The 109,199-nt window shown below is 35.1% G+C and overlaps 1 protein-coding gene across 1 annotated transcript; it reads left to right on the top strand.

Annotated features, from left to right (window-relative positions):
- Positions 1–1,675: 1,675 nt before the first annotated feature.
- On the top strand, positions 1,676–108,216 carry UPF2 (UPF2 regulator of nonsense mediated mRNA decay). The gene is given in 27 exon segments (XM_028507359.2): positions 1,676–1,778; positions 7,031–7,214; positions 7,217–7,300; positions 7,303–7,408; positions 10,794–10,861; positions 10,864–10,982; positions 10,984–11,067; positions 11,069–11,156; positions 11,159–11,566; positions 23,630–23,794; positions 35,179–35,376; positions 43,837–43,986; positions 45,033–45,136; positions 50,548–50,633; positions 62,121–62,229; positions 77,822–77,935; positions 79,933–80,049; positions 83,300–83,485; positions 85,556–85,759; positions 86,628–86,903; positions 88,977–89,160; positions 94,059–94,198; positions 95,828–95,932; positions 96,456–96,554; positions 100,007–100,174; positions 106,851–106,992; positions 108,092–108,216. Coding segments are annotated over 26 exon segments (3,795 nt in total). The 5' UTR covers positions 1,676–1,778; positions 7,031–7,048.
- The last annotated feature ends 983 nt before the right edge of the window (positions 108,217–109,199 follow it).

The raw sequence follows: 109,199 nt of genomic DNA, 5'->3' as shown, positions 1-109,199 counted from the left end.
TTCTGTGATTCATTCCTATAAAATGGGATCATAATACAGGATTATTGTGATAACTAAAAAAACAAATATAAAATAGTAAATGCTCAATAAAATGTCATTCTCTTCTTTCAACACCTGATGAAAGGCAAAGATTGACTTAATTTAGGATAAGTAGGATTTATTTATCAATAGCGTGGGTAAAGGATACTTTGAAACCTGGGTGGCTATCACCAGTGTTTGAGGACGGTTCTCATAATTATCAGTGGTACAGATAGCAATATTTGTCTTTTTTTTTTTTTTTTTACTATCTTGTAAACGATTAACCTAGTGTTTTTTGTTTTTTTGTTTTTTAAGCCTGAAATACAGGAAGCATCAACACTCTGTTTGGGAGGGCAATTTGCATGCTAAGAATAAATGTTAAGTAAAACACTAAAGGCAAATGTGCAAAAGCTGAGTAAAAGGGAAACCACACCTGCGTCAAGCATGTGAGGTTGGTAGCAGCTCATTTTGTGGGCTTGCAAATCGGGTGGGGGTCCCATATCAAACAAGAATCAAGACCAGTTTTGTACCTTTGTTCCTTTGGCTCCTGACCAGGCAAAGCCGACTGACAGTACGAATACCTAGTCAGATAATGTTAACAGACTCTAGCACTGTTTGCCTAAAAATTGGAAGCGAGTTAAGTTGTGTGGATATGCTGATAGTTATTTTAAAAAGTCGACTTGAGTTCGCATTCGGAAGTAATGACAAGAATAGACATTAAAAACAAACAAAATAAAAAAAAAGAAAGGGAGTGATTTCACTTAATTACCGAAGGGAAATCATTCCATCGTAACTTAAAAATTTGATTGCTAGAACCAGGTACTTTCTAAGACCTGTATGGAAAGAGTCCTGATTCTTATTCTCGCTAACATGTTTTCATGTAGCACACGTAAAACTGCTCCTGGAAATTCCCCTACGGGACTTCCGTAGTCTCTCTAGTAGAGCAATCTTAAGTCTAGACCCATTCCTAACCAACCGCTACCTTCCTCACCAACCATATTCTTTAGTTTCTCTAGTTTCCAGTTTCCTAAATCTTTACCTCACTCCTCGAATTAGTCCAATCAAACTTCCCCTTCTTAGACCTATTCCTTAGGTTCGCTGCAGGAAACTCCCACGAGAATCACGTGGCCAAACTTGTCCTTTTTGGCGTTCCGTAATTTTCCGACTGTTCCACCGCCCTTCCTTACCTTCTGTTAGCTCCGCCCCGCCCATCCTCGCTCCCCCCCCCCAGGCCTGCGCTTGCGCATCTCCAATTCAGGTGCTTTCCCTTCTGGCGACCAATCCACTTCCTGCCTCGGGCCCTCTGAACACTCCTCCCCTCACCTGGGGCCCTGGCTTGAGGTGCTGTTTGTGGCTGTCCTGATAATTGCCTGTCCAAAAAAATTCTCTCCTCTTATCAAGTGGTGAATTCGAACAAACCGCTAAGTCTGTAGCACATGCATATGCCTTAGCTCGTGATATATCACCCCGTAGCTAAGCTAAGGGTATTCGTATGCAGGAAGATGGGAGACCCGGACTGTTTTCGATCTGGCAACTTAGCGGACAGCATTGTCCCTTCCACCTCCCTCCGCCCCGCCCCCACTCGCTGCCTGTCCCCGCTGGTGAGTGGCGGGCGGGAGGGCCGGCGGGCGGAGGGAGGAGGGGGAGCTGAGGGAAGGCGGGCCCACGGCTGGGAGATAGGTGGGGGGAGGGGAGGGGAGAGCCCGAGAGCTGGAGTTGGTGCTGGGAAACCCGGAGCTAATGTTGACAACAGGCTCGAGGTGAGTCCTGGAGAACCTCCTTCTCCTCCGCTCCAACGACCGGGAAGAAGCGGGGCTAGGGGGCACTGGCCTAGACTCCTACTCCCTGGGGGACCCAAAAGGCGACTCCTCACCCCAGCGCTCCGGGGGCGGAAAGCAGGAGACGGACCGCGGGGTCCAGCTTCGTTCTCCTTAGACTCCTTTCTCGAAGGCGCCCACCAAAGCGGGAGCCCCTGGTCTGGGGAAGGAATGAGGGGCGACTGCCCCACATGTCGGGACTGGGCCTCGCGGCTGGAGGCGGGGAGCCTGCTGTGTCGGGGTGAAGGTGTTTGGGGGTGTGGAGTAGAGTGAGAGGAGGATGGGGAAAGCTCTTTGGGAGCCGGAGGGAAGCGAGGGCGAGGAACTGGGGAGGGTGCTTGTGTGGGAGGATGTGGAGTAGGGAGACTAGCCAGCGCCTCCGTCCTCGGTAGTGTGGGAGTAAGGGGTGCGAAGTTAGGGTTGGGGCAAGGATGGTTGTCGAAGGTGACCGTAGATACCGGTGGGAAGGGAAGTTGTGGCAGGGAAGCGTGTTAGGTAAAGGTATGTGGAGCGAGAGCAGGGGTTTCTGGGAGATGCGTGATTAAGGGAAGGGGTTTTGGTGTATTTGGGGATGGTGGGCATAGATTATTTGTCTTGCTTCGTTTTAGTTTTTTGGGCTGGTGATTCTTCACTTTGTCTTCATCCCAAGGCTCCTAGTACTTTTGTTAGTACTGTTGACCTAAGGAGATAGATGATCACAGGATATTTGGTCTCCAGGTTGGCCAAGCAGAGTCAGCTCGCGGGCTTGGGATCACACTGGACCGGACCTTAAGCTTTCTTTTTTGTTTTTGGACTTGTACGTAGTGATGCATCAGACTAAAGTGAAACTACTGCCCACCTTTCTCATTTATCATAGTTTTTTAGGTGTTTATAAAAATTACACAGCTCATTAAGAGAACCATTTTTGAACTGTGGTGAAACTTGTAAAACTTTCAGTGAGCCTTTGTACTAAGGACGTTTCTTTACATTCAGAGACTGGTAAATAATGCTTCTTGAGTGTCTGCCTTAGAACATTTGACTATCACAGAATTAAAAAGGTAAACAGCATTCTCTACTCTGGAGTATTTTCAGAGGAGTCCTGATTGTGATTTCATACAGAGTCCATATGGTAGTGTGCAAATGAGTATTTTTAAAAGGGAAACACCCCTTTCTGTGCACACTCTCCCCAGTACATTCGTTTGGTACCTGTTTACCTAGTAAACGCTGGTTTTTGGAGCTAAGAAGGTGTTTAAAGCATGGCTTCTTTAAGGGCCATGTGAATGTAATTGTACTCAGTAATTTGTAAGAGCTAATTATATTCTAATTGAAGATCAATACTGTCATCTGTATTATTTGAGATATAATCTATTTAAAGGTCTAGTTTTTACTTGAAAACTTCTTGAAATACTTCAGATAAAATATTTGGCTCTATTGAAGCATGGATTTGTTAAAGGTAATTAAAGAGTTGAGCATTACACTTAGTGAAATGCTCAGTTTAAATTTTTAAATTGACAATACGAATGCATACCGATATGCATTATGTTGTTCGTGTATTTTTTTTTAAATATGTGACATTCAACAGTTTTTTAATTTTTTTAAAGATTTTATTTATTTACTTTTTAGAGAGAGGGGAGAGAGAGAGAGAGAGAGAGAGAGAGAGAGAGAGAGAGAGATTATGGCCTGCAACCCAGAAATGTACCCTGGCTGGGACTCGTACCTGGGACACTTGTTCGTGTATTTTTATTCGGCTTTTCAAATCTTAGAGTCAGGGTATATACTGCAAAAGAGCACTGGACAGTTGAGTCTTGACCCAGTCACTAAGCTTCTGTAATCTTGGATATGTTAGCCTTCTGTTGCCACCTCAATGTAAAAATTGAAAAGTGAAGTAGATGAAAATCTAGTAGTTCTATATGATGAACTTTTCAGTGTTCTGTGTGAAAGAAATAAACATTTATTAAATGCTCCCCTTATGCTAGCTGCTATGATAGAAGTTTAAGAACTTGGTGAGAAGGATAACATTATCTCCATTTTATCAATGGACTCAGAGTTGCTATTGCCTAGTTTCCATGTTGCAGAGTTGGGATGCAAACTTGAAGTTTTTCTGACTTAAGAGCCCCATATTTTTTTTTACATTCTGCATTGCCACTTTCACATGAACCTTTACATTTTTTTCTTTTTTTTTTTTTTGTTCACTGAAATTTAGTTCCAAGTATACTTGGTATATGTTTGTTGTATGAGGATGAAATGATGCAAAGAAGATTCTACTACCAAGACTTAAGGGTCTTATTTAGAATCTTTTATTATGCTGTAGAACACAATCTTATTCATGAGTGCCTGCTACAGTTTGATATGAGTAGGCACTTAAAAATTTATTACACACATGAAGACTGTACAGAGTCACAAATGTTTGGGAGACTCTGTTGAGCTAATAAATGATGATGCTTTATGAAGTCATAAGATTTCAAGTGAATTTCTTAATGTTTTAACAGAAGTTAATATCTAACTTTATCTTAAAAAATGAGACAATTGTAAATTTAGATGCCATTTAATATCTTAATGCTTAATATCAAAATACTAATTCTGTGTAAACATTTTTTTTTTTGCACATGACAAATATCACTAAATAGGATTGTGTATTGGCACCTTAAGACTTGTCTTGTCCCCGAACGTTTGAGCTAAATTTTCCAAAATTTAAAAACATAACATAAAAACTGCTTAGCCATGGTCAGGGGCTCTTTGTATTCTGAGATACATAATTTTGTGATTGTCTTCGTATCTGTGATAGGTCTTACAACCTATCATTTATTACTCTCAAGGTTCATAATAACTTTGGTTAAGAATATGGGTTTATCAGATTCCATCTCTGTCACCACAGCTGTGGAGGCTTGGTCAGATTACTTGGTCAAGTATCACTTTACGTATTTATAAATAGGGAAATAATACCTACCTCATAAAGATTTTAGTATTAAATGAGATAAAGTATATGTTTAGTACGGAATAGTGAGTGGTAGGTACATTATCCTTTCTTGAAAGTTTGCTTGCTTTAGGGCATTATACTTTCACATTAAATGTGGGTATTTAATTGAACCAGCATAAGAATTGATAACTAGACTTCCCAAATAATGTAAATGTTAACACTGTCTTGCTTCATAAATAAGTAGTTATTCTTTTTCATACTCAATAATTGCTTAACTAGGATTAACAGCCTTTTTTTGTTTGGTTTTGTGTTTTGGGTATTATTGTCCAAATGCACGTTCGAGGGGAGGCCAATAGAGTACAATAAAAGGGGAAGGAAGAGGTCACCTCTTTTCACAACAAGTTCCTTCAAAAATTAAAGTGCTTTGCCCTGGCTAGTGTGGCTCAGTGAATTGAGTGCCAGCCTGTGAACTAACGCGTTACTTGTTCGATTCCCAGTCAGGACACATGCGTGGGTTGCAGGCAGGGTCCCCCACTTGGGGGTGTGTGAGAGGCAACCAATTGATGTATCTCTCACATATCTGTGTTTCTCTCCCTCTTCCTCCCTTCCTTCTCTCTAAAATAAATAAGTCTTTAAAAAATTAAAGTGCTTCTACTGTCCCAGGTTGTCTTTCTGTGATACATTTTATTAGAGTGCCGAATAAATGCTTTCTGTGTTAATAAGTAATACAATATTATTGTTCCAGATGTTTTGTTTGCTAACCTAGTTTTTATTGCTGTAATTTAAAACCTATGTTTGAAAATATTTAAGAATACTGTCTATGTCTTTAGTGTTTAATAAAAAACTAGTAAGTTAAATAGGAAATGTTGAGATTTTCTCATACAAATTGCACATGACTTAGGAGTTAAAACATGGGGCATTGTCCATAAAAAATTATATTAATATTAAGACACTAGTTCTTTTTTCTTGTTTTCTTTTAAAGATTTTATTTATTTTCAGAGAGAGGAGAAGGAAAGGAGAGAGGGAGAAAACATCCATGTGAGAGAGAAACATCAATTGCTGACCTTTCGCTTTGTGGGACAATGCCTAACCAACTGAGCCACACTAGTCAGGACAATATTAAGACACTAGTAGAGATATTTATTTTGGAAATGAAAAAATTTTGAATTTTGCAGGGAAATACATTTTTGTGCCAGCGTTTATTTCCAGCTAATTGTTTAAAGTCTGTACTATGGACTAGTGCTGTCCCTTAAAACTTTGTGTGGTGATGAAAAATGTTCTATATTTGTAAATGTCTGATTTGGTACCCCACCAGCTACATGTGGAGTCGATAACTTGGAACTAGGGATGGTGATTATGAAGAACTGAATTTCAATTTGTTTATTTTTTAAATCAATTTACATGTCCGTAGCCACATGTGGTTACTGCAGTGGTTTTTGACTGGTGGCAATTTTGCCTTCAGAGGACACTTGGAAATACTTGGAGTAATTTTTGCTTGTCAAAACTAGGAAGATACTACTGGCATCTACTGCATAGAATGCAGGGATGCTGCTGAACTTGGTATAGTGCACAGGATGGCATTAACTACCCTGCCCCTCCTCTCCAACCAAGAAAACCCTAAAACAAAGAATTACTTGCCCAAAATGTCAGTAGTGCTGAGACTGAGAAACTTATCTGATGGCTATGGTATTTGCAGGTAAAGAATGTACATATTTTTTGTAAAAGTGTTTATACATTCATTTTGACTAATTCAAAGAAGAGATTAAGGGCCTAGTCTAATTTGAGGTAGTGATAGTTTTTGTATTTGAAAGTTTGGGAAGGTTAAAGGAATGAGATAACATTTGAGTTTTCTGTTGTCTATCTTGTCAGTTGATTTATAGGTGGAAAATCTCAATGCTCCAACCTAAATACTATTGAATATTGTATGAAATAGTGTCACTAGTGTCTCTCAATGAATGTAAAATGTTGCGGTTAATACTGATTCAAATGTCTGATATATACTGGATTGTTAACGATTAAATGATTTTTTGTTTTACAGTTGATAATGGTTGAATTCGGGTGATGAGTATATGGAATGTTTGATTTTTTGTTAATAAAAAAGTACTTAGGCATAACTAATTATAAAATTTGCAAAGTGACCAATAAATTATTTTATCACAGAAATAGTATTCATTTTGCATGCATTTATTTAATGTCACAATTGATTGGTTGCATTAATACGCTCTTTTTTAAAAAATACAGTGTCATTATTTTAAAAAGTCACTGCATCTACAATACTGACATTCTTTTACTCTTACAGATTGTCCTGGGTAACATAATGCCAGCTGAGCGTAAAAAGCCAGCAAGTATGGAAGAAAAAGAATCTTTGCTAAACAACAAGGAGAAAGACTGTGCTGAAAGGCGTCCAGTGAGCAGCAACAGGGAGAAACCAAAAGACGAGATCAAGCTCCCTGCCAAGAAGGAAGTTATTAAGGTCCCTGAAGATAAAAGAAGAAACTGGAAGAAGATAAGAGAAAAAAGGAGACAAGGACGCAAGAAAAAGAAGAAGAAAAGGTAAAGGCAGAAGAGGAATTAAAGAAAAAGAGGAAGAAGAAAAAAAGAAACATGAAGAGGAAGAGAGAAAGAAGCAAGAAGAACAGGCAAAACGACAACAAGAGGAAGAAGCTGCCCAGTTGAAGTAAGAACATTTACTTTAACGATGATGTGAGAAATGGGAAGGTAGAAATGTTTTAGATAGATGATTATTTGAAGTAAAACTTTCGGGGTACAGTTCCTTAAGAGTTGGGAATATCTTAATATATTCTATTAGTTTCACTGACTAGAGTCATGCTTAACAGCAGTGCTTTAATTCTTCCAATTAAATAATAGTAATCTTTAATAAATACTTCTTGAAACTATAGGGTAACCTGATTATTTGTTTTTTAAAACTTTTTAGTGCCATAACACTCCACCTTTTAAGTTGAAAATTTTTAGTTTTTCATGGCTGCTGGTGTGTTTTTTACTATGTGCCAGGCACTAACTAGGAAGTGTATCAGTATGTGTACATACCCATAGGCAGTCCTAATGAAGTTTTATGATCCTCATTTTACAGATTAATAACATTTAAAGAGGTTAAAAAGCTTTGCCTAAGGTCATAGTAAGCAGTGGAGTGCAGGGATTTGAACCTAAGTTGAGCTGATTTTAAAACCTCTGTCCTTAAGTACAATTCTATAATGCCATTCTTTATTTAAATTCATTTTTAACCTTGTAAATCTTTACAAGTAATAATAGTAAATGGTGAAAAACAAGTTGTAGTTCTCATGGGAAGATTACTAGGATGTAGCACAGATGACAGCTGTTGAATAGCAGGAGGTCTGTTCTTTACATATGTAATTTTAAAAAGCTTTTTGCAAACATGAATTGTTATGGATCTCTAGAACAGCTTAGCTTCTACTTTCCTACAGAAGTTCTTTAGTCCAGTACTTTCATTTTTAAAAAAATATTTATGTTTAGAGCGAGGGGGAGGGAGGAAGAGAGGAAGAGAAGCATCAGTGTGTGATTGCCTGACACTCACCCACAACTGGGGACCTGGCCTGCAACCCAGACTTGTGCCCTGACCGGGAATCAGACCAGCGACCTTCCTGTTCACAGGCCGGCACTCAATCCACTGAGCCACACCAGCCAGGGCCAGTACTTCCATTTTTAATGAGAAACTGGAGCTTTAAGTCTAGGAAGCAATAGATATGTATTCTAGTTTTAGAATATTTAGAGCCATGAATCTTGAGACTTTATTTACTTTATATTTTACTTTTTTTGTAAATCACAAAGCTATCCAGTTTAAGTGTAACTTTTTGCTTCCTTTCCCATCCAATACAAAGAGCTTAAAACAACCAAAAACCTAACTTTTGAGGGGAAAACTTCACATATATGCAAAAAATAGAATGGAATAATGACACTCCCCTCTCTTCCTGAATCTATGCAGCTTCAGCAATTACGCATTTTTTTTTTTCTTTCTGGAGTATTTTAAAGCACCACATTATTTTGCCTGTACATATTTCAGTATATATCTTAAAGCATTTTAAATACAGATGAAAATCAAGTTACTTTTTTTTTTAAAGGTTTTATTTACTTTTTAGAGAGGGAAGGGAGGGAGAAAGAGAGAAACATCAATGTGCGGTTGCTGGGGGCCGTGGCCTGCAACCCAGGCATGTGCCCTGACTGGGAATCGAACCTGCGACACTTTGGTTCGCAGCCTGTGCTCAATCCACTGAGCTATGCCAGCCAGGGCGAAAATCAAGTTACTTAATGCATATATATATATATAATGCACTCCTGCTCAGGTTATAGTTCTTAAAGTGTACTCCCTATTAATCCTGTTTGTGTGCGTGTCTGGGAGACTTCCAAGAGATACTCATATGTTCCTCTTCCCAGTGATGAATGCGACTCCCTGTTAACATATTGTGGTTTGTAGTGGGGGGGGGAATTAGAATTGTAGGGTAGCTCAAGGAAGGTTATCTCAGAAAGATGAAAATCTGCTTTAAAAACAAGATTTTATTTATGCATTCCTAGAGAGAGGGGAAAGGGAAAGAAAGAAAGGGAGAGAAACAGGGATTGGTTGCTTCCCACACGTGTCTTGACCAGGAATTGAACCAGCGACCTTTCGCTTTATGGCACAATGCTCAACCAAGTGAGCCACACTGGTCAGGGCATGAAAATCTACTTTTTAAGAAATACCTATTTTGACGTTACATATTTTGGTATCTTAGAAACCTCAAAGGTCAGATTGTCCTCACTTTCCCACTTCCTGCCCAAGTTGTTTGACTACATCCTGCAATTTAAACATGTTTCATCTTTTAGTACAAATATAGGTAAATTTGTTTTTAAACTCTTTTAGGATAAACTGTGTTTGTTAACCTTTTATTAAAAGGCTTTTATTGTTTTTTTTTAAGATTTTTTTTTATTCACTTTTAGAGAGGGGAGGGAGAGAAGGAGAGGGAGGGAGGGGGGAGGGAGAGACAGAGAGACAGAGAGAGACACATCAATATGAGGTGCTGGGGTTATGGCCTGCAACCCAAGCAGTACCCTGGCTGGGAATCGAACCTGCATCACTGTGGTTCGCAGCCGTGCTCAATCCACTGAGCTACGCCAGCAGGCAAAAGCTTTTATTAAATGGCTTTTGTTCTACAGTCAGTTCTCTTCTGGTTCCTTTCCAGACTTTAAAATTATGCCTGAATTTTGAGACCCAAATGTAGCAAGTTACTTTTTTTTTTAATCCTCACCTGAGGATATATTTATTGATTTTAGAGAGAGAGGAAGTGAGTGGGGAGGAAGGAGGTAGAAAAGAAAGAGAAAGGAAAAAAAAAACAGAGAGAGAAAGAGAAAAAGAGAGAGAGAGGGAGAGAGAAAACATCAGTTGGCACTCAGTTGCCCCAGAAGGTATCCTGACCAGGATCAAACCCACGGCCTAGGTTTGGCCTAGGTATGTGCCCTGACCTGGGAATCGAACCCACTACCTTTTGTTGGTGTAAGGGGGACACTTAAATCAGCTGAGTTACGTGGCAGGGCTGTAGCAAGGGACTTTATAAAAAGTTTGGTTAATGCTTTAAGTATGGAAAAATGGTACTTCTCAAACCAGTTTTAGTGTATTCTTTTATAATGTTTATTCTTTAGCCAAAGTATGCTTTGGGGACGATTTTTTTCTGTATTCCCAATTGTTTTATCTGTTTTAGGTTTTGTAATCCTTCCCAAGCATATTTATATTTTTCATATTAAGCATCATGTGTTTTATCTGTTTATTTTTTCACCTTTATTGGGATTATGACAAAGGTGCTGTATTCCTTTAGTTATTTAAACACCTCTGCTTTACCCATATGTTATATTATCAGTTTAGTGGGTTCTTAAACATCTCAAGTCATTAATAAAATGTCTTTAAAAATGGTGAAGTGGCCTTTTGCATCTTTTGTTCTTATTGGATTCTGGTGCTTATATGACTACTTTTTCATTGGCTTTCACTCTTATGGGATTTGGCAATGATGCTCAAAGTAAACAGGGTATTATATTTACTTATTTTTTTTTACATAGAGAAAAGAAGAATCTCTTCAGCTTCATCAGGAAGCTTGGGAACGACATCAGTTAAGGAAGGAACTTCGTAGCAAAACCAAAATGCTCCAGACAACCGACCAGTAGGAAATTTCTTTAGTCGACTAGACTCAAGTTTGAAGAAAAATACCGCTTTTGTCAAGAAACTAAAAACTATTACGGAACAACAGAGAGGACTCCTTGTCCCATGATTTTAATGGCCTAAATTTAAGCAAATACATTGCAGAAGCTGTAGCTTCTATTGTGGAAGCAAAGCTAAAAAATATCTGATGTGAATTGTGCTGTGCACTTATGTTCTCTGTTTCACCAGCGCTATGTCGACTTTGCTCCATCACTTCTGCAGGTTTGGAAAAACATTTTGAAGCAAGGAAAGAAGAGAAAACACCCTAACATCACCAAATTAAAACTGATTTGCGTTTCATTGCAGAATTGACAATAGTTGGGATTTTCACTGACAAGGAAGGTCTATCTTTAATTTACGAACAGCTAAAAAATATTATTAATGCTGATCGGGAATCACATACTCATGTTTCTGTGGTGATTAGTTTTTGTCGACATTGTGGAGATGATATTGCTGGACTTGTACCAAGGAAAGTAAAGAGTGCTGCAGAGAAGTTTAATTTGACTTTCCCTCCTAGTGAGATAATTAGTCCAGAGAAACAACAACCTTTCCAGAATCTTTTAAAAGAATACTTTACATCTTTGACCAAACACCTGAAAAGGGACCACAGGGAGCTACAGAATACTGAGAGACAAAAACAGGTGATTTTCAAATGTTTCTCAGAAATGAGAATTTATTTTGGAGCTCATACTTAAAATGTTTAAAGTCTTCATGCCACTGAACGAACTTGTGGAAAAGGGCTCATTACAGGTGATTTCTTAACATTCCAGGAAAATTTCAAAGTGTAACAGTCTAAGTACTCATGTTTAAATGTGAGTCTATCATAGATTTGAGTGTGATTTTTTAAAAGAAATCTGGCAAGTATATGGTAATTTTTACTTGGATTTGTTTTCTTCCTGTGAATTATTCTTAATGTTGGGGGATAAATTTTCTTTTTTCTGTCACTTTATCTGCTATTCTTTTCTGTGTGTTTCACTGTTTCTTCTCTATAACAGGTTTGCTTTTCATTGTTTTGTATTTTAATATATTGATGTCACTATTAATATTTGCTCTTTTTAAAAAGTGTGTTATTCATTATTGGTGGTATTTTAGATCAGAAACTTGGAAAATTGTGCAACAAATTAGCTGTGAAAAAAAAAATTTAAATGCAACTATGTGAAGTGCATTTACAGGAGTCTCTCCTGGGGACATCCATTTAAAATTCTAGAGAAATGATGTATGTGCACGTGGTAATTAGTGAAGACACATAATTTAGGAACCACCTTTGTTAACAAGATACTGTAGACTACTGTGTAGCATCTGTACATAAGAAGCCTCAACAAACTGGATGTTGATAGTAGTAGTTGATACCATTAGGTCAGCTTTTATGGAGGAGGGTGGATTTGGAGGAGGGCTGAGGGGTTACGGAAAGGAGGCAACAGCAATCGCTCTTGCCTGAGTACTTTGCAACTACTTAAAGTTTATGTTTGAAAGTCTGAAATAACTGTTGATCGGGAATGAATATGGGGAAATACACTTTCTATTTCCATAAGACTGCAGTTGGGAAAGACTGACTGGTTAAGTAGTTGCCACTAGAAGGTGATTGATTTAACCAGAAGAGAAGACTGTAATAGTAGTACAGTTAGGTCAAGATCAAGGTAGGTGCAGAGGCTATATGGCTAAACCTTGGTGGCTGAGGGTCATTCAAAAGTGAGAATTTAAGATGGCAGTGGTGTTCCCCAATGTATCTTAAAAAAAAACAAAAACCTTTGTTTTGTGCTTTGAGTAATGAGAGCTGTTTTAAACTTTGAAGAGGCAATTGATATTTATGTGGCCAGTATTGAGTTAAAAAGGAAAACAGTGGTCCTCTATTAATAATTCTCACATATTTAAGGTTTCTTAATCATTGATTTACATAGTATTTTGTCTTTCATGTTTTTTTCCGTTTCACATATGTTTTACTTCATACCGTATAATGATTTGTAAGTATGCTTTGATTACTTTTTATTGGCTACTTGAAGGGTTTTGTGTTGTATGAGCTTGCTTTTGATTAGTCTCAGAAGTGTAGAGGCTAGAGAGATTCTAATACAATGATTTAATCTAATCATCTTTCCAGTGCAGGAATCCATTTTACAGGTTATCTGACAGATAAATTCTTTCTCTAAAAACCTCTCAAAGGAGATTGAGCCATTTCAGTGTTGGACACATGTATTTGCTAGAATTCAAGCTGAAATTTAACTCCCCATAAAATGGTTCTCTTTAAGTTCTTTTTTCTCGTCAAGGTGGAATAAAGTTACTTAAGTGAGGGGTCATGACCTGTTGTTTACCTGTTCACAATGAATGAAGTATAGAAACTAAGTCTAAACATTTAGATACTTTTATAGCAATTTCCATTGTCTTGATAGTGTTACTGTCTTTTATAAAAATGACTATAATTACTGGAAAGAAATTATTCCTTTACCACATATAAGTTTGAGAAGCACTGGCTTTTCATTCAGACACTGCTCATGATAATGTCTCAAATACAGGTGTGGCAAAAGTAGGGTTGCAGTTGTAAACACAGTTTATTACTATTTATTAGTTGTTGTGTTATTTTCCATACAAACAACTGGAAGCCTGTGTTTGCTCTGCCCTGTATTTGCAGACTGATCAGATGGTTCCTTTTCATCTTCAGATTAAATACCCTTTGCTTCTTTCAGTTTGCACCATGATTTCCAGACACTTAACTGTTCTTAGAACATTTGTTTTGAATGTATTCTTTTTCTGCCGGGACCTAAAATTCCATTAGTTTTTATTGCTGCTGTATTCTTCTGATTTTTTGTTAGGACTATATACACCTAAAGCCTAGTTTCTCAAATGAACTGTTGCCAAGCCAGTTCTCCACTTTGACCTAGTGAAGTAATTTTTTAAGTCTAATTATAGACTTACGCTTATAAATTTTAGATGCTTTTGACATTTTAACCTGATGATCATTTTGAACATTGATTATATGTACATTAATTGTACTTATCCACTGATCACTTTGAGCTTGATAAGCAGACCTCTTTTTTCATTATTCAAGTCACCATGAAAATATTGAACAGGATGATATAGTGTTAAAAACACAGCTTTGTGGCCTTTCTCTAGAAATTTTTACTCATCTAAATAAGAACCATTAACTTGTGATTATTAGAGGAGGTTATTTAGCTAGTGTAAAATGATGTTAGCATTGTAGCAGTCATTTTGTCATGGGATACTCTCCACTTACATGTAATCATTTGGGGGATGTGATTTAAATACCTTACTGAGCAAAGAGGGCACGAGGAATGGATTAGTGCACAGTCCCCACTTGGCCTAATGTTAGTCTACTTCTAAGAGAACATGTTACAGTGTATTGTTAAAAAGACCATTTTCTCCTTCCCAATCATCCAGTAGGTGTTTTGAAGTTTTTCTATATCGTGGGAATAAATTATGGCTATAGTTTTTTTCTAGTGCCATTTCTCTTAGGCATGAAAATGCTAGAAATCTTCAAGTGGATATTTAAGATTCATATAGTTAAATTACTTTAAACCTTTATTCACTATCTTGATAATGATGGTTTAAGAAAACATCAAGTACATTATTTTCAGTCTGTAAATCCCAAATGCTCTTCATCATTTTAATTAACTTGGGAAATGGCACCATTCTTAGAGGTTGTGAAGTCTTAGTCTCTATTCAGTAAAGTCAATACTTAAAAGTTCATTCAACCAAGTTTAAAAAATAGAGTAATAACATCTTTGGTGTTTTCTTAAAGATAGTGTATGCATGAGTGAAAGCCAGTACAGTGACTGAATGAGACTTAGTGGGTCTCAGCTGTCCTTTTCTCATGTCATATGGCCTGATACCATAGGTATTAATACCTAGTTCTGTTTCTAAGTTCCTGAGGGTTTTAGATATTAGCAAGTAGTACAGCTGACCCTAGAGTGGGGTGAACTCTTTTTTTAATGTTTTTATTTATTTATTTTTTAATTACATTTTATTGATTATGCTACAATTGTCCTGATTTCTCCCCTTTAGTTCCCCTCTACCCAGCACCACCCATTCCCTCAGGCAATCTCCCTACCATTGTTCATGTCCATGGGTCATACCTATAAGTTCTTTGGTACTCTGTTTCCTATATGTTACTTTACATCCCCATGGATATTCTGTAACTACTATTTGTACTTTTTTTTTTTAAGAGATTTTATTTATTTTTAGAGAGGGAAGGGAGGGAGAAAGAGAGAGGGAGGGGGAGGGAGAGGGAGGAACATCAATGTGCGGTTGCTGGGGGTCATGGCCTGCAACCCAGGCATGTACCCTGACTGGGAATCGAACCTGCGACACTTTGGTTCGCAGCCTGCACTCAATCCACTGAGCTACACCAGCCAGGGGCTATTTTTACTTCTCAATCCTCTCACCTCTTCATCCATTCTCCCCCACCCCTCCCATTTAGTAACTATCAAAACATTCTCCGTATACATGATTCTGTCTCTGTTGTTTTTGTTTGCTTAGATTCACTTAGATCTGTTTTTTAGATTCACTTCTTGATAGATAATGTATTTTTGCCATTTTATTGTTCATAGTTTTGATCTTATGTAAATCCCTTTAACATTTCATATAATAATGGTTTGGTGGTGATCAACCAATTCCTTTTGTTATTTCTTGTCTGGAAAGCTCTTTATCTGCCCTTTAATTCTGAATAACATTTTAGCTAGGTAGAGCAATCTTGGCTGTAGGTCTCTGCTTTTTATGACTTTCAGTATTTCTTGCCAATCCCTTATAGCCTGCAAAGTTTCTTTTGAGAAATCAGTTGACAGTTTTATGGGAACTCCCCTGTAGGTAACTAACTGCTTTTCTCTTGCTGCTCTTAAGATTCTCTCTTTATCTTTAACCTTTGGCATTACATTAATGTGTCTTGGAGTGGGCCTCTTTGCATCCCTCTTGTTTGGGACTCTCTGTGCTTCCTGGACTTGCATGTCTTTGTCCTTTACCAAGTCAGGGAAGGTTTTTTTCCCCCCATTATTTTTTTCAAACAGATTTCTAATTTTTTGCTCTTTCTCTTCTCCTTCAGCCATCCCTATGATGTGAACGCTGGTACATTTGAAGTTGTCCCAGGGGCTTCTTAGCTTATTCTCATTTATTTAGATTCTTTTTTCTTCTTGTTGTTCTGGTTGCTTGTTTTTTTCTTCCTTATGTTCATTGATTTGATTTGCGGCTTCATCCACTCTACTGTTGTTTCCCTCTAAATTGTTCTTTATTTCAATTAGTGTATCCTTCCTTTCTGACTGTATCTTATTTATGCTGCTGAGGTTCTCAAAAGTTCCTTGAGCATCTGTATAACCAGTGTTTTGAACTCTGCATCTTCTAGATTGCTTATCTCCAGGTTGTTTAGCTCTTTTAATGTAGTTTTGATTTGTTCTTACATTTGGGCCATGTTTCTTTGTCTCCTCATTTTGGCACCCTGCCTGTGTTTGTTTCTATGTATTGGGTAGAGCTGCTTTGACTCTGTGTCTTGGTGTTATGGCCTGATGTAGTAAGTGTCCTGTAGAGTACAGTGGCACAGTCTGCCCTGTGACCCAAGCTGGGTACTCAAGGGGTGCCCTTCGTGTGGGCTGAGTACACTCGCCTATAGCTGAGCTTTGGTTGCTGATGACAGATCAATGGGAGGGATTCACCTAGGCCAGTCAGCTGCAAGGATTGGTTGTGTCCACTTACCACTAACCTCCATCCTTCGTGGAGGATCAGCTGTGCAGGGGTAGGGCAGTTCTGCTGCAGCATGGTCTGTAGCTGTCTACTGGGCTCACTGGGCCAGAAGTTTCCCTGGTGGTGCAGGCCAAGGCCAGCCTTCACCTGTGTTTTGCCCCAGGCCACCCTGTCAGAGCTACAGAGCAATCTGAGGTGGCTAGTATTTGTGCTGGGCTTGGAGATTCCCAGGTGAAGCCTAGCTGTGAATCTAGGCTGGCTGCTGCCAGTGCTGGGGCCAGGGACACACTGAAGCCAGCTGTTGCTTGTTTGAGAGGATTTAGGAAGTTGTGCGGTATGTGCCAGGACCAGCCATTCAGATGGAAAAGCAGCTTGGGTGTTGTTGGGGCAGAGTCTCTGGGGGTATCCAAGGGAGGTCAAACAGTGTTAGCCAGGTTGTTGGAGTCTCAGATATGGCACCAGCCTGCTGGCTCCATGGCTCTGTGGGCAGAGGGCTCAGAAAAGGGACAGTGGACTCTGCTCACCCTGGTACCAGATACTTTGGCCTCTCCCAGTGTGCCACTGGTACCCTTCAAACTGCCACCCCGGCTCTGGAGCTCAGAGGGAGTGAGTCTGAGTAGGCGAGTCTGTGTGCGGGTTCTTAAAGAGGAACTGCTTGGGACTCCAGAAGTTTCTTTCACCGATTCAATCCCCACTGCTTTTTGCAGCCAGAAATTGTGGGGACTTATCTTCCTGGCATGGGAACCCTGGGCTGGGGGGCCTGGTGTAAGGCTGGGACTCCTTGCTACCAAGATATCTCTCCTGAGTGTCACACTTGGATGTAGGACCAGTCCATTCAGTGTCTGTGACCCTCCTACCAATCTGGATGGATGTGGTTTCTTTAATAGTTGTCAGACTTCATTCAACTCAGTTTCTGATGGTTCTGAGTGATGGTTTGATATTTTAGTCATAATTTTGATGTGGTTGTGTAAAGAGGCAAGCCATGTCTGCCCATGCCATTATTTTGACCAGAAGTCTGTTTCTATTTATTTTCTAGAGGGAGAAGAAGGGAGGGAAAAAGAGAGGGAAAGAAATATCAATTGGTTGTTTCTTACATGCCCCCAACTGGGGACCCTGCCTGCAACCTATGCATATGCCCTAACCCACAATCAAACCAGCAACCCTTTGCTTCACAGGCCAGCGCTCAGCCCATTGAGCCATACCAGCCAGGGTGGGTTCAGTGAATTCTAATAAATTTAAGTTTATAAATGCTTTTTGTATTTAAAAGAATATTATTTTAAACATAAATTTTGGTTAAGTGATCTGTGGAGTTATAATTAATAGTTACACATTTAAAAAATCTTGTAATATTTGCCAATTTAGAGTTAGTTGCTTTGGTAGATTTTGTTTTGTATTACATTTAGTACTTTGTATACTTGGAATGCTATGTACTTTGAGATATTATTCTCATAGAAATGGTACGACTTAATATTTTGGGGGGGGCATATAATAAAAATTCATTGAAGAAATGATTTTTTAAAAAATACATTTACCTATTTTGGAGGAAGAGAAAAGGAAGGAGACAGGAGAGAAACATTAATGTGAGATTTTCTGATGGGGAATCGAGCCAGTGGCATTTTGCTTTGAGGGATGATGCCCAACCAGCTGAGATACACCTGTCCAGACTAAAGAAATGATTTAATTTTTATTGGATATAATTTTATGTTAATTGTGTAACAATTGTTCCTTGCAGTATAGTGAAATCATGAATTCAGGTACTCAGAAGTTTTGCTTGAATGATTCTGAAGTGTTTTAATTCCTTTTTTTCTCCCTAATTGGTGGGTATCATGGCAAGTTTATTCAATACCAGTGAATTACGACCTTCATAATTGCATATTGAATTCAGCAGCAAATGATTTGCTTTCAAGTTTATTTAAAAAAATGTAGGTAAATGAAGGCTTTCCCCTGATTGTTAATGAAACTAGAGAAGTTTTATTAATGCAAATTCATGAGACATTAGTTTACTAATGTTGAAACTTAAAAACACATTGACCTTCAATAGTGTTGCTTTTACCTTTCACTTTCCTTCCAGGTAAGTTGTACCATGCTTTATAGGTAGATTGATAAACTGTGTAGTATTTAAGCACTGTTAAGATCTTATGTCATTGTGCCTTGGACTTAGAGGCTTTAGCAATTTTGTAACCTCTAGAACTGTTACTTCCTTGCAGATTTTCTCTGATTCTGATTCGTAATTGACTAATAATCGACTGTGATGATTCTCTGTCATAATTGTTTAATGTTTGAGTACATGCATAACTGCGCTTTAGTATCTTTTCACACAAGGTTATAAGACATCCATAACTAAATTCTAAAATGAAACCAAAAGAAAATGTAAATTAATTCTCATGAAATTTGACAGTGCTAAAGGAGATGAAAAGTAAAACCTAGTAGTTTTTCATGGGTCTGCTTCATGATTACTGTTTCAAGACTTTAGCCATGTGTTTTGTATTATTTTGCATGATTCCATAGGGCCAAAAGCTAAAATAGATTTTTTTGTTTTCTTGTCAAGAGTCTTTTTTTTAATTTAACTAATAGAACAAAATATCAATAATACTTGGCATGGAGGTTCTTGCCTTTTCAACAGTGGGCTCTGGCTTTTTTTTTTCTCTTGAAGATACTGTTTTACATTGATAATAGTACATTGCATGTGTGATCTTAATTGATCACAGTACCCTTGGAAGAAATACCTCTATTTTGAGTGTATAGATTAGATTTAGGGATTAAAGAGCTGCCCAGTGTGACTTAGATAGCAAGTGACAGAATAAGGTTCTTTCCTCTTTATACTGTATTTCTCACAATTTCCATAGTACTCATTTTCATCTGCCTTTAGTACTCATTTTTTAAGTGTCTAGTAAACTACATAGCCACTCAGTAATTACTGAGTCATATCCAAAGAAAAGAAGGACCCAAAAGAGGATATAAAACTGGTACCTTCAATATATCGAAAGCTTGCCTTTGACAAATGCATGTGAGAGACATTCTAATTTCAATATTAAGTGTCAAGTGGATAATTTTATTCTAATTCAGAGGGCAGTACAGTTCAAGAGTTATAAGCATGGACTGTGAAGCCAGACTTGTTTGGGCTCAAGTCCTAGGTCTATCATTTCCTCATTCTGTAACTTTGGGCAAGTTACCACATATCTTTCTGCTTCCGTTTTCTCTTCTGTAAAATGGGATAAGAACACTGTATCTCTGAGGTAAAGGTGAATGATGCAATGAATTTTTTTGTATGAAAGCACTTAATAATAGTATGAGGCTCACTGTAAGTATACAATAAATGTTTATTCTTAATATATTGCCTGCCTAATCCTTCAGAAAGCCTTCTAAACAAGAATTTCTTTTCGTGCCTTTCTATTATTTTGAAAATTTGTATGCTAACCACCCTAAACTTTCATAGCTTATTTTAAAGATTCATTTTTTTAAAGTATACAAAATAATAAACAATATATAAAATAAAAATAACAAAGTCAAGCAATAATAAAAATGAAATAATTGAAAACAAAATAAAAATGTTTTAATACTAGAATTTTTTGAGGCATTTCTGACTTATTTATGAGATAATGCTTGAGTCAAGGATAGACTATTTGGTATTTTCTGTCAGTTTTACAATATTAAGTTAGTAATATAAAAACATTCCAGAAATCAAGGATTGATATACCTTAGTTGTGCTTCCAGACAATGATGTCTGTCATATTGGGCGAAGGAGGTCTAATTTCCTGTATTTTTATTGTAACGAATATGACTTAGAATTAATATTGTTTCATTGCTTACTTTTCATATCTTTACTATGGAGCCAGTACCTTTCTGTTGTGAAGTGATATCATGAGAGGGAATGAATTTGTTTATAGTACATTTAAAAATGATACTAAATTAATCCCAGTTGTGACAGGGATCGGCAAACTACGGCCCATAGGCCAGATTACGTTTACCACTGTTTTGTACAGCGAGTGAGCTAAGAAAGGTCTTTGCTTTTTCAAATTGTTGAAAAAAAAATCAGGGGTATTTTGTGAAATATTAAAATTATATGAAGTTCAAGTTTATGTCCATAAATAAAGTTTTATTGGAATATAGTCATATGTATTCATTTATGAATTGCCTGTGCTTTCGTGTTATAACAGCAGAGTTGAGTAGTTGCAACAGACGATGTGGTTTGCAAAGCCTAAAATATTTATCTGGTCTTTTCTAGAAAAAGTTTGCTGACTTCTAACTTATGACAATCTCAAAAGTATGGCTTCAGTTTAACTTTCTGTAATAGATGTGCTTTTGAACAGATTATAATTAAAATAATGTGGATCATATCTTTAGCTTGATTTTGCCTAGTGAGATATTCCCATGGAGTTAACAAAAGAAATTTTGGTGAGATTTATACTGATGTACAGAAGAGGTGCTCTTCAAATGTGCTGTGTAATGTTTAGTTTCCTCATGCAGATCTTCTAAAAAATTTAATCAAACTGAAAATCTTTTCCTGTGGGCTTCATAAACTTATAAAAAACTGACATATATAGCACATTCATTAAAAAAAGTTTCATTTTTATTTCATTAGAACCTCAAAGTGATTATAGGGATTTTGAATGTTCATGCACCTATGATGGGTTTATTTCTGTGCCTGAAGTTACAGTCTTACTACATGCTGTGGGCTTAGTCAGATATTTAGTAAGTGTATAATAAATTAATGGTCAAGGAAAATAGGTATGACCATGTAAGTTTTGTGGATAACAGAACTTAATGCCATTTCATTGGTATCCTGTACCTTTACCAAATGCTTGCTATAAGATATAATTAGAAAACAAACCAACCAAAATCTAAGCTTTTTTTCCTGGGGACTAGTCTCACTGGATAGTAATCTAAACATACATTCATAGTTAATTAAATTAGTACTGTTAAAAAATTGATCATGAAATTGAGATTTGGGGGAGGGCAAGGAGTGTCTCTGAACCATCAAAGTTTTAAATTTGTTCTAGGAGGACTAATAAAGAACTGAAATGCATACAAAGGAAACTATCATAGATTTAAATTGATCCAGTGCAAAGACCCAGGCAAATGTTTGAAAGTGAAGTTGATACTGGAAAAGGAGTTTTTCTTTTCTTTTCTAATAAAATAGAAAAGTCACTACTTATCTACTGTAAGCCCTCAATGATTGCATAACTTAAAACTGGGTGTATATTCAGATGACCAGAATCTTAGAATTTGTTAGAGAAGTCAAGTTGCAGATTACGTTGTTTTGAGATTTTTCCCAGTTCCTTTTTAAGTATTGAAATAATTTTGCATCTTAATTGTTATTGGACATTTTTAATTTTCTTAAAACTATTATCCTCTTAACATATCTTCAGAATAAATGCTTAATTTTTAAAAAAGTTTTATTTATTTATTTCCAAAGAGGGAAGGGAGGGAGAAATAGAGAAAGAAACATCAATGTGTGGTTGCTGGGGGCCATGACCTGCAACCCAGTCATGTGCCCTGACTGGGAATCGAACCTGCAATGCTTTGGTTTGCAGCCCACCCTCAATCCACTGAGCTGCGCCAGCCAGGGCAAATGCTTAATTTTTTATTAACATTTTTTTCTAATTATTATAGAACATTTAGAGTAGCCTACTTTTGAGTATTTATTCAAATCTTCTTTATTTAATTTTAATGGCTTTTCAAAACTTACCAAATGATGTTCTAATTGAAAATTTAAGCTCATTCAAAGTAATGTTAGCCATTTCTTTCAAGGTTTGAATATTTTTAAATGCTTTGGGATTTTGTTTTAATTTTTAAATTTATTCATAAAAGCAAAAGAAACTTTGTGTTTGCCTGTAAAATTAGTCTGACATAAATGTTTGGAGAGAGAAACTTCCCTGTGACAGTGTTTTTAGTTTTTAGAGAAATGCTTTTTAGTCTGGATTATTATGGATAAACTTTTGACATTTTACTAATCTGTTCATAGAATTATATAGTCTGTTGTATATTTTAATCATAAGAAAACGAATGACACTTTCTCATTTTAGATCCTAATAAGCTAAAAGTCTAGAAATTGTTTCAAATAAGCAGGAATGAATAAATGTAGGCATGTTTTTTTCTTTTGTATTTTCTGTAACTTTTAGTTAACATGACAAAAAAACCTCTAAATCATTTTCTTCCCTGTTCGTCAGAAAACTCGAATGACAATGAATTGAAAAAACTTACAAATATTACTTTGAAAATGACTTAATTTACAATGTATAATTGACTTTTTGAAACCTACTGATACATTGTTTTGCATTAAGATTTATAAATTTCTAATGTTACAGTACTACATAAATACTTAACTATATAATAAATGGGATCGAGCTATAGACATCTCAACCATCTATACTAATATAATAAGACTTTTACTTTATACACTTTGAAAAATTTCAATAGTTTTACATTTTTAATTATGGGTGGCTTATTAGTGAACTGTTTGCAGAATGGAAGAAAAGTTGTGTCCTCTGCTCCTAGAGATGGCCTGGCCTTGGTTAAGTGGGTTGTTCAGTTACTATTTGTTACATGAATAAATAACCATTACTTGCACAGTAAATTGAGAGTTGGCTATGTGGAAGATAAGAGCTTTTTCAAAAGATAACCCTAATTCAAATTGTGAAATTTTAAAGCTACTTCTATAACCTGTTGTTTTTGGAAACTAACTTGTTTGTGTTATGTTAAGTATTTTTGGTTAACTATGTCTCGGAGTGTGACTGTAACAAAAGACTAAATACTTTTTATTTAGTGGCATATTGTTAAATTTTATGTTTGTAGGCATAATTGTTAATCATTTATTCTTTGAAGAACCAGTGTTAAAATGTAATTGCTTAGGTGAATTTGATTATACAAATATTTATTTTTAGATATATCTTGAAAATATTAATAAAAATAAGTTGTCAGAGAATATTATGGTAATATGCTTGTGTGATATATGGAACATAACCAATGTAATAATACATGATCACATCTATTTTGATTATTGGATTATTTCATTTGTTTATAGGCGTATTCTACATTCTAAAGGGGAGCTAAGTGAAGATAGACATAAACAGTATGAGGAATTTGCTATGTCCTATCAGAAGCTGCTGGCAAATTCTCAATCCTTAGCAGACCTTTTGGATGAAAATATGCCAGATCTTCCTCAGGACAAACCAACACCAGAAGGTAAGATGCCCTTAAAAACAAATAATGTGATTTAGTAAGTACTTGCATGTATTAAAGTATATTATTGTCAGATGTGTATTATTGAAAATTTAAGGATTTTAAATGAAGTAGTAGTAAGCCCTAATAAGAAACAAAAAACAACTTGAAATACTCTTCTGAGTAGAAAAAGCTTTAAACTTAATAATAATTAACTCATGATATGATGAGTACCTTGGGGTTCTTTTGTAACAGATACCTTGTAGTATATCCATCAGGGGCCTGTCTTAAGCCATACTTGGAGTTGTAGAAAGATTCACTTTATCAAATAGGTGATAAAATGGATTGGACCTTTGGGATTCTAATTTTTCTATATTCTTATTTTTAATGTTTGTTTTGAATTATATATTGTCTTAAATTATTATTTTGAACTAAAGCTTACCTTGCAGTTTTGTGATATAAATTATTTATAATTTTGTGAGGCGAGTTGTGTTTCATATTCTTTCAAAGGTGTTTTAAACTTCCTTTTTTGATCTTAAATCAGTAGGGCTCTTAACAGGTCACACCAACTACTTGATAAAATATACTTCTGTTAGGTAGATAAGAGTTAATAAATTATTAATCCTTTATTATTTTTGAAATTGTTATACAACTGTTTGGCACTCCTATTTACTTAAAAAATCTTAACAGTGAAATATTTGTATAGTGTGTATGTTAAGTGCTGTTGAGCTAGCTCTGAGTCCTGGAGACTCTGAATGATGTGCAGTGTCCTTTTCTCAACAGCCCTGCTCAGTCCCTGCAGACTCCTGCCTACAGCTGCTTTTATGAAGTTAATCCACCTCATATTGGGTCTTCCTTTTTTCCTGTTGCCTTTTATTTTTCCCAGCACTCTTGTCTTTTCCAAAGAATCCTGCTTTCTTATGATGTATCAAAAGTACATCAATTTTACCTCAGCTTCAATTTTGTCATTTTTACCTCAGTGATTTTCAGGCTTAATTTGCTCTAGGACCCACTTGTTCATCTTTCTGGCAGTCCAGGGTATTGGTAGAGCGTTCATCCAGCACTATTTCAAATGAATCAGTTTTTTCCTGTCAGCCTTCTTTACTGTCCAGCTTTCTCATTTGTACATAGTAATTGGGAAGACAAGGGTGTGAATGGCCCTTACTTACTTACTTAGCCTTGGTCTCTTAGGACTCAACATCTTTGCCCTTGGGGAGCTTTCCTAATTCTTTCATTGCTGCCCTTTTGAATCCCAGCTTTTGCTTGATTTCTTGGCAGCACTCTCCATTTGAATTGATAAGTGAACCAAGGTAAGCAAACTCGTAACATTCTCAGTGTCTTCATTGTCTGTGTTCAAGTAGTGTGTTTTTTTCTGTAGTCATGATTTTTCTTTATAATGTTCAGATGCATTCCTATTTGGTAGTTTCTTTCACTTTTATCAGAAGTCATTTCAAATCATTACTACTTTCTGCCAGTAAGATAGTGTTATGAGCATATCTTAAGTTATTGTTATTTATTCTACCAGTTTTCACTCCTTCCTCTGAGTCTAGCCTAGTTTTTCATATATGTTCTATGTACAGATTAAACAAATAGGGAAATCAAATGAACCCTTGTCTGACACATTACCCTGTAGAAAGTCATTCTGTCTCCATATTCTGTCATAACAGTGGCTTCCTGTTCAAGTTACAGGGTACACATCAGGACAGTCAAATACTGAGGCACACCCATTTCTTTAAGAGTAACCCATAGCTTTTCATAATCAACACACTAAAAGGTTTATTTTATACAACGTAGACTAAGTGCTCACACTTAGATTTCAGTGCCTCTTCCTTTTCTGAATCCAACATGAATATCTGGCATTTCTTGCTCCATGTAAGGTAGAAGCCTTTGTAGTATCACCTTGCGCATTATGTTACTTATGTGGGAAAGTAAAGCAGTGATCCTATCGTTACTTTACTCCTTGGCATCTCCTTTCTTGACAATTGGACTATATATTGAAGGCTTCCAGTCTGTAGGCTGTTGTTTTGTTTTCCATATTTGTTGACATACTCTTGTTAGGATTTTAACGGATATTCAGTCTCTGTGACTTGGAATAATTCTCTTGGTATCTCATCTAGCCCTGGTGATGTGTTTTTTCTCAGTACTTTGAGGGCAGTTTTCTAGAATTACAGGTTCTTCCTCATAGTAGTCATCTTCAAAGGTACCTGTCATCCTTTTGTCCCTTCTGTATAGATTGTCAGTATAGTATTTCCACCCTCCCTTTACTTTCTCCTGGTCAGATAATGTGCTTCCTTGTTGGTTGTTCAGCATTCCTAATCTAGGTTTGAATTTTATTTTCATTTTTTAATCTTCCAGGAGAGATATCCTGTTCTCTTCTATCTATATCCTTCTCTTTATGTGATAATTGTTGAAAAACTGAATTCAGGATTCTAACCCTGGTTTTGTCTTGTCACCTTTTACTTTTGACTCTTGTTTGTCTCTAACAATTTTTAGTGTTTCTTTTGTCATCCATCTCGATTTTTCCTCCCCTTTTACTTTCTTCATTATCTTCACATTCTTCCCTAATAATACAGGGTCTGGCTTGAGTGTAGGTGGTAGGGTAATAATATGGGTGTAATAATGTATAGTTTTAATTTGAGCATTTTACCTAAAATGTTGTATGGTGTGCCTAAGTATGGTATTGTTATATTAGAGAATTACATGCTTAGGATTTTGTAGTTAAAAATAGGGGCATTATTTGTGCTGGACCTCTTATTTTGTTTCAGTCCACCGTTCTGGGTCTTGATAAGTTAAACAGTGCAAATCCGTTCCTTTTCTTTTTTCTTTTTTCTTTAATGTGGACTTGAAATTCGTCAGGAATGTTATTTACGTTATATATTTGTTTAGTGCTCTTCTTCAGCTTTACTCTACTTGATATTAACAGTTTGTGGTCAGTACCACAGTCTGCTGCTCCTGGTCTTGTTTTGGCAGAGAAAATGCAGCTTCTCATTCTCTTGCTTTTAGTTACATAGTCCACTTGATTTCTGTATTAGCCATCAAGTGACTTCTGTGTATACAGTCACCTATTGGTTATTAGAAGCATGTTTGTGATGGAAAAGTTGTTGGTTTCACAGAAATCTACAAGCCAATCTCCTGCTTTATTTCTTACCCCAGTCCACATTTTCTGATGACATTTGATTCTGCTTTATTTCCTACTTTTGTGTTTCAGTCATCTATAATTGTCAGCATGTCTTGTTTTGGTGTGTGATCAAATTCTTCTCGGACATTTGCGTAAAAACTTTCAATTTCATCTTCTTTGGCCTCTGTATTTGCAACATAGACTTGAGTGATAGTTATGTTAATCAGGTTTTCTGGAAGTCTGATTGATATTATTGGGTCAGACCTTGCATTGTAGCCCCTAACTTATGTGCTATATCTTACCTCAGTATTGAAGCCACTCCATTTCTTCTGAGTTTGTCATTTCCAGAGTAGAACACTTTGTAGTTGCCCAACTGGCAATTTTGCATTCCAGTCCATTGTAGTTCGCTAACCCCAGGCACTGCATTGTAGATGTTCCATTTCTTGGTTTACAATTTCCAGTTTACCTTAATTCATGCTTCTTTAGTTCCTAGTTCTGATTGTATATGTTGTGCAGCTCTTTTTTTTTTTTTTTGCCTTTGTGCACATCAACCAGTAGATGTCATTTCAGCTTTGATATAGTTGTATCATTAGCAACAAATGCTCTTCCCTAGTAACTGTTTGATTGGTTTCTGACTTGGGAGTCTTATCTTTCAACACTGTCTCAGACTTCATTTTGGACTGTCTCATTTAGTGTTCAAGGTAAAATGAAAGATTAAAAAAAATAACTGTAGTGGTTTACCACAGCCTTCTACTGCACATTGTGTGGGTCCAAACCACACATGCTTGGGTCTGTGGTGTCGCAGTCACCAAACACGAATGGGATGTAAGGGTTCTGTGGGTATTTGTAAAGTATCCTTTTATAATATAAGAAGGTGTTTTGTATTTTACATACTCAATAAGAAATGCCTGTTGTACACTTTGAATACATTTATTTTGTTATATTTATATATAATCATGTCCACAAGTTCTACTAATTTTTGTATCTCCTAATCAGTGAGAAAAGTTCTACCATGGAACTTGTGTTTTTGGCTGAATCTGGAAGGTGTCTCAGAATTTTCTGAGTATATTTATTGTACTTTAGAACCCACATCTTTTCATGGTATTTAGCATCCTTTGATATTTACTTGATTTATTTCTACAAAAATTTCAGTTAGTCATTTAATGCTAAATGACTTTACAAGTATTTTAGGCATTTTCCACAGATAATAGATCTTGGCAAAATCCTGTCAACATTTTTAAAAGATACTTTCACTGGTGTAGAGCTTTAGACTGAAATGTCTTTTTTCTTTCAGTATTTTAAAGATTTTGCTGTACTTTGTTTTAGCTTGCATTGCTTTGAATGAGAAAGCTGCCATCATTCTCTGTTCTTTACATAATGTATATTTTTTCTCTGGTTGCTTTAAATTTTCTTCATTATCACTGATTTTAGTCAACTTAATATATGTGGCTTGAAGTAATTTTCTTTGTTTTTTGTGCTTGGCATTTATTGGACTTCTTGAAACTAAATTTTATGAAAGTTAGAAAATTTGACCATTTCTTCAAATTACGTATTCTTTTCTCCTCTCCTATGGAGATTCAATTACAGTTATCTTAGTTGGTTTGAAGTTATCCTTTTTATTCAGTATTTCTTTTTATATTGGATAGTTCATATTGCTGTGTCTCAAATGAACTTTTTCCTTTTACAGTGTCTAATAGACTGTCAGTTTCATCTAGAGATGTAGTTTTATCTAGAAGCTGGTTATATTTTTCATGTCTTGAACTTGCTCAGTCTATCTTCTAGCCTAAGGAAATGAAATACAGTTAGAATAACTTAATGTCCTTGTTTACTAATGTTATAATTTACATAATTTCTGCATTGCTTTTAATTGATTTATAGATTGATCTCCTATATATCTCTGGTAATTTTTCAGTCTCTTTTCATGCCTGGTGTATTATTGGATACATTCTGGATTTTTTTTATTCTTAGAAATATTGAGCTTTGTTCAATATTTGTTACTTGGAAACAATTTCATTCTTTCTAGGCCTGCTTAGTTAGGTGGTATCAGAGCCGCCTTTATTCTAGTACTGATTTTCCCTATTACTAAATCAGTATCCTTCTGTAACAATGCCTGTAAATTAGAAGGTTCATGAGTTAATAACTTTTCCACTTTTATCTAGTTCCCTCATATGTAGGGGCTGAGCAGTATTCAGCTGAACATTCAAGGGGACTTTTTGCAGATCCTTGTGCTCCTTTCTCTGTGCTACTCTGTCTTGGAAAATTGAGCCATCTGGGCCAGAGTCTTGCTAGATTCTCAGCTCCATCATCCTCGACTCATGGACACTGCTGGGGTCTACCTGGCTTCTCCCTTTCTTGGTCATGGCCTAGAAAATCTTACCAGGCAGTAAGCTAGGGCAGTTAATTATAGGGCTCAGTTTATTGTTTCTGAGGAATCAATTTCCTGCGCTGCCTGCTGTCTAGTGTTTGATAACCATTGTATTATATCGTTTGCCTGGTTTTTTAGTACTTCATCTTGGCCTGAAGAGGCCTAAGTTTTTCAGTAATCAGAATATCCTTTTTTACCTCATAGAAATGAGATTGGATCATATGTAGTATTCTACAACTACTTTTACAAGTACTACTGTGTATCTTAAATGTCTTTTTATGTCAGTTCATATCTGGCCATCTAATTGTTTTAAATTGCTACATAGTAATATTTTTTATATAATTGCTATATTTACCTTGCCCTCTGTTCAATGGCATTTAAGTATAATTTATTTTTACCTATTATGTTCAGTGTTATAGTAAAATTTCTGTACTTAAGGACTTTTTGTATGTGTACTAGTATTTCAGGGATAAATCCTAGAAGTAGAATTTCTGAGTTAAAAGGTTTTATGAATTTTAGGGTTTAATACATAATGCCAAATTTTCTTCCAGAGAAATATACATGCCACTAAGTGTATGAGAATTAATGTTTCCTTACATGCTTACCATATTGCAGTTTTTGATTTTTACATTCTGAATGTGGTTAAGCATCTTTAAGTTTATTGGCTGTTTTATATATGTATGATTTTCCATGTGACATACTGTCTTAAGTCCTTTACCCCTTCCTTTTAAATAAAAATAAAATATCTTTTAAAAATTGATTGTGAAAATGCTTGGCATATTAAGGAAATTTTACTCTCTTTTTATATATATATATACATTGCAATTATTTTCCCCCAGTTTTCTGTGGTTTTTTGAGTTTGTAGCATTTTTTTTTTGCCTCTCAAGTTCAATTTTTTTTTTACAATTTAAAATATTATGAAATACATTACTTTTCAGATTTATAAAATATTCATGCATATTATAGAGTGGAAAGTGAAAGTCTCTTGTCATATTCCATTCTTTAAGATAACCTTGGTTAACAGTTTGATATGAATATGTGCAGACTTTTTTAATATACAAAATGCATGTGCAAAAAATCATATCTATATGGAGCTTTATTGTTAATTTATGTAGGATATTACTTTGCATGACTTCCTTTTTTCTTTTGATAATGCATTTTTGAGAATCTTCTGAGTCAGTTCATGTAGATACACATCATTTTTCTTAACATCTCATTAATATTAGATAGTGTATATATACAGTTTGCTAGCCCTTACCATTGATATTTAGATTCTTTCCAGTTTTGCTCTGTTACAGTGTTATAATGAACATTCCTGTAAATCATAGTTTATATTTTCTGTTATTTCTGAGGTACAGATTCCTCTGGAATTTTGTACAGATATTATGCTTATTTAAAGTGTTGATATGTAGTGACCACTTGCTCTCCCCCAGTGCTATATATCAGTTTGTACTCTAGGTACGATACGAGAGTGCTTACTTTCCTACTCTCTTGTCAACATTTGTTGATACCAGTCTTTTAAACAATTTTATGGGTCAAAGTGATAAAAAGTTTGTTTTAGCATTATCCTGATTAATACTGAGGTTAAAGATCTTTTCATATGGCCTCTTACCCATCTGTTTAGAGCCTTTATTCATTTTCTATTGGGAATTTGGTCTTTATTTATAGGGACTTTTTATATTATGGATAGTAATTCTTCCTTATAAATATTGCCAGTATTGTCTTCTAGTTTGTCCTTTGCTTTTGCTTATTTTTTCATTAAACAGATGTTGTAGACTTATCAGTCATTTCCCTTATATGGGTTTAGTGTTTTATGTTTAAATATATTTGTTTTAAGGCATATAATTAATGATTTAGGGAGCCAGTGTATTTTGTTTTTGCTGTTCTTACTTATTTTTAATAATTTTTAGTGAATAAGCTAATTTGTCTTAGGGTTTTTTTAATCTTCATGATCATTCTCCTACTTAAAATTTTTGTTTGGAGAGAAGCACAGTGAGAATAGATAAATTCCTGAATGGTCTTATGATCATGAAGTAGGAAATTAATTACTCTTAATGTTCTGAGTTTAAAAATATATAGTTGTATATGAAGGTAGACTTGTATAGCTGTGTAAATTTATATATGGTTTTCCATGTCTGCATACAGTATTTATCTTTTCTGTCCTTTTCCAGTTGTTTATCAGTTGACCAGTTACGGCAGTATGCCTTATATCCAGGATTATGGCAAAAGGAAGGATGCTTCTTTTATTTTTAATTTTAGTTTTCAATTAGTTTACACTCAGTATTATTTTGTATTAGTTTCAGGTGTACAGAATAGTGATTAGACAATCATATATACTTTACACAATGTTCTTCTAGATATTTGCAGTGTGTACCTGGTACCATACAGTTATCTCAGTATTTTTTACTGTATTCCCTATTTTGTCTTGTACATTCCTATAACTATTTTGTAACTACCAATTTGTACAATACTTCTTAAGAAAAGTTTTTATTTTTTGAAAGAGGGAAAGGGAGGAAGAAAGGGAGAGAAACAATGATGTACGAGAGATATATCAATCAGTTGCCTCTTGCATGCCCCCAACCAGGGGCCTGCCCTGCAAACGAGGCACATGCCCTGACTGGGAATGGAACTGGCAGCCTTTCCGCTCGCAGGCCAGCACTCAGTCCACTGAACCACATGAACCAGGGCAGTACAATACTTCTTAATCCCTTTCCCTCTTTTACCAAGTCCTCCAATCTCACTTCCCCTCTGGCACCTACAAGTCTGTTCTCTGTGTCTCTGAGTCTGTTTCAATTTTGTTTATATTTCACATACAGGCGTAATCACACGGTATTTGTCTTTCTCTGACTGACATTATTTTACTTAGCATAATACCCTCTAGGTCCATCCATGCTGTCACAGATGCTAAGATTTCATTCCTTTTTATGGTCAAGTAATGTTCTCTTGTGTTATATATACATAATTTTTTTTATCCACTTATCTATTTTAAACCATTAAATTGTGTTTTTATTTATTGATTTTTAGAGAGTGAAAGGAAAGGAGAGAGAGGAAGAGAGACATTAATTTGTTGTTCCACTCATGTAGGCATTCATTGGTTGCTCCTTGTATGTGTCCTGACTGGAGATTGAATCTGTGACTTTGGTGTATCAGGATGATGCTCTAACCAACTGAGCTACCTGGCTAGGGCTAAAGCACTTATCTATCAATGGGCACTTGGGTTGCTCCCATACATTAGCTATTATAAATAACGCTGCAGTGAACATACCCTTTTGGTAGGTATGAAGGAATGCTTTTTAAAAAAAGTTTTATTTATTTATTAGAGAGAGGGGAAGGAAGGGAAAAAGGGAGAGACGTGTGGGAGAAACATTGATTGGTTGCCTCTCACACAACCCCAACCGGGTCCTAGCCTGCAACCCAGGCCTGTGCCCTGACTGGGAATGGAACCTGCAACCTTCCTGTTTGCAGGCTGGTGCTCAATCCACTGAGTCACACCAGCCAGGCTGTGATGTTTCTTAATTAAGGGTTTATGTTCTACTTGGAAAGATGATCATGATATAAGAGGATTGGGAGTCGTCAAAAACACACACACAAAAAAACCCAACCAACAAAGCTTAATGGGGGAGGAGGAGACTGGGAAAGCTCTATGTTTTAGGAATGGCCAGGCTTCTATATAATCTCTTTTAATTTTTAAAATTTTATTTGTTAAATATATTTTATTGATTATGCTATTACAGTTGTCCCATTTTTTTCTCCCCTTTATTCCCCTGTGCCCTGCATTCCCCCTCCCACCGTCATTCCCTCACTGTAATTCATTTCCATGGGTCATACATATAAGTTCTTTGTCTTCTCCATTTCCCATACTATTCTTAACCTCCCCCTGTCTATTTTATACCTACCATTTATACTTCTTATTCCCTGTACATTTTCTCCCATTCTCCCCCCTTTTCCTCCCCGCTGATAACCCTCCATGTGATCTCTATTTCTGTGAATCTCTTCCTGTTCTAGTTTTTTGCTTAGTTCGTGGGTTTTTTTGTTTTGTTTTGTTTTGTTTTTTTAGGTTTCGTTGTTAATAGTTGTGAGTTTGTCATTTTACTGCACATAGTTTTGGTTGTCTTTTTCTTAGATAAATCCCTTTAACATTTCATATAAAAAGGGCTTGGTGATGATGAACTCCTTTTACTTGACCTTATCTGGGAAGCACTTTATCTGCCTTCCCATTCTACATGATAGCTTTGCTGAATAGAGTAATCTTGGGTGTAGGTCCTTGCTTTTCATGACTTGGAATACTTCTTTCCAGCCCCTTCTTGCCTGTAAGGTTTCTTTTGAGAAATCAGCTGATAGTCCTGTGGGAACTCCTTTGTATGTAACTGGCTCCTTTTCTCTTGCTGCTTTTAAGATTTTCTCCTTATCTTTAATCTTGGGTAATGTAATTATGATGTGCCATGGTTTGTGTTTCCTTGGGTCCAACTTCTTTGGCAGTCTTTGAGCTTCCTGGCCTTTCTGGAAGTCCTCCTTCATTATTTTTTCAAATAGGTTTTCCATTCCTTGCTCTTCCTCTTCTCCTTCTGGCACCTCTATGATTCAGATGTTGGAGTGTTTCAAGTTGTCTTAGACGTTCCTAAGCCTCCTCATTTTTTTTGAATTCTTGTTTCTTTATTCTGTTCTGGTTGAATATTTTTTTCTTTCTTCTCCAAACCATTAATTTGTGTCCCAGTTTCCTTCCCTTCACTTTTGGTTCCCTGTACATTTTCCTTTATTTCACTTTTCCTAGCCATCACTTTTTCCTCTATTTTGCAACCATAGTCAACCATTTCTGTGAGCATCCTGATTACCAGTGTTTTGAACTTAGCATCTGATAGTTTGGCTACCTCTGTATTGCTTAGTTGTATTTTTTCTGGAGCTTTGATCTGTTCTTTTATTTGAGCCATTTTTTTTTGTCTTAGTGTGCCTGTTACATAGTAAGGGGCGGAGCCTTAGGTATTGACTAGGGCGGGGCAACCCAGTTTGCTGCATTGTGGTGCTATATGTGGAGGAGGGGTCTGAGAGGGAACAATGCAGTTTCTTTGGTTCTCCAGTTGGCTTTCTGTCACTTTCTTTGCTACCCGCAAACAAATTGGGCCCTTATGGTACTGATTCCAGGTGGGTGAGTTCGTGTATGTTCTAGGACACTGTGGGTCTCTCCAAGGAACTCTCCTTTGAGGCTGGAAGTTTCTCTCTTTGCCACAACTCCCACAGGTTTTTTCAGTAAGAGGTTCTGAGGCTTTCTTTCCTCATACTGGAACCCTGGGTTGGGTTGTCTGTGTCGCTTCTTAGTTGTTCCTCCCAGTTTATCTGCACACAAATGTGGGACTGCCTGTCCACCAGCCACCACATTGCCACGTATCCTCTCCACCCCAGCTGCCTGTCTCTGCCTACTGGTCTGGATGAGTGTTTAACTCTTTCGTTTTCGGACTTCCATACAGTTTGACTCTCTGGCACTTCTGGTTATTTTTGTTTTTAAATTTTTTCATTGTCCTTCTTTTGGTTGTATAAGGAGGCAAAGTGTATCTACCTCTGCCTCCGTCTTGCCTGGAAATCCAGGCTTCTCTATTTTTTACTTTGGTTTTAAGTTTCATGAAGGTAGGCCTAATATATCATGTGGTTACTTAGTCTCGTATTAATTGTTATTAAACATTTGAAGAGGAAAGCATCTTTATCCTGTGCTGTCCTCTAGTCTGTCCTGGTTTAATTTTATTTTACCTAAAACAGTTTGTGATTTGATGTTAAGAATGTTCATGTGAACAATCCAAAGTGCTTGTTCATTGAAGAAGCTTGTGTTAGTTGAACACTCAAGATTCATTAGTTATAAAATTGAAAATGAAAATGTCATGTTTAGCATGCTAAACCTCAAATAGTTTTAATTCCCTGTGATTTATTTTGTTGTAGAGCATGGGCCTGGAATTGATATATTTACACCTGGTAAACCTGGAGAATATGACTTGGAAGGTGGTATATGGGAAGATGAAGATGCTCGGAATTTTTATGAGAACCTTATTGATTTGAAAGCTTTTGTTCCAGCCATCTTGTTTAAAGATAATGAAAAAAGTTGTCAGAATAAAGAGTGCAACAAAGATGATTCTAAAGGTAAATTCTAGAGGACAGATTTTTACCTTAAGTTCTATAAAAATTATTTTTAAAATAGTGTTTGTAAGAAATAATTTTTTAGTTGCTAGTTTAATAATATGAACATTGAGTCATTAGATTAAATTCATGACAGAACAATATGGAATGGCATATGACAGGTTGATAATTGACATACTTTCAACAGTGTTAAAACATTTAAGTTAATGTGAAATAATTTGAATATGTGTATAATACAGTGAATTCATGTGAGCTCTTAATATCTGAGTTTCCCCCAGCTTATTAATGACATTGTTAGCTCTTTAATGCTATTTACCTGTAATTCTCTTTCTAGGCTAGATATTACTAACTCTTTGTGAGGAAGGTCCTGAATGCCAGTCACACAGTGTTTCCTAAAGGGTATTCTGCCAAACTGTAGAGATGGAGAAGAGACGATGGAAGGGCATGGTGACAGGAATTTGGAGAGAGATAATTTTTTAAAAAGTTACTTTTGTATTCTGATAAAGTAGGGAACCCATTAAAAATAATAGCTAATAAAAAATAAAAAAGAAAGAAAAAGAATAGCTATTAATTATATTTAATAATCACTCATGCCAGACATCATTTTAGCACTTTATAATATACATAAGAATTTATTTAATCCTCATAAGAACTCCATGAGGCAGCTACTGTTGTTATCCCTACTTTTTAGATGAGGAAACTGTGTCACAAAGAGGTTAAGGAGCTACTCAGGGTCAAATAACTTGCACAGGTAGTAAGTGGTAGACATAAAATTTAAGTCCTGTCAATGATGTGCTCTTAATTACTGTGTTAATTGCTTTTCACGTTACATTAAGATTAGTAATTTTTGTGGTTTATATTAAACTTATGAAATAGTATACTTTTGATGTATAAATATTATAATACATCCAAAACATTCTGTCACTCCATTATCCATTAAACATGTTTTTCCCATTCGTCCCTTTCTCTAACCCTTGGCATCTATCAATTTGCATTTTGTGCCTTTGAATTTATTTATTTTGAATATTTCATGTAACGAATCATACACTGTGTGATCTTTTATGCTTATTTTCACTTAACATCATGTTTTGAGGGTATATCCACATTATGCATTTATATATACTCCATTTCTTTTTTATGACTGAATTATATTCCATTGTGTATATATACCACAATTTATTCAGTCATCTGTTGGTGACTTCTATGCTATTTCCATGGTTTGGCTATTGTGAATGGTGCTGCTATGGATACATACTTGCTTGAATTCCTATTTTCAAGTTGTTGAGTATATAACTAGGAGAAGCATTATGGGATCATTTGGTAATTCTGTGTTTAACTTTTTGAGGAACTACCAAATTGTTTTTCCACAGTGGCTAAACCATTTTACATTCTTACCAGCAATATATAAGGGATCAGTTTCTCCAGCTGGCAAAGGATCTTTGCCAACACTTGTTATCTTCCAGTTTTCTTTTTGATTTTAGCCATTCTTATGAGTGAAGTATGGTACCTCATTGTGATTTTGCTTACATTATTTTAATGAGTAATGATGTTGAACATCTTTTCATGTACATGTTGGTCATTTCTATATTTTTTTTGTAGAAGTAACTATTTAAGTCTCTTGCCTCCATTTTTTAATTTGAGTGTCTTTTTAGTGTAAGAACTTTTTATATATTTTGAATACCTAACCCTAATCAGCTACATGTTTTGCAAATACTTTCCCATTGTCAAGATTTTCTTTTTCTTTTCTTTTTTTTCCTTTGTATTTTCTTGATAATGTCCTTTGAATACACCAAAGTGGTTTTTCTTTTAATCGAGACCTAATTTTTTAGAGCAATTTTAGGTTTATGGCAAAATTAAGTGGAAAGTATAGAATTCTCATATATTTCCTGCCCCACATATGCATAAAATCCCCCATTATCAACATCTCTGACCACAGTGGTCCATTTGTTAAAATCGATGTACCTATATCAACATTATTACTACCCAAACACAAAGGTTTTTTTTAACTTAAATTTTAAAAAAATAATTAGTTTTGTCCTTTATTTCATATACATAATATATTGAATAGGGTCGGGTAGTGCTTGTTAGGATTGCTAATTAGAAGAACAGTAAAATAGTTTCTTATTCTTCATAACATTCTTCTTCATAATCTTAAAATACAATGACCCTTAAAACTAGGCTTTTTCTGTGTAAAAGGTAGTGGGGTCATTTTATGGGGTGAAAACCTTACCAGAGGCCCTTGTGGTAGTTTGAAATAGTAAAACCTCTTGGCTGATCTAAAGATATTTTACGTTAAGGTAAATTTTACTCTATATTTTATGAAGAGTAGTATTCAGATATTTCAAGTATTTAAAAAATTAAAGGGAATTATATATATATATATATAAATATATACATATATATGTAGAAACTCATTTTAAATATCTACTACCCAGTTTTGTCAGTTAAAGTTTTTTTTTTTTTTTAAGATTTTATTTATTTATTTTTAGAGAGGGAAGGGAGGGAGATAGAGAGAGAGAAACAAACATCAATGTGCGGTTGCTGGGGGTCATGGCCTGCAACGCAGGCATGTACCCTGACTGGGAATCGAACCTGCGACACTTTGGTTCGCAGCCTGCGCTCAATCCACTGAGCTACGCCAGCCAGGGCCAGTTAAAGTTTTTAAAAAGTCATTTCCTCATACTGTTGAAACCCCTGTACCCCTTGTGAGGACTAGGTCCTATAATATTAGTCACCTCAGTATTGTATAATTTCTGCTATGTCTGGGTTTTTCCCTATCATCATGCCAATTTGACTTCAAGGGTTGTAATATTTGTTTCTTTTACAGGAAGTGAGTTTAGGGTCTCAATCTCTCTTATGAGACAATGTACTGAGTGCCATAGAAGAGACAAATACGAGCATGATATCTTTGTACTTACCACATTAGTAGGCAGCAGCAGGGACTCAAAGAATTATAACTTGAAGTAGAATAGGAGTGGGTCTTAAAAAAAGTACAAAGCACTGACAGTTAAGACAGTGGAGGCAGTTCACATGTTTGGAGATCACATAACACCTGTAGAAGAAATAGACCTTTGTGACAGACTTTGAAGCTTGGCTTGGATTTTGACAAGATATATGGAGGTGGACCCTCCTTTTCTAGAATAGTATAGTGCAAATTTAGTATCTCTCTCCTGTACATTCTTTCTCCCTCTCTTCTTTATTCATATCTGCCTGTCAAGTTCAACCCTGGAAGGAATTTAGCCATCCACCATACTGGTTTCTGTATCCAGACTGTTGAGCTCTCCTAGAGATGATCAGTTAGGTAGGTTGATAACTTTATAAATTCATGATCATCCACTTTAGCCAGGTCCTCAACACTGTGGAAACTTGACAGCATTTCTGTCCTCATCTCACTCTTTCACACTCCACAACACAGTTCCATTTTTTTCTCTAAGTTTTTATTCTCCTTCCCTCCTTAGCAGAAGATTATGCTTGATGTAGGACTTCATAGAGAAGATAGAAGCCATCAGACAGATTTCCCTTGACATTGTGCACCTTCTTATTTATGTGTCTACCTGCCTTAGTACTTATAAAATGTTTCTTCTCTGGGTGATGTGATGAATTTTATACCTTATATCAAAGGCCAGTCCATCTTCTTCCTCTAAACCTTATCTCCCTGTTTCTCCTGAACCCTGTGCAGTCTATTATGCCTTCTATGTATTTTGTGTCAGTCTTTCTCTCTATCTCTGTCTCTACTGAATCTTGACCTCAGTATACATTTTCTCATCTTTGTAAACAAAGCAAAACAGATCAAAACAGAAATTGTGAATGCTTTAGAACTCCCTGGGGCTCTGGTCCCTTTTTAACTATTGTCCTGTCCCTTTTTTGAGTCCTCTTGAAAGAATTGACTATACATGGAGTCTTCACTTTTTCACTTTCTTGCTCTTTAGTCCATTTTAATTTGGCTTCAGTGCCACCTCTACCCTGAAACTATTTTTGCCAAAGATAACCAATTACTTCTATGTTGCTGTATCTCTAGCACAGTTTCCAGGTTTTGTCTCATTTGATCTCTCAAGCAGTTTAACAGTTTACTATTCTGTGGCACTAAACCCTCCTGATTTTTCTTTCTGCTTATCTTTGGCTTCCTCTTTCTTCTCTTCAAATGTCCGTGTTTCTCAGGGTCCAGTGGAAGAGGAGGGAATAGTTACGTTAGTAATCAAGTCTAGTTAATCTAACCTGTTAAATGTATCTTAGATGTGCTTTATCATTAACTGCTATTATTCTAATCTGAGCTACCATCATCTCTTAACCTGCGCTACACATGATACCTCCTATCTGGCTCCCTTGTGTTTGCTCTTGCTCCTCCTATGTATTCTAAAAGATTAATTTTATTCTCCTACCTAATATCTTTTAATGGCTTTACATTTATTTAGAATATAATGTGAACTTGTTAACATTATCTCAAGGACCCTACATAGTTTGGTTAAAGTCTTCTGCTCCAATTATGTCTGTTACCACATTGATTTTACTTTTTTCTCCTTTTCAGTTTCTGCAACAGCTAGTTGTCTTGCCTCATGGCCTTCATACATTGCTTTGTTTTCTGCTTGCAGTCCTCTGCTCACTATACTCCATTTGACTCCCAAATGCCTATTAGTTTAATTTCTTCAGATATATTGTACATTTCTTGAGAACAAGGATCACATTTTAAGCTTTTTCTGAGTGTTTAGCAGCTTAGAATAATTCTGAATATATAGTAGCTAATCAGTAAATGTTCATTTTTGATAACCAGACATCAGGGAACACTGGAGAATGAATACATGTGCCACATGGCAGGGTTTTTGTCTGGGACAGTTAAAGTTGTATCCTTGGTGCTTAGAACACTACTTAGTATGTAGTAGGAATTAAAATTTTAGTTGAATGAAAGGAAGAATGAATATGAAAACATTAGTCTGTCTCTATTAAGAAGCAGCAGAACCACTGCATACTAGAGTTTTGATTCTTCCAAATATAGTAGAGTATTAAGTATCGGTAAAACATTTCTACTTTCAGTGCAGAAATTATGTGATTGCAAGACTGTAAGAGAAGGTGAGGCTGAGAAATACTACAGTTCGAGTCATTTATACTGTAATTCCATCACTTTTTTTTAAGCATAAACTCTTAAACTCAGGAATGTTTTTGTTTTTTACTTAAGAAAATTTTCAAACATAAAATTTAGTGTAGTAAACTATGAATTTACTTATTACCCAGCAATAATTATCAACATTATACCAATCTTGCCGAATTATGTTCAATTCCTTTTTCTTTTTTATTCTAATTTATTTAGTCTTTTAACAGTTTCTGGCCATTGTCTTTGTTTTGTTGCATTTTTTAAATTTCTTCTATCCCTGACATTTAAATTAGAAGGATATCTTCCTACTTGGTCTCTCTGTAATATATTCTTTCCCATCTTTCCAATTTATCTTGTTTATTGTTGGCGAGTATATTGTCAGTAATCACATTTAAATGTTATTCTCATGATCCAGCAAAAGTCATGCTGCATAAAAGAAAAACTCTGGAAGATGGGTAGACTTTTGGTTAAGATGGCGGCATGGGTAAACATGGCTCAGATCCTCGCACAGCCATATCAAAATTACAACTAAAATATTTAATAACCATCACTCAGAAACATCACAAATCAAGTTGAATGGAAGTCTGACAACTATGGAATTAAAGAAACCACATCCATCAGACTGGTAGAAAGGGTGGAGGTGTGGAACAGCTGGTCCCACATCCATATGTGATAGTAAAAAATTTGGGATCTTTTGGGAGTGAGAAGTCCCAGCCCCATACCTAGTCTCCCAGCCCAGGGTTCCAATGCCAGGAAGATAAGTCCCTGTATTTCTGGCTTCAAAAACTAGTGGGGATTAAGTTGGTGGGAGAAACTTCTGAAGTCCCAGGCAGTTTCTCTTAAAGAGCCCACACATGGGCTTACTCAGACTCACTCCCTCTAAGCTCCAGCATCAGGATAAGCAGCTCATAAGGCACCAGTGACATATGGGGAGGAACTGAAGTATCTGGCATTGAGGTGAAAGCTGGGGGAAAGTGTTCTCCCAGGCAGAAAGACAGACAGAGGCCGTTGTCCCTTTTATAAACCTGCCCCCCCCAGAGCAGAAAACCCGAAGTCTGGTGCCATATCTAAGACTTCATCAACCTGGCTAACACTGTTTGATCTGCACTGAAAATACCCAGAGACTCCATCCCATCCAACTTATGGGGCCACCCTGGATGCTTATCCATATGAATGGCTGGTCTTGGCTCATGCTTCACAACTTCCTAAATCCTCTCAAACAAGGAACAGCTGGCTTCAGTGAGGCCTCAGCCCCCATAGTACTTGCCAAGTGACCCAGGTCTGGCACTATAAGCAGCCAGCCTAGATTAACAGCTTGGGAATCTCCAAGCCTAGCACAAGTAGCAATCGTATCAGGTAGCTGTATAGCTCAGGTAGAGTGGCCCTGGACATAACACAAGTGGGGGCTGACCTTGGCCTGCACCACCTAGGAAACCCAAGAGGCTATTTACCCAGTGGACAATATATGTTGGCGCACTACTATCCTGTACCCTCACACCTGATGCTCCATGAAGGGTGGAGGCTGGTGGTCAGTGGTCATAGACAGTCATTGCAGCTACTGACCTGAGTAAATTTCCTCCCACTGATCTGCCAACAGCAGTCAAGGCTCAACTATAAGAGGAGGGTGTACTCAGCCTACATTAAGGGGTGTACGTCAAGTACCCAGATTGGGTGATAGGGGAGGTTCTGCACTGAACCCTAAATGACACCTACTACATTAGGTCACAATACCAAGTTGGAGTCATAACAGCTCTACATAATACATAGAAACAAACAAAGGGACGTTGACAAAATGAGGAGAAAGAGACATGGCCCAAATGCAAGAACAGATCAAAACTCCAGAAAAGGAACTAAACAAAATGGAGAAAAGCAACCTATCAGATGCAGAGTTCAAAACACTGGTTATAAGGGTACTCAAAGAACTTAGTACCCCACCAGCATAGAAAGGATCTAGTCAGAAACAAAAGCTACACTAATTGAAATAAAGAACAATTTACAGGGAAACAACAGTAGGGTAAATGAAGCTGAGAATCAAATCAATGATTTGGAATACAAGGAAGCAAAAAACAACCAATCAAAACAAGATAAAAGAATCCAAACATAGGAGAATAGTGGAAGCATCCTGTGGGACAACTTGAAGCATTTCTACATTTGTATCATAGGATTGCCGGAAAAAGAAGAGAAAGAGCCAGAAATTGGAAATCTGTTTGAAAAAATAACGAAAGAAAACTTTTTTTGTTGAAGTAGATAGACATGCAAGTCCAGGAAGCACAGAGAGTCCCAAATAAGAGGGATGCAAAGAGACCCACTCCAAGACACATTGAAGAAATGCCAAAGGTTAAAGAGAAAGAGAGACTCTTAAGATCAGCAAGAGAAAAGCAGTTACCTACAGGGGAGTTCCCATAAGACTGTCAGCTGATTTCTCAAAAGAAACTTTGCTGGCTGGAAGGGATTGGCAAGAAATATTAAAAGTCATAAAAAGCAGGGACCTACAGCCAAGATTGTTCTACCTAGCAAAGATGTCATTTGGAATAAAGGGCAGATAAAGAGCTTCTCAGACAAAAAATAACTAAAGGATTTCGTTCATTATCACCAAACCATTATATGAAATGTTAAAGGGACTTATCTATGAAAAAGAAGATCAAAACTATGAACAATAAAATGGTAAAAAATACATTATGTATCAAGAAGTGAATCTAAAAAACAAACTAAGCAAACAAGAACACAGAATCATAGATACAGAGAGTGTTTTGATGGTTGCCAGATGGGAAGGGGACAGAAGAAGGGGGAACTGCTGAGGGGGATTAAGGAGTACAAATGGGTAGTTACAGAATAGTTATGGGGATGTAATGTACATTATAGGAAATGGAGTAGCCAGAGAACCTATTCACATGTCCCATGGACATGGTCAGTGGTGTGAAGCTTACCTGAAGGAGTAGGGATGCTGGTTTGATGGGGATAAAGTGGGAAAAATTGGGACAACTAATAGCATAATCAATAAAATACAAAGAATGAAACTTCGAACTCCTGTTGGAGTTGGAGGCCCTTCTTAATTCAACTTCACTTTAATCAACTTTAATTCCCCCTTATCTCCACCACAAATCCACATACCAGGTATGTCTCCATCCATCTGTCTTCATCTATCCATCCACCCATTGTGAACAGATGGTGTACAGAATCAAAGAAGTAATGGTGTTGGTTCTCAGTGGGCATAATGTATTTCATAAAACCTAAATATATTTATACTCAGATGTTGCCAGGTGTGTGTGTGTGTGTACTAAGAATGCAAATTTTGTGAATCCTTAATCTATTTTTTTTGAAGCAGGATTTTAATGTGACTTTTAATTTAGAGACACTGATTCTTTGTCTTCAAGCAGAGGCAAAAGAACCTAAGGATAATAAGGAGGTATCAAATTCTGATGATTTGGAACTTGAATTGGAGAACCTAGAAATTAATGATGACAGCTTGGAGTTAGAGGGTGCAGATGAAGCTGAAGATCTTACAAAAAAACTTCTTGATGAGCAAGGTAAACAGTATTTTCCCCCAAATTTAAATTTTTGGTTAGGTTTTCTATCCAAAACTCTAGCCCAGGAATATAGATCTTGACTCGTTAATTCTTGTTTTCCTTTTGTTTCCAAGCCATCACTTTTTTGGATTTCAACTGAGAACAGCAACATTGCATATCTTATGTTATGTGATTGTGAGCCTTAGTGATCGTCTAAATTCTTAGTATCTTAATAGACATATTTTACGCTTTTTTACTTTCTGGAATTTTCTAAATTTACTTTAATTCTATGATATAATCTTTATAATATTAATATAAATGTATTTGAGTTATTCTAAATGGCTGAGAGATAAAAGATAACTGGTATATCAGTTCATCTTTAATAATTTTATCTTTTATATTGAGTAATGTTTTGTATTTAACATTGGAAAATATTATTTGTTTTATTAGTTAGGATTCTTTATTTGGAAGGGCATCTTCTGTCATTATTACTTTTGTCTTTATTGGCTTAATTGTTTCCTGCTGCAGATTCTCTTTATCCATGTCATGAGGGAGGGTGGGCATGGCTGGTGGCTGCCACATGCTCAGATCATACCAGCTAGTGATGTCAAAGGAAAAGGAGATTTTCTCCACTGTCTGTTTATAAGTGTCATGGAAGGACTTAGCTGATCCTCTGTCATCCTTACTTGTGACCTAGGAGAATGCTGGTATGCTGTCATCTGGCAGTACCCTTTCCTATCAGAATCTCTTCAGTTTCCTTCAGATGGCAGCAGTGAGTGCTGTTAACTGAAGACTTGTGGGAAGGAATGTTTGGCAGATAAAAATAACATTACTGTAAAATCACATGCAAGTTATGACTAAGATTTTGTGTCTAATGAAAAAGTTTGCTGCTTTATTGTGGACATCTGAAAGGCAGTAGTGACCTGGAGTTGTGATTCTAGAGATACCCAACCCTTCTAGGGCAATATCTCAAAAAATGCTTTAGTTTTTCATGGATAAGAAAAGCTCTCTAGATTATCTATTTCTTTAATAACTAATAATTTCATATTTTTATTCTTATAACCCAGAACAAGAGGATGAAGAGGCCAGCACTGGATCTCATCTCAAGCTCATAGTAGATGCTTTCCTCCAGCAATTGCCCAACTGTGTCAATAGAGATTTGATAGACAAGGTATGATTGTCTTAATATAATTTTATTCAAGCACGTAGACCTTGTAGGATAGCTCTAATTAGTAATGTCTGTCGGTTTGGGACTGTTTAGCCATAGAACAAACCATTTCTTTAAAATACACACATAAAATTGGAGTTAATTTATAGATGTTCAGTTTGAGAGTGAAACTGTCTTTACAATCCTGTTTGCTTGACTCGTCTTCACATAGGAACCCTACAGTTTGGTAGACCAGAAATTTTTAAAAGTATACTCTGTAGATTCCTGCTGTCTTCCAAGGCACTTTAGGGGGTCTATTAGGTAGAAATTCTTTTCATTACTAATATTAAGGTTTTTCTGACATTAGCAAAAGTGGTGATGGATAAAGTTGCTGACATTTTTGCATATATCAAGATACATCTGTAGCAAACTATAGTGGTAGTCCTTGCCTTCACTGCTGTACATTTGATATTTTAAAAAATGCCACTTCCACTTAAGAATCTCCTTGATGAATCCATACAATTAGTGCTTTTATTTCATTTCAACCTTTGAGTATATGTCCTTTTAATCTGGCAAAATGGGAAGCACACATAAAGTACTTCTGCTGACTCAAAGCTGTCTGGAGGAAAACCACTTGTGTTTGAGTTGTGAGCTGAACTCGTTTTTTTCCTAGGGTACCATTTTTACTTGATAGAACTGGCGAACAAACCGATTATTTATTCAAACTGGGGTGTTTAGCCAGCATTTTCCTAATGTGAACAAGGTGAACCTCACACTTCAAGGAAACTATAAGTATTTCTTGCCAATGAACAAATTTAAGTTTTCAACTAAAATTAGTATTTTAGGAAACTCTGTCCACCGCTATAAATTTGACAGCTTCCTAGTTCTTTTCTGAGAAGACTATTCATGAGGCTTTTCTGATGGGATTGATGGTGATATTAAATAATATAATTTTAAAATATTATGTATGTGTTCGGAAGATCTGCATAGCTCAGTGAAACATTGTTCCAAGTGACCACTACACAATGTTAACAAAATCTTGCCTGGATGTTAAAGATCCACTCAAAGTACAAGTTAGGTTTTATTCTAACAGCATGAAAAGTTAATTAATAAAGTTTCAGATTCCACATTTCTTCTAACACTTAGGAAAATACCACTTTACCAAGTTTTGATATCAGAAAATATTTATAAATCCAGAAAAGGGTATTAAAATGCACTTCCTTTTCCAAGCTGTATGTGTGTGTAAAGTTAGATTTTCTTCATATACTTCATCTAAAATGACATGTCACAGTGGATTGCTTGCATGATAGTTTTGAGAATCCAGCTATCTTCTAAAAGAGTGCCACTCTTCTGTCACTAAATATTTTTTATTCTGAAAATTATAGTTATGTCCAAAAAATGCTAACAAGTAATAGGTTTATCGGTATTTTTTAAGTGAATTAGTATGTTTAAAGTTTCTCCATTTTAATTTCTAGTACAGTAAATGCTAATAAATGTAGGCCATATACATGAAGTTCTTCCAGGTCTTTAACAGTTTTTAAGAGGAGAAAAGGCTCTTGAAACCCAGTTCTTGAAAATTGTTGCTTTAAGGCCATATTTTTGTCAAGTGTAATGTATTCTTTTTATCTTTTTCTCCCCATAATGCTTTGAAGGTCCTCTATAGAGAACTATAGAAGTTAGGTTATATTTTGACTTTTGGCTTGTATAGCTGCTCTTCAGATAATTTAGATGTGTTTCAGTAACTATTTATATAATCAAACAGGCTTGAAACTCCAAGTTGTCTTATTTTTGCATTGATTAGTTCAATGTATAGTTTTCAAAAACTTTGTAGTTACAGATTTATTTCAGTTTTTAGGAGTAGTCTTGTTTTTTTCTTTCTCATAAAGCGTATAGCAGAAACCACCTCTTAAACAATTGCTTATTTTTCTAAGTTTGGGCTGTGATTGAATCTTTACTCTGCTAAGTTTTCATACATTTTAGAGATAAACAGAGGATGAAAGAGAGATACACTTCCGCTTCACCCCCTTTCCCCACTTTACATACTATAATGAAAGCTGATAGTTGAAAGGATCTCATCAGTTTTGTATATTAGGTACAGTATTGTGTTATGAGTCTTTATTGGAAAGTATCCTTTAGTACCCAGCTCAGTATCAGTGCTGTTGCCAGTAATGACCATGTATTAAATTCTGTGTATAATTTTTTGAGGGTCAGATGAAAAATAGGGGGCCACCTTTCCCTTTTGGACTCCAACTTCCTCATGACAGGAAATTTCTTCCATATATGTTGTCAAAGGTCTGAATGGCTTAAGAGGAAGAAGTATTTGGGAAATAGGTAGAAAAATGTAAGAGTTATTTGAATTCAATAATTAATATAAATATATAACAGTGAAGATTTCTTTTAGGTGACTTCTGTGGGTAATGTCATTCATGGGAATGCTTATTTCTGCATGCATTTGATCAGAAGAATTTATTTTTACTTAATAAAATAAAATGTTGTTGAACTGTCTTTCATCTGCCTAAAATGTTTTGAAACATGTTTTTAAAAAACTGCTTATTGAATTGTCAAGCACCAGGTGTAACCAAGATAGATAGACAATGCTAGTGTAGGTGTCTCCTTTGCATTCATTTCTCTCCATAGGGCATAACTCTAAGAGTTAGTATATGAGGGGAGACCCTCCATTTGATGCAGTGCACCCGTTGAGACCTTTTTTCCACTGCTCAAAACAGTTTTTCGAAAATCCTCAATTTTGATGCCTTTTAGTGCTTCTATTGTTTTTTGTTTCATCTCTTCCACATCAGCTAAATGTTTCCCTTTGAGGACTTTTTAAATCTAGGGAAACAAAAATAAGTTGCTTGGTGGGGGGGTGGTCTGAATGAATAGGGAGGGTGGGGCATGGAATTCGTGCCAGTTTTTAGTCAAAAACTGCTCAACACTCAGCCACTGTGTGCAGGTATGCTTGTAAATCACCCATCATAAAATGGGCAAATGTGTTGAAAGTCTTCAAAAAAAAAATTCACTGAAACCAAGCATAGTCTCTCACAACAATACCAGCTAGTACACTGATACAGATAGCTTCCTAGAACACTCACCTAGTGGCAGAAGCTTGTACTACAAGGGGCCCACCCTCTTTGGAGAAGGTAATTCGTTTTTTGGCTGTCTCCCCTTGTACATGTGAAGCTTTTTTAAAACTTTTCAAACTTCCTCAGGTTTACTAATTCTGGCATTTTTCTCACTCCTATACTTTTTAACTCCACATACTTATTGAAACCCTCTTGTCAGTACCAGGCATTGGTATGCTTTACAAACTACTAATCTGTGGAGAGTTTTGAACATTATAGGGGTTTTTTTCCATCTAACTGACCTTTGGTTATTTTATGGTAGGAAAGTGTTTATTGACTTCTTTAATTTTATAAAATTTGCTTAGATTATACGAAGTACATATGTATTTAAAAAGATAATGTTCTGAAATAGTTACTGAAGTACTTTTTATTTTTTGTGTTTCTTAATTATGTTGAAACATAGGCCATTATTAGCCATTTAAAAATTCTTTTAAAAACATGTTGATAAGAGCACTGGCTCGTGTAGCTCAGTGATCGAGTGCTGGCTCGCAAACCTAAGGGTTGCCAGTTCAAGTCCCAGTCAGGGCACCTGCCTGGGTTGTGGGCCAGGTCCCTGGTGGGAGGAGGGGCACACAACAGGCAACCACACATTGATGTTTCTCTTCCTCTCTTTCTCCTTTCCTTCCCCTTTCTGTCTAAAAATAAGTAAATAAAAATCCTTTAAAAATATTGATATAAGAGTTGTTTTTATTTTTTATTTTTGTCTTTGGGATGTGTGTGAGTGTATGTATATGTGTATGTGTGTGAAGTTTTCCAATTTTTTTTTTAACCAATTTTCTGAATACATGACCTTCTGGATTTTTAGTAGTAGGTCCTGAATTTTTTAATGTCTCTTTTGAGTGAATTGCTTGAAGGAATTTTTAGTGTATTTTCAGTTTTATTCTCTTTGTTGCTCTAATTAACTATAATAAGCTTTAATGTTATAAAATGTAGCAGAAGAAAAAATTGAAATCGATTTTACTCTCTCTGCTAATCTAAATGTTTAATCTTGGTGAATACTTTCAATGTGAGCTGGTTTCCTAGGTTTGAATCTAATCATCCTCAGTTGTGCCATTTATTTTATCAAAAGTTTTGCCCTGGCTGGCATAGCTCAATGGATTGAGTGTGGGCTGTGAACCAAAGCATCGCAGGTTTGACTCCCAGTCAGGGCACATGCCTGGGTTGCAGGCCACGTCCCCAGTGGGGGCCACATGAGAGGCAAACACACATTGATGTTTCTCTCTCTTTCTCCCTCCCTTCCACTCTCTAAAAATAAATAAATAAAATCTTTAAAAAAGTTTTAATAAAATGGGAGGTGTTTTAATGCATCGTCACCTATAGCAAAGAGTAGAAATCCTTTATAGTTCAGGGAAATCTGAGAATCTTATATTTGTATCTGATCCTCAAAAATATCTAAAAATTGGGATGGATAATAAAATAATCATGTGAACCTGTAGAAGGAAAATATTTGAGAAACTTAAAAGGATATTTGGTAATAGTTTATTCATTTTAAACTATAACTTAAAACTTGTTATTTTCTTAAACCAGCTATACTGAAAATTTAAAAAATGCCTGTATTTAAAATACGCCAATTATTTTATATTGTTGTTCCCCAATAACTTCTCAGAACATATACCTCTCCTAGCCTTTTTTTACACTTATATTAGATGTTAGACATGTTGATAAAATACTCAGCACATTTTTGTTATTAAAATATAGACCAGTGGATTGCTATACTAAATAAAAATTCTGGGTATTTATTATAATCCTGTGGCATGATTTCTTTAAGTTACCAAATCTGATTGCTGATACTGAACTTTTCCATCATTGTTGAGGCACTTACTCTTACATGTTCCTGGGAATAATCTCTGCTTGTCTCTCTTACCAACTTCATGTTTATTTCTTTTTGACTATCCTTATTAGCATTAGTAATTTTCTTGGCCCTTGGCAACTGTTCTTGCTCCTGCTACTTTATAATTCTGTAAAACTTTCTTTATATTAACATTGATTTGTTTAACTTTAATGAGGTTAAAGCATTGATTGTACATTACATGTACAATCAATTTTGCCAGATATTGAATGACCTTCAGTGTACCCATCTGAAGTTCTAACACCTTGTTGCAATTTAAAATTTTATAAAATATATATTTTGAGATGTGTAAGGATACAGGAGTTTAAGCTCGATCTTTTAGTTTGGGGTATGCTTACAATACTAGTATTTAAAACCATTTGAAATGTTTAGAAAAAAGTGGAAATCCATTGTAGCATCTGGAGTTTCTGCTTTCAGTAGCTAAATAAAGATTTTTTTAAAGAAGACGTTTGTATTTTCTTTTATAGGCAGCAATGGATTTTTGTATGAACATGAACACAAAAGCAAATAGGAAGAAGTTGGTACGGGCACTTTTTATAGTTCCCAGACAAAGGTGAGTATTTTTTTTTTTTTTGAGTAATTTGTTAGTGTTTTTACTTTGCAGTGATGGTTGTAAGTTCAAAGTTTTTATTTAATTACATCTTTAAAAATATTCCTTGTCAACACACATTATTGCTAACATATTTTCTAGAACTTGCTTCTCATTGATTCATGTTCTTTGTTTCATTAGTTATAAGTGGACATATTTCTTCTGATACTTTCTTGTTATTTTTAAGAGAAAATGTAACTTAAGAATAGTTTTTTGGAGAGTTTTTATTTTGTGTAAAGATTAGACTGAGTGTGTCTAGTCCTTGCAGTTGTGTTTAAATGGAAAAATTCAAGTTATTTTATAATTATGATAGTTGAGAATTGGAAGTCACGTTAGCAATTGTGTTACTAGGAATTCAAGAAGCATATTTAGTTCTGTGCTGCTTTTAGAAAATTCTAATGCTTTAAATTATACTAAATTAAATGCCCTACTTCACCTGCATATTTCAGGACAATTTATAGATTATTCACCCTAGGAACCTGGAGAAGATTCATTTTTGTTTATTCAACAATAAATAAAGAATTTTGTTAACTATTATGATGATTACATAAACCATAGCTAAGATAGGCACTTTCCCCCCAAACATAAGGATCCTAAGGGATTTTATTAAGGCTTTCTTCTTTTTCTTTAATCCTCACTTGAGGATGTACTTAATGATTTTAGAGAGAGAGGAAGGGAGAGAGAAAGAGAAACATGGATGTGAGAGATAAACATCAGTTGGTTGCCTCCCATGCACACCTCAACTGGGGATCAGCCTGCAACCTTTTTGGTGTATGGGACAACGCTTCAGCCAACTGAGCCACCTGGCTATGACTGAAGGTGTCTTTTTTATTTTTTGGTTAAAAAAAAAGATTTTATTTATTCATTTCTAGAGAGAGGGAAAGGGAGGGGGAAAGAGAGGGAGAGAAACATCAATGTTTGATAGAAACAATGATCAGTTGCCTCTTGCATGCCCCCAACCGGGCACCTGGACCGCAACCCAGGCATGTGCGCTAACTGAGATTCGAATGGGTGACTTTTTGGTTTGCAGGCCAGTGCTCAACCCACTGAGCCACACCAGCCAGGGCTAAAAGTTTCTTAAGGAAGATTTTAATTTGTTCTATTCATTGATAGGAGCCCATGATCTCTTAATGGTAAGATTTCTCAGTGAAACCAAATCACTACTTTTTTCTTTCATATTGGTTTTTATTTACTCTTAGCGTCATTAATATGAATGTTTGGTTTTTCATTTTAGTGGGGCAAGGGAGATGGAATGTGCTAATATTATGACTAGATAATTAAGTATCTTGAAAGTCAAAAATAAATATTTTTATTACAAGAAATTATATATTGTATTTTATGAAAGGTAAGGTGCCATTAGTTATGAAGTATACCATTATTTTATGTGCAATTAAGAAAGAAATATGTTGTTAGTTTTAAAGGTTTAATTGTGAGACACATTACATTTTCATATACAGGGGAGCAAAAGTAGATTTATAGTTGTGAGTATGCAAAAGAGATTATTTTTGTATTATTATATTTTTGTATAATATTAATTAAATTGTATGATTATTTATTAATTACTATATTATTTTCCATATGAACAACTGTAAACCAACTTTTCCCCACCATGTATCTGTAAATGGAAAAAAGTGTGCACCTTGAATCTGTGAGAACTCAAATATTTTTTTTCTCATTGGACCAGTTTTGGACCAATTTTTTTTCAAGTGATGCTCTTCTTTACCATACACAGTAGGATATTTACTTTCATGTTTTTCTTTTCAACTGTTTGAAGAAACGTGTAACAATCATCTGGAATTACATAACATAATAAAACAAAGTTAGCAAAAATAAAATGCTTTTGTTAACAAAAGAAATCATGCAATGATGTTTAAGCAGTTTACTTATAAAAGAACATCTTGTTGCTCTGTATCCCACTCCACCACTGCCTGCTTACCCTCCAAAAAAAGTTGTCAAAAAATACATACTGTTACTTGGTTTTATGCTAGTTATATCCTTTATAGCCAAATTTATCTGCTTCTAACTCTGCAAATGTCTACAAATTAGTAGCAGTTGGAATCTGCTAAAAATCATAGACTTGAACGTAGTAGGAAGTGACAATTTATAGTTTGAGAGGTAAGAGAAAAGATAATGATACAAGTACTTAAAATGAATGCATAGTATTCTGGAGCCATGAGGAAGAGACCACATAGTCTTATATATCTGAAATGTTTAAATATAATAATTTAGGTTTCTTGTAATCAACCTGAGTGATTAGGAAAGATTAAATTAGATTCTAAAATTTTATCATTCATTGACTAATTCATTAAGGCAGCAATTTTCAACTGGTGTGCTACAAGAATTCTAAAACATGCAGTACCTGACTATTTAGTCAGGGGCACCGACCTCCTTCCCCTTAGATTGTCAAATAAAGAAATGACGACGGCCAATACAACAATAACCATCTGGTGTGAATGAATCAAAATTATACCTATTTTTTGTCACATTGGCAAAATGTATATATATTTTTTGGTTTACTAATGACTTTTAATAATTAGTTTATGTGCCTCATGAGATGAAAAAGGTTGAAAATTGCAGCATTCAAGGTTTGCTGTATACTGTGATTAGTGCTGGAGATACAGTAGTGAACAAGACAGGCTTGGCTCTTGTATTCCTGCAAATTACAGTTTAGATAGGAAGACAAAGAAGTCTAAGTGCAGTTATCAAGAAGAATCACAGTGTGCTTTCAGGTATATACTAGGTGGAACTGATTGATTAATTCTTGGTAGAGAGAAGGCTGCCTGGAATTAGGGGCATCTAATCTGAATTCTGAGAAAGGAATTAGCTACACTAGGGTTGGGTGAGGAAAGGGAATATTGAGAGAGCATTCATTCCTTTCTTTTCTGTCTGTCAGTCTAAGATTTTATTTACTTTTAGAGACGGGGGAAGGAGGGAGGAAGGGAAAGTTTGGTGTATAAGAGAAACATGGAACCGGGGTCCTGGACCACATGTGCCCTGACCTGAAATGGAACCAGCGACTTTTGGGTTTGCAGGATGACATCCAACCCATTAAGCCACACCAGTCAGGCCTTGAGAAAGCATTTCTGAGAGACAATGGTATGTTCAAAGTGCCAGAGACACAGCATCAAGCTACTGCAAAAACCTCTTTCTTGATTTTCCCTGGACATTGGCCTCGAGAATAAGCTGCAGGTAGCAGGCCCTTTTGCTTCTTTATCTCCAGCACTAAGCACAATGTCTCACAGCTAAAAGATGGTAAAATTACATAACATGGTGTTCAGTGCCCCTTTTCAGCTTACTCAGTTTTAATCCTAGCCACCCTTCCTCTTGCAAAATCCTCATTTGTAATGGTTTCTTAACTACGCTTTGAGACATGGATAAATGGAACATTGGGTTAGCATTATTGACTTTGCTTCAGAATACAGGGAATTGTTTTTAGTCAGTTTTTATTTCTCAAGTAAGTTACCTTACTGAAGACAGTAAAAGAAATATTCATTATGGTTTGGCTGGTAGAGAACAGTCTGTTTAAGAATGGAATTTATAAGTAGCATTGCTGTTAACTCTTTACTGACATTTCTATATTTTATGTATATTTCAAATCAGCCAAATTATATAAAAACCCTTGATTTGCATATTTTTCTATTGTAAATAGTACTCTCTCGTCTTTTGGTAAAGATTTCAGTGTTTAGATAAAACAAGGCCTCTGTTTATACGTCTGTGAAATGGCATATCAGGGTGAGTCTTGGGCTAGGTTGATGTTTCTTGGTCATATATTTTTATTGGTCAGAAAAGCCTTTAATTTTGAAGATCATCTTTGTCCTGACCCTCAGGTGTCTTTCCACCTTGCCTGCAAGATTTGGGTTGACCCTGAAGATTATGAGTTGCTCCCTTGAGAGGCTGGAGTAGAAAGATAATAAGTCAAGTGCTACTAAGTCTCTTCTCATTCTCTTTCTCATTCCCTGTCTTTACACCCCACATACCCAGCAGACCTTTTTTCATTCTATGAATACAAGAGAAGACTGATAGCCTTCAAGGGTGGAGGTAAGAAAGGAACAAAAAGGGTTGGGTGTGGAGTGACCAGGCTGGAACATTCTCCTGGGTAGCCAGTTAGGTGGTATTAGGAGTAGTAGCAGCTTACTTTCTGTGAGCCGTCTGGACTTAGGGGCAAGCTGGGACATTTTGGGGAGAAAAGGAAAAACTTTTTTTAGCTCCTGTTCTTACCTAGCTTCATTATTCTCCTGTGCCCACCTAGTCACTGTAGAAAGGACCTTTTTAGTAAGGTTTGCCTTCCTCTTTGTGTGGCATTTTCTCTTCCTCACCCTCCCCAAAGGACAAGAATCCTGTTGAGTGTCTTTCTGTGGCTAGGATTTCCTCCTCCTTCCATCCAGCTCATTCAACTAGAGTTGACTAAAAAATGTGCTGACAAAACAATGAATTAGTTAGTAGTTATTTGAGTGCCTAGGACTGTGGTGAACCAAAAGTCTTGTGCGTGTGTGTGTGTGTGTGTGTGTGTAAAAATATAAATAGTCTGTGGTAGAGAATTTAGCTCTCTTACCTGGTATGTGGATTTTGGTCTAGGAAGCACTAAGCTAGATAACACATAAGGTTCTTTATAGTTCTTTTGGGGAAAAAAAAAAGCTTTATTGAAATATAATTCACATACCATGGGTCAATTCAAATTGACCCATTTGAAGTATACAATTCAATATTCTAAATATATGCAGCTATCCCTACAATCAAACTAAAATATTTTTGTCCCGCTAAAAGAAACCTCGTATTTATTAATAATCAGTCCCATTCTCTGTCTAGTCATCCTCCCACCCTAGGAAACCACTAATCTGTTTTTGTCTCTATGGATTTTCCTGTTCTGGATATATCATATAAATGAAGTCATATTATATGTGGCCTTTTTTTGCCAGGCTTCTTTCATTTATGTTTTCAAGATTCACTCATGTTGTAGGCTTAATTAGAATTTCCTTCCTTTTTAAGACTGAAAAATATTTCATTGTATAGATTATACCACATTTGGTTTACCTATTCTTTCATTTATCAGTTGATGGACATGTGGATTGTTTCTACTTTTTAGTTATTGTGAATAATGCTGCTGTGACTATTTGTGTACAAGTTTTGGTATACATTTTATGTTTTCAGTTCTCCTGGGTACATACCTAGGAGAGGAATTGCTGTATTTTATGGTAACTCTGTGTTTAACAGTTTTGTAACTGTCCAAGTTTTTCACAGTGGCTGCACTGTTTCACATTCCCAACAGCTGTGATTGAGGATTCCAGTTTCTTCACATCCTTACCACCCTTTGTTGTCTCTTTGTTTGTAGCCATCCTGATGGGTGTGAAGTAGTATCTCAATATGGTTTTGGCTTGTATTTCCCTAATGGCTATTGATTTTGCCATCTTTTTGTGTGCTTATTGGCCATTTGTCTGTCTTTAGAGAAATGTCTGCTTAAATCCTTTGTCCCTCCTATTTAGTTGGGATGTCTTTTTATTGTCAACTTATAAGAGTTCTTTATACTTGTACATGTTTTAAATATAGACAGACCTGGTATTGGTTTAGTAACTTTGAAGCCATATAGACTTAACCAGATTTTAGCAGTTGGATGTTCAGACTTTCTTTAAATTAATAGAAACATAATAAGTGTCTAGAGGTAGGGTGCTCCACTTGACTCTTGAACAACTTTTCCTGATCTACCTTTTAAGAGAGTTTGCTGGAGTTTTTGTGAGACTCTTTCTATGTAAATCTCGCCTACCTCTCTTGCTATATTCGGAAATATGAAAAATTGAGTTTGTTGGAAATCTATTAGTATGGTATACCACTTGGTGGCACTGTTGCATTGAGAACATCAACATTGTGAAAAAGTCTCAGCATTTGGATGTTGGTTTCAGAGTAAAGAATCCCAGTCTTTTGTATATTTCATCATCTTTGAATCATCATTTGCTTTAGTGTTTCCTATAAAGAAACTCCTTTGTATTCTTTAATTGATTGGTAACAGTGTTTTCTTACATTTATTTTTTCCAAGACATTTTTGAACACATAAAATTAGTAACTTTTAACAGTTAAATTCTTTAGATTTTTAAAGAGAAAAAAAAAGCTGGACATTTCTTTTAGAAAACTGATTGATTATGAGATAAAAACCATTAAGAATCACCCTTTCCCTCCCATAGTAACAAATGTGTGTTTCTTCATTCTTGTTATTACTTGTACTTAGTAACTGGATATTTACTAACTTGACGATCATTAACTACTAGGAGGATACTTAAACGTCTGATTCAAGAGACCTTGAAAGTATAAGCATTGTTTTATTATTGTATAAGAACAAAGCATTCTTTTAAATCATTCACTCATTAACTCTTGGTAAAATAATTATCACTCTCTTGGAAGATTGTAGAATCCATTTTCCAGCCTTGACTGGTGTGGTTCAGTTGGTTGGGGAATCATCTCCCAAAGCAAAAGGTTGCTGGTTTGATTCCTGGTCAGGGCACATGCCTGGGTTATGGGTTTGGTCCTCGATCATGGTGCGTATGAGAGGCAGCAGCAGTTCAATGTCTCATATCAGTGTTTCTCTCCCACTCTTTCTCCCTCCATTCCCCTCTCTCTAAAAATACATAAATAATATCTTTTTAAAAATTCAATTTTCAAAGGAGGATGTAAGTTTATTTTCTAATTTACTTTCAGAAGAGTCAAATTAAAATATACTTAGCTTAAATTTTAACAAATTTGCCCTTTATGTTGATTAAAATTTTCTACTTTTATGTTAAATAACTTTCAATGTGATCAGAATTTGACACTCCATTTTTTTTTTAGGCTCCATTTATAGGAATGTAGGCTTCCTTATAGGAAGGTAGAAAAGACAGCACATTTGTATAGAACTAATATTGAGAAACTGTATTACGTTATTTACAACATGAAAGATTTTATTTTGTTAAGTAATAAGTGAAGTCATAGAACTTGAAGATTTAAATAGGGCAGGATGACATTTAATTTCATTTATTTAATTGTGAAATACAATGGAAAAGGAGGAATTTTAGAAACTTGTTAGTTTCAGAAGGATGTGTTGAGTTCAGTGGGGTAGACGATTCTGAGAATGGAATATCTTAACTTCCACATGGTTAATTGCAAAAGAAACAAAAACTTGGAAAGGCTTGAAAGAGTTTGGATCTTCCAGGGAATCCTTAAACTATTTTTAAAATCCCTACTGAAGCTGAAAACACTTACCTGTATTGTTAGTGCACTAATGGCAGCCTGAATGCATAACACAGATTGCTTTATTCTCTGTGTGTGTGTGTGTGTGTGTGTGTGTGTGTAAGTAAGTAATATTTGTTGCTTTACTTTAAATAGCTATACCTACCTTTGTTTTGGGGCTGTGAGAAAGCTTTGAAGTAGATTTGGCTAATTTGGAAAAAAAATGTGTGAGTGCCAAGGAAAAGAAGAAAAAAATGAATGACCTAGTGATTAATTTTTTGATGCTAAATTATAATTTCAAATTTTATTGAAAAGTACATTGTATGAGGGGGGATTTAGAAAAAACACAATTTATTTGTTAAAAAATTGTGTATTCTTACATGTTTAAACTGAAGTCACCTTTAAAGCACTTTCCATTTGATGCAGTGCACCTATGGAGACTTTTTTTTCCCATTGCTCAAAACAGTTTTTGAACTCCTCAATTTTGATGCCTTTTAGTGCTTCTGACTTTTTTGTTTCACTTCTTCCACATTGGCAAAATGTTTCTGTTTGAGGACTTTTTTCTTGTGGGGAAACAAAAAAAAAAGTCAGTTGGGGTGAGGTGAAAAGGGAGGGTGAGGCATGGGGGTCATGCTGTTTTTGGTCAGAAACTGCTGAATACTGAGTGAGGTATGGGTAGGTGCACTTGCAAATCACCCTTTGTGAAATGGGTAAGTGTGTTGAAAAAGTCTTCAAAAAAAATTTTACAGAAACCAAATGCAGCCTCTCACAACAATGCCAGCTGGTACACTGATACAGATGGGTTCCTAGGCACCTAGCAAGGGCAGCCTGTACTACAAGGGGCCTGACCTCCTGAAGATAATTGTTTTTTTGAGGGGTACCCCCTTGTAAAAGACAACCAAGATTAAAATTAATTGCATAAACTTGAGCTGTTCTTCATAATATTTAAATAGAAAAGCATTTGGAAAATATAAAGAAAAAGAACATTAAAAAGTTAAGAAATGAGACATAAATACAAGAAATATTTAAAAACTACTTGAAAATCTTAGTGGAACATAATTTTCAGGAAAAAATACACATTTTTTTAATTGATTCAAGACCAAATAGATGAGTCATCTTAGAAAAAAATGTACAATAAATTAAAACTAGATAGCTTTATTGAGTTCTTTCAGACTTTTATGGAATAAGTCATTTTTCTGCTGTATTGTTCATTCCAGAGCATAAAAAAGAAAACTTGCCAATTCATAGTATGAAGAAGTAGACAAAATCTATAACAAAAATGATCAAGGAGGTTAAAACTATTGACCACAATATCAGTTTTGAATGTCAATATAAAATTCTCAATAAACCACTAACAAATCATATTTTAATGATTGTATATTGTAAATAAAAACCTAGCATGATCAAAGAGGATTGACCTTAGGAATGAAAAGATACTTTAAATAGGAAACCTCTTGATATATATAACATCAGAAGCGAAAACTATGATTATTTCATTAATTGCATGAAAAGTATTTGATAAATGAGCTTTTGTTTGATAAAATATTAAACTTGATCTAGGTTAGTATTGTTAAAAAATAGGATGACATTTTCTTAATATTGTGGTGAATTAGACTAAAAGCTAACAATAAACTTGTGAGATACCAGAGATATTTTTATATCAAGTATTTTTGAGTACCTGCTATGATTTAGGCATGTTTTGAGAACTGATAAACTGTCTCATATGGAGCTGACATTCTAGTGGGGAAGGGTGACAAACAGGACAATAAATGTAAAATAAATTACATGTTAGAAGGTGATAGATTCTTTAAAAAAAAACAGTTCAGGGTATGGGGATTGAGAGAGGTAGGGTTGGGTAGATTTGCAGTTTCCATGGAGCATTCACAATGGGTCTCAATGAGGGGGTGTCGTTGGAGCTAAGACTTGCTTCCTGAGGAAGTAAGCAGTGAGAATGGATACTTGAGGAAATACAGCTGTACTCCAGCTAAGTGAGAGCAGCCAGTAGTGGAGGCTCTGAGGTAAAGGCTTGCTGGCTGTGTTGTGAACTAATTAGTGAGGGGCCAATGGCACGCAGCAGTGAGCAGGAGATAATAGTAGATGAAGTTGGGTCAGTTGATGAGGTCAAAGAACTATTTGAAGATTTAGACCTTAAGTCTCCTAAATCCCGGTATATTTATTGTTCAGTGTTATCCTGTGACCTTAACTCTCATATCTTAATTTTTCTGACCTGTAGTAGGGGCAGTTGGAAGCTGTGAACCTTAGCATAGGTTTAAATTCCTCTTTGGCAATTGATTATGAATGGAGAAAGGAAGAATTAAGACCTAATATTCTAATAACATAAATGTATTAAAATATAATATTCTAAGTAAAGTTTGAAAATTTAGAATGTAAATTTGGTATTAGCATGAATCGTGTTATGTAAGAAAATTAAATGTTTGTTTGCCCTAGACTTTATTAAATTTTTTTTGCAATAGCAGACATTCAGAAAATTATTACACATTTATGAGAGTATCTTACAGTAATATCTCATTTTAGTAATATTATCAAGGAATAATGTGATCCACATACGTGCATTTTCTGTGTGACGGGAGTGTTCTTCAATTGATAAAATTTTAAAAAATTAAAATAAAATTTACCATTAAATGTTTTGATTTAAATCTTTACATAATGGATTGTACTTTTCACTGTTTCTTTAAAGAGTGTGATGCATTCAGAAAACTTACTGAGTTACCTACTATAGAGCTGCCATGTTGTTTACTTCACTCAACATCTGTTCCTTTACTTCTGAAATAGTGATTATAATGTCCACCTCATAGGATCAACAAGTTAAATAATGATGTATTTTAGATGCCTAGGACAGGGTCTGGCACATTTAAAGATTAAATAAAAGGTAGTTTCTTAAAGAAATTTTAATGGTCAAACAAATACAAAATTTTTGAGGCACTTAGACAAGAATTTAAGCACTTTCCTCTTCTTGACTCCCTTCCTTCCTGCCTCCTTTCCTTCATTTCTACCTTCCTTCCTCCTCCTTCTACCCCTCCCTCCCTCCCTTCCTTCCTCTCTTTTTCTTAATTTCTTTCATCAGTTGGTTGCTCTACTTACTTATGCATTCAATTGGTTGATTCTTGTATGTGCCCTGACCAGGGATCAAACCCTTAACCATGGTATATCAGGATTGACTCCACCTTTCAAATTTTATCTGCATTCTTTCTTCCTTCACTGTTCCTTCATCCAGCTAAGGCTTAATTAATCTGTGCATGCTATAAGTTTTCCAGATCTAATTCTAAGCCTTTCATTGTATACAGACTTTTTTCTTATGATCAAATCATTTTTATGAATTACTCTACAGTGGAAATTCAGGGATAATTAAAACTTACAGGATTATTTGTTAGTGTTCTAAATGGCTGATTCAGACTGCTCCCTTCCTCACTGTCAGCGTGCATTACTTACTGTTGTCAGCATAGCTATTTTATTAGTTCCTCACTGCTTCTTATCTTTAGCATCTGATCTGCAGAGTGTTGAATCATTGGATAATCAAGTTTTATAAAATAATGTCTATGACAGGAATGAAAAGTAAATTTTAGCTTGTGCATTGATTCTGATTGGTAGTGCCTGCCTGGACTGCTGTGTTAAGCAGGATTCTGGAGCAGCATCCAAGTTGAGAAAGTACTCTGATAATGAAAAGGGCTTGGCAGCATGAGTAGCCACTTAATTTGCTATTTATTGTCTGAAGTAAGAGTAAATGGGTTCTGTAGTGCATGAAATCTGTAAGTTAGTATGTGGGTTTGTGATAAGGTTTTGACCCTTAAATGCCTCTTTGGTTCTTGGTTACTCTTTTACTTTAGACATCAAGGTTTTCAAATAACTTATCCATGGATAAGTAAAGGAAAAGGTTTAAAAGGATTCTTGTTTTGCACTATTTAAATTAATTTGTTTATTCAGTAATTATGTAAGAATTTAGCCTATGTAAAAACTTAGTTTTTTCTTCACTTGATATTTTATATTTTACCAAAAATCATGTACTAAGTACAATTGCAAATGTGTGATAAGGCATTGAATGGACAATACCAGGTTATTAATAAGCTTTTACAAGGCAAATTGAATTTCTGTGTATTTCATTATAATGGTGATAAATAGGCATGTCTGTATGATTATTAGTTTTTATAATTATTTGTGAATATATCTGAGGATGTTCTAAATTTTTAACTGAATTATTTTTGGTGTTTTTCCTTTTACACATATCACATATAACTTTTGCAGGTTGGATTTGCTACCATTTTATGCAAGATTGGTTGCTACATTGCATCCCTGCATGTCTGATGTAGCAGAGGATCTTTGTTCCATGCTGAGGGGGGATTTCAGATTTCATGTATGTATTTAAGCATTTATTTTGTAATTTATATATGTATATATACATATATAGATACTTAAAAGTTGAGTGAGGACTCTTTGAGAATATGATTACTATATTGGTAAGCATAATTTTCAAATTTGATAGTGATCTAACAGTTCAGAATATAGATCTTCTAAATTTTTTAAATGTAAATTTACTCAACAAAGGTTGAAATGATTAAGTGGTAATCCAATTTGGAGATGAGCTGTTGCTCCAGTGTAGGTACTGCACTTTTGGCTTTTGTAAAGTAAAAACCAATTTCCAAGGTCAAGACAACCAGTAGGCCTCATTGGTGTTCCCAGAAGAACAGGATTTGGCCATGGTAAGTCAGGGCGCAGTGCCCTATAGGATGCCGGTTTAGGTGTTGGGGGTCCAAATGTTGGAGGCACATGAGGCTCCACAAGTGGTGTGAGCTCAGTGAATGCTTTTGTAGCCCATGTTTTTATTGATTCTTGCCTTCAGAATCTTTACCTTAGGTGGTAGTGAATTCTTTAAAGAGTACCACCTGGTTAAGTACCAGGGACCTGTTACCAGGCAACTTCCTTCCCTTTCTGGTCTCAGGAGTCTTAATGGAGTGCATGTTAGTGGTTATTTAAAACCCACCTTATCCAGTCATTTGTATAGGTGATAAGTTTCAAATATAGTCATGAAAGGAGTAAAGTGATATCTGAGAGATGACTGAAAGTGTGTACTGGTAGACTTTGAAAAGACACAAAATTCGTGTGTTGATGCTAGCCAATAGAAACATTGTGTTTATAAAATTTAGCTTTATAGCAATTGCTTGGAATGCAAATAAATGTTTGCTATGTTCAATATGCATTTTATTGCAGATGGTTTGCACAAATCAGTATTGTTGAGCACTCAGAACATTTCCTGAAGTTAAGAATCTCACTATCTAGTTGGGGAGATAAGGCATAAACACTCATAAAAGCAAGAGAAATAAAAAATTAAACCCTGCATTTGATATTGAAAGAAATTGCATGTGTAGTTGCCAAATTGACTTGTTTGAGAGGGAGTGCCTTAAGTTCAGAGGAAGGAGAAAGTATCAGTCTATCTCTAAAGGCTTCTTACCATAGGTGTTTAAGATTTTTCTGGGTCAGCTTTTGCTAAAGTATATTTTAGATTTTCATAGTATTAAGTAAGGGCAGGTTTCTGTGTTTAAAGAAGTACAGAAACACTGAGATCAAGAAAGCTATAATAGGGTAATGTGCACTGTGAACCTTCTGGAGGTGGTTAAATATGTAGTCACTCAAAGAACACATGTTGATATGCTCATTCATTTGAGAGAGAGGGTGGGGGCTGGGGAGAGAAACATTGATTGGTTGCTTCCTGTATGTTCCATGGTATATAGGACAACACTCAAACCACATGAACCGTTCAGCCAGGGCCAGAGTCCTGATATTCTTGTTGATATATTTAATCTCTTTATACAAACAAACTGTTTTGCTAGCAAACAGTATAACTGTATTCTATTTAGTTATATATATGTATATACCTTCAATCAAATCCAAAATTAAAACAGAAATTGCTGCACCAACCATAATTTGTGCTTTTGGTGAGAAGCTTAAAATTACAGAAAATTCTATTCATGTAAACTTCCCCTCCTACTTCTGAAAATTGGGATGGGAATTGAGGGAATTAGCATTTTTTGTTATTGATTGTAACTAGAAGAATTCTAGGGGTATATTTTGGTAACCACTGTTCCCAGTGGAGAAAAGAAAGGGCACTTGAGGTCATGTACTTTTTATTTTTAAGTATATTTTATTGGTTATATTGTTACAGTTTTCCCATTTTTTTCTCCCTTTTATTCCTCTCTGCCCTCATACTCGCATCCCCCCCCACCCTTAATTCATGTCCATGGATTATACATACAAGTTCTTTGACTTCTCCATTTCCTATACTATTCTTAACCTCCTCCTGTCTATTTTGTACCTACCAATTATGCCTCTTAATTCCCTGTACCTTTTCCCTCGTTCTCCCCGCTCCCTCTCCCCGCTGGTAACCCTCCATGTGATCTCCATTTCTGTGAGTGTCTTCCTGTTCTAGTTGTTTGCTTAGTTTGTTTTTGTTTTTAGGTTCAGTTGGTAGTTGTGAGTTGTCATTTTACTGTTCATAGTTTTGATCATCTTCTTTTTCTTAGATAAGTCCCTTTAACTTTTCATATAATAAGGGCTTGGTAATAATGAACTCCTTTAACTTGACCTTATCTGGGAAGCACTTTACCTGCCCTCCCATTCTAAATGATAGCTTTGCTGCATAGAGTAATCTCAGATGTAGGTCCTTGCCTTTCATGACTTTAATTACTTTTTTCTTGCCTCTAAGGTTTGTTTTGAGAAATCAGCTTATAGTCTTATGGGAAATCCTACTTTTTCTAGGATCTTTCTTTCTCCACCCCTAAGTCTGTACCCTTTGCCAATGACTTCTTATTAGGCTAAAAATATACTTAACAACTCACGCCCTTAAATGAAAATAAAATAATAGCAACAAGAAATTTCTCTTAACTGCCCCCTACTCATTCTTTTATTTTCTTCTTGCTCAAATTTCTTAAAATATGCTTCTCTCTTTTGCTGACACTTATCCATTGTTCTACCATCAGAGACCACTAGTGTCTACTTAATAGCCTTATATTAGTTGATGTCTCTGCAGATTCTAAATTGCTGGATTTTTCTGCTTTTTAGGAAACTGTCATTCTGGCTCTACCACATGCTAGCGTCGTAATTTTGGCCAAGTTACTTAAGTGTTCTAAACCTTGCCTATTAAATGAAGATAATAATTGTATGTTTTGAAATAAGATTGTTCTTATGAATTAAATGAGATAATGCATATAAAGTTGATCACACATTTCCTGAACATATATATCATTATAATAATAATCTTTCTCTACCACTACTTTCTCCTAGTTCTTTTTTAAAATTAACTTATTTTTATTATATTTTTTCCATTACCATTTAACCCTCTTATATGCTCCCCCACCACAGTCACCTCACTGTTGTCCACATCCATGAGTCCCTTTTCCTTTTTGCTTAGTCCCTCTCCACCACATTCCCCTGACCATGCCTTAGCTATCATCCTGCTCTCCATCTATGACTCTGTCTATATTTTGCTTGTTAATTCAATTTGTTCATTAAATTCCACATACAAGTGAAATCATGTGGTATTTCTGTTTCTCTGATTGGCTTATTTCACTTAGCATAATGTTCTCTAGGTCCATCCATACTATTGTAAAGGATAAAATTTTCTTCTTTTTTTGTGGCCAAATAGTATTCCATTGTGTAAATGTGCCATAGTTGTTTTGTCCACTCATCTACTGATGGACACTTGGGCTGCTTACATATCTTGGCAATTGTAAATAACTCTGCAGTAAACATAGGGGACTTATTTCTTTCAAATTAGTGTTTTGGGTTCCTTCAGATATATGTCCAGAATTTGGATTGTTGGGTCAAAAGGCAGATCCATTTTTAATTTTTTGAGGTATCTCTATACTGCTTTCCACAGTGGCTGCAGCAATATGCAGCCTGCATTCTGACCAACAGTGCAAAAGAGTTCCCCTTTTTCCACATCCTTGCCAGCATGTTGTTTGTTGATTTACTGATAATAGCCATTGTGACAGGTGTGAGATGGTACCTCATTGTGGTTTTAATTTGCATTTCTCTGATTAGTGATGTTGAATGTCTTTTGATATGTCTGTTGGACATCTTTATGTTCTCTGTGTAGAAGTGTCTATTCAGGTCCTTTGTCCATATTTTAATAGGGTTGTTTGTTTTTCTCATTTTGTAGGTTTTTTATACATTTTGGATATTAACCCCTTATCAGATATATGGGCTAATAGGTTCTACCATTCTGTGGGTTGTCTTTTTATTTTGTTTATGTTTTCCTTTGCTGTGCAAAAACTTTTTAGTGTGATGTGGTCCCATTTGTTTATTTCTTTTGTTTCCCTTGCCTGGAAAGAGATATCTGATAAAATATTGCTACGAGCTATGTCCGAGATTTTGCTGCCTATGTTTTCTTCTAGGATTTTTATGGTTTGGGGTCTTAATGTTTAATCTCTACTCCATTTGAATTTATTCTTGTGTATGGTGTAAGAAGTTTGTCTAGTTTCCTTTTTCTGCACGTATCTGTTTAATTTTCCCAACACCATTTATTGAATAAACTACCTTTAGCCCATTGTATGTGCTTGTTTTCTCTGTTGAATATTAATTGGCTATAAAGGTGTGGGTTTATTTCTGGGCTCTCTATTCTGTTCCATTGATCTATGGTCTGTTTTTAGGCCAGTACCATGCTGTTTTTATTACTGTGGCCTTATGGTATAGTTTGATATCATGTAGCATGATTCCTCCAACTTTATTCTTTCTCAGGATCATTGTTGCTATGTGGGGTCTTTTATGGTTCCATATAAATTTTTGAAATATTTGTTCTAGTTCTGTGAAATATGTTGTTGGAATTTTGTTAGAAATTGGATGAATCTGTAGATTGCTTTGGGTAGTATGGACATTTTAATGATGTTAATTCTTCCTATCCATGAACACGATTTGTGCTTCCACTTATTTGTATCTTCTCCGGTATCTTTCTTTTAGTGTCTCATAATTTTCCTAGTACAGGTCTTTTACATCCTTGGTTAGGTTTATCCCTAGGTATTTCATTCTTTTTCAAGCACTTGTGAATGGAATTATTTTCTTTATTTCCCTTTCTGTGAGTTCATTATTGGCATACAAAAATGTAGCTGATTTCTGTATATTGTATCCTGCTACTTTGCTGAATTCATCTATCAATTCTAGTAGTTTCTTGGTGGGATCTTTGGGATTCTCTATGTACAATATCATGTCATCTGCAAATAAAGACAGTTTTACTTCTTCCTTTCCAATTTGGATGCCTTTTATTTCTTGTGTGATTGCTGTGACTGGGACTTACAGCACTGTTTTCAGTAAGAGAGGTGAAAGCAGGCATCCCTGTCTTGGTCCCCATCTTAAAAGGAACACTTGTAGTTTACATGTTAGTAATACATGGAATACATGTTAGTTCTTTTTGGAATGTTTGGTAAAATTCACCTGTGAGGCCATCTCATCCAGGGTGTTTATTTTGTTGTGAGGTTTTTTAAATTACTGCTTCAATTTCACTAGGTGTCATCTATGTAGAGACTCTGATTTTTCTGATTTAGTTTTGGAAGGTTGTGTGTTTCTAGGAATTTATCTGTTTCATCCAGGTTGTCCAATTTGTTGGCATGTGGTTCATAATATTTTCTTACAATCCTTTGTATTTCTTTGGTGTTAGTTATTTTTCCTCTTTCATTTATGATTTTACTTATTTGGGTCCTCTCTCTTTTTTTCTTGTTGAGTCTGGGTAAAGTTTGTCAGTCTTGTTTATCTTTTTAAAAAACCAGCTCTGGGATTCATTGATCTTTTGTATCATTTTTTAGACTCTATTTTATTTTTGCTCTGATGTTAATTATTTCTTTTTGCTCACTTTGGGCTTTGTTTGTTGTTCTTTTTCAAATTACCCTTAAGTGTAAAGTTATATTGTTTAATTGAGCTTTTTCTTTTTCTTTCTTTTTTTTTTTTTTTTTGACAAAGCCCTGTAATGCTATGAATATCCCTCTTAGGATTGCCTTTCCTGTGTCTCACTGACTTTGGATTGTTGTGTTCTTATTTTCATTTGTTTTAAGGTATCTTTTGTTTCCTTCCTTGATCTCTTTGTTGATCCATTCATTGTTTAATAACATGTTATTAAGTTTCCATGTCTTTGTGTATTTTTCAGTGTTCTTGTGAACAATTTCTAGTTTCATAACATTGTTGTCAGAGAAGATGCTTGATACGATTTCAGTCTTGAATTTATTGAGACTTCTTGTGTCTTAACATGTGGCCTATCTTAGAAAATGTTCCATATGTATTTGAAAAGTATATATATTTTCTGTTGCTTTGGGGTGAAACACTCTGAAGATATCAGTTAAATCCTTGTATGTGTTGTAGTGTGTTGTTAAATCCTTGTTGATTTTCTACCTAGAAGATCTATCAGTTGAAGTCAGTGGGGTGTTTAAAATGATATAGTGTGTTGTTGGATCCTTGTTGATTTTGTGCCTGGAAGATCTATCAGTTGAAGTCAATGGGGTGTTTAAAGTCCCTGCTTGTTCTCCGTTATGTGCATCAAGATTTGCTTTACGTATTTAGGTGCTCCTGTGTTGGGTGCAGAAATGTTTACTAGAGTTGTTTTCTTGTTCCCTTTATCAGTATGTAGTGTTGCCCTTGGTCTCTTATTGTAGCCTTGGTTTTAAACTCTATTCTGTTGAATAAAAGTATTGTTACCCCAGCTTTTTCTTCTTTCCATTTGCATGAAATGTCTTTTTCCATCCTTTTACTTTTAGTTTGTGTGTATCTTTCAGTCTGAGGTGGGTCTCTTGGAGACAGCATTTATATGAGTCTTATTTTCTTATGCATTTAGCTACCTTATGTTTTTTGGTTGGAGCATTTAAGCCATTTACATTTAAGGTGATTTTTGATAGACACATATTTAGTGCCATTTTATTGTTAGACTTCTTTTTTTTTTTTTACATTCTTTCTCTTCATAAAGGAAGCTTTTTAACATTTGTTGCAGTACTGGTTTGGTATTAACAAACTCTTTTTATTTTTTCTTGTTTGCAAAGCTCCTTATTTCTCCTTCAATTTTAAAGATATCCTTGTTGTGTAAAGTAGCCTTGGTTGTAGGTCCTTGTTTTTTCATCACCTTGAATATTTCATGCCGTTCCCTCTGGCCTGAACTGTTTCTGTTGAGAAATCAGATGATGGTGTAATTGGTGCTCCCTTGTAGGTAGCTACCTGCTTTTCTCTTGCAGCTTTTAGGAATCTCGCCTTGTTCTTAAGCCTTGTCATTTTAATCATGATGTGTCTTGGTATAGGCCTTTTTGTGTCCAACTTGTTTGGGACTCTCTGAGCTACCTGGATTTGTGTGTCTTTTTCCTTTACCAGATTTGGGAAGATTTTGGATGTTATTTCTTCAAATAAGTTTTTGATCCCTTGCTCACTCTCTTCTTCTTATACTATTCCCGTGATGTGGATGTTGTTACACTTCATGTTGTCACAAAAGTTACTTAAGATCTCCTCATGTAAAAAATTTGCTTTTCTTCTTGCTGCTCTGCCTGAGTGTTATTTTTTCTCCTACCTTGTCTTCCAAATCACTGCCAAGATCCTCTCCTTCATCTAACCTACTGTTTATTCCTTCCAATGTATTATTTATTTAAGATATTTTATTCTTTATTTCTGATTGGTCCTTTTTTATGGTTTCTGTGTCTTTTTTTAAAGATTTTATTTATCTTTAGAGGGGGAAGGGAGGGGGGGAGAGAGAGAGAGAGAGAAACATCAACGTGCGGTTGCTGGGGGTCATGGCCTACAACCCAGGCATGTGCCCTGACTGGGAATCGAACCTGCGACACTTTGGTTCACAGCTCGTGCTCAATCCACTGAGCTACGCCAGCCAGGGCTCCGTTTCTATGTCTTTTTTCATGCTATTGTGTATCCTTATAATCATTACTCTAAACACTCTATCTGAAAAATTGATTACCTCAATATTCTCTAGTTGTTCTTCTGTTGAATTCTCTTATTCTTTTATTTGGGTCCTGATTCTTTGTTTGCCAGTTTGGGCTGTCTCTTTATATTTGTTTCTATGTATTAGGTAGATCTACAAGACTGGTGCAGACCTAAGTTGAACTCTGCCTGTGCCTTACTCTAAGCAAGCTGTTGGAGCATTCTGCAATCCACAGCTTGTGGCTCCCTCTGCTGGGCCCAGGTTTGTGCATAATGGACCAGGTTGCGCAATAAGGCTGGCTTTAATGGCACCATGCCTGGGGAACTGCTTTGGCCTGCAGGCTTTCTGTAACATTCATCAGTGAATGTCTGCCAGCTGTACTCCTCCACAGCAGGGCTTAAGCATCACAAAGTGATGCCACTTGGGGGTATTGCTCTGCCTGAGCAAGGTGACTTCAGCAGTATGGGGACTGACTCAGCCTAGGGATTATGGTGGCTCTTCCTTCAGTTCTCTCCCCAGAGCCAGCAGCCCCAGACTCTCCCCATGTGTCTCTAGTCAACTCTGCCTTTCCTCTGCCAGAGCCCAGGGTAAGTGTCTACAAATGGAATTTTGTGCATTTGTCCTGTAAGAGTCTCTCTGTATCTCCTGCTGTCTCTCCTTGGTGGACAGAAACTCTGCTATTTTTCACTGCCGTATGTTACTTGGTTTCCTGTCTCATTTCTGGTGCTGGAGCTGGGGAACCCAACTTAGTGTTTAGACCCCACACTCCTCATGGGGAGCCCCCTGGCTCCCGAAATATCATTTCAGCACTTCCGCTGCAATCCCTAGGAGCCCAGCCAGCCCTCTTGTGCCTCCTCTGAACTCCCTACCAGTCACGTTGTGGTGAAGTGACTTCCTTTGTCTGTAGTTAGAAGACTTCTCTCCAGCTAGTGTACAGTTGGTTATTCAGAGTGATTTTTCTGTAATTTACTTATAATTCCAGTTTGGTCCTGGGGGGACTTTAGTTTAGCTTCCACTTATTCTTTTGCCATTTTGGGTCCAAATTTCTCCTAATTCTTACTTATGACTACCATTCTCAATATCCTTTGCTGTTTTTTCCAGCTGGGTTTACCTGTTGGTGTTCTCCAGACTTTCTTCCTTCACCTGCCTTTTTTACAGAATACGTTTTACCTGGGGCTCAGTTAACAGCTATTTCCCAGTAATCTCCAATACATATCTCTTGTCTAAACCTCTCTTCTGGTGCTTAGTCTCATGTACTTCTAGCTAAATATGTTCATAAACTCAATTCTTCCTAAAAAATGTCTTTATCCTTCTCTTGTATCCACTTCTATATTCTCCCTATAAATTTGCAATATATTTTATCTGATAACCAAGAGAAATACCTCTATTTTTCATCCCTCTGACATTTAGGGTCAGTCAGTTCTCTTGGTACTATCTTCTAAAACACCTCCTCAAAATCTAAGGTCTCTTCTTCATACCGAGTGCTGTTGCCTTTCATTTTCCATAGCTTGAATTATGAGGAAGTTTTTTAACCAGGTGTCCCCATCTCTTCCTTCTCTCTAGCTCCATCGTGTTGTCACAATCTGATTTTATTTGTCCTCTGCTTAAGAATCTCACCTGAGAAATAAAGCTAATTAGCAAAACTGTATTAGACACATACAGCAGTCAAATAAATTATAGTATTCTAGTTAAACAACAGATTTGCTTATTTGACTGACAGAGTAGTAAAGCTAATAGAAATGAGAAATCATTCATATGTACTGTGATTGAAATTTGGAGAAGGAATTTGGCAATATGTTTCAAGATCCTTAAAGGCATTCATACATTGGACAACTTGGGGAATCTGTCCTAACAATCATATATACCCCCAAAGCTTTATTGACATCATGAATTGTAATGGGGGAGTGGGAAGGAAAATAATCTAAAAGCCCAACAATGGGTTTAGAAAATGATACAGAGCTTTTGAAAGTGCTATTGACCAAAGAGTTTTCATATGATAGATGAAGTACTTTTAGGAAAAAGAAAAGTATAAAATTTTACACATAATAAACTTATGGTTGTGTTAAAATGTCTAAAGAAATGAATTATATATTAACATGTTAGCAGTGACTGTCCTTGAACAGTGAGAAATAGTTTTTTCTTTTCTAGTTGTCTGTGTTTTCCAGATTTTCAGCAGAGTCTACCTTTTTGATAATGGAAGGGATAACTTTTATATAAAGTTAAGCAAATCACCCTCAATGATTGACATTTTAAAAATTAGTGTTCTTTTAGCTTTTTCAATGAGCTTCTCAGTATAGTAACTAACTACATATCCCAATATAGGCATATTTATTTATAAATTATATGCCTTTGCAATTGTACCAGATATTTTATGCACATTATAAAACACAGAAAAGTAAGTTGAAAAGCATGATATAAGAACAAAAACATAATAAAAGTATAGATGTTGCAAGATTTCTTTTTTCCACACCCCAGTAGATGAGAAGAGTCTTTTCCACCTGACTTTGGAGATCAGTGGTCCATAGGATAAAAAAGTTTTTTTGAAGGAAAATTTGTTTATAGACTAAGTGTTTAGCCTGTAGTAGACTTCATGAAAAATTATTTGAATAATTACAAGAATAAAGTTTATGTAAAACAAAATGGGCAAATTATGGAGGGCAGAAAGTATAATGTCTACTTAGATGATGTTTGGAGGTGGGAGGGTTCTTTCTATAGGGGAATAATGAATGATAAGCTTCAGAAATTTTTACTTGTTATATGTTGACATATCTGAAGAGTTTTTAATGTATGTTAAGTAATGCAGAGTTAATAATGCATATGAATTTAGTTATTCAATTTCAGTTTCAGCTGTCATTAATAAATGAGCTGTAAGCACCATTTTTGCTAAAAGATGATTGATTATATAAGTAAAATCTTATGAGACATTATTGAACTAAAACATATATAAAAATTATATGTTGTGCCCTGGCTGATGTGGCTCAGTGGATTGAGCATGAGCCTGCAAACCAGAGGGTCACCAGTTCAATTCCCAGTCAGGGCACATGGGTGGGTTGCAAGCAGGGTCCCCAGTTTGGGGCGTGTGAGAGGCAACTACACATTGATGTTTCTCTCGCTCTCTTTCTCCCTCCCTTCCCCCTCTAAAACTAAGTAAATAAAATTTAAAAAAATTACGCATTGTTAATTCATTTCTGTTTACTTTTGCAGAAGTGTTTTGACAAACCTTTTTGATCAAAAGGAGTCAACAAATGAGACTGGAAAATATTGAATGAGGAGAATAAATTAGTCTTCTTTTAATAAGTTAGTCTTTTGAAAAGCCTTTTTTTATCTAAAAATGAGGCAATGAAATAATTGATTTCTAATACTTCATTTAAAAATTCTATAATTTTGTCATGTTAGTTCGATTATACCCCCTTATCCACAATGTTTAAGAGTAATTGTGGATAATATACTATGTTACATGTTTTGAAGGCTGTAATGCACAGTAATACTTAAAATTGTATGGTACGCCATAACAGTTGTTAAGAGCTTATGTATCCAGAATCACCCAAGAAGATTTTTAAAAGCATGTATACATATTTCCCAGTTCTACTCCCCCTAAATATTCAGCTTCAGTATATCATTTTTGCAATACTTCCTTATATGTTCTTTGTTTCTACATTACTTCAACTCTAAAGTAAATAAGATAACAAAAAATAAGGAGGTGATTTAGAAGATACAAAATATATAAAGTAGAAAGAAGATGTAAATTTCAGTAATATTTTAGTATATTTTCTTTACCTTTATTCTGTAGTTTATATTGTATGTACAATTTTTCATTCCTTATTTCTTATGTATAAGCATTTTACAGTGTCATTCGAAACACTCATTAAACATCATTTTAAAGGTTATATAATCTTTTGCTCTGTGCATTACTTGCTGAGTATCAAGTGAAGTGTAGTTATTACCACCACAATCATCATCATCTTTATCTTTATCCTTAATTTACCAGATGAGCCAACAGGTTCACAGAATTTACATGAATTGTCCAAATACATATACCCTCAAAAAATTGCACAGAATGACCATAAGGGCTCGGATGTCCTAACCATGGATCTTTTGTTCTTTCATCACTACAATATATATGGAAACATTAAGCATTTTCATTTATTTGTTTACTCATGTATTAGTGATACAAGTATACAAAGATAGAGTAAATTAATAGTAGCTAATACTTACTGGACTCTCCTGATCTAGGTAGTTATGGTTTGGTACATGTGCTTTACATGTACCAGTTTACTTTAAGACTCAGCACCCCTACAAAGCATGTTACTTTTATTCCATTACACAGATGAAGAAATAGAGGCATAGAGTCTAAGTAACAGCTAGTAAAATGATAGAACTGGGATTTAAACCCAGCTAATGTGATCCAGGATCCACATTCTTAATCTATCCTAACAGTTCACAGACTAAGAAAAATTAATGAGAAGGTTTTTTATATGCATTGCTTATCAGACATTTGTGAAAAGATCTTTATAAAGATTGTACTTTAAGTTGCAAGGCTAAAACAGTCGAGTTTATTCAATATAATTTTTTAATATTAGAAACTAAAATCTAGTTAATTCTATTTTTTCTATTCATCTCTAGTTCCAAAGTTATTTTGAATGCCTAAATGATGTGATTAAAATAAAGTTCTGTAAGTTGAATTTTTGTGATTTTTATTTTTATTTGATGCAGTTTTATTGGAGTTTTAGATTAAATACAGTTATGGTAAGCTCCAATTTTTTTTTTAAATGAGTAAACAGTTTTGTTTAAAAATTATCCCTGAAGATCTGAAAAGTCTAAAAACCTACCTCTACATGCTATAGAATCTAGGTTCTTAAAAATGAAGATGATAGTTCTGATTGGTGTGGCTCAGTGGGTTGCATGTCATCCCCCAAATCTAAAGGTCACTGGTTTGACTCCTGGTCAGGGCACGTGCCTGGGTTGCAGGCCACGTCCCCAGTTGGGGGTGTGTGAGAAGCAACCACACATTGATATTTCTCTCCCTCTCTTTCTCCCTCCCTTCCCCTCTCTAAAAATAAGAAAATCTTAAAAAAAAAAAATGAAGGTGATACATTTCATTTAAGTATTAGCTGTCTGAGTATGTAGAAGTTTAGAGTTTATAATAAATGATTATCTTTAATTGTCTAGCCACTGGCCAGGTTAGGAAAGCACATACTAGTGTAGTGGAATTCTCAATAACAGAAGACTGGGATTTCAGTACTGATTCTTGGTCAAGTCATTTGATAGGTTTGTATTCTTTTGTTTTTGTCTTAACTATTAAATCAGAATTGTAACAGCTATTCCTTTTAGAATGTTATGTGGAACAAATAAAACAGGATAGTATTCTGAAAAAGCAAGGAACAACAAACTAGTTGAAGGCACCACCATATTATTGTTTTTTTATTCAAATAAAAATTTCAGGGCTGAGGTTTGGTTTTCTGATGAAAATGTAATGCTGTGGTTGAATCTAATTACAATTATCTTTAGGTGTCTGGTCACATTGTACCGTTGTGAGAGGATTTTGTTATATTCAGCAGTTCTTGAAATATGTGCCTATGTAGGGGGTTATATTTGTAAAAGATTTGAACTTTGGTATATAACTGTGACTAGTGTTAAAAAAGGACAATTATATGAGAAATTTCATTATAAAGAATTTATAATAATAAAGCAATAAATTGTCACTGATACCATAACTGAGCCTTAATATTTTTGCTTAAGTGAGCATTTAACATTCATTATTTTTAATATATTTTATTGATGATGCTATTACAGTTGTCCCATTTTATTCCCCTTTATTCCCCTCTGCCCTGCCCCTCCCCCACCAGCATTTCCCCACCTTAGTTCATGTACATGGGTCATACATATAAGTTCTTTGTCTTCTCCATTTCCTATACTATTCTTAACTTCCCCCGGTGTATTTTGTACCTACCATTTATGCTACTTATTCCCTGTACCTTTTCTCCCATTCTTCTCTCTCCCCCTCCCTGCAGATAACCCTCCACGTGATCTCCAATTCTGTGATTTTGTTCCTGTTCTAGTTGGTTCCTTAGTTTGTTTTTGTTTTTGCCTTTTTTAGGGTCAGTTGTTAATAGTTGTGAGTTAGTTGTCATTTTACTGTTCATAGTTTTGATCATCTTTTTCTTAGATAAGTCCCTTTAACATTTCCTATAATAAGGGCTTGGTGATGATGAACTCCTTGAACTTGACCTTATCTGGGAAGCTCTTTATCTGCCCTTCCATTTTAAATGAAAGCTTTGCTGGATAGAGCAATCTTGGATGTAGGGCCTTGCTTTTCATGACTTTGAATACTTCTTTCCATTCCCTTCTTGTCGGTAGATTCTTTTGAGAAATCAGCTGGTAGTCTTATGGGCACTCCTTTGTAGGTAACTGTCTCCTTTTCTCTTGCTGCTTTTAGAATTCTCTCCTTATCTTGAATCTTGGGTAATGTAATTATGATGTACCTTAGTGTGTGCTTCCTTGGGTCCATCTTCTTTGGGACTCTGAGCTTCCTGGCCTTCCTGGAAGTCTATTTCCTTTGCCAGATTGGGGAAGTTCTTCATTATTTTTTCAAATAAGTTTTCCATTCCTTGTTCTTCCTCTTCTTCTGGCACCCCTATGATTCAGATATTGGAATGTTTAAAGTTGTCCTGGAAGTTCCTAAGCCTCCTGACTTTTTTGAATTCTTGTTTCTTCATTCTGTTCTGTTTAAATGTTTATTTCTTCCTTCTGGTCCAAACTGTTGATTTGAATCCCAGTTTCCTTCCCTTCACTGTTGGTTCCCTATACATTTTTCTTCATTTCGCTCTTCATAGCCTTTACTTCTTTCTGTTTTGTGAACCATACTCAACCATTTCTGTGAGCATCCTGAGTACCAGTGTTTTGAACTCTCCATCTCATGGTTTGGTTATCCTTTCATCACTTAATTTTATTCTTGGAGCTTTGATCTGTTCTTTCTTTTGGGCCATATATTTTTTGTCTTGGAGCTCCTTTTACGTAGTAAGGGGTGGAGTGTTAGTTATTTGCTAGGGTGGGGCAATCCACATTGCTGCCTTGAGATGCTGTATGTCGGGGAAGGGTTCAGGAGGGAACAGTGCCACTTGTTCAGCTCTTGGCTGGCCTACAAGTCACTTCCCCTACTAGACACAAACAAATTGGGCCCTTCCATTGCTGATTACTGGGTGGGTGGGTTTGTGTACATTCTAGCACCCTAAGGGTCTCTCCAATGAATTCTGTGAGGCTGGGAGTTTCTCCTACAGCCTCAACCCCTGCAGGTGCTTTCAGCCAGAGGTTTTGAGGCTCTATTTCCTGGTTCTGGAAACCTGGGTTGCAAGGTCTGTCTTGCCCCCCAGTTGTTCCTCCCAGTTTATCTGCACACAAATGTGGGACTGTTTGTTCTCTAGCCATTGTCTTGCTACATGTCCTCTCCACTCCAGCTGCCTGTCTCCATCCCTCCTACTGGTCTGGATGAATGTTTTTTCTTTAACTTTTTGATTGTCAGACTTCCATACAGTTTGGTTTTCTGGCAGTTCTGTTTATTTTTTGTTTTTAAATCTGTTGTTTTCCTTCTTTTGGTTGTTCAAGGAGGCAAAGTGTATCTACTGATACCTCCATCTTGGCCTGAAGTCACATTCATTATTTTAAAGCAGCATCTCCTAAAGTGTATTTCTTACAATATTAATGTAGTGGGATGTTAACTAGTCATTGTTAACATTTCAAAAGGGTTTTTATGTTGCCAAATAAATGTGAGAAATATTTTAAGTCAGATAGGTTTCTTATTTTGAAGTCCTCTTTAAGTTCTGATAAAAAGCATTATTTACCCAAATTATTTGACCCTGGAACTGTTTTGCAAAGCACTTTGTAGCACTGATGCACAGAGCTTATTTTGCCTTAACATAAAGTTATTTGAATATAGCAAAAATTATCCTGATATTTATTTAAATTATTTGGAGTGAATTCAATCTTAATAAAATAACAGTTCTTATCACAGAGATTTAAAAATATTAATTATCTAAGCAATGTTTCTTTTAATTTGTAGGTTCGAAAAAAAGACCAGATCAACATTGAAACAAAGAACAAAACTGTTCGTTTTATTGGAGAACTAACTAAGTTTAAGATGTTCACAAAAAATGATACACTACATTGTTTAAAGGTTAGTGCTGAATTATTTGAAATTTTAAATAGATAGGTTTAAAGTTTTGTAAAAGTTATAAATGTAAGAAAAAATGAAATAAATAAGAAATACTGGATTAATCCAAAGAAAGGCAAGAAGGAAGTAAAAAGGAATATTTAACAGATGAGCAAAATAGACAACAAATAATAGGATGGCAGATAGAAAAATGCAGCTATAACAGTAATTGCATGAAATATAAAAAGACAAAATATATCAAGTAAAAGCCTTCAGACAATGAGTTGATTAAAACAACACTAATATATGTTGCCTATAAGAGACATGTCCTTAAATACGTATAAAGGTTAGGCTAAAGTAAAAAGATGGACATAGTCTATGAAAGAACTGTTCAAAAGCTACCTGACTGCATTATTATCAGACAAAGTAGGCTTTAAGGCATGAAGCTGTATTAGAAATAAAGAAGGTTAGTTGATAGTGATGAAGAGGTCATTTTAATGGGAAAGTGTTACTTCCTGAATCAGTATGCATCCAGTAATGTAGCTTCAAAATATATAAATCAAAAATCAACAAGGAAAAGAGAATTAAACAAATCCACATAGTGACATACTTGAAAACACCTACCAATAGCTTAAAGAATGGTCAGACAGAATTAGGTAAGTATTGTATATATAGAATTGAATAACACAATTAACAATATTGATCTAATTGGCACTATACCCAACTGAATTGAGTCTCTTGAAATATACACAGATCATTTATCAAAATCAACCTTAAAGAAAGTCTCAGCTAATTAGAGAAGATTGAAATTATTCAGATCAGGTCCACTTTGGAATTTAAACAAGAAATTGGTAACTCATTATATATGATAAAATTGATACAGCATAGATGAAATAATTCTGCATTTGGAATTGGTCATTGCTAACAGTAATATCTTTTATCAAATTGATTTCCTTGGGATATTACTAAGTATATTATACAAAATGGGTCCCATGGATTCAAATTCATTTGGAAAACCCTGAGTTAAACGAATTAAACAAATTTCTTTAATGTATGAGTTATTAAGAGTATTAAAAGTACTAACAGTCCTTATAAACATTAAAGGGATTAAGGTGCCTGAGTCTACTTGGAGCATCTCAGAACACTACAGAGTACATATAGGGAAACTCTGAACACCATTGTAAGAGGGATTGTGAAAGCTTTCTCAATGCTGTAATTGAAAGGAATAATTTACCATATTAGTATATTTCTTGGGACTAATTATTAAAAATTATATAGGAAGGCTATACATTTCTTTGACAGAAATTCTATTTCTATAAATTGGTTTTCAGGAAATAACCATAAATACATGTACAGATTATAGGGATGTATGTTATTGCTTGTTTATAATAGCAAGAAATTGTAAATAATTTGAATGTCCAGTAAATAAGAATCAATTAAGTTTTAGTATAGTTTATATTATACAGTACTACGTACCTTTTTAAATCATGCCATAGTATAGATAAGGACATGGAAAATCATGTTAACCAAAAAAAACCCCAAAACACTGAGGTATTAAATGTCATGTCTGAATCTGGTTTTGTTTATAAAATATATGCATAGAAAAAGATTGAGAGGATGAATGCTACTAAAGTGTTACGGTAATGTGTTGTGTTGTAAACTTAATATAATAATTTTTTTAGTCAGAATTTTAAAAGTAAATCTTACTTAAACCAAAAAAAATCATTTAGAAAATGTTAGCTGTGTATGTAATGTGTTTATATATGTGGTGTTGATATTAGTTTTCATATGTATATCTAAAAACAAAGATATTAAATATATTGAGGTTTTTAGATAAAGTTTTTATGGTGAAACACAAAAGATAACCAGCAATGAAGATTGTTGAACCAAAGTAGATTACCTTTTGTTTTTTTATACTGACATTTTAAAATTTACATAGATTGGAAGTATACTTTTTAAAATTTTCTCTAGTGGAATTGAAGTATTATCTTTGTGATTTTTCATCATTATTATTATTACAGATGCTTCTATCAGACTTTTCCCATCACCATATTGAAATGGCATGTACCTTACTGGAAACATGTGGAAGGTTTCTTTTCAGATCTCCAGAATCTCACTTGAGGACCAGTGTACTTTTGGTAAGGGTTGGAGAATCCTAGTAAGAGCTTGAGTTTCTTGATTTGCTTCAGGGGTTAAAAATATTGACCAGTGACTGTTACCTTGCTCTGCTGTATAAATATAAACATTTCTACCTCAACTAGAACATTTTGTACATAAGAGCTGCCATTCCTGGAGAGTTGTTGGAATTTTTCTCACTTGGTTGCCAGTGAGCTAATAATATTGTGAAACAGGATTAAGTTTAACCAAAAATAATTTTTGACAAATGATGTAAATGAGCAAATAGTCCTAATACTATTATATTAGATTGGTGTGCCATAAGCACATAAATTATAAACTTAACATAATAAAATTAAAATGTAAAATTAAAAAACATAAAATATAAGCCTAAAAAATTACCTGTGGATAGAAGTTATTTCTTAAGTTACTTAGGATGCTCAAATGGCCATCTAGTTTATTAAGCAATTAAGTTATTATGCTTATTGATAATATCCATGTGTTTTGCTGGGAGGCTTTGGTGGCGGTTAGTGGGAGTTGGTGTTAGTGTTCAAGAGAGCTGTGGTTTAGGAATCCCTGGCATACATTGTCATTTCACCACTGTTGCTATTATACAAGTCTTGATTGTGTCATTTTCTCTAGATATGTTATTTTTTTAGAATCCAGTTATGAGCCTAAATACTTTGCTTGTGATACTTAAAAATAAAGAATCGTGAGGCTTTATTTCTCTTAAAATATTAATGTGAAGGCTGTGAAATGGAGTTGATTTGCCAAAGTCTCTCTAGATTTATATCACATTAATCATATAATAGTTATTCCAAGTTCAAATTTTTATTGTAACAAAGAAAATTTTTCCTACTCTTTGGCTCATTCTGGTAAGATTAAATGAGACATTGCATATAAAAATGTGTTAGTTGAAACACATATGTTATTAACCAGTGCTACCCCAATGAATTTAATTTAAAAATATAGTAGAGATGCTAAGAAAGCTTAGTTTTTAATATTTACTTTTTATTTATAATGTTGAATCCTCAATACTTTACTTACTGTGGTAGTATGGATGAACCTCATTGCTAATAACCAAAGTCCTTCCTGCCTAACTGATTTTCTTGGCTCAGTGGACCGTTTTCCCTGTTATAGCAAAAGAAGCTAGTTGTTGTTATTGATTCTCTTGCTTTTAGGATAGGAGCCTTGTTTATTTACCATTTTGTGAGTCCTGTGTGTCAGGCATGTTACTTCTGGTTAGGGGGAGGAGTATAAAAAATGAGATGTAGTTGCCATCCTCCAAGTGGTCCAAATCTAGTGCTAATTGTAGTACAGTGTTAAAGTGTTTTAATATAGTTATACTGAGAAAGGCCCTGGCTGGCGTAGTTCAGTGGATTGAGCACGGGCTGGGAACCAAAGTGTCCCAGGTTCCAATCCCAGCCAGGGTACATTCCTGGGTTGCAGGCCATAACCCCCAGCAACCGCACATTGATGTTTCTCTCTCTTTCTCTCTCTCTCTCTCTCTCTCTCTAAAAATAAGTAAATAAAATCTTTAAAAAATATATAGTTATACTGAGAATATTATGGACTTATCAAGAGGGTACCTAAGACAAACTTATGAATCAGGAAATACCTTCCCTAACAGCTTCATACTGCTCACTGAGTACCAATTCTTATGTCAGACCTTTGGGATATAAAGATGAAAAAGATAGTCCATGCTGTCATGGAATTGAATGAGTTAAAGGAGTAAATAGACGATTGGAATATATGGTAGTAAATGCAATATAATAATATGGGTAAGCATATAGGGTATTATGGGTATAGATAGAAGAGGCACTTAATCTAGTCTTAGTATATTAGGATATTTTCCTAGAAAAGTGCTGTTTATTTTAGACACTAATTTGAGTTTTAAAGATAGAGAAGAAAGACACATTGAGTCAAGCAGCTGCAGATATGACTGAAGAGTCAGGCAACAAACTAGATTGATAAAGAGCCCTGAGTACTTTACCAGCAGTTTCCCTCTGCATATTTAAAACCCAAAGTTCTTACTGTGTCTGCAGAGTCTGGTATTATCCTTCCCTCACTACTTCTTAAATCTCATCTCATGCAATTTCCTGAGGGTACATCACTGGCCTTTTAGTTTCTGTAACATGTAACTCTCCTTCAAAACCTCTGTTCTTGCTGTTGCTTCTGCTGTGAATGTTTTCCCCGTGGCTCTTCCCAACCGTTTGTCATGTCATCTTTCAGGTCATTTTCTTAGAGAGGCCGTCCCTAACCCGACCTGCCTAAAGTAGGCTCCTCATGACAACAGTCCATTTTAGTGCCTTAATATTTCCCTTCATACCACTGATCACAATTATTATTTAAAAGATAGTTAGTTTACTTGTTGACTTGTTTATTCTGTCTTCCTGTGCCTGACTGTAAGGCTTTATGAAGGTAGGAAACATGTCTGATTGGTGAGTTACAGCACCTGGAATAATGTCTAGCACATAGTAAGTGCCAAGTAAAATTGTTGTATGACTGAATAAATTCAGTAATCTTAATACTTAATATGATACTGTTTTAAGAATCAGGAGTACTGTTTGAAGATCTTCAGCTACTTGGTGGTTCTCAACTGGCATCTGTTGGGTAGAGGTTAAGGTTGTGCAAAACATGCTACAGTATACAGGAGAGCCTCTGTCCTCCTGTGGCAAAGAATTATTCAGTTCAAAATGTCAGGTTGAGAAAGCCTAAAGTAGATGATGATTGACTAGATCTGTGTTTTTTAGTCACCTCTGAGTTGGTGCTGAGGGCTGGGGACAAATATAAGACCTTGGGGGCTTTTAGCGTTCTTGTCTAGAGATATATGTCAGAATTTTTTGGTACAGTATTGAATGGCACAGGCTCTGAGAATATATTTGCTCTCAGTTGTATGTGAAACAGGTAGAGCCAGAGTCACCCCTTTATTCATATTTTTGGTCCTTAATTTCAGTCACTCAAATATATGAACCATGTTATGCTTAGAGTTCATGTAGTTTGGCAGTTATACATTAATTTGTAGCAGAGTTCTCTGAGTATTTTATTGGACAAGGCCTAAGACCAAGCATTTATGAACTAATTTCTTCTAAACAAACGATTAGTGGTATAACAATTACTGTGCTTGCACACTCCTAGAAATACCTAGTGATTGTTTTTTTCCTTTTCTAGTCCTTTATCCTGAAATCATATCATTAAGAACTTGAAGTTTTGTTAGGAATAAAGAAACCTCAGAATGAATGTATTTTGACTAAGGTAGACTTTTTATTTTAGGAACAAATGATGAGAAAGAAACAAGCGATGCATCTTGATGCAAGATATGTCACAATGGTGGAGAATGCGTACTACTACTGCAACCCACCACCAGCTGAGAAAACAGTGAAAAAGAAACGTCCTCCTCTCCAGGAATATGTCCGGAAACTTTTATACAAGGACCTCTCCAAGGTCACCACTGAGAAGGTATATATATATTTTTTAATTTTTTAAAAATTCTACTGATTTTAGAGAGGGAGAGGGGGAGAGAGACATGCATGCACACACACACGGAGACATTGGCTTGTTGTTCCACTTACTTATGCATTCATTAGTTGATTCTTGTATGTACCCTGACCTGGGATTGAAGCAACAACCTTGGTGTATCAGGGTGATACTCTGGCCAACCGGCCAGGATGAGAAGGTAAACCTTAATGGAATCTATTCCATAGTGGTCAACTTGAGATTTGTGATAGTTATATAATTCAATCAAATCAATTCTTTTTCATCCTAATGATAATAGTATTAAAAGCATTGCACTTTCCTTGTAGCCTATGCACAAAATTGTTTTAGGTTAGGGCATCTATTTCAATTTTTTGTAGGTTAGTGCCCCACAAAACAGAGATAAGAAATGCAAGTATCTTGTATTCACATTTTGTAAATGGAAAAAGTGAAGCAGAGCTGTTGAAGTCGAAGCACTGAAGTTTAGGGGATGAGAGATTAGATCCCAAGTTCCATTATGATTGACTCTATATAAGTCATCTAAGAAGGAATTCATACAATGTTACATAATATATGAGACATGTTTTGTTTTCCTTTTATGGTAATTTCTTTAATTAAAATGGTAATTCTTGTAAACTGCGTTTTGATGCTATACAATATATGTATTTGAAACTATGACTTTGTCTCCAGTATTCTGTAATGAATTTTTTACTTTAAATATTTTGCTTCAGAACAGGAGATCTTAACCTTGAATGTGCTTTAGGAGGCCCATGACCCTGTGAAATTTCCTAATTTTGAATTCTGGGGCTATCTCTATTTTTCTGAAGACACCATAGCTTTTTTTAGATTCTCAAAAGGGATCACTTACCAGAAAAATTTAAGAACCACTGATTTGTTATCTTAATTACTATAGTTATCTGTTTGAAACTTCACTTTTTTTTTTTGAAACTTCACTTTTAAGGAGGATATGTTGAACTAAACATTTCTTGGTTAATTCTACAAGTTAAATCAATACAGTATAGAACTTTTTTCTTTTTAGATTAAAAAGTTAACTTCTGGACAGAGAAAACTCACAGGGAGGATAAAAGGCATGAAATAATACATGGATGGGGTAAAAGGTAATAGGGATGATACTGCAGCTTTGAAAATTAAAACCAGCTTTCAGAGAGGCAGAAAAGTGGTTTAAAACAATAAGGATTTTGGCGGCTGTTGAGAGTTGATGAGAAATTTGAAAAACAGAATGCTTGTGCAGGTGAAAAGACATTAATATTGCTAGTGATGCCGACATGAGAACATATTTAGTGTTAAAAGATGGATTGTGGGTATAGAGATGAAAGGACTATTTCACAGTCTGCCAATAGTATCCATTTTCCCTCCGAATGAAAATGGAAAGAACTTGATTACAGGTAGAGCTTTGTTGATCATCTCATTACCAGTAGAGTTTTTGAAATAGTAATAGCCAACTTTTATGGAGTACTTAAAATATGCCACTTTCCTACATAATTCACATGTTTTAACTCATCTAACTCTTACAACAATAATGAAGTGCTTTTATCACCCCTTTCCCCTTTTATGTGAGGAGACAGGACACTGTGTAATGTCAGTCTTGATGTTGTGTTCTCTGTCTTAAGTGATCTGTTAACCAATTCACCTTGGCTTTATTTATTTATTGGAAAACTCTAATATATAAAAAGTATCTAAGATATTACATACATCAAATGATACACAAAAGAAAACATTATTTTTGGTAAACTTTGAGTATTTCAATGACCTTAGTATATGAGTACATACTGTTAACTTAATTAAAGACCTAGAAACTAGGAAATTTGAGGGCATTATGGAAAGATGCAGAGAAAATGTGAATATATTTTGCCAGTAATTAGAAAAATGTCATTTTTAATTTGTAAAGTGAAAAAGCTGATAGAGGATCTTTAAAGTATTTTTCATTTCAAAAAGTCTTTATTTGTATAATCATAGTAAAATATCTATATTATTGGGTATATTTGACTATTATGTGCTTACCTTAGTAGTTGAAACAAAATTTTCTTTGTTTAGGTTTTGAGACAGATGCGAAAGTTGCCCTGGCAGGACCAAGAAGTGAAAGACTATGTTATTTGTTGTATGATAAACATCTGGAATGTGAAATACAATAGTATTCATTGTGTGGCTAACCTCTTAGCCGGACTAGTGCTCTACCAAGAGGATGTTGGAATCCATGTTGTGGATGGAGTTTTAGAAGATATTCGATTAGGAATGGAGGTAATGAGGACTTTTTTTTAAGTTGTCAAATGGGAGTGTTTGAAGAATTTAAACAACTTTTAAACCCTGTTATTGAAAAATAATATTTTGAAAACTTGTCTTTCCTCATATGATGTCATTTACCATTACCTCTTCAGAATTAGTGGTTTCTTAATAAACCTTGTTGTACTAGATTTCTTGGGCTTCTCTCAGGCTAATTCTGGGGTTTATTTTGCCTCTTTTTCTCCAGTCCAGTTAAGCTTATTTTGGAAGAGAATAGTACATTTTTTAAATGTTTTTTTTTAAGATTTTATTTATTTATTTTTTAGAGAAGGAAGGGAGGGAGATAGAGAGAGAGAGAGAGAAACATCAATGTGCGGTTGCTGGGGGTCATGGCCTGCAACCCAGGCATGTACCCTGAAGAGAATAGTACATTTTTATTATTTCTGGGTTACTGTTGGGACTCAAGTTATAGGACCCTATAAATTTATTAATTAGAAGAGCTTATAATTATTTGATAAGACTTTCTGTAAGTAGATCCTTCTTTGTGTAGGCTTGTTGTTTTCTTAATTCATGGATTATAGAGAAAATAAGTTATGTGGGGCTGATAAGGGAGAATTACATCTTGTTTTATAGACTCAATTTATTTAATGGTAGCTTAATACTAAATTTAATATTTAACATGGTTTTTTATTAAAACATTGCATAGATAACCATTTAGAGAGAGAAAAAAGATACAGTTGACCACCTTATTAGAAAAGAAGGAGAGGAACCATTATTTCTTCTGTTTAGCATTCTTTCTGTAATTGATACTGTCAAGTGAAGGAGGGGGATTTTACCTTTTTTCAAGCACATTACTGTTCTTTAATGCAATTTTTTTTTCTTTTAGGTTAATCAGCCTAAATTTAATCAGAGACGTATCAGCAGTGCTAAGTTCTTAGGGGAACTTTATAATTACCGAATGGTGGAATCAGCTGTTATTTTTAGAACTCTTTATTCTTTTACTTCATTTGGTGTTAACCCCGATGGCTCTCCAAGTTCACTGGACCCTCCTGAGCACCTTTTCAGAATCAGACTAGTGTGCACAATTTTGGACACCTGTGGCCAGTACTTTGACAGAGGTTCCAGTAAACGAAAACTTGATTGCTTCCTTGTATATTTTCAGGTATATAAGCTGAAATATGTAGTTTGGCATCAGTTAATACATTGCTTATGTTATAAAAGTATTCAAGCAGAAACACTGTAGCATTCATATATCATATATATGTTCATAATTAAACTAGATTGATTTATTCTTCCTGCAAGGATCCTTCAGAGATTTTAAAATTTTGGTGAATTTTATCATATAAACATTCTAACTGCATTGTAACTTTTATGATTGATAATTTGGGTAATTATTTTGGTATACTTTATAAATTTGGTATAGTAATTTATGAGATATTTATACAGTAACTTGTGGACTAAATTACTTGTGACTTTTATATATACATTTTTCTCATTTATGTTCTGGTTTTACATCTGAAATTCTTGTTTCTAAATGATTTTTTTTTTTAAGGAAAAAACTCTCGGAAAAATATGTTATTTTTTAACACAGGAAGAAATACTTATTTATTGGTAAACTCTTGGGTGTGCTTTCTGTATCTTGATTTTAGTTAATTATATAGACTTATGATTTAGAGCAAATATGTGTAAATTAAATTCAGATACAAATACAGAGACATTTCTACAACTTCTATAAAGTTAGTTTTCCAAAAGTTAACTTTGTTGGTTGGTTGTTTGGAACACAATCACTATTTCCCATAAAATACAATATTATTATAAGTACTGGTTAGGGTGAACAACTCACTATTGAATTGTCCAGATGTTACTGAAATAAAGTACCAATAGTACCATTCAACTCTATATGATTCCTGTTGTTTAGTATTATTTTTATTCACCCAACCATGAAGAAAATAAATTTAAGACTTCAACAGGAGGTATCAGAAATACATCCACATAGCTGCTGGTGTTCTTAAATACTTTGGGGGAAGAGCAGTTCATTAACTTTCTCCTGCCATGGGGAGGGGAATTGCACACTTGAGAATCAGGTACCCTGTGTCTCAAAGGCCTGTCTTAGGTTGGAGACTGCCTGTGTTGAAACCAGAGTTTTGCTACAAAGTATAACTGTAATTGTCAGTCTCCAAAGTAGAATCTCTTTCAGAAGAGAATCCTTATTTGAGAGAGAAAAGAGCTACCCAAAAATATCTAAGAGCAGAAAGAGACAAAAGCATTTTCCACATTAACAAGCAGAAATGTACAGCAGGGATAAACCTGGGGGAATGGATGTAAGCAGTGAGGCCTGGGGATGAGGTCAGTGTGTTCTGCCTAGAATATAGAATGAACAGTTAGGTGTTGGGAGGCCAGGTAGAAAGGATCACCTGTAGTAGTGCTTCTAAACTTTAATATGCATATATATCACCTGGGGGTGGTGTAAAAATGCAGATTGTGATTCATTTGGTCAAGGGTGGGGGCCTAAGATTCTGCATTTCTAACAAGCTCCAATTTGAGGTCCACACTTTTGAGTAGCAAGGACCTAGAACAAACTGGGGAGGAAGAGTGAAGCACCCAGAGGAATTCCTATTATATACAAGTAAATTCTTGGGTTGTGCTCTTTAGTTAAGGTCAACCTGTTAATTATAAGTATAAAACAGAATGAGGGAACCAGGATCGGAGGAGGGAAAATATCTAAACAGTGCTATATACACAGTAGGTGTCCAATAAGTGATTGTTGATTAATGATTTTTATATGTTAAAAAATCCTATCTTCAGATACTTTAGTTAACCTTTTAAGAAATCAAAGCAGGTAGCATAGGGAAAATAATGAACGTTTATCAAAACTATGGCTTTGAATTTGGTTGTTTTTATAAAACTTAATATTTAAACCTATTTAGAAGTGGGATTTCTAACTTGCTTCATTACCTGAAAATTCATTTGGTATTTTATTCATAATTTTTTCTTGGCTTTCAAAAGATTTAGTTAAAATAAAACAATATTTAGAGTCAAGTCACTAAATTGCTTAGAAACTGTATAGATGGTGGGAAATAATTGGAATTACAATCATTACTGTTGACCATTAATAAAAATGGTGTTTTGTACAACTTTTTAGCTTAGTTATTATAATTTGGTGATACCACAATACAGGTAATTATTTAAAAATATTTTTGTTATTAATACAGCTAAATTTATTTTTTATTATCAGCGTTATGTTTGGTGGAAGAAGAGTTTGGAGGTTTGGACAAAAGATCATCCATTTCCTATTGACATAGATTACATGATCAGTGATACACTAGAACTGCTAAGACCAAAGATCAAACTCTGTAATTCTCTGGAAGAATCCATCAGGCAGGTACACGACTTGGAACAAGAATTCTTAATAAAACTAGGTAAGAGAAAATGAAGGTGATATTTGGAAGACTGTTTTTAGAATTTGGTATATAATATCAGAATTTACTTTGTATACTTTCAATTTTGATTTTGTGTTACGTGATAGTATTGGGTAAGACCTGGGTGTCATACTTTTTGATTTCATTAATAATCCCAAATGGAGGTTAATAGTCATGTAAGACTTGAAGCCAATGATAGTGATGGATAAACACAATCCTTTTTGGCCTCTTAATTTTAGAATTTTTGTTTGCTAATATAAAATCTACTTTAAATTAAAACACCTCTTATAATACAGGATATAATTTCAACAAAAGTTATTTCCTAAGATATTGTAGGCTAGAAATTAACAGAAGGGAAATAAATACCTGTTAGAAGTTTGGAACTATCCTGTAAAATTTCAGACTCTCTTACTCACTGGGAGAGTTGTTTCTATTTCTAAGGCCCAGAGAAAATGAGAGAAACATGCTACAGGAAGATTGGTCTATTTACTTTCTCAGTGTCCTTCTGAGATTGTTGTGCAGGAAGAGTTAGCTCTTGAGTAACTTCCACAAGGGAAGGAGCTTGCTAACTCTGTCAGTGGAAACGACTGGAACATGGTGTAACGTTACTAATCAGGTTTTCTTGCAGATAGTTGTTAGCATGTTTCATATTAGTCATTACAATGTCAGGTTTTTTGGCTAATAAGCTAGTTTTATTTCCTTCTAGAACTTTGGACTTGTCATTAGATCTGTCATTAAGAGTTTCTTACCTTCACCAGTTACACTAAAGCATAACTTGACTATATTGCAGTATGTGAAGAACCTCTTTTCATGGTGAAGACATTTGTGATTTTTTTCCCCTCTAAAACTATTTTTTTGTATTACATCCAGCATATTAGTGGGATTTCTTTGTCCAAAGCCAAATCCTCTTTTGGAGAATATGATTGCTGTTATCTATCCGAGCATTAATTTTAAAGGTGCATATGACTATGCAACCATTAACTTTCCTTACTACTCAACCAATAAAGGCATATGTAATTCTTTTCATTGGCTTGATTGTCTACTTTGTTTTCTTTTTCGGGTTTATAGTTGTTTAAAATGATCATTTTAAGTAAAGTGCTTGTTTATCTCTTATTTATCTACTTACTTATTTCACTTACTTTACATGCTTTGGAGTAGTTGATTCCTAGCCTTTTTTCTCAAAGACTTTTATGAGTGATACTCTATATAGTGGGCATGAGTAAATACTAGTTTGACATCCAGTTTGGTAGCAGTAAAGAGAGCAGTGTGCTTTACTCTATAGACTAAAGTTTTTTTTTAAACAATTTTCAAGTCAAAGGGCAACTTTTCTTCTTTTTTTTTTTTTTAAGATTTTATTTATTTATTTTTAGAGAGGGAAGGGAGGGAGAAAGAGAGAGAGAAACATCAATGTGCAGTTGCTGGGGGCCGTGACCTGCAACCCAGGCATGTGCCCTGACTGGGAATCGAACCTGGGACGCTTTGGTTTGCAACCCACGCTCAATCCATTGAACTACGCCAGCCAGGGCTTGTAAATCTTTATTTTTTAAAAAAGCTATATTCCTTTGTATGAATGTGCTATGATTTATTTAATACTGTTATTTGACATTTAGATTATTTCCAATATTGCACCACTATAAATAACATTCTTGTGTTTTTTTGTGTGTGTGCATCTTGATTTTTTAAGTATAGATAGAAATACTGGTAAGGACATGCTCTTTAAATTTAACAACAAAATTAAGATGGTAATAAGCAATATTATTTAATTCTGGTTTGGAAGTTCTAAATAGTGTAATAAAAATAACCAAAAAGATGGAAATAAAAGTGAAAAAAGAAAAGAAGCCATAAGAATAAATGATATTATAAACCAAAAGAGTGTACTTCATAAAATAAAATCAGGATAGAATAAAAGGCCAGGAAGATGCCCCAGTTAAACAGAAAACAATTTAGTATATGGTGAACTAGGAATGCTAAAGATACGGCCAGCAGGTGAGCATTTGGGAGAAAAATTGGTAGAGACCCACATCTTACATTGTCAAACTCTAGATGGATTAAATATTTACTTTTTTAAAATTAAAAACATTTGAATATCAAATATTTGCAGAGGTGTTTAATTTTCCCAAATTTTAAAATGACAGAAGAACCCTGGCTGACATAGCTCATTGGATTGAGCATGGGCCTGCAAACCAAAGGATCGCCAGTTTGATCTCAGTCAGGGCACGTGCCTGGGTTGCAGGCCAGGCCCCCCCACCCCCACCAGGAGGTGTGCAATAGGCAACCACACATTGCTGTTTTCCTCTCTTTCTCCCTTTCCCTCTAAAAATAAATAAATAAAATCTTTGGAAAAAATGGCAGAAGAAAGCACACCTATAACAGACTGGGGAGTTTAAAATTTATATAATAAAAATTTAATATGAAAATACCATATTTTAAGGACTATGAGACACACCTAGGTTTTACAGGAGGAAAATAGGAAAAAAATTTGAAGCAAAAAAATGGTGGTAAAATATTTAATAACATAAATAACATAGGCCACCCCCCCCACACAAACCCAGTGAGCCAGGGCTGCAACATTCAGAGGCCCCCCAATTTGGGGGATTTCATCTTACAGTCTGAAAAGTATGGTAGTTTTCTTGCCGGCTTATTAGCACTTACATAACACAGGGAAATTGATAATAGAATAGAACACCCTACTAGAAAAATGAACATGACGTAATCAAATAAAGGAGGACAGGAAAGAGTTGGTATTTTTATTGAGTACTATCTGTTTGCCAGGATGATAGAGGAAAGGAATGTTACTGGCATTTGACAGATGAATTAAGCCCAAATCAAAGCACTTGGTTAAGCAGTCAAGCCAGAATTCAAAGACTGCTCTTTCTGACATGTAAAGTATATGGGGGAAGTGCTCAGCATGTCTAGTAGACAGAGAAATATAAATTAAAACATAATCTGAAAGGAAGTATTACAGTTATTATCATCTCTGTTATGAGCAGGAAAACCAAGGCAGCAAATCATTGAAATTTAAGAGAATAGTATTTTATTTCTGTCCCCAAGTACACTTAATTCTGACACACACATTTCAGTGTTTTACTCTTTTCATTTTTGTCATCCGTTTTATGTATACATTTTTTCAGCATTATTTATTTTAGATTGACAGTGACTTAGGGATCAGCAAGTGGGTAGTTATTATATGGTCTATCAAATGTAAAATATAATATTTATAAATTGTTTTGACACTAACTTGCAATGCAAATGAAAATGTTAGAATTAATATGTATTTTCCTTACAAATTATAAGTATAGCTATCAAAACAGTGCTACTTATTTAATATAGTTGTTCCTGTGATGCACATTTTAAGTGGATATAACAAGCATATGATGGAATCTCAGGTCATGTGAGTTTATCACCACTGTGATATTTTTACTGAGAATGCTTAGATTTTTACAGTCCTGACTTTCAGTTTTTTGCCTTTGATAGCTGAAATAACAGTTCATTATTTTGGTTCTTCAAGTCCCTATAAATAAATAAAATTTGCATATGTAAAATCTGTTTGTATCTATAAAAGCTAATAAGGACTAGGTAGAAAATATTTAAGTTAATGGAATTTCAGTCTGAGACACCAAATGTTTTTCTCAGCGTAATTATCCTTTAAAAATAGATATCTCTGAGCTTCATCAGTCTTCTCCCAATTTTTTTTTGTTTCCAAACTTGATTATACCTAATCAATGTACTTTTAATATTTTTGTCAGTTAATTAATTGCTTCGACTTAGGACACTGGTGTAATATTTTACTTTTATTGGTCAGGTTATTCAGACTCTCTAGGCTTCAGTATTCCTCATAAAATGGAAGAGTTAAATCACATCATTAGTAAAGTTTCTTTCAGCTCTACTTGCCCAAGATTCTGTGAATAAACAAGTATTTACTAAACATGTAATGTGTGTTTATCAGCATATGGCCTCTGATAAGTTTTGAATATACATGTAAAAGATGTTCTTTGTCCTTAAGGGCCTTCTAATATAATGTAACGTTTGTGAAATCATTTAACAATTATTCCATGGGATATCCTTAAATGTAAAGTGCTATGGTAAAATCTCCAAGTGCAGGTAGGCAGAAAAATAATAAATTTTATATTGAGAAGAGTATTGATAAGCAAGATTGCAAGGTAGTATGCTTTAATGACAGAAAGATCTGGCCTCTCTATAGCAGGAGACTTGAGAGAAAGCGTGGATAAGAGTCAGATCAGATGAGGCCACAGTAGAGACAGTAGTTTGAGATTCAAATTATAAGAATTAAGAATTCAATGAAATGGATGAACGTGGGGAAGTGGAGGCAAATCCAAGCTAGGGAGTTCCCGTGGGAGGAGAATGCTGTTACTGAAGGGAAAGCTAAACTCTGTGGTGACACAGCTGCTGGGTGTGTCACTGTATTGCTTTGCTTTCACTCAGTCATAATTTGCAGACATTCAAATTGATAGCCTAATGTGATTTCTCCATTAAAGTGACAATTTTATATCTTTGAGTTTTTAGAGGTTCTTAAAATATTTGATTAAAATGTGGGACTGAGGTGTATCTTACATGGCCGAGGTAGCACTTTATATGCAGTTACATTTTGCCTTTGTTTTTATGAGACTAAGATAGTTTGAAGCTCTAAGAAAAGGAAAAAATGTGTATATATATTTTTCTCTTTGCTAGTGACTAAAAATGTATCAGTTGAATTGAAGCTCTGTTTAGTTTTTATAATGTTTTTCAAAATAGTTTTAAATTCTGTTTATTTTACAATTGTATTGAGAAAATGGCTGTTGATGAATTTTCTTAATACATACTTTTAAATAAAGTGGCTTAATATTGAAAACTTGCCTTTATCTTTTTTAATGTATTTTCTACTTTTCCTTCATTTCAAGGCCTAGTAAATGACAAAGATTCAAAAGATTCTGTGGCAGAAGGAGAAAATCTTGAAGAGGATGAAGAAGAAGAAGAAGGAGGAGCTGAAACAGAGGAACAATCTGGAAATGAAAGTGAAGTAAATGAACCAGAAGAAGAGGTGATGACTTTTATTTATAGCAAATAGGTACATTTGTACAAGAGTATTTTGATTATATGAGCCAAGATTTTCTTTATAAAATAAAATCTACACCTTAGTTTTATTATAGTAAATGTACAGCAACTAATAGTATATGTTTTATAAAAATCTTTGGATTAATTAAGGGTTTTTAAAAAAGTAAATACTGATTTTAGAATTATTTTTATTATCAAGACTTTTTTTCGAGTAGTTCTAGGTTTATAGCAAAATATAGAGATAGGGTTAGAGATTATCTGTGTACTCCATATCCCTAGCTATGCACAGCCCTCCCCTGTTGTTGTCCTTCACTGGAGTGGTGTATTTGTTACATTGATGAGCCTGTATTGACACATCATTGTCACCCAAACAGAGCCCAGAGTTTACATTAGGGCTCACTCGTGGTGATGTACAGTCTATGGATGTATGTATAATAACATGTATCCATTATTATGGCTGTGACTTAGTTAATAAGCAATTTGAAGGCAAAAAATTATTTAATCTTCTGTCTATCTTAATCTCACTTTTGAATATGACCTTTTAACCTGTAGATTTTAGGAGAACAAAATTACTGACTAGATATTAATGAACTTTGCTTTATTTTTCTCAGATAAAATGGTATATGAAATTTGAAGTTCAGCATAGGCCATTATAACATGCTCTGTTATTTTTATAACTCTTTTAGGCAACCCTACATGAAATTACTCTTCTACCATTCTGGACCTACCAAAATCTCATTTTTATATGGTTCAAGCTAATAGTTTCTTTTTTCCTTTTTTTTTTCCTAAACCTTAAGTTGAAACAATAGAATGTCTGAGATTTGCTGCATGATCTGGAGGTAGACTGGGGAATAAGTTCAGAGGTATAGAAGAAACTGTACACTGACCATGAACTAATAGTTGTTCAACTGTGAAATGAGCAACTAAGGTTCATTTAGCTGTTTGTACCTCTGTTTACATATATTTAAATTGGAAAGCTAAATAAAAATAAGGATGAATAACAATAAAATAATAAAATAAAATTTAAACCATGGAGTTAGCACTTTTTCACTTGTTTTTAGTATAAACATAAGTTTAACTTTTCTGAGCCTTAGAATTTGTGTATGAAAATGGGGACAATAAAAATTATTCTTCCTTCTGCAGAATTGGGTAGGACAAAAACAAAATGAAGTATGTGGTAGCACTTTCCAAGCTGAGATTCTTTTGTACAATGTAGTGCTTTATAAAATTGAGTCACTGTTCTCAAATGGTAATGATGTTAAAATTGAACTGTGTATTGCTTCTCTTTGCAGAGTTGGATATTAAAAAACAATTATTACAAATTCAGTCTCTTGAGCTAGTTAGGGAAGAGAAAAATACAAAAGGTTCAGGAAACTCATTTCTTGTGGAATTCAGGGAAGAAATTCTACAAAGGATCTTTGTATTAGTAGATCAGTGGAAGATAGTGAAATGGGTTTCAGCTGCTGGTATGTAGTAACTATTGCCAGCTGACATCACCCTACCATTGAGAATAATAAAGAATTATACAGATGTTTCAAAATCTTTTTAAGACATGTGAAATGTAATAACCTTTTTCAAAATGTTTTAATCTTCTACTCATGTTAAATAATTTCAGGAGGGTTCTGATAATGATGAGGATGAAGGAGAGGAAGAAGAGGAAGAAAACACAGATTACCTTACAGATTCAAATAAGGAGAATGAAACCGATGAAGAAAATAATGTATGTATGGCTGAAAATTTGCTTATTGAAATTGTGCAACATTTTCATAGCATTTTAATTTTAGCCACTAAAGTTTTGTTTTTTGTGATTATTGAAAAATGTTTCTTTAGAAGTTTATTTTTTGCCTGGCTGGTGTGGCTCAGTAGATTGTGTGCCAGCCTATGAACTGAAAGGTCACTGGTTCAATTCTGAGTCAGGTCACATGTCTGGGTTGCAGGCCAGGTCCCCAGTTGGGAGCTTGTGAGAACTAACCCAATAGATGTTTCTTCAAATCACATTCATGTTTCTTTTCCTCCCTTCCCCTCTCTCTAAAAATATATAGATAAAATCTTTTTTTAAGGTTTATTTTCCATTTGCTTTCCTAACTAACTACTTTTCTTTAACACTTAGTAATAATACATATTTTACTCACTTATTCCTTAAATATATTGAACAAGTTAATCAGTACAAAAAGCTCTGCCATAGGAAACACTGCAGTGAAAATTTCTGGTCTCATTTCTTGTTTTTGTTTTGTTTGAATAAGGAGGTAATGATCAAAGGAGGTGGACTTAAACATGTACCTTGTGTAGAAGATGAGGATTTCATTCAAGCTCTGGATAAAATGATGCTAGAAAATCTTCAGGTATGAAATGTTGCTCTAGTCCAGAATATCTTCTCAATACAAAACATTGCAGCACATTCCATACTGGTTAATAGGAGGGTCTCTCCTAGCTAAACGTTTGACTCTGCAGCAGTTTTTTCTTTTATTTAAACAGTTTGCAGCTGCCAGTACTTGTATTTCACTCCTGGATTTGCACTTTTGTTTGACAATGGGGGAAAATGTATTAAATGTAAGACTTGGAATAGAGTAATTTCATTGTACCAGCTTCTGCCTTTTCTTTCTAAGTCATTTCTGTTTCTAAGACTCTTTACTTAAAGCAGTTTGTTTAGGAGTCATACTTTGCAGAAGATAACCATTTGGGGAAATTTTAATTTTATAAATTCCTAAGTTTGATTTAATTCCTAAGTATAAAGTTTGGTTTATAATTTTAATAACATACATATTTAGAGGAATATTAGTTAATTGATGTTTAAAGACATATTAGTTGTTTAATGTATTCATGACATTATTAATACACTGGATTTTATTAAAAGCTCTGTCATCCCAGTAATTTAGAGTAATTATGTGTTTACTTTAACCTTATACATAGTAGCTGTTATTTAACACCTTGGTAACTTGAAAAGAGTGCTTTTATTGGAATGGTGGGATGACAGCTCCATGGGGTGGGTTCAATGGAAAATGGGAAGGGAGGAGATAACAATATTGGATTACAGATACAGCTAACTCTTGAGGAGTTTCACTAGAAAGGGAAGAAAAATGGGGAGGTAGCTAGAGAAGGTAAGTTAAAGGGGGAGGATTATTATTAAGATTGAAGATATTACAGTGTCTTTATATGCTGGTGGGGAGTAATCCTTTAAAGAATAATGAACTTTACCTTTATTGATGATACTACTAAAGCTGAAAGCAATGATAATGTACAAATTACCATTATAGGTAATTAGGCCAATTCGCTTCTTCCTAAATATATATAATTTCTTCATATACCTAGGAATCTCTTAATTTATGAAAGAAATCTTATAGTTATATCATTTAGGAGCACAGATCAAATAAAACAATCATTATAATCTGTAATCCCTTTGAAGAGATAACAGTTTACTTCGTAAAGAAACTTTTCCTATCTTAATGTGAGTCAGTAGTCAGTCATTCATTTATTTAGCAAATATTTATTGAGCATCTATTGTGTGCCTAACACTGAGTAACAGTTTACTCTAAAGTAGTAAATAAAAACAGGCCTGCTTTTTACTTTCAGGAAATGTTGTTTTTGGGGGGAAAGTAGATATTTTACAACTAAACAAATACATACTCTCAAATTATAATAAATGCTAAAGAACTGAAAGAACAGCGTGCTTTGGTAGAGAGTAAGAGAAGGGCTTTCTTCAGATAAGATAGTCAGGGAAGGCATCTCTGAGATCATGACTTTTAGACAACACAGGTAAAATTGAGTCATCCAGGTGAAATATGAGAATGATTTGTCAAAGGTCCTGAGACAGAAAAGCACTTGTAATGTTTGAAAAACTAAAAAGACCAGTATTAATAGAACCCAGTCAATTTGTGGAAGGGTGGTACAACATGAGAATGGATAACTGGATGGGACACCTTTGGAGGGGCCTGGTCCTATGCGGATGTGGCTCAGACTGGGACAAACTAAAAGCAGGGAGGCTGGATAGATAGCTGTTGTGGTAACCCCAGGTGAGACATGATGGTTGTCTACCTAGGATAGTGACAGGGCACCTGGAGAGAGGTCTATTTGAAAGCTGCTTTTACCGTATTTCATTGTGTATAATGTGCTCTCGTATATAATGTGCACCCATGGCCTAGCACCGCCCATGTATAATATGCATCCTTGTTTTTCCTAAAAAATTTAGGCAACCGTGTGTGTTATACACTGCAAAATATAGTAGATGGTAAAAAGAACTGCATTTATTTGGTGTTTGACTGGATAGTGAGTGGTGGGGAATGGGGAGTCAGGAAGGACACTTCGTTTTTTAGCTCGAGCTACTTGGCTAATCTCTCTGACCGGAAACAGGGCAGAGTGAGCAGACATTCCACTTGGCTGTGGTAGAGTTTGAAAAGCTTGCGGAGTGTCTAAATGGAGATGTCTGGAGAGCAGAAAAGAAATGAATGGTGCAGTTGTTAGAGCATATTTAAAGCCATGACAATGACTGAATCACCCAGGTGTAAAGTGTGGAAAGAGGAGAGAAACAGATTCAGAGTGGAGCCCTCAGGAACCTAAATGTGTAATTTACCTATCAAGATATGTCTAACATGATCCTTTCAAATATTAAGTAAAAAGTTTTTGTAAATCTTAAAAATCATAACCATGGGAGAACTTCAAGCAAATTCTAACAAATCGGAACTTAGAAATAAAAAACAATAACATGGTACACCTTTATTACCATTTTGCTTGATTTGCAAGTCTCTTATTATTAAAGGTCTCTTATTATTAGTCTATTATTAAAAGACTAAATTGTAATAAAGCCATTTTAAAACCTTCATGGTCTTTTGGTGCTGGCTGCTTAGCTTTAAAAAATCATATTTGGCTCTTTCCTCTATGTTTCATTCATTATAGAGAATTACTTGCAGTTCCCTAAATGCACTGTGCTGTTTTATATAATTACTTTTGCACCTGTTCTTCCCCTGCCTAAATTTCCTCGACATCCCATCTGCTTCGAAGAAATCATACTAAGTCTTTAATATCCTCAAGTGTCTCATTTTTATTCAGCTTCATGAAACCTCAGCACCTATTCATTCCCAACCAGGTAACTCCATTTCCAATACAGGTTATATAACTTGGATGACTCATATTTAATTAATTTCTCTCTTGCTTAACTATGAGTTCTTTGAGAATAGAGACTTCTTTTAAAATATTAATATCTCCAAGCCTAACACAGTAAGTCTTCAGTGAAGGTTTGTTGAAATAAACTGGTTGATAAATCTAGTGTAAGTGTTAAAAATAATTGATATTAACAAACAGGAAGTTAATTTGGACATTCATAGATTCCATTTATTTGTAAACGTTAATGGAGTGCTTGCTGTGTGTAAAGTACTGCTATAGAACACTAAGGAAAAGGGTGTAAGGTGATGAAACCCACAAGTCTTCTGGGGGATTGTCACAGATAAGCAGGCAGTTATGACATACAGAAATTATGAAGGAAGATGTATGCTGTGATTATGAATGAAAGGGCACAGTACATTCAAGGAACAGGGAAATTTAGCAGAACTTATAACATTGTTCCATTCAGGCTTGAAGGGGCTCGAGTGATAACCAGGAGCCAAATTACAGTTCTTCCAAGCCAGATGCAAGGGTTTGAGGGCCAGGGAAGGCAATAGTTTCACCTGCATTTCACAAAGATTACTCAGGCTCTAATGATTGTGTTTTAAGAAATAACACTGAATGCAGTGTGTGCAGTTTATATTTACATATATCCCAGTGTACTTTAGAGTATTTATATTTTTTCATTTCTGTCTTTAAGCAACGAAGTGGCGAATCTGTTAAGGTGCACCAACTTGATGTCGCTATTCCCTTGCATCTCAAAAGCCAGCTGAGGAAAGGGCCCCCACTTGGTGGTGGGGAAGGAGAGGCAGAATCCGCAGACACGATGCCATTTGTCATGCTAACAAGAAAAGGCAATAAACAGCAGGTAAGAAACTGCCCACTGTGTATTTAGGATTTTTAGTTATCAAGTGTAAGTAAGTAATGACTATGTTTTATAGATTTCTAAATTCCTTTTTGCCTACAAGGGGAAAAGAGTTGGAAACATTCAAAATACTCAGTGGTAGAAATAATTTTATCTAGTGTATGTATAGAAGACACATCTGAATTGTACCAAATGGTATTTTTGAATGGAAAGGATATTTATTTCAGTAGGAAGGTTTCCTAAGGGTGCTGAGAGTGGGAAAGGAAAAAAGGATGATGACCAATACATCTCAAGAAAATGCTCAGTTGTCAAGATTTCTCTTGAAAATCATTATTTTTTGACCCTGAATCCTTCTCTACCCTCCTTAGACTGCTTCCCTCTTCTTTCCAGTAGTTCACAGATGGTCCTCAGAATCATTTCCCTGACCACGAAGCTGCTACGTCAGGGATTCATACATTGACAGCTCTCATCCTGCTGAGGGAGAGAGACAAACATTGTATACTTGTAGATATTGAAAAGTGCTATGAAGAGAATAAAGCTAAATTCTAGGATATATCATGTATTACCTATGCTGTGAAAAACATTTCAGAAATCAAGCTGCCTCTTAGAGTTGATGGAATCTTAGGATAATTGGCAACATTTTCCTGTTTTAGTGGTGTGCAAAATAAAGGTGCATCTTAAAAATGGAATCTTAAATTCTATAAAATGGCTTAGCTACTACAACTTTTCATAGATCAGTCCACTCCCTGGCTCCCATGCTCATTCAAATAGTCATTCACCAGATACTTATTGTTTACTTGCTGTGCACCACGCACTATTCTATGTGCAGATCATACAGCAGGCAAACAGTCGTCTCTTGTGGGAGCTTTCATTCTCTGTTGGGAGGCAGACAATAAAACATATTATCAGGTTGGGAAAACACTGTGGAGGAAAATAAAGCAACATAAAAGGATAGAAAGCATCTGGGGTAGGGATGAGGCCCTGAGAGGGAGACTGCTGCTTCAGATGGATGATCAGGGAAGACATCTGATGAGGTATTGCTTATGATGGAAGGTATATTCTGTTTCCTTCCTACCAGAGTAGCCTCAAAGAGATGATGCTTAAATGTTATCTCTGCTTTTGTCTTGTAATTTTTTGTTTATACAAAGGATCAAAGTTGTACAGTATACCATTATTTTGCTGTAGTGTAAATCTTGAGATATGAAAACTATATACCAATTAGAATATGGGATGGATGGATGGAAAGGATTTACATTGTGACTTATTAGTTAATTTTGACTTAAATTCAGAGCCCTGTAGTAACTTTTTCAAACATTGTTCTCATAATTCCTTCCCAGTATTCAGGCCTTTCCTCCATTCTTGCATTATGGTTCTTTGAGGAAAGTTTCTCCCTGTCCCACCTTCAGGTCAAGGTTAAGCTCTGCCATTTACCCACTCCCCTATCCTCCACTCATTCCCTAGAAAAATTAGGACTTCTTTTGATCTTTGCACACAATTACTCTCCTCAAAGCACTCCGAACTGCTAGTTCACCAGTTAACAAGATACTCAAAGTTCAGAGTTTTTGCTTTTCTTGGGACTAAGTTCTCTGAGCTAGACTTTCCTGTTTCCATCATCACATTCCAGGTCTGCTTCATTTTCTTTTCCTTTAAAACCTTTCAGTCCTTGACACCAGAGTTTTGGGGCACCAAAAAAAAAAGTTTGTTTGTGTTTTTTAACTGTGAAGGGCAGGGCATGGCTACTTCAGTTAGCTCTACAGTGGCTCCCATTCCCTCACAGCTGCTGAGCATTGGTATTACATTGGCACACTTCTTGAGCCTTGATTTTTTTCATAGCTAGAAGAGGGCTTAGGAATATCATTACACAAGAGTAAATAATAAGTTATTTTATTTGTCCTTCCCTTTTGTGAGGCATACATGGAAATTCATTATACTTTCGTCAACTTGTACACCCCATGTTATCTTTTCAGAATAAGTAGGTATAAATTAAATCAAAATCTACCTTACAAATCTTTTAAACTTTGAAAAAATAATTTTACTTTAGCAGCCCTAAATTATAACTTGCATGGTTCAAAATAAGACTGGGTGCTTATTTCTTAGAATATTTGTAGTTTAAAGTGGGCAGATTATATACTGTGTAACCCAAAAAACTTTATACAAAATGAGTATTAGTCCTTAATTTAAAAAATGAGATTTTGTTTAATTTTTAAGGAAACATTTTTATTGAATTTTATCTAAAAACATTAGTAAACATGAAGTGAGACTTCAGCATACATGGTTATTAAGTAAATTTTCAACTCAAACTTTATTTGGAACTTTGGAAAGTGTTCAGTTTTAGGAGCATTATTTGAAGAAACATCACTGGTATTTTGTGGTCTGAAAAAGAAAATATATTTTGTTCTGATATTTATTTATTTATTTGGCTTTTGGGTGTTGGCCCTTTTAGTGCAACGGTTTTTCTAGAAATGTGAAATGTGTTGCCTTTATAGGAATCTTTAGTTCCTAAGTGAAAGATCTCTTTGTGTACAAATTTGTGCTCAGAAATATTCACTAGGAAAATAGAAATCTGCACCAGTAAAGTCAATAGTTGGAAAGGAACAATAATGCTATTGATAATTTACTTATTTGTTTTTAAAAATTAAAAACATTTTAAATTAATGGAGTCATATGATCTTTTAAAGCTATTTGATTGTTTTAAACAAATGCACAGGTATATTTATTACAGTTTAATACTTGTAAACCAATTTTTTTAGAAAGCCTGTATTTCCATATTTTTATTAGATTATTCTGAAATTTTCTTTGTAATATTTTATACTGTTTTATTAGAATAATTAGTACCATTATCATTAGGCTCAACATTACTGATTTATGAAGTAAATTTTGTGTGTTGTTATCAGGGGCCTAATAAGGGGAAAAATGGCCACCCTGTTTTCTTTCTGAGTGTGTAAATGTTACCGATAAAAGCATCTTAAAATGACAGCTGTAATTTCATGGTGATCAAGAAATTATCTCTCTACATTTCTTACTGGCTGATTTGATGGAGTACTGTCACTCCTTCTGTGTTTGCATATATTTACCCTTGCCTTCTCAAATACTGGTGCAACAAAATGCTTTGCACATAAATAGTGCTGAAAATAATCTCATTATGAATTATTATGATACCTTACAATAACTGCTGTTTAATACATGTAAATTTATTGTTTTCACATATTAGATGCATATAAATTCATTTCGAGCTGAATTTTTTCATTAATTTATTTTTTGTATGTCTTTCTGAATTTAGAAAAATAAACTAAAAGGTTTATTACAGGAAGTGATGGCTATTTTATTTGACTTTGTTTTAGTTGTTTTTGTTAGTGGAAATGAGAAACAGTTGGGGCAAGTCCCATTGGAGGTAGACACATTCTGATATAGATTACTACGTAGGCCTAAGGACAGGTGTACAGCAGTAGTTAAAGATTTCAGTTTCTAGACCTGGCTGGTATAACTCAGTGGATTGAGCATGGGCCTGCATACCAAAGGGTTGCTGGTTCGATTCCCAGTCAGGACACATGCCTGGGTTGCGGGCCAGGTCCCCAGTTTGGGAATGCATGAGGGACAACCACACATTGATGTTTCTCTCTCTCTCTCTCTCCATCCCTTTTCCTCTTTCTAAATAAATAAATAAAATCTTTTTAAAAATAATAAAAAAAGATTTCAGTTTGTACCTATTGGTTGTCAGTCTCATTTTGCTAAAAGTGATTTTTAAAAATTGACTTGTCATTGTATTTTGCTAGTATTTTGCTAGTATTTATTTTGAGTGTGTAGGAGATAAGAGAGACAATTATTCTGAACTTTATTACATTTAAATGTATTACTAATAGGTACTTTTATGGAGTACCTATTATGTGGTAGGCACAACCTTGTGCACTTTACATAGTTTTTACATACTCATGTAATTCTAACAGCAACCCTAAAAGGCAGTACTGGCTGTTCTCCTCATTTTACCATTGAGAAAAAAACGTTCTTAACTGATTGGCCGGGTCATACTAATAAATGAAAAGGCTGAGGTATGAACCTAGTCTGCCTGACTACAAAAGTCCACTTTCTTAACTTCTTTGCAGCACTGTCTGGCAAGTGTGTATTTCAGAAAAAACTGATTGCAATGTGGAAATGAAAGGAAACTTGGAGAAAGGGTAGACTAAAAGATAGTATAGTATTTGTAGTTGTGTAATAAGGAAAAATTGACCACGATCAGGCCATATATGCTAGAATTTAGAAATAAACAGCCTACAACCACCAATTTTTAAAGGGGATGTGATTCAAGAAGATGAGGTGCTTTTTGAAAAGGCTGTGTTGAAGATGATAACAAGTAAGGGTAAATCCCACTGCTTGTGGAGAGGTTGTGGAAAAAACGACTATTCACTTTTGTTGTTATCAAGAGGAAAGATTTCAGCCTGGAAGGGTAAATTAAAAGTAGAGTAAAATTAGATAGTGTCAAAAGGGATAATTTATTTACTTTAAGTGAGTTTCAGGTTTTAGGCATAAACAAATTATATCCTCAAGGACTGAAAGAACTTCTATGTGTAATTGTAGGGCAGTTGTCATTAAACTTAGAAAAGTCTTACAGAATGGGTCAGTAGTCAAAAAACTCACAGTAAGCAAATATTTTTTTCAAAGAACAAGAAAAAATAAATTCTGAAAACTATAAAATCTAGTAAACTCTTGATGTCAACTTTTAGCATAAATCTAGATTGAGTTTTAAAATAGGTGATTTTGGTCATTAGGAAAAGATAAAACTGAAATGAAAATATTCAGAATGGCTAAAATACCAACTGTTGATAAGGATGTGAAGGAGCAGGAACCCTCATATACTACTACTAAAACATAAAGTGGCAAAACCACTTTGGAAAACATTTTTACAGCTTCTTAAAAAGTAAAACACACTGGATATTCCCAGCATTTTTCATTTAAAAGAAGTGAAAACATGTCCACACAAACATTTGTACAAAAACTAGAAACACCAAAAGCGATCAGCAAACCAACGGCTAAACAAATTGTGGTATATATATACGAGGGAATACTACTCTACAATAAGAAAGTAATGAACTGTTGATACATACGACAACATGGATGCATCTCAGAGTCATTGTGCTAACTAGAAGAAGCCAGATAAAACAGAGTAGGATTGTATGGTTCAATGTATATAAAATTTTGGAAAGTGCAAACTAATCAATAGTGACAGAAAGCAGGTCAGCAGTTGCCCGGGGAAAGGGTAGAGGAAGAGATGGGTTACAAAGAGGGACAAGAGGAACCTTTGGAGATGATGGATAGCTCATTATCTCATGCATGTGCATATGTCAAAACTCCTCAAATTGTACACTTATGTACAGTTTACGATAAGTTACGTATACCTCACTAAAGTTGTTCTTTAAAAAAAGTGGTTTTGAACTCCTAATAGAAAGTGATAGTTGCATCTTAGTTCATTGGGGAAAAGGGATGAGGTCTCTTAATGCTGGTGGCTAAATTGACTACTTTAAATATATTTTTGTTTTGGTACGTGAGATATTACCTGTATTGTGATAAAAATGAAATGTAGTTAGTTGGGTTATAGATAGTTTTACACCCACACATCATATTTTCCACTTCAGTGTATCTGGCCTTAGTGTTCTGAGTATTAACATTTTAAGAGGAGCATTGACCATGCGTGCATCATCAAAGAGAATAAACACCAGGAAGGAACAAATACAAAGATACACTGAGATAATACAAAGAATAAAATTGTCAAATTAAACTCAAATGTCTCAGATCTTATGCAGTGTTAAGCTTTACTAATAATTTCAAGGATGCAGACATTTCAAAAGGCATAGATCACTAAGAGGTACAGGATCCTGAGCACAGCTCCCCACATCCTTCCTTTCTGCATCAGACGTGGCTTTGGTCCAAAGTATTAGAGGAGGTCTCTTAAGGGGAGGGGTAAGTTATACACAGCAGAGAGAATTTAGGTTATAAAACATCTCCATTTATTGCTCAGATAGTTACATAGCTTACTCAACAATTTCCAGGGAGACCGTAAATTCATAGATTCTATGTTGTTTTGTTTACCTTGCACAATTCTAAACCCAAGGACATTCTGCTAAAAACACAAATATCCCATAGATAAGCACTGTCTCCCATAACAGAAGCAGATTTTGTATGTCCATTGCTTAATTCTTCCTCCTTTCCCACACCATAGCTATCTTTAGAAATATGAAGGTCTGTTAATACTGAAGAGACTAGGTTTGTTCTCTTTGGTTCAGGAGAGCAGAACTGGTTCCAGAGGATAGAAATGAAAAGCATGCAGATTATAGTTTGTGATATAAAGCCTTTTTGACAATTACTTATACATTTTGGGGTCTGCAGGATGGAAGTGATCTCATTGCTAGGTGTGTGCTTCCAAACAGGGTGCAGGAAAGAGGAACTTTTCATGGAGGTTGAACTTGATGGCCTCCATTTCCCATGCAGCCCTAATGGGTTTGTCTCTAGCAGAGTAGTTGTATTACTGTTTATGTTCTTAGATTTTCGGAAAAGGAAAGGCATTATTATTTTTCTAAATTCATTTAATTCTACTTACTATTTTATTTGAAATTTGAAGTCTTTTTTTCTCTTAATTTTCTCAAGTCATTTGTGATTTCTTTTTTTCACCATCTCCCCCTCACCCCAGTTTAAGATCCTTAATGTACCCATGTCTTCCCAACTTGCTGCAAATCATTGGAACCAGCAACAGGCAGAACAAGAAGAAAGGATGAGAATGAAAAAGCTCACACTAGATATCAATGAACGACAAGAACAAGAAGATTATCAAGGTATAGAATCATTTATAGGACAGAAATAGATTTTGGATATCTTTTGGGCTTTTTAAATGTAGAATATCAAAGTTGTTATTTTCAACCTTTTCATGCCATGTTTATATATATTTAGTCTGAGAAGTTTTTTATATTCCATCCTATCTTAATTTTTCTTTCACTTGTAAAATAACAATAATGTAATTGTCATAATTTGCAAGTGTGATGATAATCGATTTTTAATCATGTTGTCAGTCAACTGTTAGCAAATTAATTCAGCAAATACTTATTATCTCATTTTGTCTGTTTGGGAATCCTGATCTTGAAAAACCCATGTTTCTTCATATTTAAGGGTATCCTCAAATTAGGGCTCTAGTTTCATGTGGACATATTTAACATTCTTGTATTAACTGGAACCTTGTGCAGAGATTTCACAGATACCTCATAAGCTAGCCTTTGGGCCTTTCCTTGGCACCTAGATTTTAGAGCCATAAAAGGTTATTTATATACTGCTGTACTCACAAACTGCTTTTTGTGCAAGAGATTGTTATGTAAATAAATACTTGGTTTTCTGTGTTTAAATCTCACTTCTAGAATCTCCTTTTTCAGTTGATAGCCAGCATTCGTAATAATAATTAATAATAGCTAATATTTGAGATAAGTGCTTAGTATGGGCCACTGTTTTTAGATACTTTTTCAGAGCAATTCACAATTCTATAAATGATTATGATCCGGATTGTAAATTTAAGGAAACTGAACCCAAAGTCCCACAACAAGTAAATGGCAGAGCTGGGAGTCAGACCAATAATATCTTGTTCCAGACACTGTGTGTGTGATTACTGTACTGTACTGCTTCCCATACGGTTTTACTTCCTCACGAGACACTTACACTGAGGCCACATTGACAGTAAGGGAGCCATCGGATCTTAAAGAGCACATCTCATCTCTTGGTGTGGTCTTTCAGTACATCTTAATCATTTTAGTCTGTTTAATGATTCTATTTCTTTAATCAGCAACCTGACAGAACTAATAAACTTGATCTCCCTAGGGTTTTATTTGCTTCATGGGAGGAGTGCATTTACAGAGTTCACCACCTTTTCTGTTTTGCTCCTCATGACAGAAATGCTGCAATCTCTTGCCCAGCGTCCAGCTCCAGCAAACACCAATCGGGAGCGGCGGCCTCGTTACCAACATCCAAAGGGAGCACCTAATGCGGATCTAATCTTTAAAACTGGTGGGAGGTAGGACCATCTCTCTCATTTATCTCCCTTAGCTCTTCAGTTTTCTGAAGACTGTTTGACTGATGTCCATGTGGATAAATTTGGTAGTTCTGGATTATACTTAATGATGAAGGCCTAATTATTAGCAAAATAGAAAAGTCTTTGCATTGTAGGTATTTGAGAAGAGAAGACCTATTTATAAAACAGTTACAGGGTTTGTTTTGTTTTGTTTGTTTTTAGCCACACTGATTTTGGCTTTTTTCTTGTGCATCTATAGGGAAGACTGGTCATAGATTACTTAATAGAAATCACAGGATTTGTGTGTGTTAGGATCTCTCAGATCATTGTTAAGTCATCTTAATGTTTACAAAACTCAAAATTGGTTTGCTAGACTATGAAGCATGCAGGTTGAATTTGTTTTGAGGTATTTTGTTTGTTTGTTTTTTAAATTATGGAATGTTCTGCTGGGATTTATGCCATTTCTACTTGAACTTGAATTGCTTAATGTGAAAAGTATTAAAATTCTATAAGTAATTTCACATAGAACGTGTACCCTCACAAGGCCTCATCCATCTGTTTTTAAAGAATGAAATTATTTAAAGTTTTTCTGGGACCTGATTTAAAGACTCATCATCAACTCACTTTTCTGTCTTGTGGTGAGGTATAATCAAAAGTGATACTGGCTTTGCTCCTCTTATTGATCTCCCTCCAGGTATTGGTGTTTAGGCTGAGGATATGCAATAGCTCTGAGATGTCACCTTGTCGTTGGGGGCAGGAGAGCAGGTGTAGAAGGGAGTGTGCTGAGAATAGTAGCAGGTGTAGTTCATTGTTGAGGAGAGTAGCATTAGGGAAAATACAGATTTTAGAGCCCATGTCTTTTACTCACTGAATATATTTGTGTGATAATGTTTTTTTTAACTATATGCTCATACAACTTGAGTCAAATTTAGAAAATAGGTTTGTCATGACAATTTAGGAATCAGTTTTTTAACATCTGTTAAGGGTATT

This window comes from Phyllostomus discolor, chromosome 1 (genome assembly GCF_004126475.2).
Source record: "Phyllostomus discolor isolate MPI-MPIP mPhyDis1 chromosome 1, mPhyDis1.pri.v3, whole genome shotgun sequence".
NCBI classification, from domain to species: domain Eukaryota; kingdom Metazoa; phylum Chordata; class Mammalia; order Chiroptera; family Phyllostomidae; genus Phyllostomus; species Phyllostomus discolor.
The sequence above is the reverse complement of the archived record's forward strand: the minus strand, read 5'-3'. Positions and strand labels throughout refer to the sequence as shown.